Raw genomic sequence first — 125223 nt, 5'->3', positions numbered from 1 at the left:
GACATCTTGCTCATTGCATCCTGGCATCTATAGTGACTTTAAATGGAGTGCAACACTTCAGTGATCAGGACATCCAGCTAATAAAGCTACATATTTCACCACCAGCACATAAAGGGTCAAGGCAAGCAAGGGTTTGCTGACCCCATTTTGTAAAGTGCAGACAATATCCCCACTAAGCCATTAACGTCGCCAATGGAAAGTCATATTCCCCTACTATTTACGTTTACATGCAGCCGTGCATACTCCGATTATATCATCTAGCGGTGGCCTCACTTTTTCAATCCGTCAACCACCGCACAGTAAAAGCTAGGTGGTTGACATGTTTGTGGATGTTTTCAAAAACTTGAGCATGGGCTTTTCTTTTGGCCATGCATCTCTGCAAACATTCCTCTAGTTGGTTTCAGTACAACCAGTGTACAACGCAAAGAGCTGACTATAAATTGCTGTTACAATACAATGTGAATAATATCTGCATATCCCTCATGTCTTAATTGGAAAATGCTCCTTGCAGAATAAGGCCTAATTTGGAATATCCAAACAAAATATGCAGTTTCTAAACCGGTGTACAATTCGATATATATTTAAAATAATAGTGGACTACACTGTGAAAGTAAACATAGTTGCTGTTTGTTTGTTCATCTACACCAATGACTTAATGGTTAATCGGAATTAAAACTCAACTAAAGGTCCCAACGCTACTTAGGAGACAAACCTTTCCATTTAGAACTGCTCACAGATGGAGTGGTTGACTATGAGCAAATCGGTAGGCAACTCCGTGTCTTTCTTAGGAAGAGATGTATCTTGTATCGCCCTGCATCGCATCGCCGTGAGGATCCTGATATCCCTCCACCATCTTTACCCCCCCCCCCGTCTCTCTGAACACAGATCCACCACTGAAAAAACGTCTTGTTCTTCGCTGTCTGTACGGATGCCAATTCTGACGTGACTACTCAAACATCTTGCAGGTAAGTGGGTGGCGGGGCCAACCGGTTTTCTTGTCCACTTCTACCAAGGCCGCTCCCCCGCCCCCAACCGCTATAGTTCGCCATTATGAGGTTTGAGTTCCAGTTGTTGGGAGAAATACCACTGAACCAACAGCGAGTAGTGGGACAGCATCCTGTGCAACCACCCACGCACTCGGTGGGGGAAGGGTAGCCCGCCAAATGGAAGGGGGGCGGTCATGCTTGGGTGCAAGTGCATCTTTATTCTGTACTTTTGCCAGTAATCGAGCTTGCAATCGTTTTTTGTTTCAGTGTGTGAGCTGGTTTGTCACAACTGAAATCATGCATGTGTGTATATATATATTTTCTTGGCTCCGTTTTGTCCTTCCCTGTTTGCATATGACCCTCCTTCCTTTGAGAACTCTCGTACTCGGGTATTGCTCAGTGACAAAAGGATTTTTTTCAATTGGGGTTTTATTATTGATTCTGCCTTTGCAATAGTTTTTGGCCTTTTCTTGGTAGGTTCCCTTCTGGTAAATCACCACACAGAAAAAACAACCTACAGATTTTATAGCATTTATTGGAGATGCTTAATCTCAGTAGTAAAAAACGAAGTTGTCTTACTTAAATTAATGCGTATGAAAGTAAACCATGACTATTTTCATATGTTTGTCGAGACTTAGAACCGAATTAATTCTCAAGAATCAAACTGTGTAACAGATCTTGACACCCCTCCCTACACGGGACTATTTTTGTTCCATCTGTTGCATCCGTGCTGCACCTTTGAACCCTGGCCCTCTTACCGACGCCGCACGCAGCAGTGCGGCGCTCCATCTTTAAGCGCTCTTTATCTGCCCCCGCACCCCACCCAGCTGGGCATCAATGGGCCCAAAACCCCAACAACATCCAACCCCCCCAATCTCCACCTCCCTGTGCTAAACCCCACCCCCAAAAACCCCCAGGCAGCTCCGGCACAGATGAATAGTCTTTTGTGCATCCAAAATACCTGACATCCCCCAACCCCCCAAAAAAATTGGAGTCCTTTGATCACTGATCAATGCTCAGCTCTGATCACTGACTCCATCCCCCAACCTGCCAAACACACGTTAAAACAGACTTGTTTCCACACCTCATAACTTCGACCGTACACATCAAAACGGCCATCATCCCCGACGCACCCTTATCAACCATCCATTATCCTCTTAAACGCCCCCCCAACCCCCAAAACCACCAACGAGCAACCAACAGTGAACTTGTTTGACCCCTACCACCGCCGCCTGCCACACCACAGCCTTTCCCATTGGCTGAAACCATAGCAACAGGTCAGGATAGGGCGGGCTAAGATGATGAATGGGCGGGCGGATGGAGAACAGAAAAACATGCTTCACATTTGCTAACTGGCTCTGTCGTATTTTTTATCATTTTGAACATCTTTTCCTTTAACCAACGTGGTGGCGACCTGCCTCGTTGGGTCTCCCACAGTCTATCAACCTGAGCTAAATGCTAAATAAAGACGTATTATTGCATCATTGAATGGATTCCATGGTTTAATTGGATATAATCATAACAAAATGACAACAAAGCAGAATAGAATTGGAAGAGAACGTGATTGTCAACATGTTCTATTCGAAATTAATCTGGAAATTTAGACCGTCATCCGCGACTCATTGTGTTCAAAGATGGAAACGCATCGTCAACGAAGCTTGAAAACGTCTTAAGTCGATCGCTTAAAAAAAAAAAACTGAGGCTGTTGAGGTTTCCTCAGCTGTGAAGGTATTAAGTCCATCCTCGGCTCCGGCCTCCAGCCAAACAAAGGGAGAGGACAGAAAGAGGGGAAGGAAAGAAAAGAGGCCAAGAGAATGAAAGGAGTGTGGTCTTCAGGGAGGAGGAGGTGGAGGAGGAGAGAAAGGCTTTGCCTCTAGGAGGGGTCAGAGGCCAAGGGTTAGAGCTCTTCAGACCAGACAGAGGGGGCCCTGGGACCACAGCGAGGCATGTCTATCTGTGTGTGTGTGTGTGTGTGTGTGTGTGTGTGTGTGTGTGTGTGTGTGTGTGTGTGTGTGTGTGTGTGTGAGAGAGAGGAAGTTGTCCTCCACTTTCATAGCTAAAGCTTTCAGCCCTTTATAATTTAAAAAGCAGAATATATGTGTCCTTGTACCTTTAGTCACGGCCTGAAACTTTGCCTGAACTCCTTTTCAGAGAGTCGCTCCTCTACCTAATGATCAGCAGAGTGATACGCCACACACTCATTACTACAGAGACACAGGAGATGTGGAGCTAATTGCCAATTACACTTCCAAACTAGGTGCAACTGCAAGACTAACACACCCAGACACAGAGAGGTGTGCAGTGACACCCAACAAATTAGAAAGAAGTGACTGCTTTCAGGTAATAAGAGGGCAATGCCACTGTAGGTGTTGTATGTTGTTCTATACTGGCTGTATTAAGGTGGTGTTGGTCAACTCATGAAGTCTAAAGGCCGTTACACAGCGGGGGCCGTGAACAAATAAACCACATGAAAAGTGGAAATACTTGCCTGTGAATAATTTGCTTCAAAACTATTCATACTGGCAGCAATGCCAATTTGCAGCATTTGAACCAGTGGTTGTACGCCTATATTCGCGTTGCGAGTGCTCAGAAAAAGCAACCTCATTCTTGCAGAATAATTTTTGCATTCTGTGTTTAACTACGACAAAAAACAGCATTAAGAACAAATTCTACTTCACTCTACAAATTTTGTACAGCCAACTTCAAGCAGTGATTGGCCATGTGTGCGGAGATGTCCGAACCACAACAGGTATAAACTATTTGGGCTGCGTTCTGATAGCACGTTATACAATAAAGTCTATTTGAGGCCTTTAAATTCCCCAAGTACCACAGAGAGAGACAAAACAGGTCAGCAAAGAATGTTGTTTTTAAGATTTCACATTTGAAGTGTAACAAATCAACTCATTTTTCAGAAATGTTTTTTACATTTATTTTTCTTATTAAGTGTGAACATTTCTCAAGCCATAGATGAACACCTTATCCTTGAGTTTAGTGAAAAATGTTTTGATTATAGTAGTTCTATAGTCTGACAATGAAAACTTTTCTGTCCGCTTGGCACTGAAGGCCATGAATGGACCTCAGGTGACTTATTGATCATGTCTCCTACTATGAATGCAGGGTGAGGAAACAACAACGGTTGGCTGTAGTTTACTGGCTCTACTATAAATATTTTTTGTCCATTCATACACACTTCAGGCAAAAACATTTTTTTTTTCATTTTTTCTACTTTGTCTACTTGACAAAGTAGTAACTGTTAGCATTATATAAGGCCTTATTTGCGTATTTTAAACATAAAATTTAAGAAAACAATAAATATTGTCTTTAAGTAAGTAATGACCTTGGGAAATTTCATGGTGATATCTTTGAGTTATATTTTTTTTACCTTTTTTACCTGTAGCGTCTTCAAATGTCTAATTTTACAAAACATATATTTATAGGTGGTTTTCTCTATACGAGTTGTTTCTATGTCACTGAGCCAGAAATATCCTCTTCAGTAACACTGACATAAACCAAACTTTACAGTTTCATATCTATATTCTGAAAGTTTTTACAAAAGGGGTTTGTTCATATATATCATTTTTAAATTAGTGTTAACAGTATTTTCTGATTTATGGAGTGATACAAATAGATATCCAAATAATGAACCTGGCTTCATCCAAATGTACAGATTTATGTTCTGGGAATATTAGCAAATGAGCACATATTTAATAATAAATATTTAAATATAAATAATATATCTAATTTGCATATTTAAAAAATAACATTTCAGAAAACTTGTAATACAACAAATAATAGTCTTTATGTAAGTAATCAACTGAGGAAATGTAATGGTGATATCTATTAGTTAAATTGTTTACCCTATTCATCTGTTTTAAGGTGATTCCGTCTGAGACGAGTCAGATAACGAGCAGAAAAGTCAATGAGGCATTACAGGCTGATAAACAAAGTGAAAGAACACTGCGTGGTTTAGGGCCGACACTTAAACCACTTTCCCAGTCAGTTGCTGTTTCCACTTCAGAAATCAGTGTATAAAAGGACCATTAGCCATTTTACAGGGGATGATGTGCTGGACTATTTCTTCACACACTCTCTTGTTTTGCTTTTTTGGATTCAAACAATCAAGTTCTAACGTGTTAGTTAGTGAGCTTTTGAAGTGTTACCATAGGACTTAGTCAGGCTAGCCGCTTCCCCTTTGCCGGTCTTTGTGCTAAGCTCGCCGGCTGCTGTCTGTTAACCTCATATCTAACGGACAGACGTGATGGTTTTTAATCAATCTTATCCTGTCCAACACTCGGCAAGGAAGCGAATGTTTCTCAAAATGCCAAAAAAATGACCCTTTAAAAACTGAACATGGGCGAGAACTGTCCTTTTTAAGAGGCCGTTAAAAGATAATAATAATAATAATAATAATAATAATAATAATAATGGGGATTTTGTTTTTTACTACTCTGTCCTCATCTGTAACTACTGTTTAGCAAGGCACATGAAACACAGGTGTACAATATAGCCATTACAAACATGCGGCAAATGCTGCATGGAAGAGCACAAAATGCAGAGGGGGTTTAATATTTCATAAGAGCTAGCCAGCATAAAATCGCAGATGAATTTTTTATCGCTAATGGTGAGGAACGAGTGAGGGACCTTCATCCAGCGCGTTTACCAAATCCACGTAACCAGCCTATCATCTAATCCCAGCTACCGTCTTCCTATCAGTTTAAATACCTCCACAGCTCCACCCACTGACCGTCCTCCCAACCATCACCACCACCACCACCACCATCATCATCATCATCACTGTGGTTTCTGAACTGCTGAGCTGCCCTGTTTCTGCAGGTAAATTAGATGAAAGAATATTTTTCCCAACTGTGTCTCGTCCCTTTTATCTCTGTAACTTTGACTCTCTTTCTGAGTTGCATCTATACATTTTCCTTTCCTCCGTTCCTTCCACCGCTCCGGTCCCTCTCCTGGAGGCCCCCCCAGACTGCTGGATGCAACAGGGGTGGAGATAAATAAGTGAGAGGAGGTGTTGGGGATCCAGGATGAGGGAGAAGAGGGTGAAGAGACAGAGACAGATTCCATGCTGGATAACCTGTGCGGAGCGCAGTGGTCTGCATGGAAATTCATGAGTGTGAAAAAAGAACTCTTAGAGAAAAGAGCAAGTGTGTTTTTCAAAATGGCACGGGGTGGGGGAAGTGGTGGGTCAGTGACGTCTGACAGCTGATGTCACAACAAGTAGATGTCAAGAGTAAAAAGAAATGGTTGCAGCACATCAAGCCATACAACTCCCTCTGAACTCCCTCTGAAAACTCACCTCTTCAAGAAGTACTACCCTGAGCCTTCCTCGCACTTATTGCACTTATTGTTGCATTTACTGTATTCGTATCAGTTCGCTGCACTTATTGAATTCGTATTCGTTTACTGCACTTATCCTATTCGTAGTAGTTTGTAACACTTATTGTATTCGTATTGTCTGTTGCAATTATTGTTTTCGTAGTAATTTGCCTCTGCACTATACTTTTGCTCTGGTTTATGCTTTAAGATGCTTGAATTAAGAAAGGAGATGCACTTATGACTTCTGGTGACTAGTAGTTCTCTTGAATACCTATGTTGAATACACTTCCTGTAAGTCGCTTTGGATAAAAGCGTCTGCTAAATGACTGTAATGTAATGTAATGTAATGTAATGTAATGTAATGTCTCTCTTTCCCTTGTTGCCTGTCTGCCTCTTCTTTAACAACTATCCAATAAAGTCTGTCTTTTTAAATTGAAAAAGTGAAGAAAGGGTGCTCATTTCTATTAAATCCTAATGGGATCTACCACTGCCTGTTTTTGATTATGTAACACAATACATTTCCATGTTATATGATAAGCTGTAAAAAGTCCCTTGTATATATTCGACATTACACGATTACAGAAATTGACCTTTTGAGATAAATTCCCATGGTGCCATTTCCTATATAAACCCTGTTAAGGTTTTCATTTTCTTATAATTTCTCTTCTTTTATTTAGTATAGCAAGTAACATCTTTAACTTACTGATATCTTATTCTCCAAATAAAATAAGATAAACTTTATTTATTTTATTATTTTTTTATTTTTCAATTAAATAAATGTTATTTCGGGTATTTTTGTCCTATACAGATGTCATCATTGACTGCTGGGTAATATGTACGTTGATGTTGTCCAATGTCGAGTCTCTATTTGATAGTAGTAGTAGATAGTACCTAGCCCTGATAGCTTTCTCCTTGACCTCTCTTCTTTCCCAATACAATAGCCTGAGTAACTTGTTCAACTGTCATCAGACATGTGCGTGTGCTTCATAACCTCTAACTAGCATGCACTGGGGCCCGTTGTAAACTACCTTATGCGACTCTCAGCCTATCAGGTCTCTGCTAAATCGCTTTGACAGCCATATTATTCAGCACTTGCATCTTCTCCTTGAAACAGAGACAAACCTCATAACACATAACCAAGTGTTCAACACTGTTCAAGCGTCACGTCAGAGATTTTCCGGCCTTTTCAGTGGCACAACAGAGCAGAGACAGAGAGGCAACATCAGAGGGAGCGGTGCCCCCATGATAGCTGTCATCACTCCCTGATTGGCCCAGATTTATAGGGGAAAGGTCGTCTCCCTCACTAGCCGTGGTCTCATTGGTCCACTAAACCCCACTTAAGGGTGAATCTTGTCCAATCAAAATTTAATAACGATGCCACAGTGAGCGCTGCGGAGAGGCCTGACAGCTCACATTGCTATCTGCAAAGGCACTCACATATGCAATATTTGTGCGTGTGTGTGTGTGTGTGTTTGCCATGAATAACCTTCACTTATGTTTCCTGTACTTCCACTAACTTATAACTGCTTTACATTGCATGATTCATTAATTATTTTACAGTTTCTTAAACAAAAACAAAAAACACCTGATATCAGATGAATGCGGTTTGTGGATTTAAAGACCGTTTAAGCAACACACACCTTGTGCATATGTAGAACATGATGGACGTTCATAAAGAATGTTTTTGTCCCTGTTTTATGAGAGTTTATCGTAGAAAAAAAATATATGTGTTTAGCATAAAGCTGTACAAAATAAATATTTAACATGACATGTTAGAGAGAGAGAGAGAGAGGGCCTCAGGTCTGGAATTCATTTATGGTAAAAGAGGGGAGGGGGTGCAACAGTATGGGTCAAAGTTCAGGCTGTGTTCTACTCTGACCCCGCCTGCAGCTCCTGCGCCAGGCCTCCATTTTGCAGCGGGCGAGATCTCCATTTTGAGAAGATGGAAGTGAGTCCGCCTCGACCGTTATGTAATTACGGCGACTTTTTCCTTTCTTTCAAAAAAGAAATTTAATAACTGAAACACATTCGGCTTCCACTTCATTGTCCGTTTTCTTGTTACGTTATTACCGCGAGAAGAGCCGCGGGCTGGTGTAGCGTAACGTTACATCAAGAGAAGAGAACATGTTATTCAGCGGATGTGTGTGTGTGTGTGTGTGGGGGGGGGGGGGGGAGCTCAGAGGCCCGTGTTGACACCACCGGACCCTAAATCACACTTTAATAAATAAACCTATGAAATGAGAAGTTGTATTTCCCTGACAGGCTACGCAATTACCGTCGCCAACTGAAGCCTGAGAGCCGTTGGTGAGGTGCTTGCCATCTTCACCAGCTCTTCCTCAGCTGGGTTGCACCAACCGCCTCCCCCTCCCCTCTCTACTCGCCATTTTGTGTTGCCTATAGCCATTTCACGTGAGGGGACCCGTTGCTGGGCGGGGCGCATGTTTGTGTGTGTGTGTGTGTGTGTGTGTGTGTGTGTGTGTGTGAGTTCTACATTGGTTGTCATTCATTATAGTAACTTACACTTATATGTCACGTCCGTGTGTTTACAATCCTAATGACTCAGATGCTTCAATGCTGTTGACTTCCGAAGACATTTATGAGTGAAACATTCGCCTTTCAAAGTGAAGCTTTTATCTTCGGCCTTCGTCTTCCAGGCTGGAGCCGAGAAGGCGTTTGATTTCACTGCCGTGATGAGGCGGTGTGCCGTCGACGTCAAAAAAAGATAACGTAAGAGGAATGGTATAAGAGAGGTTAATCTAGCCGGCTACCTAGGCCGTTCATTACTTGCCTTAGGGGGTATGAGAAGGACTCTTAATGTTATAGGTTGCCTCCATATGTTACCCCATAGACACACTCAACACGCCTCTCTCCCCTCTCTTTCTCTACATACATGTGAGCGTCAGTGGGCGGCCATCTTGACCAACGCCCATTTACTACAGTGAGTGTGCAGTCACATGACGGCAGAGGGGAAGGGGGAGGGGAGGTTGTTTTATCTCCCAGCTGTTGAGCAGGGACACCGGAGATATAGGCTGTCGATGAATAGAGAAAGTGACTCCTGCTCGGTATAATATAATATATAAGTCGCAGCTCTTTCCTCCATGTGCAAAGTCCTCAAAACAAGAAAAGGCACGCCGGTAAAAAAAAACAACAAAAAAAACGGACACACCTCCCTCCGTGTGTACGCGCGTCATTAAAGACACTCCGCTAGAAACAATGTCGGGAAACATAGCGAGCATTTCTTGTATAACAACCTACACAATTCGCTCTTCAGTCACCTGGACACGGACACCTTTAGCTGTCGTTTCACCGCGCGTCCCCTCCATTCACAAAGTGCGTAAAAAAACAACTACTCGGGGGTTACTACAGGAGGGATGGGAGGGGCCGGCCGTGCCGCACAGCCCGGAGGAGGAGGAGGAGGAGGAGGTTATACTATAGAATATGTGCCATGAAATACAGCATGGAGGTTTGCTGTTGTAGTATGGCAACGACGAGGTTAGAACATAGGATGTCCTCTCCCCGTTTTCAGTGCTTAAAGTCGGGCTGTCCTCTTAGCGAAGGGAGCACCGCTGAAATCCCTGCGCTGCCTCCCGTGAAAGGATAAACTAAGTTGACTAAGATAGTGGAATATTTACGGATAAAACAAGTTCCTATAAGAACATATAAAACAGAAAATGACGAGCTGTTGGATTTAACTCGTTTCCGTTAGAGTAGCGTACATTTGGTTCTAATTTAAAGTTTTAAAGGCTGTGATATGGCAGAAAAAAATGAAACGGGTTTCCGTTTAAAACAATAAAGTGTTCTCGTTCTCAGGTCTAATGTGGAGGGTGATTATCTGTGTTTTTTGTCTGAGAAATGTTTCCAAAGACCGTGACAAAGAGCCAAATCTCAGCATGGCGGCGGAGGAGAAAGAGAGCCGTCCATGTTTCATTTTTATAACGTAATAACAACGTTATTATCATTTTTGTAAAGGATGATACGTTTAAAAAAAGGTGATGCAGTAAAATTTTAAATAAATAAACCCCAACTTCTTTCTGAATTAAAGCATCAAGGTGAGCTGTAATTCAGACAGGCCACTCACTGCCTGCTGCTGGAACAATTACCATCATGGAGTATGTCAATGAAACACTAAATTAAGACTATGACCACCCGCTAAACACATTTTATTTTTTAGATAAAAGGAAATAAAAACTTTCTTTTGCAAATGCCATGGCAAATATTTCGAGTGTTTATTGTGTGATATGGAGAAAATAAAGTAATAAAATGATGCAGTATTGCAAACAAAGTGAAATATCTTTCATGGTATATGTTTCAATACAACTGGTAATGAAAAAGCAACACTAAGGCTTAGAAAAATATAGATTCTTTTTTTCTACAACACTATGAAGTTTTCAAACAACGGTACCTAATGTTTAAAACAGTACATAACAAAATAACTTATATTTCAACTACCATGAATCTGTGTGCAGTTGAAACAGAATTACCCGCCATATCAGGACACCAACACTTTATATAAAATGTAATCCATTACCTATTAAATACCAATAAATAACATAAAAAAGCCAATAAATGATGTCATGTTTTAAGGAAGTAAAGGAATTTTACTTCATATATCAGATACGTTTGTTGTTGGTTTTATCCAACACGAGTAATATTAAAGTCATTTTAGGGCATTTATGGAGAGCATGTAGAGCTGAAAATAGAATAATTCGTAAATATTCTCAAAATTAAATTAGTTTTCTTTTTCCAAGTAAACTATATTTCATTAAAGATTTCATGACAAGCTCTCAAACTAACTAAACTTTTTTTTTATTATGTCACCATCAATAACTTGTGTGTAATCATGTGTGTTATATATATAAAACGTTTTTTTAAGAAAAGTTTGATTTGATGTTTTTTTTAACATAATTTCAAAGAAGCCTTCACATGTGCAGTTTACTGACAGTCCTGGTCCTATAACCTGTGATGATTTTTCGGATATTACTGTGATAAAAAATTATTGAATCTGAAAAGCAGAACTTTAATAAGCCTCTTAATAATAAAGAGGCATATTCTGTACAGATTCTGTACAGTGGAAACTGTATTAATCTTGATTAATAACTTTATTTATGTAACTCTTCACAGACTTCCTGTTCCTGAAAACAAATATGAATTTATGGGGGAATTATTAGAAAAATAAAACACACACACACACACACCTTAACAGTACAACACTGTCATCTCTGCTTGTGTCACGACAATAAAATACTGAGGTTACATTCCTGGACTGAGTGGATGGAAAGAGGACCGACGGGGGCCTCGGCCTCAGCGCTCTTTAAACAAAATGGGGGAGAAGGAGGAAGACCGGGTGGGAAGGAGGGAGTTCCAGCTTTGTCTAATTGAGAGAGTATGTGTGTGTGTGTGTGTGTGTGTGTGTGTGACGTCAGCCTCAAATTTGTTTTGAATCAGCAAGGAACAGGGTGGAACCAACAGCAGCCTATAAGGAAGCAGTAAAGAAAGGGGCCCGTCTCTGCTGTGCCACACACACACACACACACACACACACACACACACACACACACACACACACACACACACACACACACACACACACACACACACACACACACACACACACACACACACACACACACACACACACACACACACACACACACACACACACACACACACACACACACACACACACACACACTTGGGTTTCATTCCCCTGTTTGCTGCTTTGAACAGCAGAGGGCTGACTGAGTCGCTCTGCTGCTCTGACTTATTATTATATATATTAATAAATAAATAATAAATACTGGGGACATGCTGACATTAATACTGACATTGTTTAATTCTAAGGAAAAGTCTTCTTCAGTTCATTCACCTTAAAAAAAAAAAAAGGTACATACATACAAAGGATTCAGCAAAATACTTAAATAGTGCTGCTTATACTACTACAACTACTGCAGTGATCAATGAATACTGTCACTTTGTTTATTTGACCAGCTGTTCATATTTACTCTGATAGTACATTTCGATCAGTATCTCTCAGTACTTTGTCATTTTTCCAGAGTAAGAGATCAACACATGAAAATAACCTTCATTTATTTCTCTTCTATGGTGTCAAACAGACTAAATTGTTAAGAAAAAAAAAGAGAAAAAAGTTGCATAAAGTAGTGAGCACATGAATATCTATCTGTTACAAATAGAAAAAATATCATACCAGAAGTTATAATGTTTGGATTTGAAAATATCTACATATGAATATTAGTAAAGTTTAGTGCTCCTGGTTCATTTAGCTCTTTTTATTTTCTGTTTCAGGATTAGGATTAGTGGAGTGTCAGTGAACGCACCAGCAACACGTTTCTGGTGGAAGTTTTAGTTGAGAAGGATTGAGTTATGGTCGAAGAAAAGATTAGAAAAATAGTGTGATACTGAGAAACAAAAAGGAGAAAAAATATACATTATACCGTACATATAAACATGTTATCTATTGAAATATTGTTGGGTTATATGGACCTCAGAGGTCAGAGGCCATGGGCCGATATTACTGTCATGGTCTGCTCCTTGTGTGGTGGGATCATTCCATTTCAAATATTAAAAAGAGTTTTGCTTTGAATGCCTGATTGTATCATTATTCAAAAAGTATACATATTCCTAACCTTGAAAAACATTACTGATAAAATGAACCAAGTTCAAACTTTGGAAGAATTCTGTTAGAATTAAGTCCCTGTTTTCTGAGATCATACAGAAGGGTCGAGGTCAGTTAAACATTTGTATGGCCCTAATAAAACAGTCTCTTAAGGGAACTACAAATTATTTCTATGCTTAACAAAAAACATTACTCAATGCCTGCTTACTATCTTTTTGCTCTTTTAACTAGTTTTCCTTTGCTTACTAGTTGTGAAAAGAACTGTTGTCGGGTTTTGCATTGGTTTACTACCTGTGAATGTTTGTTTCTATATTTATTTAAAGCACAAACATTTATTTTCCTTAGTGTACCAATCTCTTACTCAAAGTTTGCAATTTGAACTTTTTCAAAAGAAAAATTCTCCATATCATTTAACACATAAAACCATGTGTAAAATAAAATAAGAGATCCCATCCAGACATTTTTTTTGTCATATATAAATTGTCTTTGAACAGATATTTGTGTTTAGTGTGATTTCTTTTTTTTTTTTTTTAAATTAAGAAAAGTTCGTGAATACCATATTATGAAGTTCAAACTCAATGAATATGCAAATTTCAATAAGACACAAGATTTCTTCATGGAAAAAGTCCATTCTCAGTGTTTGTTACCTGGAAGTTTCCACATCGTACTGGTTTAAGTCGCATACTGGACCATGACTGGCTTTAAACTAGCTGTTATTATTGCTGCATGTGTGTCCAGGTGAAAGGTGAGCACAGAGAAACATTCATGGAATTGCGAAGTAATAAGTGGAACACAGTTTTGAACAAAAGAAAAAGTTAAAATCCATTTGGAATATTTTTTTTTTGTATCCCATTTGAGCCACAAACCGGACTTGGCATTTAATTGACGGATAATTTAATTATGAGACCGAGTGAAAACTCAACTTAAAGTCTTCATTATTCATTTCCAAATAATGAAGACTTTTTAGAAATCTAAGCAAACAAGTTGTTTTGAAGTAAAATCTAAGAACGAGCTAATATGTAGAAAAATTGCAACTAAAATAACTAAAAGATTAATTGAGTTCAATAGAGACTTCATAAACTAGTATATTAATTTGAATAAATGCAAAGCACACGCACACACATGGAATAAATATTTTTTAGAGGTGGAAAATCATCTTTCTATTCAAACAAGAACAAAGAAACAAAACCAAAGAAGTGTTTCTTACAAGGGAATTTTCCTCATCAATGACATTTCAAACTGGTGACAGGAAGTGCTATTTTCAGCAGCAAGCAGGTCTGAGGTGAGTGGGGGAGCAACATCGAACACTTGAGTCTGCCTTTCGCCTCTCCCCTAGAAGGTTGGTTCATTGTGTGAACGGACACACTGAGGATTTTTGACTTCTTAAGCTTTATCATCTGATGCTGCTAAAACACAGAGGACTGCGGTCAGTAAACATGTTGTGGTTTAGTCGATCTGTGGACCTAAAAATACATTTTCTAGCTGTCAGTCATCTTGTCGGGGAGTAGGTGGCGTTGTGTTTCTTACCCTCCCATTGTTAGAACACGTCCTTTGATATTTTTTTTTTGTCTCGTCCGTCAAACTGTCACAAACACATAGAGCACCCACCCTGCATCACAGTACACACACACACACACACACACACACACACACACACACACACACACACACACACACACACACACACACACACACACACACACACACACACACACACACACACACACACACACACACACACACACACACACACACACACACACACACACACACACACACACACACACACACACACACACACACCACGTGAGCGAGTGCAGTGGATGTGATATGGCACACCCCGGCTTTGCACACGCCCACTTTGGAGAGCAGGGAGGGCGGGAGGTATAACACACCACAGCGCTGGGGGAGGGGACTCCTCTCTCTCTCTCTCTCTCTCTCTCTTCTCCTCCCTTCTTCCCTTCGCTTCCTCCCTCTGCAGCTCATTTTTGTGTGTGTGTGTGTGTGTGTGTGTGTGTGTGTGTGTGTGTGTGTGTGTGTGTGTGTGTGTGTGTGTGTGTCAGACATGTGACCAGCAGGCATCGCCTCCATTTTAACTCTTTGAGAATCCCAGTGGAGGGAGAGGTAGAGAGAGAGAGAGAGAGAGAGAGAGAGAGAGAAAAGAGGATCATGGGAGGAAAAGTGGAGAGAAAATAAAAAGCGTTTTGCTGCCAACATGGAGGAAAAAATTCATGCCATTGGAGCAACTATTGAGATTGTGGGGGAAAAGGAAACATGGCCGCTCAAATATGCCACTGACTACAAGGAGTTTTATACATTAAGGGCCTCGCTGTGTGGCCCCTGCTTTAAGCAGCCATTGGCCAGATGTGCGGAGGTGTGAGAGTGGGTTGGGTTCAAGCTTCTCTCTCTTAAAGTGACACCATCTCCAATTTCCACAAAAAGCAGCGCATATGTGCAGTATTTTTTTTATTTTTTACGTCAGTTAGTATTCAGTCCGTCTGTCAAACTGTCAAACCAGAGTTGGTGATTGTTAGAACAGAGGGCAGACTAACAATGACGCTTTTGATGAATTCCATTTTGTTTCTGTCAGGTCTGAACAAAGTGCGTTTTGATGATTAGCAAGGTAAAATAACTGTTTTGTGACTGGAGTCTGGTGGCTTTGAGAAAAGCATATTAATTAGTATGTTCTGTAAGTTAATAAACTAGAATGATTGTCAAAATTGTCCAAGAATTTGTCAGGAATAAATTCAGATAGTAACTTTTCCCGCTGAAGACAAAAGACAGTTGTTGGTTGTTGTTCTTTGTCCAGATAGAAGGGCCTTAAGAAACATTTGCAGTAGAGCAGCAACTGCTAGCTGCTAAAGAACCGTATAGCTTAATGCTACGCTGTATTTTACCATTCAGATAAAATGCTAAGCTACTCTAAGTGGAGAAAGAGACATACAGTCCACTGACTCCATCAGTGATGCATTTTGTACAGCAAAAAGATGTAACTAACATTAACAAACGCTAGCTGACATTAGCAACCATAAGCTAACATTAGCAAACATGAGTTAACATAAGCCTACCCTAGCTCACAATATCCACCACAACCTTACATTAGGCACCTCAGCTAACATTAGCCACCATAACCTTGCATTAGCCAACACCAGCTTACATTAGCCACCATAAGCGAACATCAGCTGATATCAGCCAAGATAAGTAAACATTAGCCAACACTCCTTAACATTAGCAACTATAACGGTACATAACCCAACACCAGCTAACATTAGCCACCATAAGTTAACATCAGCCACCACTCCCTAAATTAGGCGCCATAACCTTACATTTTCCACCATAACATTAGCCAACACTAGCTAACATTTGCCAACACTAACCACCATAAGCTAATATTAGCTGACATTTGCCAACTTAAGTTAACATTAGCCAACGACAGCTAACATTAGCCACCTTAAGCTGGTCACAACAGACCAGTCAGGTAGCAGCCGCATATTGAATTTCTCATTCACTTTTCGGAAAAGAGAAACCCAAAGATATGTAAATAAGAAAAACTAAAATGTGAATTTGACTGTGTTTAATATCCTGTATTATCGCATTTCATGTAGGTGATCAAAAGAGCAGATAGATGGGAGCCCAAACAAACCAACATGTCTGACCCTCTCCTAACAAGATGTGGGCCAACCACAGCAGAAAGAAAAGAGACAGTCTACAGAGATCTGTAGAAAAACACAAGCTGAAAGCTGTAGATACATGCCAACACTAATCATTCAGCTCTCCTCATCCACTCCTACTTTGTCAATAAATACCATACATGCACAGTACAATGCACGTGATACTGCACTGCATTCTGCTTCCTGCACCTGCAGCTGTAGAGCAGATCTCTATCCTCTTTGGATTCTGAATGTCATTTCCAAACACCCTTTAGCTCCTGATCAAAGCCACACACTCTACATTTACCAGAACCTTCAGTTGGACTTGCTACTGAATAAAATGTTTTTCTCTCTCTGTGGATAACACATTCAGCTCTCCTCCCTTCTTGTTAATCTGAACCTTGTGCTCACGCAGACTCTCAGCGGTGGAAACATGCCACAGACGGACAGACAGTCACGGAGAAACCATGTCGGAGCAGACGGACTCCGTCGGTGAGTCATCTGAGAACACTGGCCTCCCAAAACGCTACGAAATCATTTTTGGAATAAAACACATCTTTCTGTGTTTAAATATAGAGCAGTCCAGTCTGTCAAAGTTATCCTAGAGCTACATTCCAGAGAATTCCATTTCCTTCTCCTACATGCACTCTTTCGATCAAACACCCTGAATAAAGTGGTGACACTAAAAGTTCTAAAGAGAAAGAACATTATTTTACAGATTTTCCCAAAATTATTACGATCGAGCACCTTCAATAAAGTGACGGTACTAAAAGTTCTTCAGAGAAAATAATCATTATTTTAAAGGTTTATTTGAAATTCTTACGATCAAAAGCCTTGAAGAAAAGTGACGGTAGTAAAAGTTCCGCAGAGTAAAAATGTAATATGACAGATTTTCTTAATAATTATAATCAAACCTCTTTCAATAAAGTGAGGGCTTTAAAAGTTCTGCAGAGAAACACTTCTTTTTGTGGGGGGGTTACAGTTTTCCTTAATTATACAACCAAACACTTTCTATAATGTGGTGACACTTTACAGAGAAAGAATTTACAGTTTTTCCCTGAAGTATTGAGACCCAACACCTTCAAAAAAGTGACAGCAGTAAAAGTTCTGAAGAAAAAAAAAAAATGTATGCAGTTGCCTTTTTTTCTAAATGTCATTTGAGAGCAGAGACGTAGATAAAAACAGTGAAACATCATTAACTCAAGAAAGATACAATAAATGCCCTGTTTCAAACAAATCACTGGTTGTCACAGGAGTCAAAATGTGTCTATCATAAAAGAAAACACTCATTGTTATATCATAAAAAATACATAATACCAAAACACTTGGGTTAATTCTATAAGTAGAAAATATTGTTTGCATGAGAAAAAATATATATATTTAACTGTAATTGTGATCAAAGCAGCCATTTGGAGTCATTTTAGCCAGCAGGCAGGAGATTTGTCCAACATGTGATCCAGAGAAAGAAAAAAGAAAAGAAAAAAGTAGGGGAACATGAGAAACTGCATACCCTTAATAAGAAAAATGAATAGACGTCTTTATGTCCTGAAAGAGCTCTGTGATCCATCACTCTAAACGGATGTTCAGGATTCAAAGCAGCAGCATATACTGACGGAGCAGAGTGACCGTTTCTGCTTCTCCTCAGGTTATTACTAATCTGACCATTTATCAGTTTTTCTTTGTTTATTTATGAGATTAGATGACGTCGTTTGTTTTGTCATTTCCACTTGATTAGCAGAATATTTGCCCCTCAGATTGAATAAAGGACTGCCGTCACCTGATTGGTGGAGAGAAACTCTGCAAACAAATATAACTATTCACTCTCCTCGGTACGTTCTTAGGAAAAAAAATGTTTCAACAATTTAAATAGGCGCTCACCAATTTTAAATATTGAGATCAGTTTACTTGTCTCTTCTTTGAGTACTCGTAATGTGTTTTAAAAAAATCCTCCCTGGCCCTGAAGGGAGGCTTCGTGGTGATGTCATAGTGATCTCATTGTGGTTGTCTTGTCACATTTTTATCAAAAAAGCAAACTACCGGATGCAGTTTGGAAGACGTGGGCATACACTTCGCAAGGAGGGTCTAACAAAAGACGCTATTCAGTTGCATTATGGGAATTGTAGGAGGCGACGTTTTTTGCAGCTTGACCCACACTATGGACTTAAAGTCAGGATGTATCTGTCTCTGCTGCTTTGATTTTGACAGTTCTTTTTATTTTTTTTTTTATCTGTGTCCAAGTCTATCCAACACATTGAGAGTAAAAAGCTAAATTACATTTTTTATTTTAACAATGATAATTTTATTCTAATACATTTGACCCTCAATCGACGACACTGCAGGGTTATTGAGGCCAGAATTGTATTTGCCCTCACTGACCGATTTCATTATAATGTGTTATTTGTTAGGCCAGAGTCAATGGATGTAGATTTTATTTAAAAACTATAATTTCGTTTTATAGAATTATTCAATTCATGTTTTGTTTTCATTCAAAGAACTGTAAATGCATTCACTGCCTGCTTCTAAAACCACCTTTTAAAAAAGACGCTCTATCTAAAAATATTATATAAATATTGAATTACATATTCAAATATAAATATGCAGAAAATGTTTTTTTACCAAATGGCATGAACACAACTTTCACAGTTGGTTCAAATCAAAAGTAAATGCTTTTAAAACTTAAATGTATTCCTTTTCAACATTGTGTGTTCCTTTCAGAGCTATTCATATTTTTATAAAACGCCGGAAAAGTTTTTATGTGGTTGATATCAAGAAACTACAGAGATCCAATACTGTGAGAGGAAAAATAAACAAAGACAAACTGCTGGAAAGAAGACAGTTCACTAAATCAAACACACAGAGAGGAACCAGGAAAAGGACGGGGCAGGAAGTTCTATACTACGCGACAGAGCTATAGAACTCCTCCCAGCTAATCAGAACCCAGCGTGGATTGCCTGCTGGCCAATCAAAAAGCATGGATTCTCTACAGGCTCCTTAATCTCCTACTTCTTTCTCATTACGGCCCGAAAAATGTCAAGAATTTTGGTCCAGGGACACAGACACACAGACACACACACACACACACACACACACACACACACACACACACACACACACACACACACACACACACACACACACACACACACACACACACACACACACACACACACACACACACACACACACACACACACACACACACACACACACACACACACTTTGAATTGAGTTTGGGGTTTTTGGTATTGTGAGCTTGACATCACCAGAAACTGGTTTAAAAATAAAAAAATGTCAAGATTGGCATCATATAAATTTAAATTAGAGATGCACCAATCGGTCGTTTTTTTCATAATTCTGCTTTTAGTTTTTGCTGGTCACATTATGCCAGCGCACACAACAGCATGGACAGTAACATCACACACACACCTCGATATCTTTGCGGGACTTCTTCAGAGCGAGAGAAAAAGGAGGAACCACTAACTTAATCAGACAGTTATTATATAGTAATTCATTCCCATCACGCTGCTCACATTAATAAGAGTGAGCGTGCGTCTCTTCTGTTGACATCACGGAGTCTCTCCTTACTGACACAGTTCTGCTTATAATGAAGTTAACTGCTAACGTTAACGGAGGTTGCATTGACTTGCATTATGATGCGTTCAAGCTCTATACAATATGAGTATTGGCTATAGGTCAATAAATCAGATGTGTGTTCAAATTGAATTTTGTAGAATGTAGTTTTTGGTGAGAAACAGTTGTTTGAAGGAGATGTTTTTGCATTAATTTAAAAAAGATATTAGAGATGAATTAAGAGCTGTTTAACTTCCTAACATTAGCTCTAAACAGCTTAGAAAACATTAAAACCACTCATTTATTAATCCAGTAGAGAAATGTTTTAACAACCTAATTGTTTGAATTGTGTTTCCATACAAATAACCACTACAGATGACAATAACAAAGTAAGACTACATTTAGACGTTTTGGCAGTTTACATCAACTTTAGGACGATTCAGGTAATTATTTATCCGGGACTTCTATGTTTTGTAGGTTAACTTGGTGTAAAATCCACTTTAGTCCAGAGAGTGTGATTCAAGTCTATTGGTCTATTTATCTTCCATATATTTTAGGTGTTTAGTTTACTACTAACCCAAATATTTGTATTATATAATGCCTCATTTGCATATTTAAACATGACATTTCAGAAAACTTGTAATACAAGAAAAGTTTAAGTAATCAACTGGGGAAGTTTCATGGTTTCTACAGGAAACAGAAATATGAAGCCAATCTAAAAGAAACCCAAAAGAAATCTAAATGTTGAGGCAGGAACAAATAACTAATAACAACAAAATAGTTCCGTGTTTGATAGCAGTCTTTTTTGACGTTTAGCTGTTGTGAAACTGAACTTTGTTAACCAATAAGGTGCTGCAAATTCAACTTGTTCCTGTCATCTTCATAATAAAAGCTCCTGTCAGAGTTTTTTTTCTAACTTGATACTAGTCTTGCTGGCTTTCAGGGATGTGTTGAATGAGTCACATGAGGAAAGTTACATTCCTTCTTCATTCATCTAGAATCAGGTTCTCTAACAAGCCTGCTTTGTCTCTCAACATTCATGCAAGCAAAATTTCCACCCAGTTAAGCTGCTTAAGTTTGTTCTTTTCTACATGTCTTCAGTGTAATCATTTTATTTTGTTGGAATATTTAATCACTTTTAGTTTGAGGTGAACCTCAAACACAGCTACTTCCTTTTAGGTATTCCTTCATCTTTTTGTAAGCACTCTGTTCCTGTAGATTGAAATAAAAACTCCGGCCAATGATACCGTCGCTGATCTCACATCAATCCCGCCCTCCACTCGTCCCACCCAATCAAACTGCTTCCTCCTCCTGTCTGTTGTTTTATTGGTTCAGACTTCTGACTGATTCCTCCCTGCTCCTTTCTCACTAAATACAATTTACAGTGTAATCGCTTTGAGTTTTAGATTTGATTTTAGTTTTGTTTTATTTCGTTCTCAGAGTGCAGTTACTATATATTAAAGCTGAATTTAATTTATTATATTATTGTTTTTTTGTTTTTTTTAAACCAGGCAATTTTGGTTCAGATTAGTTTTTCTTAATAGGATATCATTTTTATTTATGTTGTTCTTGTTAGTTTCAGTTTACGACAATCTTTGTCACTGCTTATTATCATTTTATTTATGTTTACAACAATAACCCTTATGCATAGTGAGAGTGGGAGTCCGTATAGAGTTTTTCTCTGGCAGAAAAGTGCTGGCAGTGCTCTGGCCGTGCTGGAAAGTTCAGAGATTTTACAGTTTGTAACAATAATGATGTGAGTTAAGTGTGCGCACGCAGTTTGGCAAAGGAAGTTTGTTGATAGCTCGTCAAAGCTACATGAGGGCATTTACCACAGAAGATGGCAAATGCGACCTCAACAAGTTGACTTTACAGATCCTGGTGCATTTAGTGAGTGGGTAGAATACATTAGCATGTTGTGGCCAGATATAAACATGTATTTGATGAAGAAACCTAGCTTGATAACGTTACACCACTAGATGCTAACAGCTAAGTTATCTGTGGTCAAATTCAGAACGTCAAACACCTTGACATAGACTCAGATGTTTGAATTTACCAAGTTATAAAACGGGCGTCACAAACACAATTTCTGATCAGTCACAGCCACAGATGCCGCCGGGGTTTCGGTTTAACGGGTGACGGTGTTAACTGGTGACACTTAAGTGTCCTCGTAAAAGCCTTGAATCAATTACAATTGCATACTCATGAGTGTTAATTATCTAGGCCAGCCATGCATTACTTAAAGCAACCACGGACGCGTTTGGCTGGAACCAGTTAACATGGCCACTCATTAACCGGAAACACCCGTTGGTCCTCTCTGACCTCTGAGAAGCTCGAGTTCGCAGTTTGAATATTGATTCCCACAACCGAACGCCCAACAACCGGATATTTTTGATGCAGATTACAGTGTTGGTTTCCATTTCTACGGTGTGCAATTTCAGAAAAATAAACTACTCAATGAAGAAAACAATATAGATTAATTAACAGCACTACAGATGGGATGAAAATATGTATATTTGATTTTGGGGCAAACTGTACCTTTCAAAGATCGGGGATAAATACTAAAAAGCTTTAAACTGTGGACCTTTTTTTAAATTCATATTAAAGAAACTTTATTCACACCCTTTACAGTGTCTCCATCGGGTGACGTAACTATGCAGGATGACCGGAGCAGGGGCTGCAGAGAGGCTCTTTCATTTTCATGAACACACTCTCTTAACATACACACATATACATACATATACATGCAGGAGGGGGCCCATCCAATGTGCAGACCCAACCCCTGGGCCCCAACACCCCCCCCCCCCCTTTTTCTGTCTTTCCCTCCTCATTTCTGGCTCTTTCCTTTTCCCCCATTGCCGCTCATCGTGCATCGTGTGCTTGGTATGTTGTATCCAGATGTGTGTGTGCGCAACTCATTTTTAGTGAGCAAAAGACGGCCAGTGTGGAGAAGGAGAAACAATAAAGCAGGAGATACAGAGAAAGACTAAGAGAGAGAGAGAGAGAGAGAGAGAGAGAGAGAGAGAGAGAGAGAACAGATGGTTTGAAACAGAGAGAAGAAACAATCAGAGAGTTGGGGTGGAGGAGTGGGAGGAGGAGGGAGGGGGAAGGTCTTCTTAAAGAGACAGGACTCCCTTACCCCTTCACCTACATAGAGGCCTCCGTGCATCTCCTCTCTCCTTCACTTTCTCCTCTGTGTTGTAATTTTTTTCCTCCCCTCTCTTTGTCTTACTTTGGCTCTGGGATAAAGGCCCTTTGTCATGACGTTATTCCTTTAACTTTGTCTTTGGTGAAGTTAGATTATCTGCTCCCCCCCCCGTGGCTATCAATGCTTATGCTGATGTTCATTTTTAGATTATTCACAATTAATAGAAAATTAACAATAGAAACATTTTAGTAGATAACGCTCAATGTATCTGAATTAATCTTATGTTGCCATCTATCCATCGCTGATTAAAGCTGGGAAACTCACAAGAGACAGTAAAAGAAAACTAGAGTAGACAGCAGAGATATCCAGGACTATTAATGCCTAGTATGGGCCAAGCTCCAAAACAACTGGATCCTACATTTCCCATAATGCAACTTCTTCAAACTGCCACTACAGTGATTATCATGAGTGCAATCAAAGATTTATTGTAAGAAATAGATACACACTCAGTGTTCTGTTAAAAAAGAAATTTTAAAGTTTAGTCAAAATCAGAGGGAGAAAAACTTGTATGAGGTAATTCAATCTAAATCTAGATCTAAATATACACAATTAACACAGTACTTTATACTGTGTTCATCTATTACAATGCATTATATTCAATAAAATTATGTGTTTTGAATACAAAACATTTTATTAGTTATTTGTTAAGTAGCTACATCTGGTAAACAAATGTCATGAAGTAGAAATCAGAATATTCCAATATTTAGTACAGAAGTACATTTACTTAAGTAAAGTGCTTAAGTAGTCACTTCTCACCACAAGCAAAAAAAGAACATTTCATCAAGGCTGCAGTTATTAATGACTTTCATTATTAATAATTATGTAATGATTGTTTTCTTTTCGCCTGCCATAATATACACCAAAGCCCAAGGTGATGTAAACAAACAGCAGGTTTTATTCAGTCTAGAACCCCCAAAATATTTATATCATCATTATGAGTGAAAAAAATCCTCACCAGAAGCTTTAGCTTTTTTTCTATTATTATTATTATTTTTTTTAAATCGAGTAGTATAACAGAATGACTTGATTAGTCAATGAAGTCTGAGTCAGCCAAATTAAGTGGGTATCTTCTTCCTAAATTATTATCTTCTCGTTGTGTTTCCACAGATTGTGTCTCCTTTATGAGACATGACAGGGGGCTACCTCCTGGTTGTTGTTTTAGGTTAGTTGCCGTGACAACATAAACAAGTTGAACTCTTACAGCCGGGTGGCCCTCCCGACCTTTTTCCTTATTCAAACAGTAAAATCAAGAGCCTCCATCTTTTGATTCAGGAATCAACTTTAATACCTAACTTCTTTCTGTAGTGATAAAGAGCTGAAAAACTAAAACTGAAATGTGCTTACGCTCATTATTATCTTATTTTGTATGTTTTATTAGCCGAGCAATATCTGCTCAGTTTAGATTTTAAAAAAGGACATAGTTCTTGTTTAGTTTTCAGTTACAAAAATATATTTCACTGCTTATTTAAAGTCTAAAGCGTAAGCTGAGGATCCATACATCGTTGTTCTCTGGCAGAAAAGTGCTGGGGACAACGGCGCAGAAAAGTTCAGAGATTCACAACTAGAATTTAGAAGAAAGATGAATTGCGGGTCCTTTAATGTTTATTCAGTTTATCTGATAAATATCATTGGTCGTTTGTTTATTTACTGCCCTCCTGTCATTTTGCAAATGTGGCCCCCCAGGGTAAGGAAAGTTGAGAATCCCTGATATAAACCTCCACACAGGACGAAGGAACCCATTTGACTTGACCAAACTCATATTCACTTCCATAAAACTTTACAATGCAACGCTGTACAAGACAGGGACTGTGGACTGTGTCCAGTATTACCTACAGTGTGTCCTGTAGCTCTACAGTAATGTAGTAACGCGACAAAATGACCAGTCAACAGTGGAAAAAAACAAAGATCTTCTATGAGAGCTGATCCACCACCATTTTTATTCAGCCTCACAACTGCAGCCACTTCTCTCTTCAGAAACTAACTGATGGTTTAATGCAAGTAGTGGGGGACACAAACCAAAACCATGGAATACGTTCAGCTGTCGCCCCCAAACGCTAGAGACAAGTTTTAAGAACACGTGTGAACGTTTCTGTCACTTCATCCGCCTGTGCTGCTGTCACTCGTTCTCGGTAGGACGCTGCAGAGAACACGGACATACTGTACCAGAGAGAGAGAGAGAAGCAAACAAGATACTCTGAAAGTATGAACAGAGAGAGAGAGATTAAGCCAGAGCATGCATGTGTGTGTGAGCGAAGCAGCGAGCGGTGGAGGGAGGGAGGGAGGGAGGAGGGGAGGACCCATCGCTCCTCTGGTCTCTGCGCAGAGCAACCGCCTCCCTCGCAGGTGCTGCTGCCCGGCGATTGGTCGCACCCCCCTCGCTCCCTCCGCCCACCGTCCGCTCCTCCTCGCCGGCCGTGAGAGCAGAGGGAAGACGAACCATGGCGTGCTGCTGCTGCTGCTTCCCTCTCTGTGTGTGTGTGTGTGTGTGCGTGTGTGTGTGCGTGCGTGCGTGCGTGCGTGCGTGCGTGAAAGCCCCAGCTACACACACACGCACGATACATTTGGAATGTATTTAAAGTTGCAGCACACTTAGCATGTAATGCGCAGAAAGGGAAAATAGGCTGCAGAGGAAGAAAAAAAAAAGGCCACAAATGCAAACTGAAATATGGAGGAAAGATATTTCTAACATCTGCACGGTAAAATATTTATGAGACTTTGAGTTTCAGAGGACAGAAACTGTAAAGAGGAATACAAACAGAGTGAAGTCAAAACAAAAAAAGGTTCTTATAACAGGACTGCTTAGCATTTCCTCCATACCGCTGACTGCAGATTGTATTTATGTTCCTGCAGACAGAAGTGTCGGTGCACAGATGGTGAAAGTGCCGGTCAGTGTGTCTGCTTTGGACAAACCCGGGGAGAACTTTGACAACATGGCAGACAGAGCAGACACAATAGTGTGTAATGAAACCTCGCAGCTGGTGGCGTCGGACCATTGTGACATCATCCGTGGCGTTGGGTTTGTCTTTTCACTCTCAACGCTAATAACAGCAGAACACCATTGGTTTCAAAAATGCACCCAAGGGCTGCTGAGGTTTGACTCAAAAGCTTGATACGGATCTGAAGATTCCTTGAGCCACACACCGATTGTCCACCAGCTCCAATGGGGGGTGCGAGGACTTCCTGTTTTATTTGTTTTGATATTTGCATGATGGTATGACAGCCAGTTATGTCAGAGGCTGCAGGTGAGTCAGGTCACCAACACCTTTATGACGTTTGGAAAACACACAAGAGGTGTGTCGCTTGTCCTCAACAGGAAATGAACAGCGATGCATCATTTATTAAATAAAATGGGATTTTGTCAGAGCCTACAAACAGTCAAGAGTAGGACATACGAGTTATACGAGAGAGGTGTTGAGAAAATATGAAATCCAACAGGACAACGTTTAGCCTAGACCCCATAGCTGCATGTCAACATTAAATATAATAATGAGTAGTAAGCAAGTAAGTTAGTAAAAACAAAATAAGACCAACAATTTGTTTTCCTATAAATATTTATTTTTCTTTGGAACAAACAATTAATTTAAAAAATGTTTTATGTGTTCTATGATCTATGGGATATTTATGAACCCATATATGGGTTTTGTTGGTTAGGTTACTTGTATTTGGGGTTAGTTAGACCTCCAATGAGTAAGCTGTCATAAAACTCCACCATAATACAAATAGATTCATTTTGTGTTTGAGAGGGAATTGTTGTGTGAACCCCAATCCCAGATAAATAGCACCACATCAGCACATGTGTGCATATATAAGTACAGTCATTATGAATCTGGCCTCATGACAACATCCCATGAAGCTCAGCGTGTAGTTTTGGAGCATTGTTATGGTGGAGCTGCAGCCTTCAGTGTCAATATAACAGTCTTGGTAGATCCTTGTGCAAACAGGGAGTGGACTCAGGGGACCGGCTTCTAGCGCGGAGCTGATTTAACTTCGTACTAAAACAACAGGTTAACCGCAAACATGGACAACAAGCCAACTTGTGTGCAGGAGTCCTGCACATAATGTGGACGGTGAAAAAATGTGCCATATTCCTAAAACAAATATGACAATTTTAGCCGGGAAGCTGAAGATAACTATACTCGATTTCAAACATTAAACTTTGCCACAATAAACCCGAACACCCTGTGAAATCCCTGTTCACAATGAACCCCTCCTTACACTAGCAAACACTGGAGCAACACATGTGCAAACAAACTATTAACTCTGGAAACAGCACAAGATTTTAAAGGGGGGAATGCAAATAACAAGTACTATGCAGTTTAAATAACAAAATAATATTTTTTTCAAATCTGATATAAAAATATGTATTCATACAATTCCAAACAAAAAGTGTGTTTGCATTTACAGTAATAATTCTGGCCCACTATAACCAACCCTTTAAAATAAAATTGAAACAAGGTGTTTTTATGAGCCTTATTGTTGCAACAGAATGTCTTTTTATTAAACAAAAAAGATTAAAGACAAGGATTCAAATGAACAGTTTGCAGGCAGCTCTGTCGTTCACTCCTGTCCTCCAGAGGTAGAACTTTCAGTGATTTCGCTGGCTGTTCCTGCCGTTGTATGTTTCGCATTGCACTCGCTGCAGCCTTTCTATATGTTTTTCTCTCCAGAGAGGCTTGTTCCCTTCTGAGCGACCCCCACCCCCAACACCCACCCCACTGCTGCTCCTCTCCCCTCTCCCCTCTCTTCTCCTCCTCTCGCTGACCTCAGCCCGACACAAATTTCAATCAACTCCATGAGGAATATAACGACGGCCCCCTGAAATAGAAAACCCCTCTGTCTCCATCTTATGCCAGTCATTTTTGATTCATGCATACATGCATGCGTGTCTGCGATACGCGGGGGGGGGGTCATGGGCGGCTCCCTCTGCAGCCTATATGGGGGGAATTGAACCCCTCCAACTTCCCGTTACAGAACTGACACCTCCCCCCCCACCTAACATGAAGGGTTTGTTCCCTCTGAATACCCGCCCCTTCCTCCCTTCCTCCTACACACACCTCCATTGAGGTTCCATGTCAGAAAAGCTGCACCAGAGTAACACATTAGTTTTTAAGCAGTGCTATCAGCAGAGTTGCCAGGTTGGTTGCAGTTGACTTTTGATGACGTAGGTGAAATTTGGAAGGTGTGACAATATTGTGTATACAAGATGTCATTTTATGGTTGAGAACACAGATGTATAATTCAGTTAATTTTGTTTAAGTCCACACATTTAATTTGAGTAATATTTGATCAACACAAGTTGTGTTCAATTAACTTCAGGGAGATAGGAGGACCCGTTGACGTCGTCATCATCATCATCATCTTCTGACATGGGAATTTGTGTATGTAGAGGCGCCTATTTATCCAACATTTTATCGATAATTATAGGATGCAGATATGCAGCATTGTGCTCTTATGAGTTTTATAGCACAGTAAGTATTTTTGTTGTTTTGTTGATGTTTTTTCTTTGAATTTGGTGGATAAAAAAAATGTAAATCTGATCTGGCAACATTGGATATGACCTCATGGTGTCTTTTAAACAAATACCAGGAGAGCACTGACTTCCTGAGAGCCATACACCACCACTACACACATTCACACACACACACACACACACACACACACACACAGCTGAACATAGTTTCAGAATTTGATTCAAGAGAAAATATTTACATGATATTTAACAGGTTGTTATTTTGTAATAGCTTTATGAGTGTTCATCACCTAGCTTAATTAGGCCATATTTGTATATGAGAAAAACAACATGGCGTCAAAAACCAAACTGCCCATTTGCTCAAATTAACGTTCCTTAATTAATGCGCCACTACTGTTGTTTAACAAATTAGAAATTCTAAAAACGTCCACGAACTTGTGTTGTACATGTCTTGTTAACTCAAACGTCCCACGAGCTCTGAAGCCAAGCCGTTTGTTTGACGTTAATATATTAACACGATCATTTAAAAACCTTATTTGGCCCTCACTAGCTGAGTAAACGAACGGCCATTTTAAAAACAGGGCTTCCTAACGTTAACAATCCACTCGTGCTGCATTCGTTTAAATACAGAAACACGTCAACAACACGACACCAGCTGTGCGCCGACTGGCCCGGGTGGACTACAAACACCGTGGAAGAAAAAAAAAAACACAGCAGTTCTGCTTCATTCAGAGATTCGCCATTTTGCCCTCGCCGCCTGACGTGGACTGACTCCCCACTGCGTGGAGGCACCACGTGTCGTGGAGCCCACGGAAGCCCCCCCCTCCTCACACAAAATCACCTTTAACACTTTGGCTCTTCAAGGTTAGCACCGAGGCAGATGTGGGCCACAGACAGAGTTATTAACCCACCCACTGGAGGTGAGAGGAGAACACACCCGCTGCCATGTCGGTTCCCCAAACATGGCGAGTTGGACCAGAACTGACATATCGGCCTCATGTCACAATACACAGGAAAAGCCCACACTGTTAGAACATGTTTAGCCATTTGGCCACATTTCTTGCTTATATACTTTATACTCTCGTCGCCCACCATAAAAATTCAAAATATTTGGCCACATTCACGCATACTAATTAAAAGAGACGTTCCAAATAAATACAAGACAACAATGAACCAACACGATTCAAGGCTGCGTTTGATGGTTTTTTTTTTTTTTTTTTTTTTCTCATGAGATACACACGTGAGGCCAAATGGCGGAACACACAGAACTGTGCTCACTGCTCACCTCGTATCTGTGCCAAAGGTTACTGGAATGAACGACGGCCTATAGGCGAATTCCATAATGCTGTTTAAAGCAGGTCAAGTCTGGCTCTCAGAACTGAGCAGCTGATCTACAATGGAGCCCTGTTTACCATTTGGACCGAGGGAATTCTCAGCTACAGGTCCAGTCAAAATAAAATAATCAAGTGGCAAAAAAATTCGTACCAAAAAAAAAAATCAGCACCAGTGACTGGTTTTAACTTCACAGCTGGCTACAAGTGCAAAAAAAAAAAAAAAAAAAAAAAAAGCTCAAAATAATATTTAACAATATAACAATCACACTTAACCAAAAATCAAAATACACAGCTGCGTGTTTTACAGGAAATTAATGAGATACCGAAGGACAATTCTGCTCAATTTATTCAACATTATTGAAACAATTAGGACTACAAGTCCCATAAGACTTTAAAATTTACAATTTGGCTGGATATATTTTACCAAGCCAAAATTAAAATATATAAATAATATATTAAAACATATAAATAAATACATAATCCACGTAATGATCGGATTGCATTCACGTCAATCCGTCAGAATGAATTGTAGAACATCAGTTATTTAAATTATTCCACCATTTTTCCAGAAAAACACTACATGCAACAAAATAATAATGTGTGCACAATTAAATTGACTTTGAGTTACAAGCTCAAGAGTTTTAAAACAAGCTGCTGGCTAAAACTAAACGGCACACACACACACACACACACACACGTTTCCCAACTGCAGGCTAAATCGCCCTTTGCATTTTAAAACCCTATAAAATAAAAGCTGGATGAGAGGCCGGGCCTTTAAGGATTACTTAAAGCTTTAAGTGATGACTTTACGAAGAAGATCATCTGTAAGGGCCTTCATATGGCTTCACTCACTACTCAACCAACACCAGCATTATTCAAATGAAGAGGAAAAACCCAGCCAGCCTTCGCTGCACGGTAGCGAAAGCTGTCACAGTTCAGTTTCACAGCAATGGCCGACAAAGTTGAGGCTCCATCGTAACAACACCAAAACGAAAAACCACAACCAAACAAGCTTAGCTCACCACCCCCACTACTACCACTACTACTGCCCAGAGCCGAGCCTCCAGGAGGGGTTCAACACAGGCTGGCATGTTTCAAAGCACCACTTCTTTGATAATTCACCAACGAAACCGTTATGATTGAAAGAAAGGTGGAACTGGGCAAAGGTGACGCAACACATGACAGGGGTGTGAGAGGAGATAATGCTTAATGCTGTTTACCTTTGCTTCTTGGGGACGGAGTGCTCGACCTCAATACGTTTCCCTTGAAGTTCCACTTTACCTGAAAAAAATAAAATAAAAACAGGGGGTTCAAAAATCACACTGTGGCTAACATGCTAACTGTTTACAGCTACTTGGAGGCCTATTGTGGAGATGTGCTGCATTCAGGGGTACATAGCTTAGGTGGGGGGGTCTAGAAGCTAACTTTATTCAAACTGTCGGCTTTTCAAAGAACTAAAGAAAGGGAGAGAGGTTCGACACAAAAAAAAAGTCATGGAACAAGTGAATTGTGTAGTCACCCCACAATGAGCCACTTACACATCTGAGAAATGCAGTATGACAACCATATGGATATTAATTCTTCTGCAGACCGGCTCCTGCATTTCTCTCATTTTAAGTAAACATATCAGAGTGCTATCTTGGGGAGTTCGGGTGTTTCGGGTAGTAGAAGAAGAAGAAGAAGAAGAAGAAGAAGTAGAGGAGCTGACATGGCGACCTTGCCCCCTTCCTTCACGTTACATTACGCGTAGCGAAATTCATTTCACAACCAAGGCTTTCACGATACCGGTGCCACTCGTCGACCACTGTGGATCCGCAGTGGTGTGAGTTTCGGTGTTGGTGAGTAGCCTGCACGGTGGAAGGTATTCTTCTCTATCTTTGTCATAGAGGACTGCCGGCTCAAAGGGGGAGGGGAGGCAGCGAGGCTTCATCCTCCATCACAGGAGCAGCCCCGCCGCTACTCAGCCCGAGGATACGCGTGCAAGACATTAAAACGCCACTCACGTGTAAACAGTGACGCACGAGCCCTAATCATCACATAATTACAGTATTTTTTTTTAAAAATAGCAATATTGTGAAGTAGGTTTGTGCTCCATGTTGGCCACGGGCTCCTGCTATAGCTTTTGGCTACGTTTACTAACGGTACGTGTGTGTGTGTGTGTGTGTGTGTGTGTGTGTGTGTGTCCCCTCCCTCCCCCCAATACAAAAGTTGAATGGCTCCCCTGGGGGCTTATGGCTCACCACACGCCATTAAACTAGCGTCAATAATATAATTGTGTGATTTTATTTTTATCCGGTGCGTTCGAGCCCGAAACCCTCCGAGGTGGACAGGGAGTGAAACGTAGGGACGCACCGCCGGAGGTGGACACGCAGCGGCACACCGGCGTGCACCGCTCCCTTTCAGAATGAATGAAATGGAAAATAAGGTGGAAGGCGGACAGTAGTCCACGTTTACTCACCAGAGAACGTCTCGATAGCCTTCATGGCCCACTGGTCGTCCGGACAATCCACAAAGGCATACCCGGTTTTCATGAGAAACTGTCCGGTGTACTGGATCTTGTGTTCGTCAAAGGTTTTCCCCAAGTCCTCGGCAGTCACCCCGTCGCCTAGATTCCCAATGTATAGCTTGTGCATGGTGGTAACTGTTGTTCCAAGTCCAAAAAACGAAAAAGAAAAACAAAGCCCGGAATAACTGAAATTGAAGCCAGCAAAAAAAAGTTTCTCTCCTGAATTTGCTAAAAGGCGCAACAAGAAATTGCCACACTGACTGAGAGTGGAAATCACTCTAGAAGGGGAAAGGCTGTCTGTAGAAACCGTTATTCTCCGCAGCAAACTCAAAAAAAAGTGTGAAAACAGATGAATTTCGCCGTAAATCCAGTTGCAGAAGTGGCGCAGGAGGAGACTTGCAGCCGGCCCCAGCAGCAGACGGATAAAGCAGCCGAGAGCCTCTCTGTCGCGCAGTGGAGGAGGTGGGTTGTACTGGGTGGGTTTGGTGATGGGTCTATAGTGGATGACGGGGGGAGAAAACTATGGCGGGATCAGGTCCGGAAAAAATGTTTCTCTCTCTCTCTTTCTCTCTCTCTCTCTCTCTCTCTCTCGTTTCCAAGCCTTCCCCTCTTTCAGCGATCCTCTCGCTACCGACAGAGGGGTGACGCCGCCCCTCCGCCGACTCGCGTTTTTTTTTTTCCTTTTTTTTGTTTGCAAAGAGGAAACCACGTGGTCTATGTGGAGTAGGTTAGGGAGAAGAGGAGGAGGGGGGGGTATCTCATCCTAGGGGGTATTCACCAGATGAGCGCGTGTGTGCACGGTCGTGCGCGCGCAGGGGCTCAAACCGAGAACCCCCCCCCACCACCCTAATTCCGTACTGTACTCGTGCGCGGTTGTGGGGGGGGGGGTTAATGCAACGCGACGTGGCCGCGTGCGCTTCTACTGCGCTTCCGCCCGTGCGGCAAAGATTAGGCTCCAGAGAGAGAGAGAGAGAGGCGGGGTAAACTACACGCTGGTGACGGTGCCTTCACTCACTTAGACCTGACTTGATTGTCTAAAGGCCCGGATGGGAGAACATTTAAATAACAAGGCACCGCGCTCCCAATCTCTGCACATGATGCGTGGAGTAGAAGACAGCCGTCATGATGTTACATGATGACCTGTGGTGAACCCTGGGCTCGGGGGGAACAAAAGGTGGCCCCTATTCTGCCGCAGGGGCCCCGCCACTGGAACCTACGGAAACAGCCCTCTCTCCTCACTCTGCTACATTGTTACCCATCAGCTAGAAACCACCTATCAGATATGGCGGGCATAGAGTCCGGGTTATCTCCGTTTAGCTAGCTGTTAATGTAAATAAATGGTTATATGTGTTAGTGAGGCCATGTCTTACAACCGAAGACAACCCATGAGTACAACAGCCTCAAAAACAGGCTCGTTGGCTACGGTTCCACTCGTTTTTTTCCTCAATATTTCTCTGTGTGGGGCGCAGAGGAAATGACAGTATGGCGCAAGTGCTGGGCTATAGCGCCACACACACACACACACACACACACACACACACACACATTCACAACACCACAACGCGCCCCTCTGCGTGGTTGGATACTTTTTTTTTCCAAAATGGAGGCAGTTACACAGGCCTTCCTCTCTACCCCCACGCACACGCACTCCGAGTTTGGCCGTGGTTCACTTTTGGCGCTATGTGCGTGAGGCGTGTGCGACAAGAGTTGTTGTTTTTTTTTTTACAATTCTTTCACTGCGCAAGAGACCATTTAGACTTTGTAGCTACACTGCACACACGCCCGTGAAGGCAGCGTGTCACCCTTCGACGGCTCGCGTGGTTAGAAAATGGCTCCTGCGTGCACAAAATGGATCCAAACCCCTCAAACTGCTTCCACAGTAGCCTTTGCCTCACCATAAATGACATTTATAAAATGTTATAATAAAATATTAATCTGCATATTGCATGGTGTGTGTGTATGTGTGTGTATAAACAAATAAAAAAAATCAATTTTAATTTATTTGGCATAACAAGTAAAGTGCCCCTTGGTTTATGGAGTGTTTTTTTCCCTCATAATAATTTCCAGGTATGATTATTTAACGTAATTAGCCCATATAGGCATATTTGTCCTAAAAGCATGTGAATATATATATATATATACATTTATTTATTTGGGACATAGTGGATTAAAATCAACAAATGGATTAAATGTTATACCATACAGTTGGTCTTAAATTCATCTCCTTATCATATCAAGCATTAAAATCCATAAGCATGACACATCATGATCAAAGCAACATCTTTATTAGCAGAAATAGAGCCTGTGGGAGGAACAAGAAGAAGAACACAACAGAGGAACACTGTACTTATCACATCTTCAGGATGGCTCTTTACAGCTTCTTGTCACGGTGAAGGATTAATACATTATTGTTATTATACTGTAAATGGAAAAATTAATTCAGTGCAGACTTGCTTTAAAGCTGCGACAGATTCAGTGTACAGCCTGCATCATTACCCCCCCCTGCTTTGAAGCTTTTTCTTCTCACCCCCCCTTTCTTTCTTTCTCCAAACACACACATACACATACACTGGTGAGGTCACAGGTTAGGGTCTCCAAAGGTCAAATATCCAAGGATAGGATGCAACATTTATTTGAGTAGAGTGAGTGATCTTTTTTAAGTGTCATAGCAAAAGATTTAACTTTTCATAAACTTGAACTGGGATTAAGATCAGAAACTGAAACCAGGAATTATAATAACATTGGTTTGACGTTGGTCTGTGGGCTATAAATGGTACAAAAAATAGACAAATGTGAATTTAAGTAGCTTGAAAAGTTTTTGAATCCAGACCAGTGAACATTATATACATCAGGTATTATCAGGAATCCTTCATCTGAAATGCAGAGTTCACGTTTCATGTATGGAACTGTATGTAAACAACAGATGAACTAAAGTTTATGTTCAAAAACAAGTGCAGCAGGTTTGGTGGCGAAAAACAATTACAACTTAAGTAAAGTTTTCCTTTTTTTGGCTTAATTTACATATGTACTGGTTGACTATGATTCAGTCACATGCTCGAAGCTGACCTGTAGTACCCTTATCCCACCAAACTAATAAAGTATATGCAGGTTTGTCATGTAAAATCGCTGATTCTTTCAATGGAGTCTCTTGGCTTTGAGGACCGCATACAGTCGAGTTCGAATGAAACACGTTTTGATGCTCATTGAGGTAAAATGACTGTTGTCTAGAATATCCATCTGTAAAGTAAGTTATTAAATGTGTTGGAGTAAAATGTTCAGTATTTCCCTCTGAGATGTAGTGGAGTAAAAGTGGAAGGTAGCATGTAAATATACGTCATGCATAAAAGTGTGTAGAGGAAGAATGTGAGGCCCTGTCAACAGTCTTCCCGTGTGTGTGTGTGTGTGTGTGTGTGTGTGTGTGTGTGTGTGTGTGTGTGTGGGGTGTGTGTGTGTTTTTTGGGGAGGGGCGCATAGGTCAGAGGGCTGTGGAGAAACCGGGTGGCCAATTGGGCGGGAATGCAGAAGGAGGAGAAGGAGGATGGCTTAATGTCCATCTCTTCCTCTACTTTATCTTCTTTACGTCCTGTCCTCCTCCCGAGATTACTGCATTGGATGTAGTACTATACATTATGATATACTATGTAGTAGTTTAATATACTTAAATTACTTTGTTGTCGCTTTGAGAGGTTGTATGATGAGGTAAGAATGCTTTCCTCTTACTGGTTGAGAAATATGATCATCTTACAGCACTCGACAGTAAGGGTTTCCAGGTTGCCATTGGCAACCACTTTGAGAAATTGGCAACCAATTTCTGCCTTTTGTTGGCAATGTGTAAATACAATAAAACATTTTTTTTTAAAAAGGTACAGCAAGCGGCAAAAACATGCCGGCCTGAAATAAAAAAAATTGGGTTACATTATTCCTATTTAAAAAAAACATAACTAAACAATGCTGCACATGCATTAACTCACAAACACACGATTCTGTTTTTGGGACAAAATTGATACATTTGCGAAGTATTTGACAATGAAAATTATACTGCAAAGCAACATACACATGTACCCATTTATTTATTATTAAGCAGACTTATAACTGCATAGTATCTAAATAACTAAAGGTTAAAAAAACCACCCTGGTAACCATTTCGAAATAGTGCCGTTGAGACCTGCCTCCACTCTGTGTCACCTCAAACCAACAGAACTGCCTCAACAACAAAATATAAATAGTTCACAGCATCACCTTCTTCCTCTGTGCCTTGGGGCTCCATTAAAGACACATCAGTAAACCTAGCTGTTGAACACGTTTCCTTTAGTACTTCAAACACACAATTTACTTTTGACTCAATCACAAGTGAACAAATACTCACTGGAAATGTGGATTAATCCGCTGCTGAAAATAGTTCCCAACGAATACATCATTTCCCCTGCTTGAGTAAAAACTACCGCGACCAGTGGTTAGAAATGACTGAGCCTTTATAGAAGAATGGAACTTGAAAGGTGTAGACAGGAAGTCAGAGAGTATTGGGATACAGACTAACACATGAGATTTAATGAGATTTGTGAACAAAAAAGAAAAATCCAGAGTAACACCTACCTTATTCTTTTAATTTTAACGTCCCTGACAAATGAGAAATATGGTGGTCAGTTGGCGGAGAAGTTATCTTTAGTTGATGGTGTTCAAAGTGTAAGGTGAAGGAATAGCATTCCAATTTTCCCTCTGTTGCATTCTGGGGGCAGGTGTTCCTGTTCCACGGCCCGCAGGTAAGAAAAACTCCTTCCTGTGATGATGAGGCTGCTGATGCGGGGAAAATAAGTCACCTACGGTCACAAAGAGAAGACCTCGCTCAAAACCAAATGAAGGAAATCATCGTTTTTTCACACGTGAACATGAACATTTGACTGTCATTTTCATTTTTGTATACAATACAAGTAAAGAACATAAAATGTATTTCGTAGTCCCAGGCCAACAACTCCACAGTTCACATTCCAACTATATACTATATTCATATATTACATCTGTTTGTTTGTTCGTCACCGTCTAAATATCATTCCATTAATGACGTGTGATTTGAATTGTGCCCGTTATAAATCATAGTTTCATTTATAGGTCCAGACTCGAGACCAAGCATCTATTTCTGTGTCACATTCGTATGATTTCCTCGAGTACTTTGCTGTAAGAAGAAGAGAAACGGAGTGTCTGCTGCTGGACTAATAAGTCTGATAACAAGTGCCTGTCCTCTTCTGTCCCTGATGTCCTCCTATAATATAACCTCAAACTGTAGAGTGGTGCAGGAATGAGTCCTAAAACCATATACGAGTCAGCATTTTCTCCATTCGGCTCCCTCGTCTCAATTAGGTGTTTTGCATGGGTTTTTGATTAGATGCCTGAAAGAAGGTCTGTGGTTAACTTAAGCTTAAAAGATTTTAACTTTTTGTTCTCGATATTAAATACGTCACTAAATGCCCAACTTGTGAATTTTGAGGACGTTCATTGTCCTAAAAAAAGGGCTGTTGCTAACAAGTGTCTAAATTAATCTACAAAGTTAATTTAAAGCCTAGCGTTAGCTTTTTACTTCTACATTCAACTTACAAAAATCATAAATGGTGTTCATTTGTGATGATTATCTTAGTGGACAAAACGTGTAAAGTACCACAAACGTTGATTGCCACAGAGCTTACTTTCTGCGATAAACCAAAATCCAACGGAAAAATTCCATTGGCTTTTTGTTGAGGGAACCGGAGGGATGCTAACTTCCTGGTTTGCCGACAAAAATACATCCTCCCTGAACCAATCTATAGAGACTCTTTAAATGTTCTCTAGAAAATAAACAGTTTGACCGGTCAAATAACAGTCAGAGATAAAAATGTACAGTAAATGCAGAAATCCCAGCATAAATGTAGTACTTACTCTTTATTATATATATATATATATATATATTATTATATATTATATTTATTACAGTTGTGACAGAGTTCTTGCCCCGAAGAGAAAGCTCACATGTGCTCTCGCTGTAGTTCTAATAAATGTACAGCTTCTCTCTTATTCTTTACTGTTAAATGACTAACATTGTACATTTAAATGGGTTAAAAAAATAAATGACCTCATTAACTGGAAATAAAGATCATCTACTTTCTAAAATGCCTGAACAGAATTTAAAAGTCTACTATCCACGTTGTAAATATAGTAATCCCTTCCTCAAGATCTGGAGCTTTCGATCATTTCACATGATCGTCATCATGTGATGGAGACAACCATTAAGATTTCATGGGAACCCAAACATCTCCACTTCGTTGACAACCGGGCCATATGTTGATAATGTGATGTGGCTGACAGCTCCAGAAAAGCTATTCAATAGATCTCGAGGGTTTTCAAATTCAACGATGACCTGGATAGGAAATCTCAACTAAATTTATGCGCACCTGTATTTTTTTGTTTTCCTACAGAATTTGAAAAACATTACTCAGTTATTTGTTCAGCCATGTGACCGTGAAAAAGTTAGGAGATCTTGAGTTCAGATTTGTTTTGGTCTAAACTTTTTTTTTCTTCTCTCCAACAACATGGAATATGAAAACTCAAAGACAAACAGGCTTTATCCTCACTTTTTATCCTCTTTAGCACAAAAAAATGGTCCTGATGAATAATGGGAAATATCTAATATCTGAAAGATTACAAAGTATAACAACAACTTCAACATCAGCGTGTGGTCTAAAGAATAACTTTTCAGTAGACTTTAACGTGTGTTGAAAGACAATTGTATGAAAAACCTTGTAAGTTATGGTGGTGTGTTTAAGTTCTCCCAGACTCACTGCTCTTATTTTACATCTTGTAGAAACATTGGAGGCCTCACAGTCTCTCCCTCATTCTGTGAATCATGACAATACTAAAGAGCAGTGATGTTGGTGATGTCTTAAACCGATCGTTTTCTGTATTTAAGCATGTGATTTATTTTTTCCATGTTGTGGGACTGATTCCATGGCTACATACACCACCTGAAGTTACTTGAAGCCTGGATGTACGAGCGCAAACATTTTTCACGCTGCCTATTTTAAAATAAAGATAAGTTTTCTGTCTATCACTCCACAGCCCTGTCTCCTGTTTTTTTACTAAATCAAACTAAGTCGTTTTGATGCATAAATCTAAACGCAAGTTTTGTTGTGATTTTTTTTGTTTTGTTTGGTTTCACATTTCGTTAACCATGCATTTCAACTGATTAAAACTACCATCCTGATATAGTTGTATGGGAACGTAATTTTGTTAGAGATAGTGTTGCTTGATATGTACTGTTTATATACTCACGTTTCATTCACTGCGTTTATACATAAACATCACAGTACAGTTACAGCATATTCAAATATATTTTTCTTTTAGGAGAGGGCGGCTGACCTTTTTTCTCTGACTTCACAGCGATTGAGATGACTTCCTCACTGGGAACCTGAGGAGAGAAATCTTTATGCATGTTTCCAAAATGAAAAAATATGATCTGTTCCTGTTGAATGGACGGTTAGGGTCAAAACCTTTAAACATTTAAAATCATAAAGACCATTCTTAATTTGACCAAAGTAACATAAACCCTTAAAACTCACTTTAAATAAAAAAATAAAACACAAGGTAGATATTTTTCCTGAGCTTTCAACCATATCACACTGTCTTCTTCTCGATGCTGCTAAACAGCCCAGAAAAAGCAAAAAAAAAGAAGATAAAGAATGCTAATTGTTATTCACGTCAAAATCAGGCCTTCAAACTTCTTCTATGTTCCAGTGTATATATTTAAATAAGTCTTAATGTGAACTGACTCTGGATTAGTAGGAATTCTGCGATTTCTTTTCACAAATCTTTTCTCCGAGGCTCAAACTAAATTGTTCCTCATTTGATCCACAACACCGGCTCTGTTGCTACAAATGTTGGATCGAGGCCTCAAATTGTCCAAATCCACTGCAATGATGATTTTAGATTTGATGTCATGTTTTAAGAAAAACTAAATATTTATGGTTAAACTGACAAAATTATTTGAAAGTCCTGCAGATTATTCCCGAGACAAATTTGAACAAAAACAAACAAACAAAAAAAACTTTCTTCAAATTCTGCTTAAGAATACAGGAAAACATTTGAGTTTCAAACCTTTTTTTATCCACAACTCACTTCCAACTGCAAATGGCCTCATCGCATGTAGGCCACACTTCCTGTGCCGACATCACGGAAACAGGATGTGCTCGAGAGAATAGACAGAAGTGTTGGTGGTTGAAGGTGTAACTCTGCAGAAAGAAGTTGGAAAAACTCAGTTTTCACTTTCATGGATGAAATAGTTTTAGAAAAGACCGAAAACTACCACAGAGGACAGAACGTGTAGGAATGTTTTTCCTGAATCGAGAATATTCTGATCTATTAAGTTAAAAACATACATCAGTCGTACATTGGAAAAGAAAAAGTACCGTAGTATGATCAGAATAAATGTACCTCAAAAAAGAGAATTGGAGCGTATGAGTGTTGCATTTACCTCATTACTGGATTACTGAGGTAAACAGTATTTTACTGCAGTAGTTGGTTGAAGTTGAGCTGAGTGTCTTGATTTTAATGAGCTGACCAATTGGTTTAGTGTTTCATTTGTAACAATATGCCATATTTTATTAGATCTTTAAATTTGAATGTGCAAAGTAACTATTGGTCGGACAATAATAATTATAATATTTCTCTCAACTATTGTGTACTAAAAGTAGACCTATAAAATGGTAAAAAATGTAAATACTAAAGTGTAAGTACCACAGAATTGGGTGTAAATGTACTAGTTATTTTCCATCACTGCCTCTTATGTATCAATCACTTTCATAGTAAAAGTGTATATATATATATATATATATATATATATATATATATATATATATATATATATCTTAATCATTCTCATGAGAAAAACTTAATCATCAACCTGTAAAGTTTATTTTTTTAAGCTGGAGAATTTATCTGTTTCTATGATTGATGTGAAACACAATTGGTTTTCTTACATCACAGGACAGAGGAGATGGGGGGGCTGCTACAGATGAGGACTGGAGGCCTCATGTGGGTTTTTTTGTTTTCTTTAGTGGAAGTCAACCAGACACTTCAGAGCACTGTGATCCAGAAAGAAGGAACCATTTTTACAAAAGGAGGAGAAGAAGATCATCATAAAATAAAAGTTTCATCTTTTCATCCCTAATTAGCCCGATATGACATCAGAACCAGCGGTGGAAGAGGTACTCCACAGTGCAGAAATACTCTTGTACAAGTAAAAAGTCATGCATTCAAAACAAAAAGGTGTCAGCATCAAAATATACTTAAAGTACCAAAAGTAAAAAACGAAATATTAATGACACTGAACTTCAGAATAATGTACATAATCTGATTACAAGTATTGATGCATTCATGTTTTCATCGCTTTAATGTTGCAGCTGGTGAAGGTAGATCTCATTTTTATTTAGGTTGTGAATTTCCCTATGGGATTTAAAAAAACAGCTCATATCAACATTTATTGATTATATTTTGTTTTGTTTATCTGGATCCATGAACTCACTAGAAACTAAAATTACTCTTAATTTACTATACTGAAATTGATTTAGTGCAGTAAAAAGTACAATATTTGCCTCTGACTTGTGTTTGAGTTGAAGTGTAAAGTAGCAGAGAAAGTACTTCAACATTGCACTTAAGTATAGCATTCTGAGTAAATATAGGCTAATTAGTTACTCAAAACTAAATGATAAAGACAAATTAATCAGTAATGATATTTTATTAAAAGTGTTTTCCACAAAGATTTCACAATGTAGAAAAGTTCCAAGTATGTTCAAGTCGGTTAATCACAGACGAGACTTCATCATCGATGTGAAACAAAAGCTACACAAAGAAAATGAAGCTCCAATCCGACGTGATTACAATGGATTAACCGTTAGCTGTGAATGGAGAGTTCGATTAAGTCGAATATCAAATGTCTTCTATAACCAGGCAGGAGGACCTCCTCCCCTCGTGCATGCTGGATCCCAATCACACTGCATGTTTTCATAAAGGCCGATCACGATTGGATGACGAATTAAAAAAAACACACACACACACACACTATTTGAGGGAGGTTAACCATTTGTGAATCGGACTCACCGAGCGGAATCAAAAAAATAGTCCGATATCCCTCATGTGGCGGACGGAGAGAAGACTGGAGCTCTCACAAAGCACACAAAATGGAGAGAGAGAGAGAGAGAGAGAGAGGGAGAGTTTGGAGGGGGGAGATAATAGGGGGTGTCCTCTGCTGTGGAGAAAAAATATAATAAACACGATGACAGGCGAATATGTCCACTTTAAATGTCCTTTCAGATTGCCCTAAAATACATATTGGCCGATTAAAAAAACCCACAAATAATAATAACTTTTTCTTCGCGTAGAATTTGTTTTAAAAAGTCCGTTTCATGGATTTTAATTTTTTTTTTTTTTAATAATAATCAAATAGCATCAAGAAGGAGGAACGAGCGAGAAACATATCCTTAATGCTAATAAGACACAGTCAACTTATTGCTTCCTACACACTGTAAATATTGGACACATTGAAAATATAGAATTTCATTAAATTGAAACAATTGGATAAAAATGTGTTTTAACATCCTTTAAGTTTCCAGACTTCTTACAAATATTTTGTTAGTTTTCTTGTTGTTTAAATTGTACTTTTTAACTGCTTTTAACTTTTTCTTTATGATGCTAAAAAGGCAGGAGCCGTTTATTGTGGCTGCTGTTAAAGGACGTCCAGTAAACACAGCGTTCAGTGGCTTCACCCATCAGCGCTCCTCGTCTGCTCCAGTCCGAGCCGCGACCGCCACCAACCGGCCGAGCCGAGCCACTGCAGCCCGCTGCGGGAGGGGAGGCCGGGGCCTTCTGCTGGGAGGAGGAGGCCTGCTGAGGCGCATCAGCAATTATTAATCGTGATTAAATATAAAAAAAAACTTTTTGTTTGAATCAAACGTCTTCAAACGTTATTTTCATTTAAACCAACACAGCGTATTCATTCATAAATCTCATAACATAATGTAAACTTATTTTTAACTTCATCACCCTCGACGTTCATTTCTCCCCTTTTTATTTTCTACATGTTATCAAAATTAATGATAAAAAATGTTCATGTTCGCCCAGAAATAATGGACTTCTCTAAACTTACTCCGGTGTTTTGACCAACAACAAAAAGCTCCCGTCTGTCCGCACACACACACACACACACACACACACACACACAGCTGGTACCAATTAACGCACGCGGCAGGCTAATCGATTACGAGCCGTCACGAACCCCGTCCCGCGTGCCGGTCGGTGGCGGCGCGTTGGCCAAAACCAACCTCCGCGTAGGAGAACCGGGGGACGGGCCCGCGGAGGCCCCGGGACGAGCCCCGGCCTTCGAATAGGCAAATGATTTTTAATCGATAACCGGCGCGTACACCGAACAAACGCCGCGCGCGCCGGCAAGCGGATATTAAGTCGTTGCGATACGCGCGTGGGTCTCGCGCGGCGGAACGCTCCGGAGCCTTTAATCAGAACGATAAAGGGCGCGCGGGTCGGCTCGTTCATTTCTTTAAGAGTTCAATTATGATGCGCGTGCACGCACTGTGACGGCCTGTATGTTTTTAATCGTTGGACTAAACGGACACCTGTTGACTTTAGCTTCATTTAATGCTAAATGAATGTTGTCAAGTAATGGTCATACAAATAATAATTATAATTAGGAGTATTAATATATTTTTTACATTTATTTATTAAATAAAAGGATTGTTTTTTTTAAATAAATACATTGTTTTATTCACTTTAAATGGATACATTTATTTAAGAAACTGAAGCTTTGTCCTCTCGGTATGTGCTGCCTGAAGAGGTGAAATAACTCGCATCACCCACGGGGCAAGTAAACACTATCCTGCTTTATGAAGTCGATTTATGAACAATTTAAAAAATAAAGCCGGTCCGTTCTAATCACCCGGATGTGGATCGCACTACCTTAAAATAATGTTTGATATGATTGTTCAGATCAAAAATATTAACGAGACACGTGGAGGCTTCTGACAAACCAGCAGAACTTTATTTAATTTAATAAAATGTAATGTATCTTATCGGTCTGCGCACTTCATGAAAGAAGGAAATCACAAATTAAGATTATCAACTCATTAGGACTATATTATTTGAATGAGGGATATTTCTTCCTGCAGAGTTTATGGGAGATGAGATAATAGCTCTTTAATATATCACGTGACATCTCGACTGTAGTTAGTAGTCAGCTGATGAGACCAAAATGAAGTTTATCAGCCAGCAGACGAAATGCCACGTTTGAATCATAACCCAATCGAGGAGTTCCTATTTATATTATATCATTTAATTGAATTATATAAAATAGTATATATATATATGGCAGTATTTATAAATTCCTTATCATAATAAATGGTATAAACAGAGACTCTTCACCAGAGAGAACATAACTGTTCATCAGGTGTTTTAAGTCTAAATTATTTAATTATTAATGTCTATTTATAGGGAGAATAAATTGACAAGACTTCAACATGTCGCCCTCTGGTGGCTGTTTCCACTACAATTCAACAGGAAAGTCATACATCAGAAGGGTTAATACTAAAGATGTAAAGTAGGTTTTGGTTGTCAGTCAAGGGTCCACTTACTTGCTTGTTCCGGAGCTTTTTCCTCCTAATCACACAGTCTTCATCACCAGATGCAGTTTGCTCAGGGGTTCTTACTTTTCGTTTTGGTGAGCACTTTTTAGGACATGACCTTGGAATCAGTAGCTGACAAACTTGTTACATTACATTACAGTCATTTAGCAGACGCTTTTGACTGTAATGTAATGTAACAAGTTGTTGAGCTCAATATAAATTACATTTCCATGTAAAAAATTTCCACGTGCATCTTTTTAAGTTCACAGAAACACAAATCAATAATTTGATTCTAAAAGCAGCCGTCTCGTCGCCTGCGTAAGAAAAGCAGCTCTGGTGGTGATAATAATAAAACATTTTATTTGTATAGCACTTTTCTAAATACTCAAAAGACACTTTACAAGGAGAGAGAGAGAGAGAGAGAGAGAGAGAGAGAGAAAGCAACGATGGAAACATGTCATGAATAAAAATAGAAACGACTTTAAAAAGAGAAAATACAATGTCAGTAGAATCGTGGGTATTTCGACGAACACCGTGTTAGCAAGAGGAAACGTAACAGAACTACATATCGGAACCATGATTAAAACTGTTAATTGTCAAAACTGACCGTTTACAAAAACAAAACAAAAAAAATTTCACTTCTTTGCGCTTTACTCGGGAGTTAACTGTGATTGGCCGTTTACTGAAACGCCCCTGTGGGTTTGGGCTCAATCCTTCCAGGGAGCAGTGAGGAGAGGAGACACTGGAGGGTGGGGGGATCAGAGCTGCAGACGTACTGTGTTTTGGCCACTGTAGCTTCCAGATGCTAAGTCACCTGTGGTCATGTGAGTGAGTCGTGATGGGGGGGGAGGGGGAGTCGATGCAAGGCAATGTTACATCTTTACAGCAGATACAGTTCTAGATGGAGGGTGGAGGGTGGAGGGTGGGGTAGTCAGGGACAGTAATAATTATACAGCACTTGTCTTAAAGTGCTTTAAAGTGAGAGGAACAAACGTGTCGATGGTCTGTTCCTAAAAACGTACTGTTGTCTTCTAGATTTGATTCCCCCCGGCCGACAGATCGTTAAAAATACAATAACATAAAGCCACTGGTTGGATGCAAGTTTAGAACATACAATAACGAAAAAAAGTGAGCTTTCAGTTGTGTGTTAAGAGGAAGGTAACAGAGCCAAAGCGCCCCCCCACCCCCACCCCAACGTCGGAGGTTGTGGTCGGTAACGTTGAGGTCCTTGTCACGAAACACTGGGAAGGAGGACAGGCGAGTAGTTCATGTCCACATGTGTGTGCAGGACACAGCTGGGTGGTGTCAGTCGAGGTCCCTGCTGTTGATGCCTGGAGATGAATGGCGTGGTGGTGGGGGAGAGGATGGAAACGGCTTTTCGGGGAATTGTCAGGACGCCGCCTGAATGCACAATATACACAATCTTCATTCTGGAGCACGTTGAAGAGGGTATTTAAAAAAATAAAATAAAATTACAGAAAAAGGTTTCCCCTTCTCCTTCTAGAAACTTCATTTGACTTTAAACGTTGGGGGTTTTATGTTCAAAAACATATCAGACCGAAGGGAGAATTATTCGTCACGTTTACGCCCTGGAATCCCTGTGTTCAGGGTTTGGAACACGCTCTCCAATAAAAAGTTTTTTGTTTCATTTAACACATGGGGGAAAATAAAGGGGGTGGGGGGGCAGGGAGAGACACTATTCATAATGGGAAGGATAGATATTTTCATAACTAGAGTGGGAGAGGACGGGGAGATAAATTCTTAAGTGAGGGACAGACATTTTAACTTATATCGTACATGGCATAGATCATACATGAGGGTCAAGGCAACACATTTTTTTTTTTCTTCTTTTTTTTTTTTTTTAAACCTAACTACTCAGTTATTCAATCTCAACTAGTTCTCAACGGTGCCCCCTTTCCCTCCCCCCGATCCCAAACACAACGTTCCAAAAGGAGGGGAGAGGCGGCGGAGGGGCGTCCAAAGTCCTCCCTCCTTGATGCTGGGTCCGAAAAGGGTGGTGGTTGGAGGGGGAAGAAGAGGAGGGTGTGTGGTGCTGGACGCGACGTGAAGGTGGGGGGGGGCAGCTGGTTCCCCCGGGGGAAGGGTCTCATTGATTGTAGAGGGAGCGCTGCTCCCAGGGCATGGCCTGAATGGTGCGTGGCACGGGGGAAGGCTTGAGCGTGGGCGCTCCGTTCGGATGGAGGGAGTGGCCGATGGGGTTGATGGTGGTGAGGGGCCGCTGGGGGGCCAGAGAGAAAGTGTCCTGGTGCTTCGGCTGCAGGGGGAGGTGGGGGGGAACGGGTAGAGAGCCAGAGGGAGAGAACCGGGGTGAGACAGTCGAGAAAGAGGTGGAGTTGGAGAGAAGGGAGGGGAGAGGAGGAAGGGGGTGGAGGATAAAGAGTGGGCAGAAGAGTAAAATATCAGTGTCAGCAGAGCAGAGTGACTTCTCACATTAATAACAACGATCAATACACAGGTGGAGTTCAGATGGAGGAGGGAGAGAGAGGACACGGAGACAGATGGACATGAAGGTGTAGCGTAGGGATGAAGACAGACAGAACATGGAAAAGGTGTAGTGTAGTGATGAACATGGAGAAGGTTTAGCGTGGCATTGGAGATATATAACATAGAGAGGGTGAAGCGTAAGATGGAGACAGACAGAACATGGCATAGAGATGGAGACAGAAGACATGGAGGAGGTGTAGCGTAGAGATGGAGACAGACGACAAGAAGGTGTAGCGTAGAGATGGAGACAGAAGATGAAGAGCCGAGCTGCACGTCTATATTTCTAGAGGACTTCACAGGAGGTCTGCAGGTTTGCTCGTGTCATAAAAACTATAACTATACTATAATTAAATCAAGATAAAGTAACTGACAAAGAGTTATCTTACCCTTAATACAAATTCCCGTTGATTGTTCTGTAAGATACGTTATATATAGAACGAGTTATGATATGTTTCATAGTTTAAAAAATAAATAATTTGTTTTCTTCTGGCATTGTTATAGAGGAAGTCCACAGTAAATCATTAGCATGTATTAAATACATTCACATTTGGACTTTGGCTCAGATCCTTGATGTGAAACACTAAACACTGGTAATGACTCGTTCAATTCACCACATATAAAACCTCTTTTGGACCTGCAGACTCCATCATGAAAATGTTACCTAATTAAATTGTTACATTAAAATTGATGCCTGTTGACCGTTTAATATTTCCAATATCTGATGAAATATGACATGTGCAGCCCCAGCTTCAACGTCAACTTGTGCCACACCGAGTTGAGAGAATGATTAGTGTCATAGTGTAAAAAGGCGGGACTAAGAAAGCAGCACAGCCCCAAGTTAGTATAGTCCTACCGCCAAGTTCAGAGCCCGAGCTGAAGAGTGACCTCATTAAAAGTGGTTTTAGTCTGTTGCTTTTTCCATACTGGGCACTACAGGGCTCAGTAAAACACTAGGTTGGGCTAGTAAACTTAGCAACTCACTTGTCTCTAATTTTGTTTTTGTTGCTGTTTTACCGACAAGAACTTTGGTCAACTTTAGTTTTTTTAAATGTTCTCTATAAATAAACTAAACTTGAGCCATCTCACTTCCTTCTCACCCTGGTTTAGAGTTGCACATGCACAGTATTTGTGAGAAAATGTCAGCGGGTAAAGACAAAATTCACGAGCGAGTATTTTAAAATATCCTGGACACAGGAGTTTAGTTGGCTAGAGTTAGAGAGGAGGTGGGTGAAACTCAAACTTAACTATGTATTGTGCAGTTACCCCACAAGTTTGACAGCAAGGTGGATAAAACATGCTAATCAACTTTAGTTTAAGTTAATATTTCATAACTGCTAGTAAATAAAACTATCTTTATAGGGGGAAAGTAATAATTGACTTTGGGCAAGATTTCTGACCCACTTGCCCAATAACTGTTGTTTTTGATGGAGAAACTTCAACTAGTAGTCCTGTTTGGTTCCATTAGTGCTCATCTACAGAAGGGTTTTTTTGGGTGACCGACTTTAAAAATGGTCAAACCATCATCTTCAACATTTTTACTCTCTGACCTTACTTTGTCTTGAAGAGGTGAACCAGACAATTAGATGAGATATATGTTTATAAATCACTACTTTGTTTTATGCATGTGTCAAAAACATATACACAACTTAAATACATTATAAATGAGACCAAATAAAAGCATTTAGGAAGAAATCTATTTAAAATCTAATATCAATGTTTAAATCTCAATGTGATGCGCTCAATGGTCAAATCAGGGAACTCTGAATATATTCTCCTGTATATTGTTCTTAGTAGTTGGACAGCACAGTGCACCACCTCTTGATTTTATGTGGACAACTTGGCACAGGGAGGATGCGGTGAGCAGACATTGTAATTGTCACTACAATTATATTTCCGTATGTAAAAACCTGTTTCTATCGGTGGCCAAAACTATGTTTGAAAAGGAAACCAACAGACTAAAAGCAGACTTTAAGGAGACGTCTAAGACTGTGTCCACCAGGCGTCTCTGCTACAACCAGTCATCCGTCCTGTCCTAAAGGATGGAGGACGGTAGCTGTGAGCAGAGGCTCCCGGTGGACACGTGAAGCATTGAAAGGATTAGTCCCTCTGTCCTGATGTTAGTAGCCAGATAGAGAGGAGGCAGCTAGGCAGCGGACGGCGGGTGTGCGGCGGCTCTCTCTCCTACCATGGGGTTGGCGCTCAGCCTAGTGTATCCCGAGCTCAGCTCCTTTACCTCAGGCACCAGGGGCTGGAGCAGGGAGTAGGAGGAGGACGGGGTGGCACTGGAGGAGGAGATGTGTTTGTTGGAGGACGAGCTCCTCATGCTCTGCTGGCTGCTCTGGGAGGACACCGAGCTGGGACGGCCCTGCAGGGAAACCATAGAAGAAGAGAGCTCAGTGGATTGATGGGAATTGATCCCATCAAAACACGTAACAGTTCCTCCTAGTGGTGCAACGGATCATAAAACTCATGGTTCAGACCGTATCACGGATCAGAGTCACGGATCTGACAGCACAGAAAAAAAAGGAAGCAAATATGGATTTTAATAGATCCTGAGCACTTTTTTTTTTATGCAGCCTATAATATTTTTGCCAACGTCCAAACAATCATTTCAACCACTCAAGTCAGTGTAAACCATCAAAAAGTCTAAATGTTATCCTTTTACTTTGTTAAAGTCATCAATAGTGTTTTTTCCTACAAATCTTGTCATTTGTAGTTTTAATGATGTATTATTAGAGTGATTGTAAACGGCTCATAATTCATCTCTAATATCTATTTAATATTAATGTGAAAACATGACAAAGTTCTCACAAAAACTACATTTTATGAGATTACATGTGAACACATCATCATAACCTTATAATTTACCTTTGCCCAATACTCATTTTCACTGAACGCATCATAATACAACTGAACGGAACCTTCGTTCTCCTCATGTCAGTTAAAACACGGAGTGGTTGTTTACAATGTAACATCAGAGCTTTCACAACTAGAAAGCATAAATGTCCTGATAGCATATTTTACTGAATATATACACGGATAACGATCATCAGTAAAACTGTATTTCATACTGTGATGTTAGCGTTGAACTGTGTAATTTATAAGCGGTTCACATACATAGGGAACCGCGAGGGGGGATACGTACGGATCACTGATCACTGATCTATGGTCCATTACACCACTAGTTCCCCCAGCATTTGGTGCCAACAACTGGAACCAGAATTTTTCTCCTCCCTACCTGGTGGGGGTCAGGCACAGACTGGCTGGACACGCCGCCCGGCCCTCCCTGGGACATGGGGGAGACGCAGTGGGAGGGCAGAGGTTCCTGCTGGCCGTGTCCTCCGTGCTGTGGCTGCATCATGGAGTTGGCGCTGTTCTGCTGTTGTTGCTGCTGTTGCTGCTGTTGCTGCTGCTGCTGACGGCGATTATTGGCGGCGTAACTGGAACGACGACTGCCGGACTGGATGGGAGGAGGAGGGAGAGACATTCTGTAAATCATTTACGTCTTTATGCGCATAATTGGTGACACACGCATGCCGGCAACCAACGTAGAAGATGAAGAGCGGAGGAGATGAACTGATGTGATGAACTCATTTGCATTTGGAATCTTCTTCCTGAGCAGTTCAGTGGAAATGTCTCAAGTTTATGCATTTCAATTATGTCTTACAGACTCGTTACCTTTTACGTCCTTTTAGTAAAACTAGCAATATGAGGGATGGGGTGGTCAAGTTGTACGCACACACTCACTCACACACACACACACACACCAATTCTACCCAGCCTAGAGAGTAGAACCTTACAGATTGTGAACTCCAACATTAAAAGGGACATTAAAAGGTACTTATCCAGTCAGTGTATTATCTACAGTATATAAGAGTATCAGCACAGGAGTAAAGCCATGTACTGCTTGTCACAATGGTGATGAAGGCAGCAGCAAAACAAATTCAAGACACCTCAAAAAAAAAAGAAAAAAAATCAACATCAACATCATTTTAGTTACCCTTTATGTTTACTATTGTTGCAATCAGACAGCCATACAGTGTAGGTCTGCAACGGGGAACTGAAACCGTCATCAATGCTCACCCAAAGACTCCATTGGTTATTTTGAATTAAACAAAGTGGCTTTGAAGAGAGCATAGATGTATTCTTTTTGTCAATGGAGTTCTGGCTTTGAAGAGAGCATCCCTGTCGGACCTGAAAAAGTGAAAATATGTTAAATATGGCATACACTTAAACTGATCATTGTTTTAGGTGTCTCATATTTGGTTTGCTGCTGCCCCGTTCACAGCGGTACATTGCTTTGCCCCGTGCTGGTACTGCGGTCTGTTTCTCCAAATTGGGGGGCGTGGCTACCGTCATCTACTGTTGGTAATACACTGACTATTGATGAGGACTTCATACAATCCCTCTTCAAAAAATAACCAAGTGTCCCTTTAACTAGAATCAAATCTAAGCCTGTCTCCTGTTAACACGTCAACAATAGAAGATGCTTGCCATGTCAACTTCTCTTCTAACTCTGGAAGCTATAGTTTTATTGCTGACGTTAGTGTTAAACCTTAACGTTCTCCCTGAAGATTTACAGCTGCTGTCTAAACTTGTATCAACATTAACTTTGGTGGGAAAATTCAGTTTTTTGTTTAAGGTCTCATCTTTGTAGTTTGGACCGTCATCTGTGTCAGGTGTGTTTACATTTTACACAGCAGATTCCCTCTCAAAACATTGGGATATTACAGTATACAGTTCACCAGTTTTGTAGAACACTGTCTTAAATGTCAAAATAAAAAGTTAATCGACTGCATTTTACACACGCAACTTTAGCTAAATTAGGACGTCGTTTTTCAATGCAGTGGACTATTAAAACAACATGTCAAGTTACATTTAAAAAGATAAGAAATATTGTCCAAAAAGATTGTCTCAAGTCAGCTTTAACCGAACTATGGGATGTACTTTTACAGTGGATTTTGGCTCACATCGCTTACATAACAAGGCTCAACAGTGACAGTTGCAAGGTTGCCACTGACAACCATTTTGTGAAATTGCCAACCAATTATTGGCCTTTGGTTGACACATTTTCATTCTCGGCAACTGAAAGCTGATACCTAGTTGCCTGCGTGGCAACAACTTGTAAAGGTTGTCGATGAGCCCTGAATTAGAATTAGGAGAGGATCCGTTCACGGTCAGTATGGACCGGAGAGACAATAACTACAACTGATTACCTTTCACTGGTAAATGGGTACACCAGTGTTGTTTGATGACAGACTTGATGCTCTTTAATTTTCAATTCTCAAAAAATGAGCTGTGTGTATCTTGTTAAGTATTAGTTACTTATTAGTTGGATTTATCAAAAGGAATTTTCATTTCAGTAGCACTGAGACAGATGACAGCACCAAGAGAAAACACCTGCAGCCATTTTCTGTTAAAAAGCCTCGTAAAAGCGGTCTGAGGTGTTGAGATCAGAGACGGCCTCATTTAGAATATTTTCTTCCTGACCATCATGTCTGAAACTCAGCTGTACCAGTTGGCCCTTACTCACAGTTACAGTTCCATCTGCTGACTCTGCCTCACTGAACACAACACACATACACACACACACACACACACACACACACACACACACACACGCACGCACGCACACGCACACACACGCACACGCTCACGCTCACTCACGCGCGCGCACACACCAACCTGGTTTTTGGCCGCGACGCTGCACCGGTGCTGGGCCAGGTCCAGCATGGTTCGGTAGCTCTTAAAGCAGGACGGGCAGTTGAACCGGTTCTTATTGACCAACCCCACGCACGCACACACACACACACACACACACACGCACACACACACAGACAGACACACAAGTTTGGATTACTATACTTGTGAGTAATTGTGTTGCTTCCCTGACCTCTAAAGCCTGACTCTTTCCCTAAACTTAGCCTAACCCTGACTCCACAGCAGGACGGCTGGGGAAAAAAAGTGTAAGCTGGAGAGAGAACAGGGAGAAATGTGCTGCAATGTGTTGCATGCACACACGTCATCACACACACACACACACACACACACGCACACTCACACAAACACATACAGTTTCTGCTACATAGGGCCATCTCTGGAGCACTGCCAGTTTAACCACGCCTGATTAATATTACACATTAATAAAGTCAAAGTGAAATGTTAAATCCTTAAAGTAAAGTTGGTCCTGTTGGTTGACACTGCGTCAGTAGAACAAGGTTAGTTGTTTTTTTTTTTTCCTACTGAGGAGTTGCCGGTCAAAGAAATGGAATTTCCCCATTCTGTACTTCAGATTTCAATTTTTTTCCTTCTATGAAACCCTATATGTTATTTAACATAGAAACACGAGAGTCACTTGAAAATTGTGACAATCATTAAGGTGAACTAGGGCTTGACATCAAGCTTTTTAAGCCAACTTACTTGTCGAAAGTGACAATGTAGGCCTAAAATCTGGGATTGGCACAAAAAAAAAGGTCATACCTTCATAACATCAAGTGGTCATTTGCTAAAAAGCACTGAACATTTGCATACGAGTAGGAAATAAATGATTGTATTTTTATTTTAATATCTGGTTTGACATTTTGGGACATTAGTGGTCTCCTTCAAAACAACTATATTTATTCATTTCTCGCAAAAAAGGATGCGGCAAAAACAGTCCCCAACAAATGCTCTTTGTTGAGTAACGTGTGTTAAAAATGACAGTGGCCAGCTGTCATAAAGTTACTGAGCCCTTTAAATGTTGTGAGCCATTTATAAAGATGATCATTCTCTTAGGGGTATGTCACCTTTAGGACATACATAAAGATCAAGAACACACCAGAGTGGATTTAATTCAAAGGACTAAGACAAAAAAGACACACTGCAGGCCTTAACACACTCGGGGTGTGAACATGCAAAAAGCGGCCTGAAGATATTTCTCATTATATTTGCAGATTTGCAATAATTGCAACACTTCTTCAATTAAACTGCTGTGTAGACTAAACTATTCAAAGCTATTTTTATTCCCTTTTAACAAAATGCCCAAAGTGAATTTGAGTTCCCTCTGGTTAACAGTTGGGCAGTGTACATGTCCACGGCTTTTATTATGAAAGGTAGAACAGCTGGTCTGCCCTGCCTTTGTCAAGTTTGACAGGGAGTAATAAAGTTTGCCATTACAGTTCAAATACAGAGCCTGTGCATTGTTGTTCTCATAAGTATAGACGAAACTCATAAATCTTGGCTTCACTATAATGCGTATTTTGAATATGTCTGTTCCGCACAACATGATTGGTCGATGTCTTTATTCTTTTTTCTGAGCTCTTGCAACACGCAAGAGATCAGAAAAATCGACCTTGTTACGAGAAGGTTAGCTGCTTTTTTGACACGTAATATTCACGCCCAAGTACCTGAACAAAAACAATAGTTCGAAAAACATATTGAAGTGTAAATTAAATCACACAAAAAAAACTGTATATGGTGTGAAAAGGCCTGAAGAGTTGATAATCTATTTCTCTGGATCATGTCTCCTCTGCTAGGAACTGTGATTCATAAACTTGATCGTTTATGTAGCAAAACGTCCTAAATTTACACGTCATTCAAGTATAAACCACGTAAGCTCTCACAGAAATTGTTATGCTAGAAATACCAGCCCATCACATAGCAGCCCAGGCATCATCATCATCATAATCATCATCATCACCATCACCATCACCATCACCACTCCCATCAGGGCACTGTCTCACGCTGAACCCACCTGGGTGGTCGAGGCGGAGGTGCAGCGGTGCTGGGCCAGCTCCAGCATGGTCCTGTAGCTCTTGCAGCACGAGGGACAGTCGAAGCGGTTGGGCCCGTCGTCGTGGATCCTCTGGTGGTTGCGGAGGTACCGGGCCAGGCGGAAGGCCTTCCCGCACAGGTCGCACATGTAGCGCTTTTGCCCGTGGATTCGCATGTGGTTGCGCAGGGACATGTAGTTGGTGTAGGGCTTGCTGCAAAAGTCGCACCTACAAGACAGGAGGGGGGAAATGACATTTAGGAGCTCTTAGTCAACAACATTTTGGCGTCTTTACAAACATCAATAGAAAACCGTTAAGTAAGAGTCTGGGGTCCCTACCTGAAGTCTCCAGTCTTGTGGGTGAGCTTGTGGTTGAGCAGGGAGCTGGCGTGCTTGTAGGCGCAGGTGCAAAGGTCACAGACGTACGGCCTCTCGTCTGAGTCCATGTCGTCCGGCGTTGCGGCGGCTGGCGCCGGGGCGGCGGCGGTCGGGACTCCAGGGAGAGGCTGGAGCTGGAGAGGGACGCCGAGGAGAGACTGGAGCTGGAGAGGGCCGCCGAGGACGCGGGGAGCTGGTCGCACCAGCTGATGGTCGAACTCGGCTGTGGAAGAGGAGAGGGAAACGCATTAAAACTTTTAACGGCTGATTAATTCATCATCTTGATGTGAAGGATTTTGTAGAAATAAAACAAAACCTTTAAAACACTTTGCAGTATAAGGGCAATTGACTTCAAATTCAACTACAACATAAAATATAGCTAGTGTAAAGCTTTGAAGAAAGGCAGCTCAGCACCACGGACAGCAACTCTGCCCATGTTAAGAGATCTGCATTGCTCTAATACTAAAAACCAGCCCGGTTGTCCTTTGCAAATGCACTCTTTTTTTATTTGTCTAGTATGTTGTGATCAATGCAACCTGAGAAAACAAATGAGTGGACAACTACGCGAGGAAAAGAAGACATCTTTTCATCAAACTTCATCAATCAAACTGTATGCGAGTTACGGGTGATGTAATGATTGCATTATGTTGACATGCGTTTCCAATTTTCTTTCATTCGAGTGCTGCAGTAACGAGTCCTAAAAACCTGGAAATTGGGAGTTTATAAAACAAATTTTAAGAGATTATCAGTCTCAGTGATGGTTACATTAAGTCATGTGACCGTGGCGCAGTTCCTTTATAGCATAACATTAGCTTTTTTACTTCTGCCGATTGCCTTCACGCTTCAAAAATCTTTAAAGCGGTGCTCATTTGTGAAGATCATCTTGCCAAACAAAACGTGTGTGTTTGCCACAGAGATAATTCTCTGCAATAATCCAAAAAAGAGAAATCCTGTTGGCGTTTTGACGAGGGAACCAGTACCATGCTCACCAAAAACATACTGCCCTTGCATCAGTCTATACATACACTCCAACATTAGATATGCCTCACAACGTAATACAGTCTGGTTCAACAACACAGAAGAAATCAACTTCAATATTAAACATATAGTTGAATTAACACCCCTTGACAGAGTCAATCCAAACTGGAGGTTATGTTTCAGTTAGAATATGTGGCAGAGCTGTTGAATCAAATAGGTAATTGTATTAAACAGAATGAACATGGATGATTACATTACAGTCATTTTTTTTGATGATGTTAAATCGATATTTTTTTGCTGATGCTGCGTTTGAATACACGTTTTAAGAGACACACAAAGGGAGAAATATAAGGTGAGTGACACCTGGTCAGGGCTGCCCACTCCCCTGAATGACAACAAGAGTTATGGGTCTAAACTAAGCAACGGGACGTTTTGGGGACCTTCAACAAACAAAGTTTAACATATAAATTAATGTGTGGGTGTCTGTGTATGCCGCGCGGATAATCTTTGAGCTGAAGGCGACCATGAATGAACCGCACAGTCTGGCACCACAAAGAGGTCTTTCAAAGTCCTCCGCGGGGCGTCTTCCGCTCCCGTTTCCTGTGGGACAGCCCGGTCGTGTTTACTTTGCGCTGTTCGCTAACAATATCGCATGGCCCCCATGTACGGACACTTCTGCTCAAATAAACCCCCTTTACGGTTCACAAATATCGGCTCTACGACCTTTACAAAGTGCAGTTTTTTCCACACAAAGTGCTACCGAATAAAAACATAGCCTTGTTTTGCAGCCCGGGCTCCGGCGCTAGCTAGCCGCGCTGTGTTTGTCTGAGGCAGCCAGTGTTGTCTGGGGTTAGCATTAGCTCGGGGATGCTCGGCAACAATAACATGCTACTTTTTTCTTCCTAACCCGTCGGCGTCTCTTTAAAACACAACAATGGCAAAGTGCAGGGCATACACGTCCAATTTCACCAAACGGTGTATTGTAAGTGTGAAATATACAGCATGCAGGAGCTAATCATTACTAGCAACTTAGCTCAGCGGCTAAGAGTCCAACTAGGCCGTGAGCCGCTCAGCATGACGACTGGTGCGTTAGCAAATAGCTAACGGAGCTAGCCGCTCCACATCACTCGGTGTGGCTGAACTGGATTCCAGAAACTCCCAATGGGCAAAAGAGACACCGTGTAGTGCTTCGCTGGCAACATATTTATCCATTTGCCGTTTGATAAAGCTATTTGCTGGCTGGGGTCGCTAGCTAACGGTGGTGGCAGCTGGCTTTCTTACTCCGGAGTCGTTGGGATCCTTTTTCCAGAACAATTGAGAGCAGTGGCCGAAAGACTCTGTCGATGTCACATAATTCACTCCGTTTCTGTCCTGAAAGTCTCCGTGTGTGCTGCCGGTATTAGTCCTGGCGTACATCGTCGGTTTTCTGATTATTCGACTTTTTCTTGCTGAAAAGAAATAGGGCCGCTTTGTCGGGATCTTCTTCCGAAAAGAAAAATATTTCTTCTGTGAAATGAGCGTTTTGGCGGCGGACATGTCGGAGAACGCGGAACATTACTGCCGCCTGCTGGACTGGAGGGTGACGACACAGACTGTACCGAGCACACTCCTATTTCTCTGTTATCCCTGACATGTTTTTATTATTATCATTATTTTAATATCATGCTACTTTATACATCTGCTTCACTACACAGGGAGAAATATCGCACTTTTACATTTATCTGACAGCTATTATACTACTAGTAACCTTATTTGTACGTACAAAACGTGTGATGATCTGACATATAGTATGCATTCAAACATACCATCATAAATATATAACATATGATAATGTATATAATAATGTATAAAGAAGTGCATCCTTTTACTTATTTTCATTGCAAGAATTTTAATTGTAATGCAGTATTTTTAAACAGTGATATTTTGTTCAAGCAACCATTGAGTAAAAGTTGACTTGTTTAATTAATATGTGTCTTTCATATTTTCTTTACATTTAGTATAAATGTTTCATTAATCATATTTTTTTTAATCCATAAGAAATCATTTATTTCTACAGGGTTGTAGCTCTGCAAATTTTGGGAATGTTTGAATTTTCCTTCCAGAAATAGTCAATTTCCGTGTATTATGTTATCAACCTATAGACAGTGAAATTATTTGATTTTATCATTGATTTCTCAGATCTCTCTTGGATGTCGATGAATTTATGTATGTCCCCATATCTTATACATTCTTTTAGATCCTTAATGATTTTAGTTTGTTCTGGGTTTGTCTTTCTCTTTTCTCTACCATTGACTCTCACTCATTGTGTCTCAGCAGCAGGTTCATTTCAACATGGAATGGTACTGTGGTCCACATGTTTATATTATTAATGATATTAATCAAGTCATTTTCGTTAACCATAATAAGAAAAATAAGTCAAAAATGGTGTATTCATTAGCACTGTGAACATTATAAACATGTTTCTTTGTTAAAAAGATTTCCAGCCTCAAAAGCCTTTGTAATTTTCTGGCTCATTTTTAGAAGGAACAATAACCTTTATAATCTCTAATCATCTTAAAAAGGTTTTGTGCTGAATTATCTTGAATTTATCCTTGTCCCTTTTTTTGCATATAGCTATAGCATCCAAACTTGTAAAAATACAATGTAATTATGTATGTAAAAGATATGCATATTTATTAATACTGTATTTTGAAATGTAGTTTTTATTCATATGTGTTCTTCATTAAATAAGTCTGTAGTGGGTTTCTACCTCACCTGCATATGTATTTTATCTCCATTTAACTTTACTGACCTTCCCTTTTATAAAAATGTGTAGATAAAACATGAAACTACACAGGTGTACCTAATAAAGTGGAAAAGCACTGGACAACCTGCTGTCCTGTTCAACAGTTAAATGGAACAGCAGCGCTCGGAGGCAACAAATAACCAGGGCCGACTTCATCATGCCAAAGCCAATGGATTTTATTTACACATCTAGTTTCTACAACATGGTCACCCATAATGTCATGTGCGATACACAAGTAAAAAGAAGTAAAAGTGAAAACACGTGAGATGTGACAGACTAGGATCTATTTTTTTTTCATCATGTTTAATATTATTCCAGTTAAATACTTTTGTGTGACACTTTTAAGTGTGCTATATATTATTGACTTCATATTATAATCTACAACACATATTTTTCTTATTTTGTGTCAAAACTCTCTAAGAGTCTTCATAATAAGCGAAATGACTTGCACATAAATATTAATTAGATTCTGTACAACATTTACAATGTATGAAATCACAAATACTGTGTCGTAAAGTAAAAATGTCAATATATAAAAAAAAAAAAAACACTCACAATGGCAACAATGGACAAAAATCATAGCTGAACATCTTAAATAATCTATTTTCATACCTCGTATGCAAATGCACAGAAACCTGTGAAAAAAAACCCCTATGGGAACAATTTGTGCAATGGAGCACAACTAAATACAGTGCTCACTACAGCAGCTTAATACTGCTCACCTCACCTCACTGGTACACACCTGTGGGATAAACCATAGTGATGTGGTTGGCTAGCTCATTCAGGTCACACTGTTGGTGTAAGAAGCACGTGTGAAATTATATTTAAGATATATATGTAGGTGACATTAATTAGAGTGAGACTAATTTACAGCATAGGTAGAATAAAGTGGTTTTCCTAATTCACAAAGACACTGAAGGCAGCGCAGAAATCAACCTAGATTCCAAGTTTTGAATTAATAGGTTGCTTATGGTAAGTAAGTGCTTTTTTTCTTCCTCTATAGAGCACTGCAAAGTACACAGTATTAGTACAGTATTTCTAATACCTGTTTGGAAATAACCCTAGTGAATACATCAGTGATTATAGTGTTTGTAATAGGCAAACAGTAGTTAAAGGTGGCCTGTGGAGTTTTCTCATTAACAAAGTTCTGTTTACTGTTACTCATCAAAATGCATTGTGTACATCCTTGTTGACATTTCATATTTATACATTTTATTTTGAATGAGATACATTTTTTTCTGCATGACGACCATTTATGTCAATGAAAACAGTGAAATGTTAAGATTTGGCACATAATGTTAGCTCTTAGCACCTTTAAATACATTTATCATAATTGGTCTTCAAAAACAGCACGGACATGTCCCTCAAAAGGCTGACTGACAGTTACTGACAACTAAAAATGTATTTGATGTAGTATACAGCATATAGGAGTCATGTGGACATTCAGTTGTGTTGAGACCGCCAAACTAAAGGGTTAGACGTTGTTTTACCTAAAGGGCCCATGTCAGTTTTTATACGTGTTGTAGCCATTTACTAGATATACACAAATACTTATTATTTTTGACCATTTTAACACATCTTTTATTCCAGATTTTTTTATAAGAAGTAGTTCAACGGAAACAAAACATAACTCCCTCTCAAACTAAATCGTTTTACATTTCAGTTTGTGTCAGATTAAACAAACTACACACATCCTGTGAATAAGGGATCCTTAAAGGCAGATTTCTGAACTTTCAGGCTATATGCTAAGCTAAGCTAAGCTAAGCGTGTCCTGACTCCAGCTTCGGGTTGAACACACGGACATGAGACTGGTGTCAATATTCTCGTCTCACTCTCGGGAAAGAAAGCAAACAGGTGCCAATTCCACAATTTTTTTAGATATAATGGCAGTTCTTTCTAGCATTGCCACTCAACATTATGATAAAAACAAACATGGTGGTCACATGAAAACTGACCTCGGGCTAATTTCCAGCTTCTACATGTTGATTTTCATACTGCCTGAAATGAAGGTTGAAAGGCGGGAAAAACGCCTTCAAAATTCCAAACATTACGGACTGTTTTGGCAAACATGCAAAACACTGGTGAGGCCCTTGAAGTCACTAATTGTTTTATGTTCTACACTCGCGGCAGCCCAGTTATAATCAGTAACTATTAGTACTGTCTCTACAACAAACAAAGTGAACACCAAAATATGTTTTTTGTGTATTACCAAATATTTTCAAGGCTCCACATTTCAGTAGTTTCAAATATATAACTATAAAACGTTGGTGGACAGACTATACATGGCACAGCAGTTCTACACTGATTGACAGATTGCATCATATATAAGCGTTTGGTTCTAGTGGATATGAAGACCGCCTGCTGTGGTGGTGTAGATATACATTTGTGTGTGTTCAGTCATAAGTCGTGAGAACATTTAGCATATTCAGAATTTGGGCTCCAGTTTAAAGTTATGATCCCTTAAGACTTCCATGAAATCATACCCTGTTTTTGATACTATTCACGGTCAGCATTTTTCAGCAAGAGCAATTTAATGTACCTACATTCAGCATTAATCTGTCTTTCTTTCAGTTTTAATTGTCGATGGCAGAGTCCGCCCTTCCCTCGCTGGATTCAAATTGCCTAAACATGCGGGAGGGATCGACAGTGGACGTCGCAGACTGTTATCCAGCGTTACTGCTAATGCTAATCAACATGTCCCACTGCTGCTAGATCACTTTAACTGCGAAGAAGTGGCTTACCCCGATCATTCATCAACAATGCGTCCACAAAATAAGACATGGGAGTATGCAGCATGAACTCAGATGGCAGTTGTCATGCTACCATTATTGACTGACTTTTTTTTATCAAATCTACATGAGTTTGTTTAACTGAAATCATAAAGGATTATAACTTTAAGATGCAAGCTTATAGTTCAGCCAACGGTCCCCACAACTACAGAAAGACAAGCGTGTGTGTGTGTATGTGGCGTTTAACCCTTGATCTCCAGGATGGAGGGGTTGTGGTCGAGAATGGCCAGAATGATTTTGTCCATGTACTGCCTCAGACGCAGGTTGATCTCCTCCTGCTCCTTCAGAGCGTCGACCAGCTGAGAGAGAGAGAGAGAGAGAGAGAGAGAGAGAGAGAGAGAGAGAGAGACAGACAGACAGACAGACAGACAGACAGAGGGAGAGAGAGAGACGGAGAGGTGCGTTAGAAAAGTTTTCTTGACAAACATCAGCATTACATGACGCCCTTACAGCGGCGGAGCACGGACCTCGTCCCTGGACGCGTTGTCGATCTCAGCTGCCAGGCACTGGGCCTTGGTGTGACAGGCAAACAGGTTCTTGGCCTCGTACAAACTCAGACTGAGGATCTGAGCGTTCAGGTCGTCGTTCTGATCCCGCAGCTTGTAGTTCTCCTGAAGGAAGAGAGAAAGAGAGCAGTTGCTTTCAGAGGCGGATTGTGGATGAAAGCCTCGAGGGTATTGAAGGAGTCGTACCCTGCTCATTTTCAGGTTCATACTTGTGTTTTGGGTTTTCTACTCAAACATATTTATATGCTTTATTTTTTATCATTATGTCTGTCTGAATTCCCCCTCAGTGTGAAGCACTCCGTTTTAAGAGCCTGTCTCTTTAAGACCCCCTCCAGAGTCATATGATGTTCCCATCTCAAATTATCTAAAATTACTACAGACTTTTGGTGATGTGTTATTGAATACCCAAATGTATGACGCAAATGCACCATAAGCAAAAAGAGTGAAACTAATTATTTATAATGACATAATTCCTCAATGAGTGGCTCTTTCTCTCTGTGGGTGTGTGTTGTGCTGTGTGAGGAGTTTTTATTTTATTTTTAAGGAATACTTTAAAATAAACTGTTATTGATTTTCTAGCAGAGGGTTAGATAAAAGGATTGCCACTCTTGTGTCTGTACACTAAATATTGAGCTACAGCAGTCGGTTAGCTTAGCATAAAGACTGGAAAATGTTAGCCTGGCGCTGTCCAAAGGTAAGCTATTGAACGCGTCATATCTCCTTTGTTTAGGAATCAGGATTAGGAAAAACTAAGATACACTAAGAGATACAGCAACCAGGTTCAGACTAAACCACAGGTGAGTTTAAACTCTGAGGACATGTGATCCAGAAAACAAAGGTTTACACCCATTTTAAATCCCAGCTAAGCTAATGACAGAGCAACAGTCCTTCTATAAAACATCAAAACTGTTGTTTCTTCTTTTTGTTTCCGTACCGAAAGTAATTTAGTGGCCACATATGCACCCATACTGATCCATAATATCCTTGCAAATATATTGGTGAAACTCAAACGGTTCAATGTCAAGTCTATATTTTCCATATTGCCATGGACTCCTTATGTGGACTGAACCTAAACTTGGGAATGAATGTGGAGAGTGGAAAGTCCCTTGAAGAAAGAAAAACAAGAGTGAGTGTGTGCTGTGTGTATGAAAACCTGTTTCAGTCTCTTGACTTCGTGCTCCATTTCGATCTCTCTGGTCCTGGCGTTGAACTCAGACAGCCCCTTGCCCTGTCCCGGATGCTCCATCTCCAGCTTAAACAACTGCAGATACTCCAGCTCCCGGCGGAGATCATCGATCAACTGCAGAGAAGAGACACAGTTAGAAGGAACTCCTTAAATCCTGCAGTGTGGAAAGTTTGTCTCCCCCCTCTAAAAGTGAGAGTAACAACAATATTGGAGAGACCTAAAGGACGGAGCAGCAGCAGTCAGGAGTATGACGGAAGCTCTGGCGGGAAATCCTTCTGCAGTGAATGCTCCAAATAAAAAAGAAACTCTGCATTCAGATGGATTAAAGACAAAAAATGAAGTGAACTTGGAAGGGTGTGCTCCTGGGGGGCTAAGAGATACAGCGAGCTCACCGGCAGGCATTTGTACGTGGAAAAGCGCCACCGGGCCATATTGCAGGGCCCATTAGAGGGATGCACTGGAGAACCAGAACTGAGCAGGGCAGACTGTTAGACCCTGCTGCAGTAAAATGAGAGGTTTTCTAAAGGGACTCTGGTGCTCGGAAACACTACAGCTTGAATGTAACAGTTGTTTATTATTATGTAGAAGTCCAACACTCCAGCTTTAACATTTTTCCATGTGACCTCTCTGTTATCTAGGATGCCTCACCTCCTGCATGGCCTCTTTCTCTTTCTGGAACGCATGACGGTTTTGCCAGAGTTTGTCCATTATCTTCCGGTAGAGGTCCATCTCATCTTTCAGCCTCAGACCAGTGTCCTCCAGCTTGTCTGTCATCCTCTGCTTCTCCTGCGAAGGACACAGGGCGGGAAATCATTGTTTATACATTTTAGGCAAAAATTACCACTTCCTCTGGTCTCACTTAAAGGGGACATATCATGTTTTCATTTCCTTGCGTATACACATTTGGTTATCTGGTGGGCCTACCAACGAACAAACTGTGAAATAATACAAGCTAGTCAGTTTTTTTGTGGGTTATCTAGATTGGAGGGGGTGTTTAAAGAAGCAGGCCCTGAAACAGACGGTGAATCCGGGTATATTCAGACAGACCGTATTATAAGAATAATGTGTTTTTTTACATTTAATTATGTAAACATGTTCTAGTAGAAACCCAAAGTACAAGTATGAACCTAAACATTTTCAAGATATGTCCCCTTTAAGGTTTTTTTGTTGTTTTTTTAAAAGGTAAATTATTAATCCTGTTGATCTCCCAGCTTTCCACGATTTGGTATTACAACTCAATGCAGAAATCATAATGATGGCCAAAACAAAACAAAAAAAACAAGTTGTAATAAACGGAATCCTCTTTTTAGTAAATCACACTCACCTGGTCCAGTTTCTCAGTCTGCGACTTGAGTCTGCACACGTTTATCTTCATCTCTCCATTCTCTTCTTCTAACAGCTGTACCCTGTGTATGCACGCGCACGCACACACACAGTTTTGAACTCGAACTTTGAACAGTTTTACTACATGAATTATCACAGTGGTGATACCGGTAAACATAGACTGTAAGATGCCAAGTACTGCAAGTCCTGGATCAGTGTTTGTAACCTAGGATGCTGCTTAAGCTTGGCTTTACTTTAGCAGCATCTGTATGGAGCTGCAGACTTAACGCTCTCATCAAAATACCAGAAAAAAATGCAGTAACAGTATCCTAACATAGCTTAAAGTTTACTGGGGGAACTATTCTTTTTTTCACACCATCAACTCCACAAACCATTAAGCCAACATTTTTAAGGTTTGAGAAAAAATAAAATGGTTGTGTCATTTTCCCAACCACCAGCCGCAGAACGTGGAAGGAATGGAATTTGCTGCTTGGCTCTGTCAAAGTAAAAGTGCAGAGGGATGAAAATCATTTGTTTGGTTCTATGGAATAAGTGTCTTGTGGTCATTTCTGAAACAAAACAGAACACACGACAGATAAGGAAGAAGTACACAATCCCTAAGGCTAAAAACAGCACTATGTCTTTTGTTACTTCATTCTGTGGCAGCAGTGTGCAGTTGGGAAAAGCTTCACTTTTGAGAGCATCTACACTCATACATAGTTACTTATATAAGGAGTCAGAACCAGCATCTTTCAGGGTCTGAGTTACGATGCAAGTTTCACGACGTGGAGTATTGTTGAAGACTTGTTACCTGTTACAGAGCAGGTCTATCTCTACGTTTCTGTCCCGGTCCATCTTGCTGAAAGCCTCCCGGTGCCTCTTGGTCTCCTCCTCCAGACTCTGATCCGCCCTCGCTTCTGCATCCTTCACCTGCTCCTCCAGCTCGTGCACCCTGGGGTGCAGACACAAGCAGTATGTGAGAGAGAGAAACAAAAACTTAACATGTAGTTTAACATAGTGGACGAAAACAAATATTTTTCTATCTTCAGGCGATATAAACTAGTGGTATAATGGACAACTGTCAATCCGTATCTGTACGGATCCCATCTCACAGTTCAGAACGCATGTGAACCACAGATTAATGACACAGTTTAATGTGAACCATCACAGTGTGAAATAAAGTTTTACTGACGATGGTTGTTGGTGAATATTCATTAAAAATATGTCATCAGAACATCAGCATTTATGCTATTCTAGTGGCCGATCTCTGATAATGTCACATTGTAAACAACCAGTCTGTGTTGACAGGACGATGTAAGCTCCGCTAAAGGATAACGAATGAAGGTTCGCTTCAGTTAAATCTGTGATGGGTTCAGGCTCTGTTCAGGGAAAAAAGGAATAGGTGAAGGTAAATTATAAGGTTATGTGTTCAAATGTAATCTGGTAAAATTTAGTGTTGGTGAGAAACTTGAATAAATTCAGTTGTTTGAAGGAGATGTTTTAACAGCAACATAAATAGATATTAAAGATGAATTATGGAGCGGTTTAAACCATCTCTAAGCAGCTTTTAAGACATCATTAAATCTACTAATGACTTGTTCTTATCGATAAAAATACAAACTTTTATTTCCGTATCATTTGAATTGTGTGTTTTTATGAACAAATGACATACACTATAAATTACTTAAACAAAGTAAAAGGATAACATTTAGAATTGTTGATGGTTTGCACTGATTTCAGAGCAGTTGAACTGTTCTTTTTGCTCCCTTTTTTTTGTGCTGATCCAATCTGTGACTCTGATCACAGTACGATCTACACCGTGAGTTTTATGACCTGTTATACCAGTATTATAAACAAAAAATGATTTAAATACAATATAATTATAAATTATTTTATTTATATTTTTATTATATTTCATTTCTTCTAATTGCTTACCCTTATTGCTACATACTGACCCTTTAATAAATAAATGATTCAGTTATTGTGTTTTCCTACCTGTGTACAAGCTGTGTGTTCTCATGTTTGAGTTTAGACTTGAGGTCTCCGTTGGCCAGACAGTCACTCTCCAGCTCCGTCACCTTCTTCTCCAGATAACTGACCTGAGGAAGACAACCAGACTTTTTACTGGGGCTGTACCGAAATAGCTTCATTTGTAACGTTAACATTTATATTACACTCTGTATTTCTGCACAGTTGACTATAAAGATCAGGCTAATATTATTAGTATAAAAAATAATATCAAACAAAAACTGACTAAAAATGAATACGTGTATATGTAATATACAAAACATTAGCGTCAATAGCAAGCTTGTCCTAGAATAGCCTGCTGTTCATCTCACATCTGCAGTGCGCCATAGGTGTTGTCAGTTATCGCTTTCGTTTTTTTTTTGTTTTTTTTACTGTGTAGAAAACTGAGAAGCAGACAAGTACATGAACACATATACAACCCAAGAAATGATTCAAATTAAGTCAGGGACAGAAAACAAAGGGGAGAAAAGCAAACCGAGGAGAATAACATAGGTACATTGTGTATAGATGGATGTGTGTGTGTGTGTGTGTGTGTGTGTGTGTGTGTGTGTGTGTGTGTGTGTGCATGCGTGTGTGTCCATCTTATGTGTGATCCGATTAATGGGTAAGTGAGGGGTGTCGATTTAGGTTAGATAGTAATATGGGATATATTTCAAGCCTCATAAATACAAGAAATATATATGGGCACACACAAACAAAAATACATCTAAAAAAAAGGGGGGTAAGAGAGCAGTAGGAGAAAAAAAAGAGGAGAAAATCAAAAAATTATATATTAAGAAATGAATAAATTATAAAAAAAAGAAAACATAAGTCAGTTATGGCTTTCAGTGCATTCGGTGCGATTGTTCCTGATTCGTGTGAACCTGAAACAAAAAGACCCTCATGACTGTTCAAATCCTTTAAACTGGCATTGCAAAATGCACAATAACTGCTTGCATTTTTGTGCATGTGTGTTTTTACTTTCTCTGTGATGTCGAGGTCGCAGGAGTCGATGCTGTCCGTGAACAGATCCTCTGTGCTGCTGCCCTGGCTGGACCCAAACACACTGTGGTTGGCCTGGAACAGCTGACTGCAGGGAGGAGAGGACACCAACAGAGCGCACAGAGGACATTATTACCCATTCTACATGGTGATAATCACATGCAGACTGTTCCATCAGAGGACTCTATTTATCACCCTGCTTAATACTGAACCCATCATTGGATTTTATGCAGATGTAAATTCAATGCAGTATTTTCATGTTAAAGAGGTGATGGTAGGAAGGTCAGGTCACTCACCGTCCAAACGCTGTGCTGGTAATCTTTCTGTTAGGGCTGAAACACAAGAGAGAGACTGAGTCACACACACACTCTCACACTCTACTCTCACACTCGCTACAGCAATTATCAGGGCTGCCAACTCTCACCCTGTGACGCGTTTCACACGCTCTCACGCAATTTATAACTCAGAAAAAAAAACAGATTTATAAGTGATAACTCAGGTTGCCCTGGATACCTTCATGTTAACATTTTATTGTTATAAAACAGCTGACAAAGCTGAAACTCTTGTAAAAAATAAAAAGACAGCAGGATGAACAATATGATCCAGGATATCAAAAACAAAAAAAAAAGAGAACAAACCTTGAAAACATACAATATCGTCTTTTTACCACTTACTGTGGTGCTTAATTCAACATGTTATTAGTGATGATTCATGGTTCATGTGCCATCCAGAATCAGCAGATGGCAGCACTTTCTCTGCACAGAGAGTTTGTTTTTATCTCCTCACCTCTGCATGATGATTGACACCACAGGCTCTATTTTAATGAAGCGCTTTTTTATATATTTCAGGAGCCAGGCTCCCCTTGGTGCACCTGTGGCGCACGGGTCAGGAAAAAAATGCTCCTTAGGGAGTATAAGCGGATGGGGAAGTTTGAAGGGATAAGCAATGTGTCAGCCAGATTGTGTGCAGAAACTGTGTAGAATAATTCATCAAAACGACTAGTTTGTTGTCCAAATAAGCACCGGGAGGTTTCTGTGCTGGCTGGACAAAATGTAATCAAAAAATCTGCTGTGTGTTATTGTGGCTTGACAGTGACATCATCACTCCAGTTAAGAGACTGCAGATGAAACAGACATCTGCTGCATTCAGGTGGCTGTGTTACTTTTACAACTGGCGAAAATAACTCATTGATCTGCCATGTGTTTGTTTTTTCACAAACAGCGTTCTTTGCTGCTGTATTGGTTCTCACATAGACACAAACATAACAGTCATCCAATCAGATTGGGTTGCGGGTCGCTATAGCAACAGCTCATGCTCACCCTTTGATGTGGGTTGCAGAGTCTGGTTCCTAGAATGAATAAGAGGCTGGGATTTGGGTGGATGGCTTATGTGAATCTGAGCATTGTTATGTTGGGGGGGGGATGCTGAGGCAGCGGCTCGTGTGCATACAGCCGCTCAAGAATGTGTGGTGTGTTTTACCTGTTAGCCTTAAGGTTTCGAAGTCGAGCCTCCAGGTCATTGAGCAGATTCACCTTCTTGCAGCACTGAGAACAGTAGATGTCCAGCAGGTCACTGTTATACAGCTGCCGCATCTTCTGAGGAGTCTGCCCAGCACTGCAAGGACAAAGAATACATCCCTATATAGAATGCTATGCTACTAACGGGATATGTGTAAGAAAGATATTAAATACAGTTGGCTGCAAAACCAGATCTGCACCTTAGCGAGACATGGGCTGTAATGAACCAGGAAGATTTTTTTGCGATAGTCAGTCCATATACCCGGGAAGAAATTAGGAGATTTTTTTAATTATTAATTATTTTCAAATATAAAGCCGAAATGTCGGGAATAAAGTCAAAATGTCATAATTAAAAAAAGATGTCAAGATCAAGGCTGAACCTTCAGTATTATTGCAATGCATAACAAAAAATAATAAAATAACAAAACAAGACTTGCATTTTGAGAATAAAATTGAAAAGTTGATAATAAAGACGAAATATCGAGAATAAAAAGGCAAAGTTTAGGCGTAAACTCCAGTACTGAAATATGGACTTAATCCTTGATATTTCGACTTTTTCTCAAAACAATATAAATGACATATTGGAGAGGTAATTATGACCTGTTTAACTTCCTAACACTAGCTCTAAGCAGCGTATAAAACATTATTAAAACTACTAATGTGTTTCAATAAAAACAATAATTTATTTCCTATTTATTTGAATTGTGTGTTTTAATGTAAGTAACCACTGATGACAATTACAAAATAAAAGGATAAAATAATATTTGATGGTTTACACTGACTTTGGGAAGAAAGTTGAAATTATGTTTTGGTTCCGGGACGATGGTGAAAAAAGTTGTCAATAATAGTTCTTAGAAAGGATATCTGAATTGACAGGTCAGTGTTATAAATCTGAATCGGCTTAGAAAAGCAAGCAATCTGTGCATCTCAGAATTGAGACAGAGTCTGACTTTTTTAAGTACACCTCATTTTTTAACATTTTTCAACATGAAAATACTACATATCCAAATTTCAATCAGAATAGAGTATGGAACGGCTACAAAGTCAAAATGTCTGACAAGAAAAAAAGTTATCCTAAGAAACCAAAACATCTTGTAAAAATGCGCTTCACGATATGAGAGTATGTGATTCAGGGTCTGTGTCTGACTCCACCACTGACCTGGAGGGAAGGGAGGATCCTAGGTCTGAGAAGCCATTCGTTCGGGTGTCCTCTTCGGGGCAAGGACTGCTGGGAGTAAAATCCACGTCCTCCCCCTCACCGTAGTCCTCAAACTGCTCCTCCCCGGAGATGACGGAGGCGGACGCTGAGCCAATCAGGTGGCTTGGGTTGCATGGCAGGAAGTACAGAGAGTGGTAAATAAAATTAAAAAAATAAAGAAATGAGAACATAAACTAGCAGAGAAACCTCTTCTGAAGAAGACAAGAAGTAATACATTTTCATCATATAGCTCCTGACACTCATTTATAATCAGTAATTGGCCCTGGTAAGGGCCCATATCAGAGACTGTATAAAGATGGACATAACAGTTCCCCAAAAGTGAAGCCAAAACTTCTTGATTTCCCCCTGGTGGTTGGCTGCAGTCAATGTGCAAAATATGGGGGTCTCGGATGACGCTTCAGACTTCCTGAAACCCTCGAGCAATTTTTTGGGGGGTCTCTAAATTCATAACACAAATATTTGTCACTAGAATGAATTTCAAACGCTTACTCATGCCCAGCAGTTTTCATTATTCAAACTTCAACACATTTATTAACCACAAAGAATAGTGAGTGCGAGAGATGATTTGGGGGGGGAGCTGGATTTTATGATTTTAGGTAGAGTCTATCTCGCTGATGTATGTTCAAGGGTTAATTTTTCTAATATGTTTGGTTTTAACTAGTTATTTAAGACCAAAAGGGGCGTGATGAAATGATCGGCTCGCGATTGGTTCAAATGGGTTTGGGCGGGACCTCAATACCGGGGCTCCACATTCCAGTCATTAGCAAAAGATTGCAGCTACCGTATCCAGGATATTCTGGGTTCAGTTTTCTGTCCCCACTTCCTGTGTGGACAACGTGGTCCATCTACACAGTCCAGGCCTGTTCCCTGGTATCGCTGTGACTTACCCGTCTCGCCGCCTTGGATCCAAAGAGTCGGAGCTGTTGCCGTTTTCGGCGCTGCTGTCCATGTCGCACTCCCCCTCGCCGTAGACGCTGCATTCTGGGAAGGAGCGCGTGCACATGATAAAGGGAGGGCCCAGCTTGGCCTCACCGTTCTACACAAACAAACAAACAAAAAACGGAACATTAGCAACGTCAATAAATATGCACACGCTGCCTCGGTGAGAAGTGAGTGTGGATTCACAGCACAGTGAAGAGGAAGAGTCACTGCTCTTTTGCCTACAGGATAATGCATCATTCAGTACTAAGAGAACACATTTTGAACTTGAAGGTACCCTCTGTCCTTTTTTTGCAATCACAAGGCAACTGGCAGTAACCCCCCCCCAAAATCTCATGGTACTCTGGTGCTGGTACTTGGTACTGGAGTTTGAAGACAAGCGTTTGTTCTCATTTCTCAATTTGCTTTAAATCTGAGGATTTCTCAACAATAAAGCAGCTACATTCAAGCCCGATACCTTGCATTTATCATTTCCCTGATCAATAAGACGCCTGGCTAATATTCAAACCCAACCCAACAACTGAACACGGTCAAATAGGATCTACATCATCTCAGCCATCTTCCATTAGTACTATCAACATACTCCACAACCTTTTGAGTGAATAACTAATGTACAACATTTAAAAATATAGAGTAGAATGTATTTAAAAGTTCCTGTGAGAAAAGGTTTTCTTCATTATCATCTTTTTGATTTTACAGCTTAGTGACTGCTGAAAAGAACTTAGAAATAGAATTACCACCTCGCAGTTGAATGTAGTCGTCTGTCCAAAATGTCCCCACTTTTGTCATTTTATCCTGTTAAACATTGATAAAATTTTACTTCATCCTCAAGTCCAACTTGAAGTTTGTGAGAAATTTGAAGAAATTTGCTCAAGATCCTGAAATGGAACAAGAATGGTGCAAATCAAAAGGTCGGAGTGACTTTGAACTTTGACCTCCAAAAGCTTATCAGTTCATCCTTCAGTCTGGGTGAGCGTTTATGGCAAATTCTTGTGCACCAGTAATTCTCTCCAGGTTTTCCTGTGATATCACATTCATGAGATCGTGCTCGTTTTATCATTCACTTCCTAGTAGAGCTTTAGTTTCTTTTTTCTTTATCATCATCAAATCAGTATTATCAGTCTATGATTTTATTACAAATAGAAATCATTTTGTAGAGCATTTTACCCCTGCATAATAATCTACAGCATTATCTACAATCTGTAGATATCAAAAGTCTAACATTACATCTAGATTTTTTTCCTCAGGTGAGTCAACAGTTCAGCGACCCTGAATCAGAAGTGACACCTTTTTAAAATAAATTATAGGACGTCAAGTAACAGAGCCCTCTGACCTTAAACCTTGTTAGAACAGCAGCTCTTAGTCAAACCTCAATAAGACATAGTGACAGTTTAAACCACATAGAACCGAATTTGTCTAGAAATAGAAAGACCCTGTGTGATATTACAGGAACCCTCCAGCGTTTGACCGGGAGATGATTTATCAGAAACAGAGTGGGACGTCGCGTGCCTCAGATGTTCGTGTTATCAATTATGCAAGTGCCTGTCTGGCTTCACCCAACGGAGGTGCCAGGGCAAAGACACACCCCAACACACACACACACACACACACAAACCTGCAATTACAAAACAGGTGCTTTCCTCCCGTTGGTGGAGGAGATTATGGTTGTTTTTTTTATATTTATGCGTGTGTGGACACTTATATGCACATGCACACACAGTCCAACAGACATGGTGTCTTTGTGACCCCTGAGTAGCTTTCATTCATCAATTATAAACATGTTTTGGTCTGAGATGAAGAGGAGTGTGTGGAGATTTGGATCTAAGACAACGGGTAAATGAGGAATTTTTAAATAGTTATTCCAGGGATGTGTGCTCTAATGCAGACCTTCCACTGAGACATTTCTTTAAATATAATATAATGTGGATACAGTTTAGAGTAAAATCACAGTAAGACATACATTGATTAATGACTTGCCATGTTTTGTGTTCACTCCCTGGTAAACAACTAACAGACCGTATTTAAAAGTCACCGCAAAACACGGTGCTTGTTAGTGGCGTGTGTGTTTTACACTTTCTCTTGCCAACTTCCTTGCCTGCCATATCTGAATTCCACTGTCATCAATAGCAGAGAGCACCTGTGTGATTCCAAACACAGTAACCAATAAGAACCATTAAGGTGGCAGATGTCCCGCCAAGACAGGTGAAACTGAACTGACAGAGTGAGGAAGAAGCCAATCAAGCAGACTGCACACACACCTGAGAAGAGACCTAATCAGACAAACGAAGTGAAAACAGCTGTGTGGCCGACCGTGAGTGTACAGAAGGTTTAGCAGTAGTTTGACTATTCAGATAAATTCAATCACTGACATTTTACCTCCAGGACTATACCATTGTTGAACAAAGAACAGTGGAGAAGAAGACCTCTCACCTTCACATGCATTCTGTTAATCTAGTTCAAAATATCTAATCCAAAGTAGATCCACACACACCGGCACCACATAACATTTAGCATCACTTGATCTATATTTGAATACACCCTGTTTTTGTGTGTAAATGTACTAAATGCTCTCTGTGTGCGTGCGTGTGTGTGTGTGCGCATTCAAATAAACATACGGTATCCTTTATGGTGGAGGTGGGACCAAAATCCACTGTATTCCTGAAGCTGGAAAGCTCACACACACATTTCACTGCAGCTCAGTCATTCACATTTGAAAACACACGCTGCTTTAGCTGGGACAAAGCCACACCTCTCTCTCTCGCCCTTTTGCTCTCTCTCTCTCTTGTTGCTAAGCAACGGTTCAGCTGGGCCGATCTCTAGTGGTGGGGGCAACACACAGTACATGCAGCAGCTTATGATATATTGCATATTTATAGATATTTGTATTGCTTATGGTACTGTGCATGCTGAAGTACAAACATGTTAATGAATACATTTAAATCAGACAATTTCTGCCAGCAAAAGACAAACAAATTGATGGAAATAGTAATGATTAAAATGTTGAATGTCAACATTTTGAAATAGGAAGAAAAAAACAATTGTAAGAGAAACTTGTGACTTAAATAATTTAAAATTTCTATCTCATAATCCCCAGTTTAAAATGATATAAAGAGTAAGGAATGATACGAAATAATAAAAAAACTCAGTCATTCAAAATGATCTTTTTTTAATGGCCAATTTCCACTGTAAGCATCTGTCACTCGCACGTCTCACAGAAAAAGGAAAAGCTGCCATTATATTAAATGTATCAATCTGCACTAACTCTGCGAGAAGCGTGTCTGACGGAGCCTCACCATGTTTTATTACACTTCGAGTCTAGTTTTGTTGCATTCAGTGAAGCGTATCTACATAGACGTCTGTTTAAATAACAAATGTGTTTTGAACTTATTAACCGTATCCACATTAATTGTTCAAGGCTCCCAGTCTGTCTGTGAGCTAACCTGTTTCCTTACAGGCCGGTAGATGATTATCAATGTGAAAACTGTTGATTTCTTCCAATGGAGACGACATAAAAAATGTTTGGGTTCAGTAAATGTCTGTTGTCAGTCGGCCTGGTGAAGGCCGGTTAGCATGGTGCTGTTGACTCATCCTACTGGGAGCTGCTGCTGACAGACGGGCAGAGGGACGAAGTCGGTGGATGACGGAACGTTTATGAGTCACTCACATCTCGCTCAGGTCTGGCTTTCAGTTGGGATTCTTTTTACGTCAAACTTAACACAATGATGGACAAACGATGTCCAATTTCTGACGTTTTTGACTCATTTGTTTGATATCAATCAGTTTCTTTTCATATTGAATCCCCATGGGTAATAAATCCCAATGTCCGTCCTGTAGAGAAACAGCATTCTCCAGGATTATCTAGACTGTTCACAGTGTGGCTTAGTCCATTCATACTTCCACTGAATATCTACCAAGGCCTGTAAGGAGCTGTGTTGTTTTAAATTCTGCTATATTCCAACACATTCTCACTCCGCACTGGCCCAACACTTTAAACTTTGACACACAAGGTTCCCCCCTAGCTTCAGTTTTGGACGTGTCAGGGATGGTGAATCAGTTTACCCGCATTTCAAAATAAACTTCCAACGAAGGCTTACTTATGTAACAATACTACTTGGTTAGGTTTAGGTTAAAATAAGCATAGTTGTTACTTAACTGTCATTAAAAGTAGCAAAAGTAAAATAAGTCGATGTCGACACACACCAGACATGAACAGCGGCCTCCTGGGTGAAAGTCCTGTGCATCCAAACTCACTTCCTTCCTTATGCGGGCTTTCTCACTCTTTATACTACGCCAGTTGATCTGACTGTCTTATACCGACGCAGGTGGGTTTACACTCGGGTTAGTTAAAAACCCAGTGGATCCGGTACAGACGCAAAAGGGGGTATCAGTGTGTCTTGTAGGGGCACTGACCAGCAGCGGTAGTTAATGAGGTGGTAGAGAGAAAGGGTTGGAGATTCCTGCACACCCAGACAGGGAGCTGTTCAGTTCACATTTGCATCTAGCCTAAGATGCAAACTTTTAAATGTTGATGAACTGCACACAAAACACTATAAACACAAATAAACTGAACGAGGTGCCACAGCTGTTCATGCTAAAATGCACCACAATGTCATGAAAACGGACTATGACAATGTTCTTCTGGAGTTTATATCCACTTTCAAGTTATAAAAGAGGCTCAAAGCGTTAAACGTTACAGGGCATAAGTCTGTACCTGGTAAATGTAACCATTGTCAGTCACAGACGGCTGGTTGGAGGTAACGCTGCGAGGACCCACAGCCATCTTGAGGATCTCCTCACAACCTGGCAGGAGGAGAGAAGAAGGAAAAAAAGAAGAGAAAAGGGGATAAATAAAGTAAAATACAGTACACCGCACTTCATGAAGGTTATCGACAGGAATAGTTTAACATTTTTGGGGAAAACCCTCATTCACTTTTTGGCTGAGAACTGGATGAGAAGATTGACACGACCCTCAGGTCTTTGATGTAAATATGAAGCAACAGCAGTTAGCTTAGCTTAGCAAAAAGACTGGAAACAGCTAACTCTCTGCTGTACCTCTTTGGTGCATTGTTTACATCTACTGTGCATTTCTCACCTTTAATGGCGAACACTCCGTGGCAGAAGTCTTTGAAGTTAATCTTCCCATGAGCATTAGGGTCCAGGTACCTGGTTAACTTCTTAACCTGCAAGAGACAAAAGTCCGTCAAGAGACACCAACAAAAACAGTACTGCATCATTTACACTCCACATAAAAACAGAGGCTTTAAGAATCAGTTCAGCCAACCCTCTTCACCTTACTGCTGTATATTAAATAGACCTATCTTTAGCCTTGCTAGTGATGTGGCTCCATGGATGCCTATGTGTGTTGGTTGGTCTGTTTTTCATTTAAAAAATGATAATTTGGTGATGATAAATAATAATTTTCATGTTACCCAGATGATCATCTAGCGCTATCTTCAGTTTAAAATGTTAGCTTTTAACTTAAAACTTGCATTCTCTCTACTGGCCAGCAGGAGGCGACTATTGAAAGGAAGACTGGTTGTATAGAAGTCTATGATAAAATGACTCTATTTCTCTCTTGATTTATTCCCTCAGTAAACATTGTAAACGTGAGTTTATGGTCTCAATCTCTAGTTTCAAGTCTTCTTCAATACAGCATTATGTTCATTTCGTAAATTATGGTCCATTTAGAGACAAAGAGACCATAAAGCAGGGTATGCTTTAGGGCGGGATTACTGTGATTGACAGGTCTTTGCCGCTGCAAGAGCCGTATATGCCGTCTTTACGTCACTCCTCCGCATTCCACATATGGTAACTTTCGTTTGCTTTTGTTGCGATTGTGAGAATACAGAACGCCATGCTAACATTAAGCATTTAGCTCAAGGCACCACAATATTTAAAATTTCCAAATTTAGCACAGCTAACGTTCACTCAGCTAGTCCTAACTTTCACTTTATTGATAACCTTATTGATTAGCTTACTTTGGTTATCACTTCAGCCGACTGGGCGTTTCCATTTGAAAAAGCCAGAAAAGAACACACATGGAGTCGACCTTTATCTCACTGTGTACATGCACTGTCGGGTGATTTTTTGTTTTAGCTGTGTCATAAAGTAAGACGTGTGTGCCTTCATGTATGCACTGAGCACTGCTGACGACACCATACAGCCTCCCCTCAAGCTCATTTCTGCCCCTTCATCAACTGCTCTTCACAAGTTGATGTGGCATTTCCCCTTGGTTCAAATAAAAACGCTACAGTCACACATCAGAAGATTATGACTCCGAACTCTGACAGTAGTGCTCAGAGCAGATGTAGGGAATATCATAGGAAACGGGCTTTTGGTGTTGAAAAGTGCTTTGGTGGGAGAGGGTTTCTGAGTACGGATGAATAGATCAAAGAGTATACTGTGGATCAACCTGTGCTACCGGGCATCTACATGTTATCTCACACACACAGTCACATATACCACAGCTCACTGTCACATCGTCTTACGGGCTTAACACTGCTATATCAAACACATCCAGAGTCTTTAATGCCATGCAGGCAGAAACCAGTGTCAACCATCCTTAAGTATTTTACATCTGAAACTCTGTTAGTTTTTTTTGTCTCTAATATTTTTATAATAATTCAAAATGTAAAAGTTGTGTGGAGTTTTAATGTGCATCTGTGGTCACATGAAGGGTTGGACTGGATTAGGACAGAATCTTTTCACCTCCAGCAACGATTAAACAAACTGTTTCGAATACAGTTTCAGCCAAGAGCAGCACTTTAGAGGCGCTGTCCACTTGGAAAAATATGCTTTAACTAAAATGTTTTGTTTGGTCCTACTACCTGTAGTAGTAGGAGTATATTTTTGATATGAGTAACACAAATCGTAGGGCTAAAATGAACCAAAAAACCCACTGTTTTCGCAGTAGAAATAACAAACCTTTATATAAAATACGTTATATGTGCTTTCACAACTATTGCATTTGTATGCTACTGTAATGTGTGCATGCATGCAGTATAGGAGCAGCAACGTGGTGGCAAAGTAAATATGAGGAATAAAGAGGGTAATTCATTCTGTATGTAGCAATTTGACACTCGCTGTTTCAACTTATCACCATAGAAACGGATGCTTCTGGATGTGTCATTTTTTTCCAAAAGAAACAAATGTAAATACAGTTCTGGTGCAGTGTGCGCGGATCATTTCATTACTTATTAATCAACCAATCCGCTCATAAGACTCCTCGAGAAGCTCCCATCGCCATGGCGACAACAGAACACAGGGATGAGAGGAGCTGCGGGAGGGGAGGGAGGAAGATGGAGCAGTAGCTACCTCCGAGTTATTTTTAGTAGAAGTGTGTTGTTCGGGGTGCTCAGCTCAGCCGCCATGACAGCTTAAAGGAAAATCTACTCTCACTGTTAAGATATCATTTATCTTTGATACTTAGTGCATCCAGGATTGAACCTGCCTCCTCTACATCTTACTCCCGTTGCTTTACCGGGTTTAATATCTTCTCTCTCAAGCTTGTGTTTTGCACAGCTATCTAAATAACCTAGTGTGACTAAACACAGTTACTCCAACACAAGCATGACAATGTATTTGAGAAATTGGGAGCTAATCTTCTTGATGTGAAGGAGACTAGCCTATTCCTCATCTGAAACCACTACTTTAAGCCAATTGCAATGAACTACAAAATTGGTGCTCCAGCATATACTTCAATTTATTATTCACCATTTCCCAAGACCTAATACATTTCCAATTATTACATGCAGCAGGGTATGGAAATCAACTGGAAGCCTGCTTGTGACAGGTGTAGGTAAATTCAGACATCTTTATTAAGCCTTTGTGTGTTAATGCAGTTGCAAACAGGGATTGTATTGAAAACAAAAAGGTAATTGACCAAGAAAAAATGTTGTTATGTTGTTAATGTAAAAAAAACAAAAAACATCGTTATTTCAACCACATCTCGGCAGGTTGAATTACATAGCATGCTGGAATGAATGAAAAAAAAAAAGTCTGGAGACAATCTTGGCATACGGACACATCTATCCATTCACAATTTGATTCTCTATATGAATCTATATTCCATTACAAAAATAATTTAACTCTGGAAGTAATCCATGGACTGACAAAGAACATGAGCAGGGAAACTGGAAGCGGCTCTTTTCAGACATCTGTCCAAACACAACAGCCAGCCACAACTTTTCAACAAATGAAAACATTTACAGTATTTGGGTCCAAATCTTAGAATATGAAACAATGATAGATTACCACGCTTCAGGATCAAGCAATCAAATTATAACTCAACAGTTGGTGTTGAAACTGATGCTAGCCCCAGGTCCAGAACCAAAGAGAGAGCCCTGGCACGACTGGTGGGGGTTCAAACAGGGATTGGCAGTGCGCTCTCCATGGTACTGAACCTATAAAACTGGCAATGCCTGTCGGTACTGTCAGCCCGAAAAAGGGCACATCAGATCCTACGCAAGCCCAGGATCTTTTATATTTTAAAATATTTTCAACTTGGTGTCATTACCGCTCAGTCTCTCTGATTGGAGCGGCAAATGAGTGGAGCAAAAGATTTACTGGGGAAATAGGGAAAATAGTATAACAAAAATTGGTTCAGTAATAATAATAATAATAATAATTAAGCCTTTATTAGTCCCACAATGGGGAAATTCGGTTCTCTGCATTTGACCCATCCCGGAGGAGCAGTGGGCTGCAATGAAGCGCCCGGGAGCAATTTTGGGGTTAGGTGTCTCGCTCAAGGACACCTCGGCATGTTGCCTGTAGAGGGGTTCGAACCACCGACCTTGTGGTTGTGGGTCAAGCGCTCTACCTCATGTGCCACAGCCGCCCATAACATGGCATTTGCAATATTAAATCTAAGGTGAGCGTAACTACATGGAAACATAGCGAGGTAGTTTGGAGAGAACTGCAAAACCTGTGGACAGACACTTCAAACCCGGGGTCCGGACCCCAACGCAGGGTTGCCAGATGAATCAAAGGGCATCACAAGATGATGACCCAAGTAGAGAACTGAGAAAAAAACTAAATCCAGCATTACAACATGCTGTTTATTCTTTGGTGCCATACTGAGTAGTCTGTAAGTTTTTTTCTCTCCAGGCCTCTGATGTTATGGACCAATCTGAGAAGAATAAAATCACTCTTTAACTTCAGTGTTCAACACTACTAAACATGCAACCTGCAACAACGAGTCACAGGGAGATATTGCTGCATGGTAAGAGCCACAAGCAGAATGATGTTGTAAAGTACTGCCCAAAATTAAGGAAGAGGAGCTACAAACATTTTTTGTTGAGATCACCAGTGTATTATTTAGTTATCTCCAGAAAATTAGCTAATCAACTTATTATCTCGAGAAAACAAAAGGTTGTTTACATTCAATCGGGCCGGATCAAGCAGACCACAGACTGTATATAAAAAAGCCTGTATATATAAAGTCTTTATATACAGTCTATGGAGCTAACTGTCTGCTTCAATCTTTTGATATTGATGTCATTATTTATCATGACAGAATACATTTTTCTGCAATCAATAAACTGTTTATTGGTGATATCACTACACAGCAATGTTTTTATTCCATTAAATCGAGATTGAATGCCTGACAAACTAGAGTGCTTTGTCAAACTATCCAGAGATCATATAAAAAAATCTAATATTGCTGTTAAGCAGTCTTTTTTAATAATTTGCAGAATTACCCCCAAAAGAGCCAACACCAAAAATGTATTGATTGCTAATGCTTTATAGTCACAGCGATGTTATTTGCAAACACGCTGTTGTGGAGATGTGCTGGATCACAGTCTGATGTCACAAGATACATTAAAGATAGATTAAAGAGACGTGTGTGTGTGCAGAGTTAGAATAGTCAAGGTATGAAGCCCCTTTTAGGTCGTAGTTCAGCTGCTAATCACATCAAAGTGCCTTATATTCATTCCACAATTGCAGTATCAAATAATGTACAGTAAAGCTTTAGTAGAGACATTGAAGCAATGATCGTAGTCAGTTTAGATCAGCTGTTGCTAGACGTATTAGTGCCACATTGCTGCACAGAGAAATGGCAGTGGCACAGCATCAAAGAGGAAACTATGTTGTGTTTTATCCGTCAGTATTTTGTAGAAATGTCAATGGAAAGAACAATATTGATACCCCTTTCCACTCTGCTACTGTATTATTGTCACCATAATACTCTATGCTATAAAATGCATCACCAAATGGGTGCATATACTGGAAAAAGACCAAAAGCATTTGGTGTGTTGGCATAAACGTAACACTGCAATGTACAAACTCAGTGTGCTATATGAAAGGAATACCTCTGCTTAAAAATGATATTCTTTTTTTCAGTGTAATTTGTCCTGAGTTAAAAAAATATATATCTATAGTTTAGTTGTGGTGGGAATCGGTTAAAGGCTCCTTCATCTTGCCTCTCTGGTTTTATTAGCTAGAACCGTTTAATATTATTATTAATAAATAATTGTTATTATTATAAATAATAATAAGAGCTGTAACCGTTCAACAATGCTTATGACACATGAGACACATAAACAGTATGAAGGGGTAGCATGACGGGCCGTCATAGAGCCGCACACGAAGCAGTCAATATGCTAATAGCTAGCTAATGTCTAGCTAATGGGTCACTAGAAGCTAACACCTCTAACACACCTGTGACATTTAACAACGGAGGGCAGGTTGCCTGTGGCTGCTAGGAGCTCATACTGTCTATAATTTGCCACTTGTTAATAATTAACCTTGTAGGTTGAGAGACCACAGGGATGTTACGGAGCTACCTGCCTTCCTTTACCCGGTCCCCCCCTCACCTCGTCTCCTTGACCGAATTGAAGACCGAGGTCCATCAAGTGCTCCACCCGGATGAAGCCGTCAGCATCCTCGTCGCACACGTCGAAAACCTCCTTGAGCCTCCTCAGAAACTGCAAGAGCTGCTCCTGGTCGAGAGCGGCATGTCCCTCCATCGTACTGCTGGCTTCTACAAGGTTGATTTTTATTTTTTTCCTGTTAAAGAATCGCTTTGGCGGTCGCCATCGTCGTTCCCGCCGTCCTCGACTGGTGCTGCTGCTGCTGTGACACAACCAGCGCCGCTTGTTGGAGATGAGCGAGAAGTTCCGGAAAAGGACGATGATTTACGACTAGGGCACGAAGCGTTTCGTCACAAACCGGCTGCGAATTAATAATCCAGATTCCAGGTGTGTTGCCACCCCTCGAAATAACAGCGGAATATTGAGCAGCTGCCTCCATGACCTAAAATGCCTTTTGCCACAGATACTTTTACACTACAGCTGCAGCGATGATAACGTGTTAAACTGTATGGCAGTCCATTTCTTAAAATAAATAAATAATTGATGAAATGCTAAGAATGGCAACCTTATATAAAAAACCTTCTCTACTACTGTTTAACTATTTTAATATTATCCCGTGCATGTCACTTGTGTGGTTACAAGTGACGTTAAACAGTTGTTTTTTTTCCAGTTACAATGTTTTGCTTTTAAGAAAAAATATTACATATAATAAATATTACTTTATAATCATTGCTTGAATATGCAGCGTGTCAAAGTTAAAAAGTGACAATGTTAAATTTATTCGAAACAAACAGTATGCATACTACAGAACGCTTGATTTCTAAACATGCCGTTATTGTACATTTTTCTCCCACAATGCAATGCAATATGGAGATGGTGTTAACTTTCAGCTGCAAAACAATAACAATAAACTGACTATGGTGGTGAGACAGCTCCAAAAAGATTTATGAATTAAATAAATTCTAACCAACCATTTCTCTTTTTTGTATAATTCTCACATTATAAAGTCCCAGTTTGATTTAACGTCTGCCAAGGTACACATTTGGGACACAGCAAGTGACTTTTATATAAAAATTAAAATGTAGACTCTACATTAAACTTTAACCATCTCATAAACAGAGGAAGTGAATAGTTGTAGATCTAGCAATCCTACCATTTGTTTATTTTCCTGGCAGAAATTACCTTCCATATCATAGAGAATTTCCACATTTAAATAATACAATAGACATGCACCTTAAGTGTTTTATTAGAAAAAAAACAGTTCATACAAGACGGATATCAGTCTTATCATTTTACAAAACATAAAACCATTTCGTCCCAGTCTTTGAAGCACTCACACATTCAACCTAGATATTAAAAGGAAAAAAAACAACAGTATTTCATATCTAACCCCAATTAAAATGCAACAATTATAACATTCGTCATAGCGTTCAGCTGCAGTAGCTCTGCTGTGTGAAGTGTTGACTTATTTTGGAGTAGAGAGAAGGGAGACATAAACAACCTTATTCATATCCCTTTGCTGTCATATGCAATGTACAAAAGTGACTCCACAGTATATAACTTAGGTTTACAAAGTCACTGTTTAGTCTCATTTAAATGATCAGCCTTGGTTCCAGCAGTGAGTCCCACCGTTCTGTCACCTGTGGGAGGAAGTGAAGAAGTTATTTTAACCTTGATTACGCAAAGATGCCAAAAGGATTGAATTGGATATTACAGGAAACTACTGACTGACTAACTAACGCCTGTTGCTCTCTGCATGTGACGCCTTTTTTCTATCACTTTACAATTACTCATCCTAACCAGATGAGTAATTGTAAAGGGGGGATCACTGGGTGAATGTGCTCACTCAAATTAAAGGGAAGGGGGATAAAACCTGTGTTTAAAGACAAAAGAAAGGCTTTGGCTTTAACTGCTTTTGCTGACTGCCACTGTCACTGTGTCACTGTAAGGGACCCATACAGTTTAACCTTTGTAGGCCCGATGGCATTTAATAAAGCACTGTCTGGAATAAGCTGGTGCACGATAGCCTGTTAACTTGAGCTTTTGTTTTAATGAAAAGACTTGATAATCCATTCATTTAACTTTTAATAAGATTTAATTCCAGGGAATTTATATGGGAATTTGACTTTTGATTTTAAACTGTAAAAAAATAATTAATCTTATAACTATTTTTGTTATTAAATTACAATTTGTTGAGCTCATTCATTTTAAATTCATAAAACATTAATACAATATGAGCATATCATAAAACTCGACTGAAAGTCAAATGATAATACTGAGTTATTGGCCTCTGTCTGTACTATACGTGGTTAGTGGGCCTTTCATGTTTTTCCGTTTCGCCACTATAGTTCTCAGACTGCTTGGAAATGGAAAATTTAGCATAAGTGATGTCTTCTTGTGGCAGAAGTAAGTTCATTCCTCATTAGCTTGGACTCGCATGGACACTCTCTCAGACACATCAGGGATAATAGCTCCAATTAAATACGCTTGTAAGATCAATATCAATCCCATGTCCGTGCATTAAGTACAAACCATGGTTAACTTTGGAGAGAGCCAGTCTAGCGGTTTCCCCCTGCGTCCAGTCCTTATGCTAAGCTAGGCTAACCATGTCCTGACACCAGTTCTGTGTATGCCACACAGCTGTGAGCCTGATATCAATCCTTTCCTCACATCCAAAGCAATTGAGCGCATTTCACATAATATTTAACTATTCCTTTCAAGGGCCGGTGTGTAGGATTTAGTGGCATCTAGTGGTCAAGATGCAGATTGCAACCAACTGAAACCTTTACATTGTGCCAAGCGTGTAGGAGAACGATGGTGGCCGACGCAAAATAAAATGAAAGACCCTATCTATAGCCAGTGTTTGGTTTGTCCGTTCTGGGCCACTGTAGAAATGTGGCGATGCAACATGGCGGACTCTTGAAGAGGACCGGCTCCGTGTGTAAATACAAACGGCTCATTATAAGCTGACAAAAATACACCAATTCAGTTTTTCAGGGGATTATACACTAAAGAAAACATACTTAATAATATTATATTATATTTCTGCCAATAGATCTACCCAAATCCAGTTCACTGTTCCTTTGAATTTGCTTAGGCTTACCCGAGAGCCTCTGGACACTGCATACTCCACGCTCTCTGAGCCATCTGCGTTCTGATAGACCAGGTCAAACTTGCCAGGTTCTACAGGAGCTGAGGGAGAAGCGGCGGGTTACGAGTAATCACAAACGTGTGGCACAAGTTGGAACATCTGCTGTTTCTGATATGTTCATTACATTTAAAATGAACAGCGAGAACATGTTTCCCCCCCTAACACCATATGCTGAAATTTTGGACTTTTATAATATATTTTCCGACCGAGTTTTGGAACGAAATCTTGATGTATAAACTTTGAAATAGGCATTTTTTAAAATACAATTAATATTGTATGCGTCAGTGGTGAGATGATCCCTACCTTGAGTGCTGTTCAGTAGTTGCAGCTCAATCTGTTTGGTGGTGAGGTCAAAGCTCATGATCCTCCCCTCCTAGAATGTACAGCAACATTGTCGGTCAGTGGTGTGATGACGCTCCAGTATGAATGAACAACCTAGCACTTCATTATCAGTGATGATGTCACTCACCTTGTATTCTGATACCTCTGGTGTATAGTTCTCAGTTAGCTCCAGTAACTGTGAGCACACACGCACAAAGAAATTAGGGAATTAAGCTTACAACTAGACTCAAAGTCTCTTACTTTTCCAAAATAAGAAACATGGTTTATTACTGTCTGTTATTAAATTTACTATAAAAAGAATAGTTCCCATTAGAACACACTAGTAGACCTACTGGTAAGAGGTAGTTGGATTTGAAAAAAATAACTATAATTTGAAGGGAAAAAAACAATGCTATCAGTCAAATTCTTTTGTGCATTATTTGTATTTTTTGGCAAATGAATGAAAGCTTTGCAGCGTCAATAACAGAGCAGATACACTGTAGTGAATAAGACTAGGCTTACCTTGAAGGCAATCTTCTGCCCCACCTGTGGTGGGGCAGCCAGCAGGGGCATGGTGCTGTAGTCCTGTTTGGGGGCAGCTTCTGCTACATTCTGCGTAAGAGAACCAAAGAGATTATTGCTGCCTTTTCATACACTGTATTCAATGGACAGCTAACAACTGTGTTTCCATGAATACAAGAGATGTGATTGTACTGCCAATCAGATGATAATGTGACAGTCAAGGACATTCTGAGATTTCATTAATGTAATGAATGTTTGCTTACCCCCTCCCCCTCCTAACAGCGCTTGTTAAATCCTAGCTTAGCAACGGTAACTAGGCAGGCCTGTTCCAGGGGAACTTTTTAACCTGGAGCCAGTTGTCCCATATTTTTTTGGTCGAAATGACCGACGGGCTGCAACGTAACCGCCAATGTACGTCCACTAAAAGTGCTTGTTTTTGCCACCGAAAGTCTTGATATTATAGTTGTCTGACAACATTATGGAATGAACCCAAAGAGAAATGCAACCTTTTTCTTGAACTTTCCCTTTATCTGGCCTGTTTGTTATTGTGTCATGTGACTTGTTCCCGGAAGACAACGCTGGAAATGCGAGTGACAGTTGAGGAGAGGAGTGCTGGTGTTGTCAGAGTTTGTTGTGTGGCTAAGTGTTTTCTAAAAAGACGATTTCCAAATGACATTTTCCTGCTATGTTGGAGCGACGTGAGATTTCCGAACAAGACTTCTCCGAGCGAGCAGACAGACCGGATCAAGCTAAAAAGGTGAAGAAAAACATTTTATTTCTCTTCAGGGTTCTTTCCATAACGTTGTCAGACACCTATAACAACAATCCGAGCCCTGTCAGTGGCAAAAACAAGCACTTTCAGTGGACGTTAATTGACGGGGAGGAGATGTCCGAGTGATGACATTGCAGTTCTTCCTCAACATTGGACCAGATTTAGAAATTGTTGCCTGCATTTCGACACACAGACGTGGGGAAGAACGCATCCAGGTTGAAAATACCAAAGTTACCCTTTTAAGTTTTGGATTTCTCCTTCACATGTTTAAGGCGATGGGCCCGAGCTAACAGAAATACTTTGCATATATAGAGTTTGGATGGTGGCGTCTTTTTAAAGGGATTGTACAACATTAATGCTCCAACGATAGCTGCAAACGTTAGCATGTCTAACTAACCAGCCGACTGAGACTTTCAGTGATAAATTTGTCATCATTAATAGTATAAACTGGGAACGCTTGACAAGTGTAGCAACGGTAACCACGGGGGTTGGGGCTTAGGGAGCAGTCGATTAAAACAACTAACTGTGGAGGTGTTGAAATCAAACCGATAGCATCCTACAGCAAAGACAGATGCAGACAGACCTGGAGGAGCATGGACACGTTGGTCAGCTGATCGGTCTGGCAGGACGGCTCCTTGGCTCCGTCGTAGTTGAACCCAAAGCCAGCGCCACGCCCTCTGACCGCCCCTCTACCTGCCCCTCTATCTGCCCCTCTACCAGCACCTCTACCGGCCCCCGTCCCTCCTCCTCTCCACGCCCGCCGCCCCTGCCCAGCCCTCGGCCGCGGCCTCTCCAAGGCGACTGACCGCCGCCCACTCCGAAACCCGGCTGCTGCACCGGCCGCTTGATGACCAGCTTGATCTCCTCCTCGCTGTCCGAGTCTGAGTTATCTTGAGGGGGTGCTGCTACGCCGGCGGCTTGTCCCTGCACGCCGTTAGTGGACCGAAGGGCGGGAAGAGCCTGCTGAGGTTTAGAGTTTTCACTTATTCCTTTTGTGGAGATGTTTTTTGGCGGGCTTTTAACAACGGCCGCCTCGTCGGAGGAGGTTTCTGAGGAGGATGACAATGGAGGGCGGGGCTTTGTCTGGGAGGGTTTGGTGGTCGGGGGCGCCTTGGAGGCAGCAGGGGCGGAGGAGGGCTGTTTGGGTGCTGGTTTTTGGGCAGCTGGCCTTTTGGGAGCTACGTCTTCCTCGCTACTGCTGCTACTGGAATCTGAAGAGGGGACCTTCTGTGGTTTTGACTGGGCCACTGGGGGCTTCGGGGGGGGTTTTACTGGGGTTTTTTTGGTAGAAGCAGCTGGTTTGGGGGAGACGGTCGGGCCATTTTCCTCTGCCTTCTTTTTTTCTTCTTCTTCTTCTTCTTCTTCTTTCCTGTGGACTTCTTATTACTCTCATCACCTGAAGCCTGCTTGGTATCCATCCCCGCCGTCTCCACGCTCTCCTCGCTCCTCTTTTTCCTCTTCTTTTTGCTCACTCCATTTTCTCCTGGCCCATCGTCCTCTGTGGGCCTCTGTCGCTTTCTGCAGCTTTCACTCTCTGCATCTGTACAGCTGTTGTGCCCGTTCACCTGGGGAAGACGGTCCACCTTCACCCTGGCAAACCAAGAAGGAAGTTGAACAACGTTGGAGCATTTTCTTTAAAAGGAAAGATTAAAACTTTTTCAAATATACTTCTGTTTCAAATAATGACCGTAAGCGTCAGAGTTCACGGCCCTTAATAGACCTCAACAGTAGTATTTGGCAAAGTAGAATCTCTACTTTTTTCAGAGCTTAAGGTCACATGAACACTTTGCAAACTTAAAGTCCTGGGAAAAGATGGTAACCTTGAGTTGAGACTTCTTTTGTCAAATATGAGATTTTATCAGGAGGCATGGAAAGAATGACAAATACTTTTCCACAGCCTCTGACATGGCCATCAAAGGTTGACCTTTTTGGGGGCCGCAGGCCATTGACTTAAATTTAAAGCAGAAGATACAGAGATACTTATTGTAACATATTGAACGTTAAACTGTTCAGTAGTGTTGCATGGTTATTTTGATAGAACATTTATTTTCTAAAAGGCACATGGGGGTTTTATGATTTGAAACACATTATTTTGCAGTGCAACTGCTTAAAAATGACACATTCACTCCTTACATGTTTCTGGATATTGAATGTATATGTTTCTATGTTGACAGAGAGATATAACCATAGCATACACCCATATCCAGCACATTTGTACCGTGTAAACTAAAAATAAATAGGTCTTTAACCAAGATTTTCAAAATACAACACAACCCAGACTGAATTAGCATCTGACAATCAACCTGTGGCTTTCTGGCGGAAGTGATCTCGCTGAAACAGAAAGGATGCTCCATGCTCGTCTTTGCCTGGGGCCCCTACATCTTCAGGTGCCTTTTAGAGCTGACCCGAGAACAGCAAAGGTCACAGCCGGGTAACTATGACAGTAGAAGGAGCAGGCGCACACCTGAGGCTGTCGTTGTCCCGCACCACGTAGACGCTCTCCGTGTGCGGCAGGTAGCAGTCCTCCACGAAGAGGCTGAGGATGCTCCCGCGGCCGAACTCGAACTTGTCCCTGATGACGCTCTCCAGGTCCGCCACCACGCGGCACGTGTTCAGGTCCACGAGCAGCCAGCACATGCGGCAGTCAACGACGGCCGGCGGCGGGTAGTCAAAGTGCAAGCGCACGCGGATAAAGTTGTTACCGTGGGAAGCCATGCCGCAAACCGACCTCAAGCCAAAACACCGCCGTTTACGTTCCACCGGCAACAGTGATGTTATTTCCGTTCAGGATTTTCAGGATAAGAGTCCAATAATCGCCTAGCGGAAAAAAGGAGCTGTTTATTGGCATCTCTTCCACATTTAATAACGTTATGGCGTTATAAGAAAGTGATGAAGTGATTACTTGCTATTTTCAAATGCATTTGACGGCATGAATAAACTCAGCCAAAGATAATTTTCCAAAAGTCGTTCTTTATAATGTCTGATCTTTAGGTAAATAATGCATCAACAAATAATAAAGCCACTATTGATTACAACGTATCATAACAGATGATTACTGAAATGCTCTGAATTTAGAATACAATTTCTGAAGAAATATCACGATAAGCTATTAAAATGACATATTCTGAAGTATGGCGGAATTAAACAAAAAAAGTACATATCATTTGTACTTCTATATTTTTGTAACACATACATGTATATTTAAAAAAAGAACATTTAGCTATCTTTTTTTTGGTGACTTAAAAATCGAATTACATGTACCGGTGTATTGTATTTGATCCTTTCGTGCTTTTATTTTGAAGGAACAGCGTTTAACCGGAAGCCTGGGTTTCCTGATGAACAGAGCCAGTGCCCAGTCTAAAGCCAACTCTTTCCCAACACTGCCCTCTGGCGTTGAGGCCGATTACCACTGACAGGTTCGATAAGAAAGACGACAACACGCTGAATGCAATGAATCAAGGGAATTGTAGTTCATTAAAAACGTATTCTTTGATTGCTAGCCCGAGGATAACAATCTATATTTTTAAAGTTTATCTGGCAAAACCGAAAATATTAGGACTTAACTCTAACAACTGAAGCTGAATTCGTCCCTCTCCCTGAAATAAATATTTCTGTTACCAGATTTTTTTTAAATCAGTATATTTTTCTGTATTTAAATGTTTAAATTGATCTTTTATACTTACTTACCCAGCTTTTTTTGGTCACTCCCCATAGATCCGAGCAACATTGCCAGGTAAAAAAAACAAAACATGTCGGTCAGCTGATTTCGAGTGTGGTCATGTGATTTCTTGGAGCAATAAAGCCGTACAAAGCACATCCAGCTCAAACTCAAGCTTCAACGATGGGCCGGACAGCAGCAGCAGCAGCAGCCTGCAGTTTGTGGTTTTTCCTGGCTTTTGTCGCCGACACAGGTATGATTTTGGTCTGTATGATGTGTATAGACAAGTCTAGACGACTAAAGTCAGACGTTTGTTCAGCCGGCTGCAAAGCGAAACCAACGCTTGTTTAACGCTTTTAGTTTTGATATATTCTTTGCGCCATTGTATTAGTTTCAAACTCTTGTAGCATCGGCCTGTAAGTAATACGGTAACTCAACACCGAGTTATAACTGTTGGATGTCGTTTAATAATGCGTGCAGGGCTCTCCAGACCCCCGACCGGCAAGGAAGCCTGGAGCTATGTGGAGGTGAGGGACGGGGCCCACATGTTCTGGTGGCTGTACTATGCCGACAGCCAGGCAGCTGGGTTCGAGAACCTGCCTCTGGTCATGTGGCTGCAGGTAGGACGCGATCGGATGCATTCATTTCTGCTGACAACTTTAAAAAAACACCACACACACACACACACACACCAAGGTTGAACTGATTTACAAGTCACGTGCTATTTTCCAAAGCATCTGGTTTTTGTCTTAGGTGTCTGTGTGTGTGTGTGTGTGTGTGTGTGTGTGTGTGTGTGTGTGTGTCCAAAAAAACAACTTCCCCAGGTTTCCCATGCATTATATAAAAATCACTTTGCAGAGAATGATCTGTTTGAGTCATGATATACTGTCTGGTGAATCCTCTGTATTTCTGTAAAAGTGACGTCATTGCCGTGGGATAAAGCAGTTTATAGAGGTGATCTAGTCTGTCACAAACCTGAGTCCCCTTGACAGACAGGGGTATTTACAGGTAAACAGTCTAACAAAAAAAGATGCTATTAAGTTGCATTCTGGGAAATGTATTTCTCGGGGAAGCACATTACAGGTTGTCTCATACTTGTCACATCGTCTGTTCCTGCTGCCTTGATTTTTAGACTATTCTATTTGTTGTCAAACTCCTAGATGCGATACTTAAACGCAAACTGGAGCAGGTTTTAACTCTCTGTAAGTGGATTTCTAAATAGAATATGGAAGTAAAAAGCTGCGTCTGAAATAGCTGTCAGCTAGTTTAAATGACCACACATCACAACTAGTGTGACTGAATGAGTAACGGCAGTGCTGCTTCTATTTTCATCAGCAGAGGGGGAACTGACTAATGACGTCTGTTTATAACTCTACTGTAGGGGACAAAACCAGCTAGCTGGGTAAAGGATCTTGTATCATTTGTGGTGTGGATGATCTAGTATTATTTCTTCAATACTATAATAGTGTAATAGTATTATTCTTAATAAGTAATTATCCAGAAAATGGGTAATCAGACCAATAATCTCTGAAATGATGGCTAGTTAAAATTGGAGCATGATGAGCATGTTTGCTCCATGTGTCTTCAGGGTGGACCAGGAGGATCAGGAAGTGGCTTTGGTAACTTCGCAGAGATCGGACCTTTGGATGGGGACCTAAAGCCCAGAAAGACGAGCTGGGTAAGAAGAAGAGAATATTACAGTCCTGCGACAGCAAAGTTACTGGATTCTGTCTTTTTATTTTTTTATTTTTTTATTTTTTCAGAGCCCTGATAAATAGATTTTTGGGGTGATTAGTTGATTCATTTGTTGTTTTGGTCTCCGTTGATTAAGCTTTATTTTGTCGCTTTTAAACTTTTTTAAGACTTTTATCCAAGAAACCTTTCAGCACATCTCTGATAAACAAGATTTAAAGTGGTTATTTTGAGCGTCTCTTTATTGAGAAACGCAATACGACAAATTATGAGTATAAGTCGACTAATAGTTTTCTTTGGTCGAGGGCAGCCCTAGTATATATGTAGGTTAACATGCTGATATATGTTCTGTGTGTGTCGACTGTTTCAGGTGCAGGCAGCCAGTGTGTTGTTCGTAGACAACCCTGTGGGAACCGGCTTCAGCTACAGCGACAGGCCGGACGGCTTTGCCAAAGATGTGGCCACGGTGGCCTCCGACATGCTGGTGCTGCTCCAGGACTTCTTTACACAGAAGGCAGAGTTCCAGGTATGTCCACTGCACTTTGCATCACTTAGGCATGATATTTTAATTTTACTCTACAAAGAAACAGAGGTCACAAAGAACTAGCTCGGCTTTATTTATTTTTAAAGCGTAAACACCCAAAAGAGTATGAATGCTCCAAATATGCAAATTGCATTGCCCCAACTGCTATTTTTTTGGGATAGACATTAGATACATTTAATCATCTGTCAACAGCAAGATGGTCAAATTTCTAGGTCATGTTATGAGGAAGTACTGTGTCCTGATTGAGTTTGAACCGCATGCAACAGTATGTTCTTTGTAAAGGCAGCTGCAGTATGCACTAAAAGTAAAAATAAAAAGTATGGGATTTTTGTAATGTAGCTAAAGTCACCAGCTGTTTAGCTTAGCTTAGTGTTAAGACTGGAAGAAGGGGAAAACCGCTAGCCCTGCCCCAACATGTCAATTTTAGACTTCAGTTTTTGTATAAAATAAACAAACCGGAAAGAAAATGTTAATCAGTTAGCTTTAGATGTGCTGGAAGAAAACAGTACAATTCATTACTAGAGCAGGACTAAAAAGTTATGGCTAACAAGTTAGCTATACTGCTGCTTATCAGTTATAGTGTTGCGTATGAGTGCAGCCATGGCTTATTATCCGTTACATAAAAACATTTTGTCATTTTGTGCAGAGCGTCCCCTTCTACATCTTCTCGGAGTCCTATGGAGGGAAGATGGCAGCCGCTATCTCCTTGGAACTTACCAAGGTAAAGCATGGTTTCCTTACTTCTCTTTCAGACATTTCCCCTTTCAGGTCCATGACATGTGAGCTCACTGATATTGGAAAGTCCCCATGTCAAACAACTGTCATGTGATTTATGATTAGTAGGCAAAAAAACAAAACCTGACCCAACGAACCGTGTAGTGGCTCTCTTCTTTTATGTAGAAGTAATAAACTTCAATATTGTGCAAAATAGTGTAAGCGTTTTTAGGTTCCTCTTGGAACAATCGACTGCTGCCCAAATGACAGTAACTAGATTTGGGGATTTCTTGATTGTAGTTTGTCAGAGTTCTAAAGAAATTGGTGTTTTAACTTGTGTCTCTTGTCTGTCCAGGCCATTGCACAAGGGACTGTGAAATGCAACTTTGCTGGTGTGGCACTTGGGGACTCTTGGATTTCCCCACTGGGTCAGTATCCATCAGACCTATACCACAAACCTAAACTACATTCTCACATCAAGATTTTTGGAACAACAAAATTCCATTTAGGTTACACAACGGCAGAAGGCATAGGTATTGTCCATGAGGCAATCGGCACAAGTTAAATGTACTGTAGCTCCCCATAGTCCTCAATTAATATCATTCATAATACATCCATTACTTAGTTTTCTATGGTTCGACTTCACAAGAGATTTCTGACTGTTAAATGTAGTATGATAATCGAATAAGGTCAAATTGAGAAATTATGCAACAGAACCCCACAGCTTGATGTTTTTAATGCCGAACTTCCAAGAAAAGGTTAGCAATAATTATCATGTTGTTGAATGCGGTTAACAAGGTGTGTGATATTTGCCCAGGGCAAAAGGAAAATTTAAAATGCCAGATTTTTAAAGTTGTTACCTTGTCTTTATTGTGGTTATTGCCTATAAATCGCCCATCACAGATGAAGAATGTTAAACCCATTATCGGAGCTTAAGGGTTTATCTTTATGTGATTTGGTGGAGAAATGACCAGTTCTGCTTCATCCACAGACTCTGTGATGACCTGGGGGCCCTACCTCTACACTACTGTGAGTAACAAACTTTAGTTTCTATTAAAATATCTGAAGCAGGGTCGCTTAGATCTCATCTGACCGTGGCCCCTTTGCTGTGCAGTCTCTGCTGGACGATCACGGCCTGGAGGACGTCACCAGTGCAGCGGAGGCAGTGAAGCAAGCGGTGGAGCAGCAGCAGTTTCAGAAAGCCACCGAGCTGTGGTCTGTGACTGAGACGGTGGTGGAGCAGGTTGGTGCGACGCAGGAGGATCCACAGCATGGTTGGATGCCGTCAGGGTCACTTTTTCTTAGACTGCGCTTTTTGTAGTGTGCTTTATATCCGTCAATAAGAAGGAATAGTTATGTATATAAGATGTCAAATGCGCTATGCAAAAATGACCACGATGTTCTTCTGCATCTGGTCGCATTTCACTGTATGCTTTTATATGGCTCTTCTGACCCACAATCCTTTTGAGCAGCAGCAACAGGGCAAAGTTCAAGGTGCCATGTTAAGAGGCAGTAGTACGTCCACATTGAATGCAAACCGCATGCGGAAGTACATTCTTTGTAAGGGCAGCGGCAGTATGTACTGAAAGTAAAAATTATTTCAACTCTTTGATATTTTTTCGGTAGTTTTCTATATTTTGTGTATCTATTTGGGGTACATTTTAAAATAATGTGCTGGGAATTACATCTTACATTAAGGTATTGACAAATGGCTCAGAAAGTAATCTCTGTAATCAGATCCTGCATTCACATGTGGCATCTGTAGGATACGGGGAAACTATTCTGGTATCGGAGGTGTTCTAGTTTTTGTTTGTAGTATTGACCAATCGGGTGCAAGCTGGCGTTTGTTGAAAGCAGGTAAACTGTCCATGTGGAGAACAAAAGAGGTGGAAAGAATTGGCCGAAATGCATCTCGGCGCCCACCCACTAACGTCTGACAATGACTTAGCTTTAAATAAGCTTGTAAACTGGCCACTTGCTCTGAAAGGAATTTTCTCCATATTTCATCTGTAAAGAATGATTTCCTCTCTGCACGCAGAGATCATGAGGGTTTGATTTTGGGCTTGTGTTGCTTTTCACGTCAGAACACCAACGGAGTGAACTTCTATAACATCCTCACCCAGGAGCCGGATGAGAGACGCACTTCTGTGGCTGGAGAAGACTACATCTGTAAGTCGCTGCGCCGGGTGATCTTATCCAGCCAGCAATTTAAAAAACACAAACAAAGAACAGCTGTTTGGACTTGGTGGCATGGAATGAAATGCGTTCCTGACGGTATTAATGTGAAATATTTAAAGGGTTTAGGCAAATTTTTCCTATTTTAACTTGAATGTTCTGTCTCCCATCAGCTCTGCAGGCGCGTCGCCACATTCGACCGCTCCACAAACAATCGCTGAGCGAGCTGATGAATGGACCAATCAGGAAGAAACTGGGCATCATCCCAAATAATGTCACCTGGGGAGGTACTGTGTCTCTGCAGTTGACTTTGTCCCTAGTAATCTTTTTCTATTTCCTTGTCATATTTGATATGGTTGACCCTCTCCTGTCTGTGTCCAGGCCAGGCAGAGGACGTGTTCAGCAGCATGGCCGGAGACTTTATGAGGCCAGTGGTGGACGTGGTCGACCAGCTGCTGGATGCCGGAGTCAACGTCACAGTCTACAACGGACAGCTGGATCTGATAGTGGACACCATGGGTAACCTACTCCTTGTATTACCTTCTGTTCTAGCAGCAGTGGTGTAAACCCATTCCACATGTTGAAATCCTTTGGAGAAGAGGTGTGCCACATGGATATCTGCTTCCTGTCACATGGATATCTGCTTCCTGTCACATGGGCTTCTGCTTCCTGTCACAGGTCAGGAGCTGTGGGTGAAGAGGCTGAAGTGGGAGGGGCTACCTGGGTTTAACAATCTGAGGTGGACCCCCCTGGATGACCCCATCTCCCCGGGCGTTACTGGAGCTTTCTGCAAGACTTATAAGAATTTCGCTTTCTACTGGATCCTCAAAGCCGGTCACATGGTAAGACACTGGCTGAAAAGGATGTAGAATCGCAGATACAACAGCCATGGCATTGTATTCCATCCTTTTTTTTATTCTTCTGTTTGCCTTGTCAAGCACTTTGTAAGTGCTGCTATATTAATAACTTTTATTATTGTTATTATCAACCACACAATTTGTTCAACGGCTCAATCCAACAAGTTAGCTGTAAATACAGGTGGCAACATCCAGGTCCTAAAAAGGACGCCATTGCGAGAGTGCCTTAAACATACATTCTCTCTACTGATCAGCAGGGGGAGACTCCTCTAGATTGTATAGAAGTCTATGAGAAAATTACCCTACTTCTCACTTGATTTATTACCTCAGTAAACATGAGTTTATGGCTGCAATCTCTAGTTTCAAGTCCATTTCAATACAGCATGATGATCATTACGTAAAATAGACCATAAAGCATGGTTTAGAGCGAGCTACCTTGTGATTGACAGTTCACTACCACTGCATTGTCCAGTCTGGGAGTTGTCTGTGTTTTCATCTCACACCTCTATCCCCTAAAGTTAATTATAAACTTTTTTTTGGTCACCTTTTAAAAATGTCTAATTAAGCGTTCGGTTGTTATTAACTCATAAACATCAAGATGGAGATGGCCTTAATGCTGAACTCGAGGCTTAAAAACTGTAGTCCGCAAAACATTTGGTGACATCACAGTGACTACTTCTTCTTAATCTATTGTTAAATATTACAATTGCATGTAAAATTAGGAAATTTCACAAAACTAAGAGACGATCAACTCTTTGATCAGGCGACAGCCTGGCATTCCCATCATGCCATGTCTTGCAGCCGGTGGAGAGAACATTCACTACGTGTGCATGACGCCAGAGCAAGTCGGAATCAACGTTAGTTATGTAAAACTATTAAGAGTCAACAATAATAAATAAAAATAAAATAAAAATGTATTTCCCTTTCGTCACAGATTCCCTCAGACCAGGGACCCATGGCCTTGCAGATGATGAAGATGATCACCCAGCAGGTTTGATCCACCGCCCACTCTGACGCCAGCTGGAATGGCTCTGACAATCACAATGATCACATGACTTTTTTTTTTTTTTTTTTTTTTTTATATGCCACTCTCTGCTAAACCAAAATAAATCTCACAGCTCTGATTACAGCAATGACCTCTGTCATTTTCAGCAATAAGAACAATAAAGACACGTTTTTTTTTTGTAAATGCTGCCGTGTAATTTCTTTTTCAAACTGTTCAAAGTTGCTTGTTGTTGTTCTGACTACTGTTAGATCCGGGTGATAAAGCCCAATACCGGATTATATATTGAACCAGCTCTCCGTTTAAAGGGTCCGCAGCTCCAAGCCCGTATTAAGGACACTTAGACTTGTTTAAGCAGGTGGTCGAGGAAACTCGCCTGGCTGCTAACTCTCGTCCCTCCTGACGTCTACCCTGCTTCCACCGACAACTGCACACAACAGAGAGGGCCCCCTTGGCCGTGCACAGCTATCGGTCACATCAGTTAATGGCAGCTTTCCTCTAATGGACCTATGCTCTTGGTAGGTGCCAAGATAGGCTTTAAAGGCTAGGAATTAGCCCTGAGGGTCTGTTTTAGTGGACTTGGAACCAGAACAACCATTAAGAACTCTATTGTTGTCAGGCACACAATACTTAACTTTTTACTATCACGAGTAGTCTTCACTTGCTCTTCAATGAACTCTCAAGACTTTGTACTTTAAATTGCAGATTAGATATTTATTGCAGGATATTTAGCAGGGGCAAAGCAACAGCTCAAATACTTATGTACTTAATTTTTTTATTTCCTACTGAGCCCAGGCTGGGTGGAAGTCCTCTTTTGATGAATGAATCCTTTGCAGTGTAGGAGGGGGGTGGCACATTTTGCAGTTTAATTTATAATTATGATGTAGCAGGGCGTCAGGGTCAAAGTCATCACATTTCAAGAACTCCTTGATGATCGTTGTGAATGTTAATTTGCAAGATGTATCCTATGACTACATCTAATATTTTTGATGTTCCATACATATCGCTGACAACAGTTTATAAAGAAACAAATCAAATCCATATATGTATGAGAGGAAAGTTACAATGTATATTTGGGACAGTAAATATTTCATTGCATGATTGTGCCACTTCTTACACTCTTGTATAACAGACATAATGGTGTTAATAATCTCATCTCCCTCTTGATAACAAGTAATGAATGTAATTTAAGGGTTAGGGTTACATCAGAACCATGAATGCAGCACCATAATGTAAAGTGTCAAGGACAAGCAGCCTGATAAGATGTTCTGTTAAGTCATTGTGGTTATTCCTGTGTATCTGAGGCTTCTTCTACCCCAGTGGCTCTCCGGGACCGAGAGTTGCTTCCTGATCACCGGCTCCACCATCAGCTCCAGCAGGCCCTCCGGGTCTGGCACTGCAAGCTCCGTCACTCTGAAAAGATTAGAGTACGACCGGCCCACCAGAACCAGCTGACTGGGCTCGGGTCCTCCCAACCGTCGCCAGTACACCCGGAAGTGGCACACGAGCTCTGTCGGGTACTCCCAGCGGAGGGTGGCGTTAAAGTGCAGGGAGGAGGACTCCGAGATACCAGCACCACGCAGCCACACCACGTCGTAGATGCACAGGCCCTGGAACGGCTCAGGGAGAACCTGTAGACTGGCTACATCCGAGAGCTTAAAAAGAGAGAGAAAAGGAAGGAAAATTAAAAGGATGGAATTCTCGTATACTCATATTCAAAGGGCCAGCGTGTAGGATTTGGCGGCTGCGTGAGGCAGCTGAAGAGGAAACCCTGTATTTCACTAGTGCCAGTGTACAGTGAATGAACATAGTGGTGGCGTTAAAACAGCTGAGCACATTGAACACAACTGGCTCACCATGATTTCTCCCACCCGGCAGCTGAACGGCGTGTCCTTAGGCGGACCGTCCCGCCGGATGCTGAGACAAACTTCTCTCAGAGCACAGCCCTGAAGCTCCAACTGTGAACACCTGCCAACAGTAACATGACAGAAACAGACTTAAAAAAAACAAAAAACATTAACTTAGCTGTTGTATTCAGGCGACAGCATCCAATGGGAAGTGTCTTCGAATTTGCATTCTCTCTACTGACCAGCAGGGGGCGACTCCTCTGGTTGTATAGAAGTCTACGAGAAAATGACTCTACTTCTCTCTTGATTTATTCCCTCAGTAAACATTGTAAACATGAGTTTATGGTCTCAATCTCTAGTTTCAAGTCTTCTTCAATACAGCATGATGTTCATTTAGTAAATGATGCTCCGTTTAGACAATAAAGCAGGGTATGCTCTCCCTCACTCCTCCGCATTCCAAATATGGTAACTTCCATTCATTGGTTGCAATAAAGTCAAGATGGCAACGGTCAAATCAGTTAACTGGAGGCTTCAAAACAGCAATCCACAAACCAAAGGGTGACGCCTCTATGACTGCTTCCACCTCATATACGGTCTATAGTTGTATGCAGATGATAGAGAGCCTTACCCGACATTCCAGCCATCTGGACTCAAGTTTCCGCACAGCTGATAGAACTGGCTCACCAACTGGAACCCCTCTTCCGGTGCCACAGGAGACACGCTGCTAGCTGCAGAAACATACAATCAGTGCTTAGCAACATAGAACCCAGGAAGATACAAATCTGAAGATAAACTTTTCAAGGCTAAGCATTTGGGCGGTGGTTGGATATTCCAAAACTACGTTGGGCATCATGGGAATATGGACTGTAAGAAAATCACGTTTGACATCCTGGACGTCCATGTGCGTGCAAAGAGGGGCGTCTGTTGTCTTCAGCTCCAGAAACACTTTGATCCCGGGGGATGGCTTGTAGATGAGGGTCACCAGAGTCTTGGATGCCAGGGGTACGTGGAGGGACAAGATCCTGAAAGAGATACAGAACAGACTTCTTTGGATGAAGTGCAAGACTTTTGTGGGGGAAAAAAGCAATGAGAAACACACACACACTTGGCACAAACTGGAGACGTGTGTGCGGCGGGGATGAGTCCGTTCAGAAGCAGTGAGCAGCCCCCGTTCCAGGCGTCTTCCGGGCAGCCGCGACTGCTCAGCCAGCCCTGGCCCTCCAGCTCTGTGTGGTAGTACAAGGGCTGGATCTCTTGGGCGCTAAGGTTGAACCAGCTCCTGTTGGCCTCACGCTGCACGCACACACACACACACACACACTTCATTGAACAGACAACGACATATCCAGCAACTTGCTTTGTAGACAAGAACCAAAAATGTTATCATCAACTCTGAAATGAACTGCAGAGATGTGAGGACTAGTGGGATGTAATCAATGCTGCTCTTCCTTAAGAGTTAGAACTTTAAATGAATTGTAGCCTTGGTATAGATGAGGAGGAGTATCGCACAGTCTTCTCCAGTAGATTTGAAGCCAATGTGGATGAGAAGTGCCCTCAGTAAAGAAGCCAATTAATGAAACTGGAATTGTTAAGTAGGTGGGTGGGTGGGTGGTTGGATGGATGGATGGGCGACCGATGAACGGAAAACCCGACAACATAATGCCTCCACCGCAGGCTGGCGACGGAGCAAAGGTATAGAGGTCTTAGATTTAACAAATGTACCTCAGGTAGTTGTCCAGGGCCCCTATAAGTTGCAGGTTCACATTGTTCGAAAACACCTGCTTAATCAGGAAACAAATATTTGCTAGCTGAGATGTGTCATCAACTCTTGTTCTCCATCTGCATCACTGTAATTCCTATATATATATATATATATATATATATATATATATATATAACAAAAATCCAGCTATAGCCCCGTTTTTAGTGTTTATTTATTTTTAAATTTAATGCAGCATTCCAGTTGGCTTTTAGACGTGGCTCCGAGGTAGTAGCCGTTACATTGTTAGGATTTGGTTATACATTTCTGATACATACAGTGTTTTAACACACCATAATGTGATCTAGGATTTAATGGATCTTTGTGCTGAGAATAGTCCACGTCTGTTTCCGGCACGTCAATCTGCCACCAACCTGTAACACTATATCTACTTTACTTTATATCTACTCTCAATTTATGAACAGAACCCTCATCATGTTGCTGACCTCGATATTGTCATGTTTACATGCATGTTTGTTCACATAGGAATGTAAACAACATTTTGCCAGAAATGTTAGAAAAAGCACGATGCCAGAGTAAATAGCTGGGTTTTTCCTACCATTTGAAGACTTGGGAATTTTGCAGACATTTCACAGTTTTGTTAACAGAGCCTGAGATTCACATTCAATATTCTAATGCAATTCTAATGTCATAATATTCTCACAAATTAAAATTGCTTTTTTGAAAGAGTGTACTTGCATTATTATGCTATTATATTATCATGATATCAGTGGCATAAAATGACAATAATATTGTTTATCGTAATTATTTCTGCAACAACATGTTGTCTAAAGAAATTATTTATTGTGACTTGGTATGTACAACTGTTTAAAAGCCCCACACCATCTGCCTTTGGTTGCAGATCCACACCTCTTTCAGTACCTTTCCTCTACAGTAGACAGCCTTCCCAAAGCCCTGGCAGAAGGAGGAGGTGAAGGGGAGCGACGAGGTTGGCCGATGGATGTACAGGTAGTCTGACAGAAGAGCCCAGAACCTGCAGAGAGGACGGGGCTAGGTTGAAAAAAAACACCAAACATCTTCTGCTTTCCAAGTTGAAGTTGAATGTGCGCATTCACGTCACTGTTAACATTGTGTTGATCTCACTTGTCCTGATTTTGGCGGAACTCGGTCTTATCGTCGTGGCTCTCGTACACCCAGCCGGGAGCAAAGATGGCCGCGGAGAAGCCGTGCTTCCGGATGACTTCCAGCGCCTGTGGACGACCAAAACAAGAAGTTGCGTACTGTCAACAATGATAACGATCAACGCTTTCTTCATAAACATGTTCCACAGTGTGTACCTTATTCGTCTCCAACTTTCCTCCGACCACCTCGCCTCGGGCGAACACGTCCACCCCGATGTAGACGTCAGCCTGGCGACCTTGGATTCCGCTGTAGTCCCTCATCCACTCAAGGCCCGTCTCTGTCCAGTTGTAATTGGTGAAAAAACCATCACAAGCGTCAAAAAACATCCTGTTATAAAGAGATTGAGACAAAGCGTTATAAACAAACTGCCAAATTGTTGTAATCACCTATGGCGTCTACTTGGACATAATGGTTGTTCATATCCAGTTCTGTTACCGATTTCAAATTGATCTACCTGTTGGACTGGTTGAGCTCATTTTGCCACGTCAGCTGTCCGCTCTCAATCACGCTGTCGTACCACAGCACCTGGCTGCCCGGCACCCGCTCGCGCATCTGGTCCGTCAGATAGCGCAGGAACAAAGGCGTGTTCTTCACCGCAACCTCCTGTGGGGCAGAGGGCAGCACACACAGGGTTTTACGTGCTTCAGGCCAAGAGGTTGAAGAGAAAGGCCACCACAAAATGTGGATTTTTTTCCATGTTCACTGTCTTAGTTTAGCGTGTTAGCATGCTAACATTTAATAAGCATCAGTAAGCACAAAGAGCAGCAGAGGCAGATGGTAACGCCATTAGTCCTGTAAGTATTTGGTCATAAACCAAAGTGTTGAACAAGTTGGCAATCCATCCAACAATAATATTACATTTCAATAATATGCATCCCCAAATTCATTGTCTGTGAACCATCTATGTACCAAATTTTCTGCCAAACGATCGTGTAGATGTTAAGGTATAAGTGACATTATTTGACCTGCTGGTTGGTGCTGGAGGAAAAGTCAAGGTATCACACAATTCTATATCTTTCATCCTCTGAGGACCATGAATTTTGGTACAAAGAAGAAGAAATTAGAGGTCGATCTGGGCTGGGCTGGGGTCTTTATTCATTTTGTGAATTTACCTTGACCTTTTTGTGAAGGAATTTTCCTTCCTGTATGTTAAACTTCCCTCTGTTCTAGGTTGAAGGTAACTTAAGACAGGGCTTCACAAGTCAGGTCAACTTTGGGTCTCTGTTTGCCTGCCTCACTCTGTGCGTCTGATAAGGTTGAGTTGGCTCTAGCAACTGGTAGGCCAAGTTCAGCTAGAAACTTTCTGTATTTGGTTTAGACTCAACAGGCTGGCGTCTGGTTGGAGACGCTGGATAAGAGAGACTACAGAGGCTAGGTTGTTGCTAGCACAGCGACGGTAGATGTATTTCCTTGTTTAGATCTTATATCCAATAAAATCCTCAAACATGCCAGGCTGATTTAGACATAACCCTATTTGGATATAGCTAAACTTAGCTGGTCTGGTGAGGGTTAAATACTGTGCTCAAGGACACCATCTTCAGGATTGGGTAGCAGTACGCTGTGTTGCACACGTGGTGTTTGCCTATTCTCCTCTATCGAGCTTCAACGAATATTCATGCTTAAGACATCCGGATCTCGTGAAATTTCTTCTGTCTCGAGTGAACCAGCTCTAAGATTCCATCACACTTTTGATAAAGGTTCCACCTGGAACTATTCTGAGGGTTCTACCTTGAACCCAACATAAGGGTTAATACAAAAGAACCATCTGTGAAAGGTTCCAACAAGAACCGAGTATGAGAGGCTCTACGGAGTACCTTTCTATAGTGTAATGGTTCCACAAAGGAACCTCTCTCAAAAGGTTTGATCCAGAACCTTTCCACCTTTTAAGTGTGCTAACAAGACCCCACCTACTACAAAGGACCCTTTAATATTCCAAGGGTTTCATGTAACCTCAGCCCTTCCGGAAAAAAACAACCTTTGGTACCGTTATTTCTAAGATTTTGTGTATGAAAAAAAAAGAATACTTGTGGTAGGTAATATATATATATATATATATCATCATTATGACTTACCTTATGGTCATACTATGACTACAATGTATCGAAGTATTCAATGATAGCCAGATAAAAGTCCTACTCACACTGAGGGTGTTCTCTATGTTGATGAGCCAGCCCTCGAAGCCGTAGCAGTGGCTGATCTGGACTAGTTTATCAGCCACCGCCCGGTACGACTCCTCCTCTATCAGGAATGCCTCGCACGCTGCAGCTCCGTCTTTCCACTCAGTGATAAAAGTCCCTGAAAAGCAAGCCAAAAAACGATGAGATTTTTTACAAAAGACAGGAACTGGCATTTTTTGTTGTGCCATCAAATTCTGATTTCAAAATATGATACCCAATATCTAAGTTATATAAAACATAAATTCAGGATTCCTAAACAGGACCTGGTTCGGTTTATATTTGGCCTTTTGACTCACCAAGAACAACGACTCCATGTTTATGTGCTGCGTTGGTCCACACAGCAGGAGGGATGGTCACCAGGTTGTGTGTGAAGTAGTTGAAAATATCGATGTACTGCCAGTGGTAGAAGGCATACGGAGCCTCTGAGTTTGTCCCCTGGGCAAACCTTGACAACGGAAAAGAAAGCATGACAAAGCATTATGGTAAAAGGGCCTGACTACTGCAAGATAAACAAATGGCAGAACAATGGAACCAAACTAGAGATATCTTCAACAGAATTAACAAATTAACTGCTCCACACCTGTCGTATAGTGCCTTCAACTGAATTAATTTAAATAGGATACTGGTGTTTTTACCCTAAATGTAGGGTAAAACACCCTAAATGTAAAATATATAAATTTTACCAGATTGTCTTACTTTTTAATATACTTTTATATACAGAAAATCGTAAAATTTTGATGATTCACATCACAATTCATAAAGTGAACCTGACTTGTTTTTCGCTCTGACTAAAGTACATGTTCACTATGCAATAAAAAATTCTGGGCTGTAACGTTCTCTCATCTATTGTGCTACTACAACTACTATTCTACTACTGCACATAAGTAATGAGCCGGAAGCAGACGTCTCAATAGGCCAGAAGTTGTTTTATTTAGCACTAAATATGCCTCCATACCGGTCATCCAGGTAGCCTCCCATCATGTCGTGAGACACCAAGGTGCGACGGGGACATCTGGCCAGAGGAGGGTCCCGAGGTGCCAGAGGGAATGCCGCCACATTGAAGGGGTTTGCCTCGCTTCGTTTCCAGGACAACAGCTCCTCCAAAGATTGAAGGCCACAGCTGATCGGTTCGGTGGTGTCGGCGTCGTAATGTTTGGCTGAGAGGAAGAGGAAATGAAATGTTAGATAAAGTCTGGTTATCATGGCATAGACTGCAGCGAACATTTCTTTCTACTACTGGTGGTAACAGAGACGCCTCACCTGGGAGGGGTGAGGGCAAATCCTTGATGACTTCATGGACAACCAATGAATCGCGTGAATCCATTGGTTGATCCAAACAAGATTCCGACCTGGTGAAAGTACATGGTGGCAAGGTGAGACTGGTGCATTTGGTTGAACATAAAATCAAATTCTTAACTAAACTGGCCACAAGTCAAAATTGCTTTTCTCTGACAGAGGAACACCATGTAAAATGTACCTTAAACTATTCACTCGTCTGCAATGACAAATTTACCCTTAAAATGTCAACTATACTTTAATTCCAGGGCTTTGTATTGACCATAGACTATATATTGGTTTGTGGACTCGAGTCCGGTGATTTCGGAGTCACCATCTTGGATTACGGCTGTCGCCATGTTGTTTTTTCCGCAACGAATTAAAGGAAGTTACTGAATTTGGAATGCAGAGGAGTAACCTGTCAATCATAGTAAGCCCGCCCTTAAGCATACTCCACTTTATGGTCTATTTGACTCTAAATGGACCATAATTTACTAAATGAACATCATGCTGTATTGAAGAAGACTTAAAACTAGAGATTGAGACCATAAACTCATGTTTACAATGTTTACTGAGGGAATAAATCAAGTGAGAAGTAGAGTCATTTTCTCATAGACTTCTACACAACCAGAGGAGTCGCCCCCTGATGGTCAGTAGAGAGAATGCAAGTTTTAAGAAACTTCCGCATTGGCTTCACTCGGCAGAACCGGAGGATGCCGCCTGGTATTGGCTATAGATGCATTCAATTAAACTTTTTCAGTCCTGATAGCGATACCTTGGCTTTTGGGAAGTGGCCAATACTGAGCAACAATCTGATCGCAGTGTTTAATTTATAAGCTCTATGCCTCATTGTGTGGTAGAGACCGGTAACATTATTTTATGTGTAAGGAAACACCAGACCCTGACTTAAACATTGCTTTACTGAATTTGTAAAACAAATCGTAAAACAATATAAATACAAAGATCATCAGTCAATTTATGACTGTTGTTTATCATCAAAATGATTAATTGCAAATCTTCAAAATGAACAGTGATACAATTAGAGTGTACTCTTGTTTTAATGCATTATGGCATAACTTCAAACAGGAATGAAGATTCCAAGATATATTGTATTGAATAAATAAACTAAAGTTGTTCGGATACCAATACCAGTATCGGAAAAACCTCCGATGGGTATGCGCTGATCCGATGACACCTCATCACATCATGCTTACTTTAATCTTTTATTTATTATCCTGTTGTCACAATGACAAATGCAAACTTTCAATAAGTTTACCGCTCACCATGCTGCTGTAAACGGCAAACATACTGACGCGTGTGTCTGAGAACAGGAAGTTACCGGCTTGTGTCCGTCCTCCCGCCGGCTTTACCGTCATCCTCTCCGGCCTCTCCTCGCAGGGGAAGCTGGTCTCCATCCACAGTCAAAGCCATTTCACTGACCTTAATTCAGCTGACAAACCTTTGAGGAATCGTGAAGGAGGAAACAGACAGTTTCCTGCAAGAGATAACAGCGGAACACTTCCGACCCCCAGTCCTTCACAATAAAAGCCTCACAAGGAATATCACAAGGAATAAAAATAAAGCAGCAAGTATGATATGTTGTTACTTTATGTAAAATGCAGAACTTCAATAATGACATTATAACTTACAAAACCGGTACGTATTGTGTGCCCTTTAAAGATGCTGCTAGATTAGGCTTTTACCATGTTCTACCACAGAAGTGCAACGATATGGAGGTGTAAAGAGTGTATTTTAGAGGAACCCGTGTAGTTTATTGTCCATTAGAGGATGGACTCAAGCCAGCTGGACAAAGGAACCACTCTTTTGTTGTTGTGCAGGACCAGACTCTTTATTTGTAGGAGATGAGCCCCTAGCAAGAAACCAAACACGAACAACAACACCGGTCAATGAGTGAGGACGGCAAAAATGGTGGCCGAAAATAATCTTCACACTCCGTAAATAATACTTCCGTGATGTATTGCATGATATGTCCAGCAAAGTCAGGTTTTTTTTTAATATTTTGTGAAATACGTTTTTAAATATATATGTTTTATTTTTATATATATTTTATATATACATCATTTAGGTATTATTTACTGCGAGGAATTATTATTTATGATCGCCATCTTTATATATATATATAGTATTATTTATGGCTGGATTATTTATATACATGAGTTATTAAAAATAAAACATATATATAAAAAGAGGGGAAGTGTTATTTATGTCCGCTATCTTTGTTTTAAAACTTAAAAACGTAATTAATGTCAAATACATTTCAGTTACGCTAAGCCTAGCAGCCTCCTGCTTTTCAGGTGGAGTTTTAAAGCATTTTGCACAGTATGCAGCCATGATCACTGTCTGAGGTGCTGATCCTGCGATCTCCGTTGGAAAAAGAAAATATAGCCTCATATACTCAGTTTTTTTCCATAACATCTCTCCCAATTCAGGTCCCTACTGACATCACATATTTGAGACTTAACAGTGTAGATTTTTTGATTTTGGTAACAGTTTTTCAAGTTGACTTATATTTTAGGACCGGAGGAATACCATGAATGCATTTTTAAAATGGCCAAAGTTGCCCTTTAAGATGACTGTCTGTTTAATTTACTCCAACATTGTCCCCAAACACACCTTACGAATGCATTTCAGAGATCATGAAAATAATAGTAGTGTTTTTTAGTCAACCATCACACACAATACAACAAATATAGCCTATATACAATCTAGTTTACAATATGACTGAATAGTCATAGGCAAAAAGGCTTATATATGCCTATCCTACATTCTTATCAATCAAGCTACCCTCAAGAAAATAAAACTCTTTTGACAATCAGATATCTGATCCTATACAGGCTGCAATATTATTATATAATAAATATATATATATATATATATATATATAATATGGCAGCCTGTATAGGATCAGATATCTGAATGTCATAAACCGACTAGCATTTCATTTCTTTAGGGTAGCTTAATATATATATATATATATATATATATATATATATATATATATATATTTTTATGTTCTTTTTTGTTCTTTTCTTTTTTTAATGTTTTCTTCTACATTTTTTGCTGTGCCCCCTTTATTGATTGAACCACTTAATCTATGTATATATGTACAAGAAAAGTAAATATGCACAGCAAAAGATGTACGAGAAAACGTGGGGAAGAGAGCATAATCGTATCAAATCAATCAATGGAAGGCTTCAAATTAAACACTTATTGTTACTTTTATCACAAGCTATTTCCGGGTTCAGTTACTTCCTTAAAAAACGTTGTTAATCCTGATAGTTTACTGTACATGGTGTAGGCCTGTGGTAAAGCTGTTACTGGTCTTCGTGTCCATTGGCAGCTCTTCCTTCAGATGCTCTCTGGTGGTGACCTCCCTCATCCCCGAGCAGGGAAGTGACGTCAGACGCCTCCAGCAGATTAGTTAATGACAGAGACGGTAAAGACGGACTGGGACACAGCGGGACCTCCGCCAAAATCCATCTTCATCCTCGGACAATTAACGCGTATCCGTATCAAAACTAGCGGGAGCATAAAGTACAAACTCAGACCTTTTGAACGAGCTGCGTATTAACCCAATATGAGGTTTGCGTCGTTTTAAAACAGGCGGCGAAAGATTGTGAGAGCCGACTTCATCCGGGAGACAGCCAACAACAAGAAGACACCACCATCTCTACCAAGAGGCTTTTAATGTGTGGGATATCCCCCCTGCTCTGCTGATAAACGGGCTTGGGCTTAAAACCTGAACATTTTTTTATTTTGGATATTTTCGGAAGCTAGCGAGTGCGCTTGCTAGCCGAGCACAGGTCGCTGATCATGGAGTTGAGAGTGGGGAACCGATATAGACTGGGCAGGAAGATTGGAAGTGGATCATTTGGGGACATCTACCTGGGTAAGTTAAAGTAAAAGAACAACAACTGCTGCCTTGTTTTTGTCCACAGCTTAACTCCTCTGACCCTTCAACACGAAGCTTTGACAGTCTGTCAGCTGGCTTCCTGAGCGGATCAGCTGTTCGGTGTTTAGTGTTAGCTACATTAGCTACGTTAGCTACATTAGCTACCACACCATTTATCCGCGTAGCAAAGCGGATAGCAGTCACAACAACGTCTTTTGCTGCTGTTATTCACAGCAAACGACGTACATGTTACATTTGCTCGACTCAGGGGGACACTGTCGTAAGGTGACATGGATGTCTATGTGAACCGTGGAGACGGACGGCTGCCCGCTGCGTTACATGAGCTGAGCCCTTCATAGGCTAACCATAGCTAGTATTTGAGTTCACTTTTAGTCGCCTGGAAGCAGCAGGAGACCGGGCAGCACAGGCCTCGAGCTCTACTGTTAATTCCCTGGAGTGGTTCATGACCGGCACCTAACCTACTAATGCTGTCCGGTCATCAGGCCGGTTCACTTCCCTCCTCTGATCCGTAAAGGAGGTATCCATCGGTGCTTGTCAAACCAGAGAATTTCCTTGACAGGTTTCCAAAAGTTTCTTTTAATTTTTTTTTTTTACAGTTACTCTGAAAGTCACCAATATATGTGTGAGGGATGTATCTGTATTTTAATCTGGGTCATCCAGATCATCTGAGGTGTCTTTGACACGAAACTGGTTGATAGATTCTGCTTCCTGTTGAGTGTGGTGCCTGAGGGGACTTGTTCATACATTACTGAGTTTCATATGCAAAGTGCCTGCAAGGGCTGTGACCTATTGATTGGGTTTGTTTTTGAAAAGAAATAATTGATTGGGTGTGTTGCTTCTCATTTGAAGGTAAATGTCAAAGAGATAAACATTAGCTGTGCTGGTTAAAGAATATCCTCTACAGAAGCATAGAAGGTTTTAGATTGTTAGCAATGATGCTGTTGTCATTCAAGGGGGAACGTTGGACGTGCATCAGTACTGACATCTGTGTGTTAGATGCACAAACGTTTGGGGAAACCAAGGTAATAGAAAACATTTGGAATAAAAACTCCTTGTATGTTAAACAACAGGGACATCTTCTTGACATTGTGCGCTGACACAGGTGTTGCGCCCACATCGGAGGCCCCCCATCTCTTGGCAACAGTGTTCGACAACAGCTGATCGCATTTCTGAGCTTAAGACTTCATCTGCACAACAATGGAGACATTATTAATTCATGAAGCGTTTTTTTTTGTTTTTTTTTACTGGCAATGATGGCCTCATTACTGACATCTAATCAACCCTGAGAGAAGAACACCCAAGTCAGACTGTTGGCATTCACTTTCAATATGATTGATTTTATGATTCTATTTATATTATTGATATTTTTGTTATGGCTGAATTTAGTAATTAACCAACATACACGCAATGGTTTACACAGAACTATGCGCCTGACTGCTGCTGGATAAGTTATGCATTTGCAGGAGATCGATTTTAATTCCTCTCTTTTTACTTTAAATCTCCTAAAATTCTCTCATTGAAAATCATGAGATTTTGTAAGGAAACGGACTCTATCTGTAATTGGTGGATTATTTCTTCTATCAGTTATTCTTCCATAAATTTGCAGAGAAAAGTGAAAATCCCCATCCAATTCCAACGTTATAACTACATATTGCTTGTTTTTAAGAGTTTAAAACTCAGATATTCCCTTCACAATGGCAGAAAATCCTGCGGTATCTTCAGTATTTTAATATTCAAAGTAAAAACTTACAGAGTGGTTTATCTTTGAGTGCTGGTTGATCCGGCTTTGTTTATTTCACCTTTGCTACCATTTGTTCAAGAACCACACCAAACTATAACTTGCCTTCATGATGAATAATGTTGTTTAACATTGGAAATTGGAATTTCAGAGATTTAACAAGGGATAGGCTCATTAAATATCTGTAATTTGCCGCGTAAAATGTTATGCCCCCCCACCCCCTGATGGTTTCTGATTTATTCTATAAAATACGCAAGTACTTATTTTGAATACTGTCAGTCAAGCTGTCTGATAATACCTTAACGAACACGTTGGTTAGATCCAGTCAGTTTCCCCCATGACCTGTTGATTGGATCGATGGCGAGAGCTGCCGTGAGAGTCCCGCTCCCTGACTGGTGTCTGCTGTGACGTGACATTGGAAACAAGCCTGAACAGTGTGGTGTTCTTTAGAATCAAAGCACCTGACAGGCCCTGCGGTCCAAGTATTAGAAGTGTCATGGAAATATTTAGTGCTCATGGTAATATTTTATACATGTACAGAAATGCTCCCATACAGAGCGTGAGCAGCTGGCTGACTGGTTGGTGTACTCAGTTGGTCTCTGTGTGAGAGGCTGTTTGTCATTGGCAGGAGGAGGAGATGAGGTCAGCTGTTGGAACAAAGCCCTGCACTCTCTGTGCTCTGACTGGGTGTAAATGTGGACTATCAGAAGTGGTAGGATTGTTGGTAATCTTTTGAGAGTGAAAAAACATGACGTCGGCACTGTCCAAACTACGATAACAAAATCCACCTCTAAGGCTCACTCACCGACACATTGCGTCTCGTTTCATCTGTTGCCACATGGTGGTTTCTTCGGGGAGATGTGCTCAACTGTTTACTGGCCGGAAGCAGCCACTTCCTGGGGTCTCCCCGCTGGGTCCATCTGCAAAAAGTTGACCCTAGCTCAGCATTTTCCCACAGTCTAATGCAGCGTCAACTGACAACGTACTGCGCTGGCCAATCATGCGCAAGCACATTACTGGTGGAAACCTTTTCCACTGCTCACAGTGTTGCTTTTCAGCCTTCAAACTCTTGGATCCGTCTCTCAAACTGGACTCCTGAGATCCACTCTGTGGTAAGGCTGAACGGTTGATCCAATCCAAACCAACATCGCGTGCCGTAACGCAATTTAAAAAGAAATTAAAATAAAATTATATGTATTTTTTAAATGCTACACAATCCGTCAGACCAAAGTGACGGAAACACATGGCCATTTGGTCTTCACTTGCCCACTATTCCCAAAGCCTATGGAGAAAAATAAAAGCTTTTCTTTTTTGTAAATATCTTCTTTTTCAAACAGTTTGAGATGCCTGTTTTTTTCAACACATCTACTTTTTTTCTAGACTTGACTAGGGTATCTTAAATAAATCCTAAATACAATGTATCCTTTAACATCTGTATGACAATATGAAATGTCCAGCTTATTCGGGGCAGTGATTGTTTGAACGGAAAGTCGCACGGAACTTAAGGAAACATGAGGAACACAAAACGGCATCGCAGGTGGTGGGTAAGGGCAGCAGGCTTCATCAACGTAGACTGTTGGAGGGTCTTATAATCCACTTCCCCTCCCCTTTGATTGGTTAAGGATGACACTAAATGTGGCCGACCCTCCGAGCGAACGTGCAAGCGTAGTGGAAGTGGGTAGGGTGTAAGGGCTGGAATGAATAAATGCTAACTGCGGGGTAAAGTGGAGGGGGTCAACCCCGAATAGATCATCAACTTCCTGGAGAGAGAACAAAGTCTCTGCTGTGCTTCCTGACCACAGTCCGGAAGCTTAGGCAGAAAAACATGTTTACACCAAGGCTTCCAGTTTTTCTAAATACTTTTAAAGTTTGTGTGATGCGTTACTTTTAAGTGACAAGAGATCAGTAAGATTCAAATATATATTTTACATTTATTAATGTTCACAGCAGGCCTGTTGTTCTGCAGTGCTTTGCATAGGGAGAGTGACTTCATTATCTGCTCAGGCAGACATAACTCCTCTATATATTTACATAGCAAATATTAGTTTGCCACTTTATTAATGCTCAATGTTGTTCAAAGAACCTTTTAGTTAAGTCATGATTATTACATTATACATTTACAGTCTTGAGCAGTCGGTGTGTGCTAAAAGGGATGGGTCCACTTGCATAAGCAAAGCTAACAACAATCTCAGAGAAGTCAAGACATGCTGAGGGCCAAACGCTGCCGGTGACTCACTGCTCCTCTGAAGCTCTGTGGTTTGATCGTGTACAAAGGCACTGCGTTCACAGCGGTTGAGCTGACGTCATCTTGGACAGCTACTTCACAGAAACTTTGAGAGTTGAGAAATCTTTTTTTGTTCTTGCTCTAAAGTTGCAAAACACAGGCCTCATTCGATCCATTTACCCCCTGCAGTCAATATCCATTTCAGAGTTCAACGTCCTACATTATGGGTTGGATTGCGTGTCCTTGTCCTGAACCACAGGGCCCAACAGCTCCCAGAAATCTTGCATCACATCACCCTTCTTATCGCGTTCCCCAGGCTTCTGTGTTCAAGTCTCGACCGGTCCGCCATTATAAACGCGCACGTACTAGAATGCCACTGTGGCGTGAGATGGAATACAGTGGTTAACCTATAAAAAGTTTGTATTCTTTAAAGTAAAGTGACTTAAGTGTAAGTGGGGTATAAGAAGTTTCACCTCTGTTGCTGTTTATGAAGCGTAGCGGGGACATGTTCAGACACGTTTCACCAGCAGTGGCACTCAAAACCTACACACACACACACAACACATATGCACACATTTTTGTATCAATAACACACACAATCTCCCCTCTCTGGGAAGGTCAGGGTGGGGAGGCTGCATTCCCAAGACAAATCTGTCCAGACAAATCACATTCCTGTGACGTAAAGAAAGTAGAGGACAAACTGAGACGTGCTGCTCAGACTGTGAAGAGCCTTTTTGGACAATTTCACTGTTGCTGATTGGTTGGTTGGTTGGTTGGTTGGTTGATTGATTGATTGATTGATTGATTGATTGGTTGGCCAAGCACTCATCTAGAACAACAAATGGACCAAAAGCGTCTTGGTTTTGTGCTGAAACTAAAAGTAGACCTTTACCTGTCTGTAAGAAAACATGCATTAGATATAATTATCCATTTCTCCCATAAATGTTACAGGTGCAAGTATCAGTTATTTGCATCTATCTGTTATCAACTCTTATTTTCTGAAATTATTTTCTTTTTAGTTCTTAAAGGAATAAATAATGAACTTTTCTTGGATACTGACACATGCAGTAACATGTGGTAGACATCACTATCTTTACAGAGCAAATAGGTGTCTGCTGCTATATTAATGCTCCTTTAATACAAATGTTGTATTGGTTATTATACAGTTATTCATCCAGCATTTTATTTATATAAAAAAATTGAAATTAAGAAAGAATAATTGAGAAAGAAAATAAAAATAAATCTTTGTTTTTTTGCCCTGCATGAAACGATGAGGTGTGAGTTGAAAAAAGGCAAATAGTACACAGTTTCTACATAAAAATACACAAAAAAATACTGAGTGGAAGACAAATTTTTAAAAATTCCAGGGGGTCCCCATAATGAGGCTCCATTTTTGCCCTTTAACATAGTTATCATTATTTAATGACTTAACAATATTCTGTCACTGTAGGGACAAATAGTGTTTTCCATATATTGCTAAAATGTTAATAAGGCCTTATAATGCTATTTTCCGGGTGCATATTTTTATCTCAAGTTACAGTTACAACATGTTTACATGCGTTAATGCTCATAATCCGCCTTTTTCTCATCCTGGCTGTCCTGCAGCACCTCTTCTCACCCTCTCTCTGAAATGCTCCGTTGTAGCGTTTGTCTAGCCTGCCCTGATTGGTCAGCTAGCCCGCTCTGTTGTGATTGGTCAATGTTTCACATTTCAAAAAACTCTTCAGCTCAGTCTCTCTCTTTTGTTGTTTGAGGGCCAAACTAGCCGGAAGGAGTTTTACGTCAGTTCCGTAACATTATGACCTCGTAAAGTTACGGAAGTGAAGGAGATAATTCAATGGAGACGTTTCAGGCAGCTCAGGAGCTTCTGAGGGGGAGGGTAACTCCTTTTAGGCGTGGACTTCAGGTTTTACACTCTACGGACCTTTTACATGTACAAAAAAATATATAACACACTAAAGGAGAGGGAAAAAGTGGGGAAGCATAATAGGACCACTTTAACAACCCACTTCTCTTACTTCTGTGGAGAAACATAATGTTGTCCCTGATGCCATGAAGGCAAAGGGAATTTATGGTGGACTGACTCTTTTTAAAGCTGCTGATATGGATTTGGGTGGCCAGCCAGAGGCAGGTCAATGTCATCTAATTTGGTTGGATGTAGATAATCTGCAGCAGATCTGCCCCTTTGTTTTCATCCATCACTGCAGCGCCCCTCTCACATGCTGCATACAGCCACATACACACCGCCCTTTTGTTCAGCATAATTTCAACAGATCTTGTGTGTAAACGGTGCAACATATCAGCTTTAAAGTGACTCATCATGGCCCCTCATTCTGCCCCCCCCCCGCCCCCGCCCTGGGGAGTGGCGTTCCACCACGCCCAGATGACCTCATACGGAGAAATCAATGATGCTCGATTTGTGATCCACTGCCCCGTGTGTGTGAGACCATGCGTGTGTGAAATGGGATTATGTAACCGTGCCGTTGCCGTGTTTTCAGTGGAAGGGAACTAGACCCTATAACCATGTTAAGGGAGCATGCAAGCAAGCTGAAGCACTGGTTCTACAGAGCAGCACAGAGTGGACTCCCGTTCAGACCCTCTCGTCTGCTGAAATGTAATTATAGCTGCGAGGAAGTCGGGCTACACATGCAAGGAGACTCTGGAAGAAGAGCAGGGTACATGCAGTGCACGCTGCTGGTGTCTCTTCCATGTTGACTGGCTCTGCTGTCTTTAAGTTTTTATGAGTTACTATGAACTTTTTAACTGGTTATAAAACTGTCTTCAATCAATACTGATGCCTCTATCTAGAAGATTTTCCATTTCTATAAAGTTATTTTTAATGCTTGTGATCAGTGCCACCAGTTTGGATTCTGGTGAAATTGCCAGAATCAACACAAAATTAAAGTTCCTCGTAGCAGCTTGATACTGTTTGTCCTTCTCCCTTTTAATTACCAATCATACAAGTGAAAATATATATATATATGTTTATGTCACTATAAAACTTTTGGACAAGGAAAATGATCTAATCAAATTTGCTTCATCTCATTATTGGACTTGGATAAACATGATGTAAATACGCGCTGTTACGCTGGACTTTGACCCGACAGCAGTACGTCTTGGACTTGTCCATACTCTGCTGCAGATTAGACACTGTTACGTTAGACGAATCGATAGCCGTAGTGAATGTCTGTGTCCTCTGGTAAACATCCTGCATTCTGTCTGTCCCGTCTAGGTACCGACATCTCGGTCGGAGAGGAGGTCGCCATCAAGTTGGAATGCGTGAAGACCAAACACCCACAGCTCCACATAGAGAGCAAGATATACAAGATGATGCAGGGTGGAGGTATGGTATACTCTTAACACACCGTGTGCACACGCATCCTGTCACTCTGTAAAATGTTGTTTGTTCTTTTAGGAGCTACGAACTAAGTATTCCACATCAATATAGGCCTCCGTTCACTTAACCATTAGCTGTATAGTAGATTAATAGTGAGGTATTGGAGAGCTAACCAGAGGTTGGTATTGGTAAGAGGCAGATATTAGTGTGAATTCCATTCCTCTAAAAGGAAAACTTCACCCCCAAATTTATCATTTGTATATCAATTACCAACCCCATGAATTTTTGAAGAAAACTGTTTTTCTCACATGACTCGACGGAAAACAGAAGAATCCCAAAACAGAGACTATAACATCAAGACCTTTCTTTTTGATCCTCCGTTTTCTGTGTGGAGGCATGCAAGATAAACAAAATGTTCTACAAGAATTCAAGGTACCACTGGGTGATCGATTGATAGACAAATTTCCATTTTAGAGTTGAAGTATTCCTTCAGGCAAGCATCTTATTTTGTACACACAGTGTTTTGGAAACGTGTCATGTCGAGTGAACTGGAAGAACATGTTTATGTGAAAGTGTATCTGTAAATATTCTGGCTTCTTGGCAGTCAGTTGAAGAACACTTACACCTACATCCTTGTAACAAGACTTGACAGAAGTCTCGACGAGATACCAATGTCACTGTACAACTCTCTTGTTTTTTTGTGGTTTTTCTGCTGCCATATCAGAACGCCACCAGTGGAAACACTGGTTGTTTTAGCAACGTCAGCGTAGAAGATTGTGATGAATGCAATATCTGCTCCCATCGTTTATGTAGCGTCTTTTCCCGTCAGTGACAGTCGCCTACATAGGGCTGTTCCTCATGAAGTGTAACCAATCAGATTGGAGACTTTTGAGTGACACAACAGATTGGTGACTACTGACAGAGAGAGACGGCTGCATCAGAGTCAAAGTAGCGCAATTTTTAAAAGGTGCCGAGTTCCCAATTCACAGCATATCTGTGATTTGAGGGGTTTGGCTCCTGGCTGATCTCAACATGGCGACCGCTGAGCCGGCGGCTAGAAGCTAACGGTCCAAACAACAGTAACAGAGCTAACAGTGTTCACCTCAAATTTAGAAATTAGCCCATTTAAAAAAAAAAAAAATGAATTTATTATCAATCGTATAAAACGGTCTACTTGACTGCATGTACAGGAGACAGTTTGTTACAAATCCGCACACGCATGCATTTCTATTCCTGGTCCAGTACGCTAGGATGTGTCAGGGCCCGCCGGCTGACCCAGACTGGAGGCTGTATTTGCATTTGTGTATATATATAAATAGCTGCTTGGTGCTGAGCAACAGAATTTCATTGCCGTCTGCCTATAGAAGGAAATGCCAGATGGCCTCTTCGCCCTGGCAACGTCAGCCAATTATCAGCTACTACTAAACCAGCTGCCTTCCCACTGCTCGTGTGTGTGCGTGTGCCACATGGGAGACAAGTACAATAAACTATAATAAGTATATTTACTGCCAATTTTGACAAGGGGGGGGGTCTTTTGGTAACACATGAAGCCTTTAGTATCACAGTACTCAATCAATAAGTACTAAATATTTTCCCTTACTCCCTCTTTCCTGCTCCCCCCCCCTCCTCCAGTGGGCATTCCGACGATAAAGTGGTGCGGGGCCGAGGGCGATTACAACGTGATGGTGATGGAGCTGCTGGGGCCCAGCCTGGAGGACCTGTTCAACTTCTGCTCCCGGAAGTTCAGCCTCAAGACCGTCCTGCTGCTGGCCGACCAGATGGTGAGTTCACGACAACAGGAAGTATTCCCGGTGGTCTTATCGGACGTTGTATCCAAGCGCATCTCATCCACATTTGCGCTCTAACCCACCGACATTGCATCCTCTCGCGCTTCTCTCCTCTAGATCAGCCGCATCGAATACATCCACTCCAAGAACTTCATCCACCGAGACGTGAAGCCGGACAACTTCCTGATGGGTCTCGGCAAGAAAGGCAACCTGGTCTACATCATCGACTTTGGCCTGGCCAAGAAGTATCGTGACGCTCGCACACACCAGCACATCCCCTACCGCGAGAACAAGAACCTGACGGGCACGGCGCGCTACGCCTCCATCAACACGCATCTGGGCATTGGTAAGAGCCGCGTCTCCAGACAGATGGACAGACCCCCCCAACCACCGCCAAGGCTGCCGATCTGACTTTCTTTCCTCTTGTTTCCACAGAGCAGTCCAGGCGAGACGACTTGGAGTCGTTGGGTTACGTCCTCATGTACTTCAACCTGGGCTCTCTTCCCTGGCAAGGCCTCAAAGCCGCCACCAAGAGGCAGAAGTACGAGCGCATCAGCGAGAAGAAAATGTCCACGCCTATCGAGGTCCTCTGCAAAGGCTACCCATGTAAGTCTTTCTGCTCCCTCCCGTCTTTAGTAGATCTATTAGTCGTGTATTAACATTGATCCGAACTGTATCCTAACTTGTTCGGTCCTCCTTCCTCCCCCCACAGCGGAGTTTGCCACCTACCTGAACTTCTGCCGCTCCCTGCGCTTCGATGACAAGCCTGACTACTCGTACCTCCGCCAGCTCTTCAGGAACCTTTTCCACAGACAGGGCTTCTCCTACGACTACGTCTTTGACTGGAACATGCTCAAGTTTGTAAGTATATGGTTGCATTATTATTATTGAGTCCAGGTTTCTTGATATTAAGCCATAATGGTGCAACTCGTACTAGCTGGCCACCTGCTCCAAAGAAGTAGGGGTCGACGTTTCACTGTTAATTATTGGGTCCACACAAACTTAATTTAGTCATCAGCTATATAAAAAAAATAGGTTTAAGTAACTTACAGCAGGGCAAGAATATGTAGAATTCAACCAAACTGCTGAAAGTAAAAAAAAAAACCCACTGCTGTCTTATAGTCTTCACATGTGGTATCGGCATAAAGCTTCAGTTAGCTGCTCCGGTGCTCGGTTTAGCACTAGCTGAATTTAAAAAACTGCTAACAGAAACTCCGTCCATCTGCCGGAGCCGCCACACGCTCTACTCCTGGGAGGAAAAAGCAAGGGTGCCAGTTGTTTTGACTTATCTTTTTTTTTTTGCCATTTTGAATTTAATCCAACAACCAAACTATAAAACTTAAAAGGACCATGACTATATTATTGGCAAGCCCTCGGGGCAGCTCTTCTTCATCCTTTCAGTTTAGACTGAGGACACACTGAACGCTACAGTGACTCACTATTGTTTCTGCAGTATTCCAAGTCAGATCTCTTCACATTCTGTTAATGTTCTTTCATTTTTGAAAAAAGTTTTAAAACTAAAATTCTGGCCAGATCTAACAGGTGTGTGTCTGTGTGTCTGTCTCAGGGCGCCAATAGGGCCGTGGAGGACGCAGAGAGGGAGCGTCGGGAGCGGGAGGAGAGGCTGAGGCACAGCAGGAACCCCGGGGCCAGGGGCCTGGCCTCGGCCTCAGGAAGAGCCAGAGCAGCTCAGGACGTCGCTGCCCCCTCACCTCTAAACCCCGCCTCACACACAGGTCAGCACATACACACACATACAAACATACTGTTAAAAGGAAGCTGAAGTCAGCTAACCAACATAATCCAGCTTGCATTGAGCTCATCTTTTGTGAATGTGATGTGTAGTTTGAACACGACAGTCGGGGCTTTTCAGCCATTTGACCTCTTGTGCCTTTTTTTGTCTTTTCAGGTTTGGAGAAGGAGAGAAAGGTGAGCATGCGTCTTCATCGCGGGGCACCCGTCAACATCTCCTCTTCTGATCTCACGGGACGCCAGGAAACATCGCGCATGTCCTCACAGGTAACACGCACACAAAGACATGGCTTAGTTATATAATGTACGAAATCCACAAGGTCTGATCAGGGCTGCCGCAATCATGATTTTGGTTGACGGTGTGTTGTCATACGAATTATTGTCATTAACTATTTAGTTGTGTATTTCGGTTCATGATTTGCCGCACAGAAATAATGTTTCGCCTCTCGTTTTGTTGCACAGATGTATTTCAAACGGCTTGTTCTAAAACTGTTGTGTCTGAGGGGAGCCGCTCGTCTGTAAATCAAGAGATTAATCACCCTTCTGTCACCATATTTTATCAGGGAAGCAACACTCGTGGTTCCATGCTAGCTAACGGCTAATAGGAGAACCTGTCCAACAGCTTTTGTTTCCATGATATTTTACTTTCCTGACGTTGGAACTGTTTGCTCGGGCACTTTTTTAACCCAGTTGATGGAAACACGCCTAGTTCACTTGCTATTTGTTGCCACTTTTATAACATTGCCTTTAAATTCCCCCGAATGTAGATGCTGACGACAAAATGTTAGTAGTCAGCTCAAATAATCACAATCAGGCAATTGTGTAATAATTACGCAGTGTTGGGGAGTGACTAGTTACATGTTCCAGAGTAGCGTAATAAAATGACAGATTAAATGAAATTGGACTGTTAAATTACTTTGAAAAATATATAATTTAATTACAGTTCTAAATCAAACTGTTGGTGATTACAAAGGGGCTATATCAGAATTTGGTATTTTGTAAAAAAAGCTCTTTATGTGGAATATAACAGTCAATCTGTTCGTACCTGATCAGACCAAGCTTTGTTTTCAAAGTAGAGCAGAAAAAGATTTGGTACAATAAATCCCTCCGCAGCCAATGAGAATTCAGAAAAACAAAGTGGGGTCTCTTCATTGCCCGACAGAACATATGGTGAAATATATCGTCTGTGCTTTATTGCCTAAAAAAGATTGACAAAAAAGGAACCATACATTACAAGAGAACAACCCGTACATATCGGCTTGAAGACTTCCCTTTTTAATTTCTACCAAATGTTAGCTTGTTCCCCTTTTGCTGCTTTTTACGTTCACTGACACGAAGCAACCAAATAGTTTTAGCAGTTGTTTTGAAACAGAAGAACTGAGTGAGACGGACCAATGAGAACATTTGAGATCGGGTTAGATAAGCATTTTCCTTTTTTGCACGTAGTTTAGAATCGTCTTCTCCCATCCAGCTGGTGGTATGGCTCCAAACAGACCAGCTTCATCAGCTCCTTTGTTCTTTGTAGACCTAGTGCTCCCCCAGGAGGTCAAAGGGTGTAACAGGTTTTTGGGTTTGTTTTAGAACTGTATTAAGGCACTTTATTTGATATTAAACAGTGTAATGTTTTTGATAAGTCATTACAAAAGAAATAATATACAGGAAACACTGCAGGGTTATTTTTCTCTGCGTTGATATTGGAATACAATCATTTTTATTCCTTTTTAAACCTGTTTCTGGTATATTTGTATATTTATCATAAGATAATATAAAAGGGATCATCCTAAAGACACAATATTACAGTTTTGTTAGAATCCTTGTATTTAAGTAGAGCTGCCACACAGTGTGTTCACACCAAATGCAAAGCGGACATTTTTTACGTGGTGCGATTGCATTCATTCAAGCTCTGACTATAGGTGTATGAGTATAACCACAGACGGTCTATGTAAAAACAATAACGTCGCTCCTGTTTGTCTGCTTTGATGACATTATTTTGAGTAGCTACAATCTTAGCAAAGGCTGACCCTGATCAAACCCAACTCCATTCAGAAAACAAGTATTTTAAAAGTTTGTTACAAATCTGCGTCATAAAGTAGTTATTTCAGCATCATTTTGATCCATTCATTGCAATTTCAGTTCACCCATATTAATATTAATAAAAAACTCTTAATTTGTGTTATTAACAGCATAAAAGAGGTCGTACCTCACATTTAACAGTCTAATTTGAGAATAAACTGGCCACTCATCAACTCCATTTAGTAGAATTATCATGTAAGAAATAAACAGATTCACATGGTGTTGCTAGTTTGTTTATCCTTTCTTTATGCAGTGGGACCTTATAATTTATGATTACCTTGTATTATATTGTTTTTCACTGTATCCTATCTGATGCAAAAACATATTTGGTTCTAAACAAAATGTAAGGTAGAATGAATCAGAATGATTTTAGCACCATTTCATTTTCTGTTTTGATGATTTTCAGGATTGTATTGAAAAATTGAAATGATATTGGTCGCAGTAGTCGTGACGTGAAATGTTTTTTTACGGCGTCTAATGCCTTGATTTGCTATCGACGTTGTTTCATGACATCATCATAGTAATGACATCATTTCCTTGTGCCCTCTGCAGGCCCTGTCCCGGGTCACGCCCAGCGGCCTCCAGTCTGCGGCGCCGCGGTGAAACCCTCCCCAATCCACCTGTGCACCACGGAGGCCTCAACACGCACCGCCTTCAACAGACACACACACACACACACACACACACACACACACACACACACACACACACACAGGACTCTTACATGTCACAGATGACTACCAACGAATGCAACAGAGTCTGGCTGCCCTCCTGTACGCCTGAGGCGCACAACAAAGGAGTGTGTGTGTGTGTGTGTGTGTGTGAGAATGGAGTACAGTTCGGTAGCAGCCATGGCCTCCCTCCTCCTTACTGTCAATGAAGCCATGGAGTCACTTTCCTCCGGCATCTTTTTAAGACTTTGGTTTTACTTATCTTTTCTTCTTTAGCAATGAATACGTCTCTTACATCGGCTCCACTGATCAGACTTCACAAGGGAGTTTGAAAATGGAGAAGGCCGAGCGTGTTGGCTGTCGAAAAATAGTGTGTGGGGACATTTTTGATCACGAAGACATTTGATCCGTCAAGGCAGCGTTAAAAGACAAAGTTGTTTTTTTAAACCTTTTGCTTTAGGTGTTTGAGGTTGAAATGTAAAGGTAGGACAACCCCCTTGTTTTTAAAATGGGACAAATGGTTTTTTTTAATGTTCTATTTCCAATGGGGATTCGATAGTACGACTGTTTTTTTTTGTTTGTTTTTTTTCCTCCTCCTCCTCAGGTGCGTTTGAACATGGACGTTGTAGTAAATCCAGAAACACGCAGCACATTTCTCTGTCCGTCTTCAGGTGGTGACTGCAGCTGCGCGGCTTGGGAAAGCTGTGAATGGAAAACGGTCCGTCTGCATTGAGCGGGCGAGACGTTGTTTTTAACCCGGTGCATAGTGACGTGGTTGTTGTGTGTATGTGTGTGTTGGTCTGTGCGGATCTGTCTCGGGGGGTTATACAAGCTCAAAGGGGTGGGGGGGGGGGGGGGTGAACATGTTGAGGGGTATTTTCTTTTAGGGTTTTCTCTCCTTTGCCTCCTAAGCTCACTCTAGACCGCCACACCCTCTGCCTCCATCTTTACTTGGTCCCTCCCCCCACACACAATTACATCTCTGGACATTTTCTACCTCGACCTCTTCAGGCGCTCACTGTCTGTCTTTATTGACAGACGGAGACCTAAATGTCTCTCCAAA

General features: G+C 40.9%; 7 protein-coding genes across 11 annotated transcripts in view; 2 read left to right on the top strand and 5 right to left on the bottom strand.

Moving 5' to 3' along the window:
- igf2bp1 (insulin-like growth factor 2 mRNA binding protein 1) overlaps nt 1–33359 on the bottom strand; it is a 48580-nt gene extending 15221 nt beyond the window's left edge. Inside the window, 2 exon segments of the mRNA XM_054607102.1 lie at nt 31404–31464; nt 32642–33359. Of these exon segments, the coding sequence (XP_054463077.1) occupies nt 31404–31464; nt 32642–32816 (236 nt within the window). The 5' untranslated portion in view covers nt 32817–33359.
- Nucleotides 33360–45676: 12317 nt separating this feature from the next.
- LOC129098384 (zinc finger protein 646-like) lies at nt 45677–58437 on the bottom strand. Of its 3 annotated transcripts, none has more exons than XM_054607381.1 (7): nt 58232–58437; nt 55934–56195; nt 55577–55823; nt 53530–53619; nt 51083–51304; nt 50030–50209; nt 45677–47614 (listed from the first exon to the last, which is right to left on the bottom strand). In XM_054607381.1, exons 2-7 carry the CDS (start codon nt 56038–56040, stop codon nt 47447–47449), a joined length of 1014 nt encoding a protein of 337 aa, XP_054463356.1. In that variant the 5' UTR covers nt 56041–56195; nt 58232–58437; the 3' UTR covers nt 45677–47446. The 3 variants fall into 3 exon arrangements, with proteins under 3 accessions (XP_054463356.1, XP_054463357.1, XP_054463358.1); XM_054607382.1 differs by having other exon boundaries at nt 50078–50209; XM_054607383.1 differs by lacking the exon at nt 53530–53619.
- Nucleotides 58438–59929: 1492 nt separating this feature from the next.
- Nucleotides 59930–83387, bottom strand: rab11fip4a (RAB11 family interacting protein 4 (class II) a). 2 transcript variants are annotated; one of them, XM_054608307.1, is made up of 15 exons: nt 83038–83387; nt 77316–77403; nt 76935–77023; nt 72172–72320; nt 71225–71386; nt 70028–70162; nt 68845–68880; nt 68528–68636; nt 67535–67638; nt 66351–66491; nt 65541–65622; nt 64865–65002; nt 64184–64330; nt 62992–63135; nt 59930–62823 (listed from the first exon to the last, which is right to left on the bottom strand). In XM_054608307.1, the coding sequence occupies exons 1-15, from the start codon at nt 83188–83190 to the stop codon at nt 62707–62709; spliced, it is 1794 nt and encodes a 597-aa protein (XP_054464282.1). In that variant the 5' UTR covers nt 83191–83387; the 3' UTR covers nt 59930–62706. The 2 variants fall into 2 exon arrangements, with proteins under 2 accessions (XP_054464282.1, XP_054464283.1); XM_054608308.1 differs by lacking the exons at nt 76935–77023; nt 77316–77403; nt 83038–83387 and adding an exon at nt 74839–74950.
- Nucleotides 83388–84269: 882 nt separating this feature from the next.
- Nucleotides 84270–91562, bottom strand: coil (coilin p80). Its single transcript, XM_054608324.1, is given in 10 exon segments — nt 84270–84674; nt 86138–86226; nt 86489–86558; nt 86655–86702; nt 87029–87118; nt 88384–88513; nt 88558–89140; nt 89143–89390; nt 90265–90617; nt 91488–91562. Coding segments are annotated over 9 exon segments (1557 nt in total). The 5' UTR covers nt 90516–90617; nt 91488–91562; the 3' UTR covers nt 84270–84626.
- On the top strand, nt 91551–98608 carry scpep1 (serine carboxypeptidase 1). The gene is made up of 13 exons (XM_054608315.1): nt 91551–91711; nt 91939–92078; nt 93047–93136; nt 93521–93676; nt 94341–94415; nt 94764–94836; nt 95400–95437; nt 95523–95651; nt 96493–96577; nt 96757–96870; nt 96965–97102; nt 97262–97425; nt 98375–98608. The coding sequence occupies exons 1-13, from the start codon at nt 91642–91644 to the stop codon at nt 98435–98437; spliced, it is 1335 nt and encodes a 444-aa protein (XP_054464290.1). The 5' UTR covers nt 91551–91641; the 3' UTR covers nt 98438–98608.
- A 542-nt stretch (nt 98609–99150) lies between these two features.
- engase (endo-beta-N-acetylglucosaminidase) lies at nt 99151–108138 on the bottom strand. Of its 2 annotated transcripts, none has more exons than XM_054608305.1 (14): nt 107984–108138; nt 106630–106718; nt 106325–106526; nt 105666–105814; nt 105333–105487; nt 103647–103795; nt 103348–103519; nt 103154–103260; nt 102920–103043; nt 101396–101583; nt 101170–101312; nt 100919–101018; nt 100300–100411; nt 99151–100098 (listed from the first exon to the last, which is right to left on the bottom strand). In XM_054608305.1, exons 1-14 carry the CDS (start codon nt 108073–108075, stop codon nt 99715–99717), a joined length of 2166 nt encoding a protein of 721 aa, XP_054464280.1. In that variant the 5' UTR covers nt 108076–108138; the 3' UTR covers nt 99151–99714. The 2 variants fall into 2 exon arrangements, with proteins under 2 accessions (XP_054464280.1, XP_054464281.1); XM_054608306.1 differs by having other exon boundaries at nt 102932–103043; nt 107984–108137.
- Nucleotides 108139–110028: 1890 nt separating this feature from the next.
- Nucleotides 110029–124987, top strand: csnk1da (casein kinase 1, delta a). Its single transcript, XM_054608318.1, has 9 exons — nt 110029–110554; nt 117773–117883; nt 119510–119658; nt 119782–120010; nt 120100–120270; nt 120377–120525; nt 121232–121400; nt 121574–121683; nt 124042–124987. The coding sequence occupies exons 1-9, from the start codon at nt 110479–110481 to the stop codon at nt 124090–124092; spliced, it is 1215 nt and encodes a 404-aa protein (XP_054464293.1). The 5' UTR covers nt 110029–110478; the 3' UTR covers nt 124093–124987.
- Nucleotides 124988–125223: the final 236 nt, after the last annotated feature.

Source organism: Anoplopoma fimbria, chromosome 11 (assembly GCF_027596085.1).
Source record: "Anoplopoma fimbria isolate UVic2021 breed Golden Eagle Sablefish chromosome 11, Afim_UVic_2022, whole genome shotgun sequence".
In the NCBI taxonomy this organism is placed as follows: Eukaryota; Metazoa; Chordata; class Actinopteri; order Perciformes; family Anoplopomatidae; genus Anoplopoma; species Anoplopoma fimbria.
The sequence above is the reverse complement of the archived record's forward strand: the minus strand, read 5'-3'. Positions and strand labels throughout refer to the sequence as shown.

Bases quoted from the DNA above. Each gene is read 5' to 3' on its own strand.
- LOC129098384 (XM_054607381.1), bottom strand. From the start codon at position 56,040: ATGGACTCAGACGAGAGGCCGTACGTCTGTGACCTTTGCACCTGCGCC. The intron at 55,824-55,933 runs GTAGGGACCCCA...CCTGTCTTGTAG, and splicing joins CACAAGACTGGAGACTTCAG to GTGCGACTTTTGCAGCAAGC. The intron at 47,615-50,029 runs GTAGGAGAGAGA...CTCCCCCTGCAG, and splicing joins GGCTGAGCGCCAACCCCATG to CCGAAGCACCAGGACACTTT.
- rab11fip4a (XM_054608307.1), bottom strand. From the start codon at position 83,190: ATGGAGGGACATGCCGCTCTCGACCAGGAGCAGCTCTTGCAGTTTCTG. The intron at 71,387-72,171 runs GTAAGTCACAGC...ATGCAACCCAAG, and splicing joins GATCCAAGGCGGCGAGACGG to CCACCTGATTGGCTCAGCGT. The intron at 65,003-65,540 runs GTGAGTGTGATT...TGTCCTTCGCAG, and splicing joins AGACTGAGAAACTGGACCAG to GAGAAGCAGAGGATGACAGA.
- scpep1 (XM_054608315.1), top strand. From the start codon at position 91,642: ATGGGCCGGACAGCAGCAGCAGCAGCAGCCTGCAGTTTGTGGTTTTTC. The intron at 93,137-93,520 runs GTAAGAAGAAGA...CGACTGTTTCAG, and splicing joins AGCCCAGAAAGACGAGCTGG to GTGCAGGCAGCCAGTGTGTT. The intron at 95,438-95,522 runs GTGAGTAACAAA...TTTGCTGTGCAG, and splicing joins GGCCCTACCTCTACACTACT to TCTCTGCTGGACGATCACGG.
- engase (XM_054608305.1), bottom strand. From the start codon at position 108,075: ATGGCTTTGACTGTGGATGGAGACCAGCTTCCCCTGCGAGGAGAGGCC. The intron at 106,527-106,629 runs GTGAGGCGTCTC...TCTTCCTCTCAG, and splicing joins TTTGCCCTCACCCCTCCCAG to CCAAACATTACGACGCCGAC. The intron at 105,488-105,665 runs GTGAGTCAAAAG...CTTGCTTTTCAG, and splicing joins ACATGGAGTCGTTGTTCTTG to GGACTTTTATCACTGAGTGG.
- csnk1da (XM_054608318.1), top strand. From the start codon at position 110,479: ATGGAGTTGAGAGTGGGGAACCGATATAGACTGGGCAGGAAGATTGGA. The intron at 120,271-120,376 runs GTAAGTCTTTCT...CTCCCCCCACAG, and splicing joins CCTCTGCAAAGGCTACCCAT to CGGAGTTTGCCACCTACCTG. The intron at 121,401-121,573 runs GTCAGCACATAC...TTGTCTTTTCAG, and splicing joins AAACCCCGCCTCACACACAG to GTTTGGAGAAGGAGAGAAAG.